This window comes from Trachypithecus francoisi, unplaced genomic scaffold (genome assembly GCF_009764315.1).
Source record: "Trachypithecus francoisi isolate TF-2019V2 unplaced genomic scaffold, Tfra_2.0 Contig01440, whole genome shotgun sequence".
Classification (NCBI taxonomy): Eukaryota; Metazoa; Chordata; class Mammalia; order Primates; family Cercopithecidae; genus Trachypithecus; species Trachypithecus francoisi.
The window spans coordinates 11,785,262-11,929,440 of NW_022681431.1; the positions used below are offsets into that span (position 1 = coordinate 11,785,262).

The following is a 144,179-nucleotide window of genomic DNA, read 5'->3' on the forward strand; positions in this document are numbered from 1 at the left end:
ATATGGTCCTATTATTTTATGGTTATTATAAGTGTACTGGAACTCTAAAAAGAACTTGTTTGCATGATGTTATTCTATACAAGCTATGTAGCCCAGGAAATGACCAACGTGATGTGTGTTGTGACCCATCTGAGCCTCCCATGACCAGTTTTTGAAATAAGATTAAGGACTGAGGACTGGTGGGGGCTCATAAACGATATGAATAAAGTGTTAGCCAAAACAGAAGAAAAAGGGGTGCCCAAACAAGTCACCTTGAAATTTGATGCCTGTGCTGTCATTAATAGTAATAGGAATAGGATGGGGTTCTCTTAATTAGGAAAGAGGTTATATGGCAGAAAATAAGTACATTTGACATGAATTAGGACTGTGTGGAAATGAATGTGGATATTAGTCTTGTATCACTTAGGCTACTTCGATAAAAAATGAAAAGGATCCTGTCCACCTTCAGAAAAGAAAAAGTGGCCCTTCCTGTACCAGTGGTCAGTGTAACTCCTTAGAACCAGTAATAACCAACCCCCTTAATCCTCGATGGAAAAAAAAGGGAGTGTGTAACCCTAGGAATCAATGGGGCTGGCCTGGATCCTCAAGTAAATATTGTGGTTTGAGGAGAAGTTTATAAAAGCTCTCCTGAGCCAGTATTTCAAAACTTCTGTGATGAAATGAATGTGCCAGTACCAGAAATTCCAGGAAAAAACAATAAATTTGTTTTTGCAATTAGCCGAGCATGTAGCCCAGTCTCTCAATGTCACTTCATGTTATGTATGTGGAGGAACTGTAATTGAAGATCAATGGCCATGGGAAGCCTGAGAATTAGTACCTACAGACCCAGTTCCTGATGAATTCCCAGCTCAAAAGAATCACCTGATAACTTCTGGGTCCTAAAAGCCTCAATCATTAGACAATACTGTATAGCAAGAGTGGAGAAGGACTTCACCCTTCCTGTGGGAAGACTCAACTGCCTTGGGCAAAAACTGTATAATAGTACTACAAAAACAGCCACCTAATGGAATTCAAACCACACTAAGAAAAATCCATTTAGTAAATTTCCAAAGTTGCAAATCATGTGGACCCACCTGCAGTCCTACCAGGACTGGACAGCCCCCACTGGATTATACTGGATATGTGGGCAGAGCTTATGCCAAATTACCCGACCAGTGTGCTGGTAATTGGGTTATTGGCACTATTAAACCGTCTTTCTTCCTACTGCCCATAAAGACAGGCGAACTCCTGGGCTTCCCTGTCTATGCTTCTTGTGAAAAAGAAAAAAAAAGAAAAAAAAACATAGCTATAAGAAATTGGAAAAATAATGAATGACCCCCCGAGAGAATCATACAACGTTATGGGCCTGCTACTTGGGCAAAAGATGGCTCATGGGGATACTGGACCCCCATTTACATGCTCAACCAAATCATATGGTTACAAGGTGTCTTAGAAATAATCACTAATAAGACTGGCAGAGCCTTGACTATTCTGGCCCGGCAAGAAACTCAGATGAAAAATATTATCTATCAAAATAGATTTCGACTACTTGCTAGCAGCTGAAAGAGGGTTTGTAGGAAATTTAACCTTACTAATTGCTGCTTACACATAGATGATCAAGGGCAAGTAGTTGAAGACATAGTTAGAAATATGACAAAACTAGCACATGTGTCCATGCAAGTATGGCATGGATTTGATCCTGGGGCCTTGTTTAGAAAATGGTTCCCAGCACTAAGAAGATTTAAAACTCTTATAATAGGAGTTATAATAGCAATAGAAACCTGCTTACTGCTCCCTTGTTTGCTACCTGTACTTCTTCAAATGATAAAAACTTGTAAGCCCTTAAAAGGGACAGGAATTGCTCACTCGGGGGGCTTGGTTTTTGGAGACGTGAGTCTGCCGATGCTCCCAGTTGAATAAAGCCCTTCCTTCTACAACTCGGTGTGTGTGAGGGGTTTTGTCTGCAGCTTGTCCTGCTACACTAGTATAATATACCATGTTAGTCAGGTAGCTAATATTACTGTGTTTGCCTGGAAAAAGTAAAATATCTTGTTTTATCCTGTGAGTTGCTATGTTAATGGGTACACAATATAAAATAATGTAAAGCAAGATTCCAATAGCATAAAATGTGTATGCAAGAGGAGAGGGGAGTAAAACTAGAATTTTTTATGTTATTAAAATTAAGTTGTCATTAGCTCAAAATAGACCTTTGTAACTACAGCATGTTTTATATAAGCCTCATGGTAACTGCAAAGGAAATACCTCTAGTAGATACACAGAAAATAAAGAATAAAGGATCAAAGCTTACCATCAGAAAAAATTAACAAATCGCAAAGAAAGACAGCAAGGTTGGAAGAAAGAAAAAATGAAAATTGAGTATAGTGTATATCTTTAAGTATTTTCCATTTCATTCATATTTTCCTATTTATGTGCATACAGTGCAAAGTTGTCTTCTACATATCTTTTTCTGAATTTTTGTGGTTTTCCATCTTTTCAATATTTATTTGTGCAGCTTGCCTTTTTTCTTGATTAGATTTAGATGATTATTTTGTTAGAGAACTATTTTTCATTTTCATTATTTTCTCTTTTCTGGTATATTTCTGCCTTTAGCTAACAGTTTCTCCTTTTGTTTTCCTTCAATTGATTTTGTTTTTTCTTTTGTTCTTTTGGATTTATAAGTTTAATTCATTAATTTATTTTTTTTAGTAAGGCTATATATTTTTCTCTGAACTGTACTTTAACTGTAGTCCATATACAAGGGTCATTAGATCACTATTTGGGAGTACGTGAAATTTTTGTTTTATTTCATCACTAACTCACACACCATTTGAGATAGAGTCATTTTTATTTCTAAAAGACAGGAAGTCTTTGTTTTCTGGTTTTCTTGGTAGTTTCTAGCTTATTGATAGAATCTTTTTGAAGACGTTTTGCTATACCTGTTAGAAGCAGTTGAAATAGTCTGGGAAACTCATTGAGAATGTCGACTACATTGCCAGTAATATTTTGGCATTAATTTCAGAGTCCCACTCATTCTCACTCAGACTTTGTCATAAAAATAAAATGTGTGAAGCTTAGGACTTTTAAAATAATGTGAAATCAAATAGGGTTTACTAAATTTAATAATATAAGTTTTTCCTTCTGGAATGGTTCTAAAATTCATTCCAAAATAATTGCAAGACAAGATCTAGGGCAATGGTGGAATATCTTTAGAATAATTTAAAAGGGAGATAACCTCCTATGGTGGATCCTTTGAAGTAAAAAACACATGGATTTGCAAATGCTGCATTGTTTGAAAATACTCTCATTTTGTCAATTGAGTCTTATTCAAAATATACTAAATTTGAAGTCAGCTACTTGAGTTAATATCCTGCCTATATAACTCATTAATTGTGTTATCTTGAGCAAGTGCCAGAACTTCACTGACTCAATATTTTCATAGTTAAACATACAGTGACAAAGACTTTCTTAAATGCATGATTTGAAGATTATAAATATTATTCATTTAAAGCACAAAGCTCATTGCCTGCCATAAGGAAGACATCCTGCAAATGGTAGTTATTCATACAACTACCATTTGTAGGTATACACATACTCATATGGTTTGGCTGTATCCCCACCAAAATCTCATCTTGAAATCCCACATGTTGTGGGAGAGACCTGGTGGGAGGTAATTGAATCATGGGGGGCGGGTCTTTCCTGTGCTGTTCTCCTGCTCGTGAATAAGTCTCATGAAGTCTGATGGTTTTAAAAATGGGAGTTTCCCTACAGAAGCTCTCTCTTTGCCTGTCGCCATCCATGTAAGATGTGACTTGCTCCTTCTTGCCTTCTGCCATGATTGTGAGGCTTCCTCAGACATGTGGAACTGTGAGTTCTCCATTAAACCACTTTCTTTTGTAAATTGCCCATCTCGGTTATATCTTTATCAGCAGCATGAAAATGAACTAATACACATATTGATATCAAAACCACCAAAGTAGAAGCAAAAGTATAAAGATCTTATCCCACTCATACTATATTGTACTACTTTCAATTTTGTGAATCAGTAGATTACAAACTTTTTTAAGGAATAGAGTTTATACATCTGCCAAATAACCCATATATATGATGAATATGAAATTGTTTTTCAATAAACTTTATGAATTTTTGCATTCCTATTGAGCACTTTAGATTGTTCACATAAACGTTAAAGCAATCTGAAAGTCTTGTATATCTCTTATTTCGGTGTTTCACAAAAATATTTGATCACTAGGTGGCATCAACACATAGGGAAGGAGCCTGAAGGTCTGACATTCGCTTGCAAAAGTTGGCTCTTCTGCATAAGCACAGCCAGCCTGTCAGCCTCCCAGTTGCTGTGATTGACCTGAGTCACTTCCCTTCACTAAGAGCATTTCCCAGCCGAGGACCCAAGGCCATAGTATCCCTCTTTACCACTTCAACAGAATGGTCAGCGTGTCATTTGGGGATTTCAAATATTTTTAGTAAAAAACATTACTGAATAAGCAGTGGTACTTCAAAAGTGCTGCCCATTGCTCTTAGGACTGCTTCTATTTCAACTCCAATAAGCTTGTCCTCTGTTTCTGTAGCTACATTATAAGCTGTTTCTTTAGCTGTTTCTGTAGTTACATCATGAGCCCCTTTGCAGATATTTATTTTGACCTTTCAACATTTTTTACTTATACGTTCTCATCATTCTCCAAATTTAGTTATAATGGTCTATAGAAGATTATTGTTTTAACCAGTCATAACACAGAGTATAGAACTGATGGAGATTTAATTTTTTAAATTTTAGATTAATTCACAGAGTAGGTACAAAGATAGTGCAAAGAATTCCCACATACTTTCCTGGTAAGAACATTTTACCTCTCTGCAATCCTGGTGGCTAGCAGTATTCCTCATACTATTGAATGAATGATTTAATAACAATGGCCCTATAAAATATTGTACCTGTTAATGGATGATGAAGATGATGTTTCAGTCAGCTTGGGTTGCTACAAGCAAATATCATAAACTAGATGGCTTACCAACAAAAGAAACTTATTTTTCATGGCTCTGGAGGCTGGAAGTCCAAGATTATGGTGCCAGCATGGCTGGGTTTTGGTGACAGCTCTCTTCCAGGTTGTAAACAGCTGACATCTCTGTGTGTCTGCATATAGCAGAAAAGAAGTGAACTAGTTCTCTGGCCTTTTCTTATAAGGGCACTAATCCCATTCATGGAAGCTCTACCGTCATGATCTATTACCTCCCAAAAGCCCCACCTCCAAATTCCATCATATTGGGAATTAGATTTCAAGGAATGAATTGGTTTTAAGGACATGCCATAGTCCAGATAAAGCTAAGAAACCAGTCACTATCCAAAGAAACATAAATTTGAAAGTTTTTCATTTTTTTTTTTGGGAAGGAGTCTTGCTGTGTTGCCCAGGCCGGAGTGCAGTGGCATGATCTTGGCTCTCTGCAAGCTCTGCCTCCCGGATTCACACCGTTCTCCTGCCTCAGCCTCCCAAGTAGCTGGGACTATAGGCGTCCACCACCACACCTGGCTAATTTTTTTGTATTTTTAGTAGAGACGGGGTTTCACCGTGTTAGCCAGGATGGTCTTGATCTCCTGACCTCGTGATCTGCCCGCCTCAGCCACATGAGCCATCGCACCCAGCTCATTTGCTTTTCTTATTATTTCAAATCCTCTTTCACATCTGCCTATTTGCATTTTATCCCAATTTTCAACCATTTTTACACATTTACTATTTACTGCAATCTTTACTGTGATCTTAGGTGAAACAGACATTATTTTGTTGATTTTACAGACAATTGAGGTGACAGAGAGGTTAAGTAAGTACACGATAATTTAAAAGTATAGAAATTTAAATAGTTTGACTTCAGTTTACTGTTCTTTCTTCTTTGCCTCATTTTTCTTTCCTCAATGGAAATATAATGAGTACTCTATTGAAAACAAATTTTATTCCGAGGTAAAAATGAGTTAAGCACTAAGGCTCTGAGCAGCATTTAATCTGAAAGCAAGAACCTTAAATACAGTCTCTCCTACTTTTTGAGTAGACTGGCTCCAGTTGTCTTCGCAGGGATAACCCCTTGTCAATAACTTTTCAGAGTTCAGAGATTTAAAGAATTTATTTTCACCTGACATGCATGGTATACCTGAAACCACCTTTGCAAAAATTATAACAGTGAGAAAATTATGGCAGTAAAAGGGATTTGACCCAACTGACTCCATTTTGCTTCTAACCTCCAAGCTGCACTTGTTCATTCCAAGGCATAGGCTAAAATAACTTTGGGAGGAACTTAGTTTATAGCTTAACTTTGAAACAAAGATAATAACAGCCCTTTCCAGAAACAAGCCCCCTTCTAGCCTGGGGACCAGACTGCCTTGTAAAACTAACGTATTAGCCATAAGATTAGAAATTATGATTTAGGAAGTTATGAAGCTAGAGGTCACAGGATTCCATATGTTCCCAGTTGCTCCTAGGGATAGCATCACAATGGTAAATCCTAAGATTGAGGCTTGAGATGTTTTTTAGACCCTTAATTCTGATGCAACAGCTGGCAGCAACCAAACCAGTAATCTGGCTCAACCAGTTGTACAATCCCACCCCAGAATAGAAGGCAGCAAGAAAAATCCATTTGACCCCGTATGATTTCATCTCTGACCCAACCCATCAGCACTCTTCCACTCCCTGACCACCCCCCACCAAACTATCCTTAAAAAACCCCCATCTCCACATTTTCTGAGAGACTGATTTGAGAAATAAAACTCCAGTCTCCCATTCAGCTAGCTCTGCGTGAATTAAGCTTTTTCTCTATTGAAATTCCCCTGTCTTTTAAACCAGCTCTATCTGGGCAGCAAGCAAGAAGATCCCATTGTGTGATTACATACTTCTTGTAATAGTTAGGGCTCATTTGGTCTCAAGTATCAGAAATTCCAGACCACCCTGACTTTCACATTAACGAAATCATATCGGTTTCTAACTAAAAGTCCACATATGGGACTAACTTCAGGAGAGACTCAACTCAGACATCCAGACCATGTTACTCAGGACCTGTCCTCACTCTCTCTTTATCCTGCCTTCTGCAGCATTGACATGCCCCTCAATGTCCACCCCTCCTTACTCCGGCCCACTCCACTTACCCCAAGACAGCACTAAGCTCTCAATTCATGGTAGCAAAATGGCTGCAGTAGCTCCAGGTATTAAATTCACTCTTAAATTATTTTATTTAAGAGTACAGAGAGGTTCTCTCCTGGTAGATCCCAAGCAAATGCTAAGATGTATCCTTCCTTTGGCCTGAATTGGATATTATACAAACCTTACAGAACGGAAGGCAGGATCTGCTGTTGGCTGTAAGCCAACCAGGGGCCATCTCTGCAGCTGGGAGGAGTGGTCCTTCCCAAGCCTCCTGCTGGATAATGATGGGCAGGGTAGATTCTCCACCATCATTTGGTAGAAGAATAGCACAATGAATTCTCGGGAACAACTGGCAAATTATACCTCCTTCTCTGTGCCACTGTGGCTCAACCTAATACTTTGTCAAGTGTTTCTTTCTCATATTTACTCATAATTTATCTCCTCTCTGAATTAGATTTTGAGTGAGATTTTTAATAATTGACTTCTTCTGTAGTATCAAGATCTTTTATCAGAAATCATATCTGCTATGGCTCCCAGATGCAACAGTTGCTAACTATGTGATTTAGTTGCATTATAAATTCTCTGAGTCAAAGGTTCTTCAACAACAAAAATAATGAGTCCTATACTACTAAATTCTTGAGGGCCTGAGATAGCAGAGGTAAATTACCTAGCAGAGAAATAATTCTCTCTTGTCTCGTGAGCTACCTAAATAGGCAGCTCAGGTAGGTATGGCCCAACCAGACACTAGTCCTTCACCTACCTGAATTCTAATATGATTTGGTGGTAAAATGCATCTTCCAGAAAACACTCTGTGCAGCTCAGCCAGGTGTGCTCAATAACTCACTCAACCTGATATAGTTATATTAGGATTTTCCACAGGAACATCAGGTAACTGCAGGAATGAAACCACCACCTACCATCTCTCCCCCAGACAGACCAGGAAGAAGGATGGCTTTTGGCTAAGAATTCACTTGGGTGTTTACAAGTGATCATTTCAATAGTTTCAATGTGCCTTTATGTAACTAAGAGAATGTACATTAGGATACTTATTGCCGTACATTGGATTTATTTCTTGGTACCTTCAAGTCTGAGGGATTGGTTTTCTGAAAATGAGGAAATAAAAGGAAAACAACTAAAACTTCTATTCATAGTAAAGTTTTAACTCTGGAGCAGTAGTTATGAACTGGGGAGAATTCTTCTCCTTAGGTGATATATGGCAATGTCTGGAGTCATTTTTGGTGGTCACAAAAGCACAGGGTGAGTCATACTGACACCTCGTGGATGGAGGCCAGAGGAGCTGCTGAATATTCTACCACGCACAGGGCATCCCCTGACAACAAAGAATTCTCTCTCTCAGCTCAAGAACATCATGGTAGATTATGGACAGAAAAACGCCTTCATTTTCATTTTTAGAGTTCTACATTCTATGTGATATTTGGTATTTTTCCTTCTGGAAAGATTGTGTGTGTGTGGTTACTTGTGATTAGTTGCTTGTTGGAGAATAAAGAGTATCTGCAAGTCGCTGGAGAAGATTTTGATTTAAATTTGAAATGTCATTGGCTTCCCTAAGCCTGTTTATAGAAGGAGTTAGAGATCCAGATCAAGGTTTTCCTCCTGATTTGCCAAATATATGGTATTTTGTAAATTATACATGTGTATTTCCAAATATAATTCAGGCTGGGAAAAATCCACTTCATGAGGGAGGAATGTGCATTGTGGGTGTGGTGGTAAAGCCCAAAAGGCAGAATTTAGAAGAAAGGGCCAATTTCACAAAGAAGCACAAAGGTAAGGACTCTGGGCAGGTGACCACACATGCCAAGTGCCCAGGAGAGTTCTAAGTTATACCCCTTGTCCAGATGGCTACTTATAGTGCCCTCTTTCATCCTAACTATGGAGCAAGCTTAGACACTGGGGTGAATACATATGGAGCCTACTTAGGGAAGGATTCTATTTCTTGAGTTTCTTGCCATAAGAATAAAACTATAGTTTTAAGTGCTTGCCCTCCTATGTTGCTATTCTTATTTTCCTTAAGCCTTCAATAAAATCTGATATACTTACAAATCTGTGAATGGAGAATAAACAAGCCTGGCTGTTTCACCTTCATTGATAAGTAGCAGCTGGTTGTGGAGTTTAATGACAAGAGGCAAAGCTGGGAGAATAGAGTCGTAGGAAGGAGCTTGGTGGGCAAATTGGAAGCATTCTTTTGAATTAAGTTCTTTTCATTGGTGACTTAAAAAGATGATTTAGTTATAAAAAATGTCTTTGTACCTTAAGCTCACTTTCTGTGCACTTCTTGGCTCTGTTTATGTCTTAGTTATTTACTTATGTGTAGTCTTCATTTGTTGAAAAACTCCAATTTATCCCTGTGTGAATTTTGGATGCTATGCTCCTTCCTTCGGGTGAGATGACTTTTTAGTTCTTGCATATCTACTTGGCATTTTATTTGCTCTTCACGTAACTCTTGACTTTAGTTTTATTTCATGGCCTAATTTTCTAAGTTGTGCATTTAGTTACTACTCATGTTCCTCCTTGGGTCATAGGAAAACATAAAAGCAGAGTCCTATCTGAGTTTGTATGGGTGATACAAAAGAGAAAATGATAGTTATATTTCTAGATGGGTGCAAGATCTGAGGATGCATTTGCCAGGAAAATAGATTTTGATAGAGGTCCACCAGGCATAAGCAGATGGAAAACCAAAAAATGAATTTATGGCCAATGAACAAGTAGACGGTGAAGTACCTTGAAGCAGGATGTTCTCACACCTGGATTGTCACTGGATTTTCTGTAGAGGTTTATAAAACACGGATGCCATGGCCCCGTCATGGACCTATTCAAATGAAAATCATCCAGATTGGAATCTGAAAACCTGTATTTTTGAAGTGTTCTAGATGGTGCTGATGATCAATCAGGTTCGAGAAGCTGGCTTCTGGGGATTTCTGGTGAATAGCTGGTTTGCAGGCATGGCTACCCTATGGGTCCTGCCACCTTTGAGGATAGGCTTATGGAACCTGAGAGATTCAAGATGCGTTTTTGACTCATGAGTTTTGCTTAGGCCCAGCCTAATTTGTATCCATATACCCTCCCACACTCTAGCCTGTTACTGTTGCTCCTGTTCCTGGCTTTATTAGAGTACTGACTTAATATACAGACCCTATCAATTTGGACTGGATCTTTATTTCCCTTGGCTTATTCTAGTGGTACAAAAAGTGATCATTTAAATTTGACACAATTATATAGTATGTAAATATATATAGTATGTAAATACACACACACACACACACACAGATATATATATATATTTTAAGTATAATCTGTGCCACAAGGAAGGAGTGGTTTCCAAGCCTGTGAGGCTTCTAAGCATTGGCCTGTGAGTTTTTGTTGCTCAGCTGCTTCTCCTGAGTGGTTTGGCTCATCTCATTATTTGTTGCTGAAGATTTTTGAACTGCATGACGTATGTGGAATCGTTTTCAGAAAATTGGCCAGTTTTACACAATGTGTGGGACCTCAGTTTGAAAAGGATCTCGTCCCCAATCCATACATGGTATGTCTCTTCATCTCCCATTATAAAAATGTAAACATTCTTATTTGTTTTCTGTTGATCTAATGTTCCTTGTTTTTAAAGAATATTTTTCTGTTATTAAAAACACCTTCTTGTTATTGGAAACATCAATTATTACAGCAATGTATGACTTAAAAGTATAGTCTTTCCACAGTTCCTTCTGATTTAGGTAAATTTAGCATTCCTTGGTGGCCCTGCTATATACTAAGTGTAATGTGTACATATATTTAAATACATAAACACAAAGTCCCATTGCCAAGTCTATCATGCAGACTCTGGCTGAGCAATGGATGAAAGGAGTATGCAGACACAGGTATTTTGCGTGAGCATGGCTAGGGGACTGCTCAGCTTAGAGATGCCAAAGAGACAGTGCAGCTTCGATAAGCTGGAGTGGCTTATATTTATTCAGTGCAGATTTAATGACAAAGGCCTGGAGCCAACACAACCTGTGGATAATTAATATTGTTATTCCTCCACTTACAGGGAACAGTCTGGCATGTGGATGATCAAAGGTTGGCTTCCAGACAACGTAAGTAAATAATCTCCTTTACCCTCCCTTGCACCTACTTCTTGCCCTCTGCCTCAGGGTAAGGGAATTAGCTGCCTTCAGCTTTTATTCTGTCCCCAAGCTTTGCAAAACCTCCCAGCCTTCCAAGAAGGTTTGCGTCTTACCCTATAACTTTTCCCACCACCTTGACCGATCTCCTATATCTCGTAATTTTAAAAGTTAAATATAAAAGCTAATCTCAAACCTGGTGAAAAGTAGGCTTAGGTGTGTATCATTAAGTAGATTCTGAGATGGCACCAATACATTAGTTATATGAATTAATGTGTAAAAATATAAGCTTACTCAAAGCATCTCAGGATCATATATTTGGAATTTGGTGTACAAATATGTCTACATGAGGTAACAATGAAACTCCAAGGGTTTCAATAGTATTCTATACCTGGTGTAGTATTCAAATATAACTGGTACCTCGCAAATTTGTTATGTCATGACCTTGCTCCAATATCATCCTTACATGCTCATAATCCATGTGACAAGAATTGAAACTATTTAGCTCAATAGTCTCAGCAGCTTTCACAATCTGCTGTACTCACTCTTTCAAGCCTCATTTTTCTCCAGTCTGCTCTATGAACCCTGTGTTTCATCTGAAACGACATAATTTTCTCATTCACAAGGAAAATACCTTGCTCACAATTCTCCACTCTTCAGAAAGGGGAACCAAATTCTGCTTCATGTTTCTGAGTCCTACTTATAATCGAACACCTTGTGTCTTAGTCTGTTTTGTGTTGCTGTAACAGAATACCACAAGTTGGGTAATTTATGAAGAGAAATAATTTAGGGAGAACAGAGCCTGGGGCGGGGGGGCGGGGTGTAATTTATGGAGAATGGAGGCTGGGAGGCCCAAGGTTAAGGCGCCCACATCTGGTGAGGGCCTCTTGCTGTGTCATCCCCATGGCAGAAGGTTGAAGGGAAAGAGAGTGCATGTGAGAGATACCAAGAGAATAGGGAAGGGGGGCAAACTCATCTTGCATCAGGAACCCACTCTCATGGTAAGTAACCCACTCCCACGGTAACTAACAAACTCCCATGGTGAGTAAACCTCTCCTGTGACAAAGCATTATCCCATTTATGAGGGCTCTGCCCTCATGACATTATCACTGCCTGTAAGTCCCACCTGTCAACACTTGCACTTGGGATTAAGCTTTTCACACATGAACTTTGGGACACATTTGGGGAGTTTGGGGAACATTCAAATCATAGCACCCAGTTTACGTTGCCCCTGAACCCAAAAGCCTTTCTCAAGCTCCCAAACCAAATGTCATTTTCCAGAATCGTAGGCCCATTTCATTTTCTTGGGTCTTGACACTGTCTGCATTGCCAGACACCTTTTTTTTTTTTTTTTAATTGTTTACATGTTGTTTTTTCAGCTCTGTTGAAAATAAGCATAGAAACTTAGATGTTTGCCTCTTTTGTATTCTCTCATAGCACACAACAGGTCCCTTTCACACTACACTCAATAGGAAGTTAATATGAGTGCAGAAAAATGGGAATAAAGATATTCATGGCAGAAGTGTTCATAATAGTTATAAATGGAAGAATAGTTATTAAAATTTTATTTAAAATGAGGAATAGTGAGATAATGGGATACTATGTAAATATTTAAGTGACATTATAGAATATCATGTAATGTATAACGTGATATGCTATTCATAATGTGTTACTAAATTTAAAAGCAAATTACACATTACCATTGTATGATCTCAATTCTGAATAAAAAGGTTATATATTCTAAGAAAAACTGAAATTATAACAAAACATGAATAGTGGTCCTTAAATATGGATGGGAATAAGAGGTTTCTTTCCTTTTTTTTCCAATGACAATTTTTGCTTTCAAATTATCTGTGATATTATCTGTATTTAATTGATTGTACACCCAACAGAAGTAGAAATAATGTAGCTTTAATTGGATTTCTAATTGCTTATGTATAACAGCAATTTTTTTAATATCTGAAGAAAATCCTGTTGATTTTTATTTCAATTTTTTTGTTTTTATAATATCTTTGGATAACATCTGAGTTTCAGTTGATTTTAATAACCCTCCCTTCATTTTAAATGTTCAAACATAATTTTTAAAGGTGTTAAATAGTAATTTGGGCTAAAAAAATAGGCTTTATTGATTGGGTCAGTTCCTATACTGAATTTGGGAAGAAAAAAATTAATAGTTTTCCTAGAGCTTCTTGTTAAAAGTATGATTAACACTCCCAGAATTGTGAAGTATAGCACAGTCAAGGTTGTTTGCCCAAGGAGCCAAATAATTAAAGGAACATATGTTGGGCAAGTTGGTGGGATGTCAGATAATGGGTTTAAATGACCATAGGAACATCTTTGCTGAGTTTTCCAGAATTCAGAGGTTCCCAGATGAATGAGACTGGGATCAAGGGACTAAGGGAATGAGCAGAGCCTGTAATTGTGGTCATTTATTCTATGTTGTTTATGTTTATCATAATTGACTCTTCTGTAACAAGCAGACATCTGCTATGTAATATTCCGTTACCTACTTGGAAAGTAAAAACACCTTTCTAGGATTGTTGCAGTAAATTAGAACCAATCACCCTAGTACATTCTGCCTTCACAGTCAATTAGTACCATAAAGACATTATATATATCTCTAACCTAACATTCCATCAGTTACTAAGGTGATGTTTTTCAACTGTTTTTGATTTACCTAAATAACCTGGGAGAACCAGACAGAAGTACAGGGATCTCCATTCAGAGTCATCAGGAAATAATTCAGCATTTATTTGTGTCACTCTAAGAATTATACTCTCAAAAACAGAAAAAAAGCATGGTTTAAATTAAAAATGTAATACAAACTTATCACAGATAATTTGAAAGCAAAAAATGTAATTGAAAAGAAAAAGGAAAGAAACCTCTTATTCCCATCCATATTTAAGGACCACTATTCATGTTTTGTTGTAATTTCAGTTTTTCTTAGAATATATAACTTTTTTATTCAGAATTGAGATCATACAATGCTAATGTGTAATTTGCTTTTAAATTTAGTAACACATTATGAATAGCATATCATGTTATACATTACATGATATTCTATAATGTCATTTAACTATTTATATAGAATTCCATTCTCACTATTCCTCATTTTAAATAAAATTTTAATAACTATTCTTCCATTTATAACTATTACAAACACTTGTGACATGAATATCTTTATTCCCATTTTTCTGCATTCATATTAACTTCCTATTAAATTTATATTGTATCAGATAAATAAGTTCTTTGTTCTCCTTTTCTTTTAATGCATATACTTTTCTCATCCAGTTTTATTAAAACTCAAAAAACTTCTATTACTGCCATATCTGATATATTACTACCCAAATAAGATGTACAGAAAGTTTTTTTCAATTGTTGGAAAAACAGGATACATGTTGTTTTGTCAGCAGCTGAAAGAACCACCAAATAAAGGTTATTATATTGACCTGTTCTGAGTCATGTATTCATTCATTCATTCAGTGATGAGTTACTCAATTCACTAAAAAAGTAGGCACTATGTTAAATAAATCTTCAAAGGATTAGAATAATCCACTAAGACATTTTGTTCAATTATAGGAGTGGCAATTTATATTATAAATTGAAGTCTAGAAAATATTCACCAAAGTGCCTGAAAATGGCTTTTTCTTCCCACCCAAGAGTCAATAATTAGTGCTTAGAACGAAAACACTAGTTCCAAGTTACAACAGATTAGAGGTGGATATGAGAAAATGGTTTATAGAAATCAGTTGAGTTTTGTTTCTCTTCACTTTCTGTAAAGGTTCTACATAAATCTGAAATGGTTTCACTTGTGTCTTTTATGATGATCAGGTTTCTCCTTAACGTGACTAAGTCCACTTTGGATTGCTCATTATAGATTCCAAGTACTTATTAATGTGACTGAATTGTAATATTTGATCTTGATGTTGGAGACTTGGACAGTGTCAGAGAAGCCTATACTTGAACCTTCCTAAATCCTCCTCAAAGTGTTTGTAAACTTTTCCTGTAAGACAACTTATTCTTTATCCACTTCAAACCAGATTTTCTTACATTTTGCTTTTCAATTTTCCAGGGGGTGGCTTTCCCAGACAAGCTTAATGAATAAGCTTTTGCTCTATTTCAACATTTATAAAAAATGAGTCACTTTCTACTATAAAATTATTTAGCAATACTCAGGGAAAGAGTTATAATGGTGAAACACAAAAACGGGAACAATTAACTCAAGGAGAAGGGAGGATTTACAAAAAGAAGGAAGGAAGCAGAGAAGACAATCATCCAAAAGGAAAATTATTCCTCAGCGAGGTATTTTAACCAAGTGGACTTATGAACTGAAAAGCTGAGATCTGTGATCTTCAAAAGCCTGGCTGAGTCTTAGAATCACTTGGGGGAGTTTTTAACAAACACCAAAGTCTGGGTTTCTCCCCTGGGGTATATGATTTAATTTGCTTGGGGTGACATCTGAGCATTGGTGTTTATTAATAGCTCTCCAGGTAACATCAATGGACAGAGTTGAGACCACTAGCCTTGATCATTGTCTCAACTGCCATAAGAAATATACAGATAATGTAATCAGAAGTGCATTTTATTTGTATTTCTACAGAAAATGTGGATTAATTGATCTTTAATTTCTTTCGAGTTCCAGAAACATTGCAGTTAGAGGTTAAACACACACAGGCTGTTGTGTTTAACATCAAGCTGTCAGATCTTTAAAGCAAAAGATAGGGTTTGGTTGTTAACACAGTCTTTAAATGCCATTGTTCAAAATCTCTAAGTGGTAACATTGTTGCAGTAATAATCACTGATCTTTAATAAAAATAAAATTGTGTAGTTTGTTCTAAGATTAAACATTAGCCAAAACTCTTAACTTTAGGAATATAAATAGGAATTGGCAAATTCTTTGGAAATAGCTGCCCAGTATTTTATTTCGTTCCTCTTGAAGGTGAAAGTGATAATATATGAAGAGCGATGTAGGAATGTAGGGTGATGTGCAGCCCTTATCAATATTTTCCTCCATGCTGAGAAAGCTGCTACAGTTTGAAGTAGTTGGGCCAGGTGTGGTTGATGACTCCTGAGGAATATGTCTATAAGCTCCACAACTGAGGAATAAAACAATTGATGTGTGGGAATAGGGCTGCATGATTCAACACAATGAGAAAGGAGGCAGGGTCTCACTCCTCAAAATAGCAAATCTTTCTTTTCCTAAGTCTTGATTACTTACTTTTATTATAGTATTAATACACTTACAGGGATTAGTTGGAAGTCATCTCCGAACAAGAATGGAACATTAGGTAACAGAGTCCAAGCAGAAGCACTATTTCCACCAACATATCTGAAACCATGGTGCAGACATAGCCCCAATTCTTTCTATGTTGCCTTCTCCTTCCCAACTGTTAACAGGACTGAACTTCACAATATCCTACTCCCAAATCTTACTGACACTTGAGGTTGCAGTCCCTTCTTCCTTCTCTCTTTCCATTCAATCGGAATCTCTTTCAACCATTGTCAAGGTGCCTAACAAATATCCCATTAAAATTTTGGCTCATCTGATTCATACTTACTTAATTTTTGTTAACTTCAGTTCCTTTGTTGGTGAAAGAAGAATATTACTTGTCCTATAGTTTTTTATTATTATTATACTTTTAGTGTACTATATTATACTTTGAGTTCTGGGATACATGTACAGAATGTGCAGGTTTGTTACACAGGTATACGCATGCCATGGTCGTTTGCTGCACCCATCAACCCATCATCTATGTTAGCTATTTCTCCTAATGCTATCCCTTCCCTAGCCTCCGACTCCCCAACAGGCCCCAGTGTGTGATGTTCCCCTCCCTGTGTCCCTATGTTCTCACTGATCAGCTCCCACTTATGAGTGAGAACATGTGGTGTTTGGTTTTCTGTTCCTGTGTTAGATTGCTGAGAATGATCATTTCCAACTTATCCATGTCCCTACAAAGGACATGAACTCATCCTTTTTTATGACTGCATAGCATTCCATGGTGTATATGTGCCACATTTTCCTTATCCAGTCTATTATTAATGGGCATTTCGGTTGGTTCCAAGTCTTTGCTATTGTGAACAGTGCTGTAATAAACATACGTGTTCATGTGTCCTTATAGTAGAATGATTTATAATTCTTTGGGTATATACCCAGTAATGGGATTGCTGGGTCAAATGGTATTTCTAGTTCTAGATCTTTGAGGAATTGCCACACTGTCTTCCACAATGTTTAAATTAATTTACACTCCCACCAACAGTGTAAAAACATTCCTGTTTCTCCACATCCTCTCCAGCATCTGTTGTTTCCTGACTTTTTAATGATCGCCATTCTAACTGGCATGAGATGGTATCTCATTGTAGTATCTCAGTGATGAAGAGCTTTTCTTTATATGTATATAGTTTTTTTTTTTTTTTTTTGCTGCATGTCTTCTTTTGAGAAGTGTGTTCATATCCTTTGGCCACTTTTTGATGGGGTGGGTTGGTTGGTTGGGGCAAAGGATATGTCCTATAGTTTTTACTAGAACAAAAATTTGACTATTTTATGGGAAAGTATACCATAAACTTTTGCTACTCAACCTACAAAAATTCACAGGGTTTACTTTCTTTTTTTCTACCACCAAGTACGAATGTGGTATGCATTTGATAGATGCTTCTCCTATTGGACTATTCAATGCCAGGTTGTACTCATTGCTGTCCCATAATTACTTCAACTTTTGTGGCCTCCCTGTTGCTTTGTCCAAATTACTGTTTTATAACTTTTCTACTTTCTTCAAATCTCGACTTTTCCCCCATTTCAGCTCCTGTAAGTAGATGATCTTCTATTTATGGGTCCATCTGATGGGATGTGCCTTTAATATTTCTATATTTTATTCACCTATTTCCCTGGTTTTTCATCCTGCTTATCTCTCCTTGCTCCTGCCAAAAATTTCTCCTAAAGATAAACTTGACTGAATTCTATCTCCTCCTTCTGTGAAACCTATTTCATTACACGCTCTCTGTCCAGCCTCCTCACTATGTATTGATTTGCCACCTTCAGATACATTCTGATTTCACCATCCTAACATAAACTCTCCTTCACCCTGTTTCTACTTATATTACCATCTCTCTCTCTCTCTCTCTCTCTCTCTTTTTTTTTTTGAGACGGAGTTTTGCTCTTGTTGCCCAGGCTGGAGTGCAATGGCACAATCTTGGCTCACTGCAACCTCTACCTCCCGGGCTCAAGCAAAGCTCCTGCCTCAACCTCTCCAGTAGCTGGGATTACAGGTGCCTGCCATCATGCCCAGCTAATTTTTGTATTTTTAGTATAGACAGGGTTTCCCCATGTTGGTCAGGCTGGTCTCAAACTCCTGACCTCAAGTGATCTGCCCGCCTTGGCCTCCCAAATTGTTGGGATTACAGGCGTGAGCCACCGCGCCCAGCCTACCATGTCTCTCTTTTACCAGTATCCCACATCTTCTTAGTAAGTAGCATCTTCTCATCCTCTTTTGCTTTTACCTCTTATCTCCCTTTATTCCCTTTTCAAGTCTTATTTTCTGTGACCTCTTGGCTGCATTTTCCAGTTAACAATTCCTACCTTTATGATGCCAGCATTCCCTTTGTCCTCTGTGATAAAGGCTTGTGTCTTGCATTTCACTCTTTCACTGACTCTCTTATTCTTCCTTGGCTTCCAAGTGCGATTTTACATACATCCATTCCATGGCTATCTTCTCTCCCTACAATTTCTCCCATAAGTCCATAATCCATTCCTACAACTTGTAATGTGTACATAACTACCAACTTTGTGTGTTCAACACCACTCTCTTGAACCCCATTCTTGCATGAAAATTGTTTGGGGATCACTCCCACCAAACTCATATTTAAAACTGAACTCATTATGTTTCCCTCAAGCACATTCATTTTCCAGTACTTTTTATTTATATTAATGGCATTATCAATTACCTAATATTAATGCTTCATTCTCAATCACCCACTCAGCCATATTTAGTCTAAATGCAATTAGATTCATATTCAAAATTTATTTAATCAGTCTGGTCTATGCAATAACTATTAGATAATACACACATGATTCTTTATTGTCATTGTTTAATGATATGGATATTTTGTAAAAATTAGTATGAAATAAATTACTAGAAATTGTTCCTGTTAATGGCACTGTATTTATAAGAAGAAAGGAGTTCATTTATTGCAATCTGATATGCAATTGTTGCCCTGAAACTAAACAAACCAAATATCGAGTGTGGTGTGAATCTCTTTATGATACTGTTAAATCCTATTTGAAGTGTATTTTAAAATTTGTCTTAATTTAAGCTATAGCAAGCACTATGTCCCATTTATTTTGATTTTATTTAAAGTTCCTAGCACAGTGCCTATATCTAGCGAGTAATCAATAAATAATCACTAAATTCACAGAGACATTCAGGACTTGAGGTAAAATGAAAAAAGTCACCCCAAAAATGGAAGGACTGTAGGGAAAATTACTGGTAACAGAGTAGAGAGACTATAAAAACTTTCTTGGCATACTTTTACATTATTGCTAAGCCCAGATAAAGTGATGGCATCTTCAGCAAGGAAAAAAGGAAATAAATACAAGAAGTACGTAAATTTCTACCCTACATTGTCACCATATGTTTCTTATATCTTTTTTCTTTGTGATTGGCAAGCCTACATATTTAGCTTAACTGTTCATTTTGGTAGTTCTTCCAGAAATATCATAAGATTAGCTCACTTATGAAACATGAGCAATTTTTCTCCATGATTTTTACTAGTAATAGCAATTAGTTAACAGAAGGATTCAATGCAAGCAGAGCTAAGGATTCATTTGCTGGTTAAAACTTTACTGGAGGTGGTGATGGGAGAGCCATTTAACAGAGTTTACACATTTTAAAGCAGTTTGAGCCAGGAATTATGAAAACATAGACCTTAACAGAACTAATTTCCAACTTTGTAAATTTTCTCATAAAGTTACAGAATTACTTTGAGATTCTTCATAAAATTCCAGCACTTTTGATTTTATCTTGAAACTGGAGTGGCTTGACTCCAAGCCACAGTTCTTGTGTTTTTACAGTTGGTTTTATGCTGCCTCCTTGTTAGTTTGGCACTGACTCTATGACATGCCTGAAAATGTGTCAAGAAAATCCAGTCTCTTGTTTTCATTAGCAAGATAATATACCTTCACAGAATGCTTATTGTGCAAATGACAGTCTCCCTTCACTGTGAGAATGGGAATTATATTGGAGTTTTCAACACAGCCATTTGCTGAAAATGAACTTGCTGGTGTGGGCTACTTTTCCACCGGCAGGATGTAGAATGAAAAATGCATTGATGGCTTGGTATTTGATATCTTAGACTCCCGCATGATATGTGGAACACAGGGAAGAAATAAAGTGAAAAAAGGAAAAGAAGTGAGAAGAACTTTGCTATGATTATGTCTCTTTTAACCTATACAGGCAAAGTTCACATTTCACTATGAAACATTTATCCCATTAACTTAAGTCAAATTAAATGAAGAAATGGTAACAACATTTTGTAAAATGGCAAATAGCTATATAAAAGGAAAATATTTTCATTATATTACAATATCATATGTAGCAATACTATAAATGCATCTATACTATAAATATAGTAATACTATAAATACTATAAATTAGTATATATAGTATGGGTAGTATAAATTTATAAATACCATACATAAATACAAAGAACATATAAATTCTTTGTGAACTCCTCAATGCCAAGAGAGATGTTTGTCTTCATTTTTGTGTCTATTCAGGGGGTGGCATATTTTATGGGTGTGTGTATGTGCTTAGTTTATAAAGAAGTAGCATCACCTTAAGATTATTTCATCATCACTTTAATAATCACAGCTGGATGTGTCTATTAGGGTGGAAAAAAATTAATATTTTTCTTTGGAAATATAAAGAGTTAAAATTTAAAAAGTAAGAGAAAGAAGGATCCCAGAATTCTCCAGTGTGACATTCTGGAAATACTTCTATAAAACAGAAATATCTATGGATTGATGTGTCTTACCTGAGAGTATCGCTCTACAAAAACAATAGGATGACAAAAACATCCTGGGGACTCATCTATTCCCAATAGATGTTCTATATTCTACAATGTATTCTAAATAGAAGGCATGCTTATTCCAAAACGCCATGCCCAAACTCTAAACACAGTGAAATTTGTATGTCCGTTTCTTTATGGAAAAATTTAAAGCCAGCTTCTAAGATATTCTGGAGAATTAATAAAGGCTCATCAACAATGTAGAATTGATTCTTTTTCCTGTTTGTGAATCCTAGCAGACTCTCCAGTCCCAGGTCTAATCTCACCTTCTTGTGGAGATGTCCACAAGTGCAGAAAGGAAAACTAAAAATCATCTTACAGCTGGGCATGGTGGCTCATGCCTGTAATCCCGGCACTTTGGGAGGATGAGGCAGGTGGATCACCCGAGGTCAGGAATTTGAGACCAGCCAGGCCAACATGGTGAAACCCCATCTCTACTAAAAATACAAAAATTAGCTGGGTGTGGTTGAACATGCTTATAATCCTAGCTACTCAGGAGGCTGAGGTGGGAGAATCGCTTTAATCTGGGAGGCGGAGGTTGCAGTGAGCCGAGATCACACCATTTCTCTCCAGCCTGGGCAACAGAGGGAGACTCCATCTCAGGAAAAATAAAAAAAATCATCTTACTTGGCTGTGTTATTTTTACAGAGGGGAAAACTGAAATGTACAGAGGTTAATTGAATTGCCTAAGCTCACACAGTCTAGTTCTGAGGCTAAAACCTAAATCTTCAAGTCCAAGTCTGCTCACTTTCCCAACTTCCTGACTATCTGTAGTGAACCTCTCAGCTTTGAAATTGCTAAATAAATGCAGTTTAGGAAGATAGTGTTCTAGGAAATGGGTGAAATGTTCCAGGACCAGCTCCCTGACCGAGCATGTCTTTCTGACAAAGGTAATAGATGTAGGAGGCTTGCTGGACTCAACGCCTCCCTCTGTCCTGCCTGGTTAGTTTGAGGGCGTTATGATGGCAATTACAACACAGGGTTGGAACAACCTCCTTGCCAAGCTTATCATAGATTCCTTTTGGTACCAGGAATCAGTGTATGTTTCAGAAATACTGATCTTGAAACGGTCTGTAAGTGGACTTCAGGGGGTCAGGAAAGTAGCTCAGCTCTACCACTGACTCTAGAGGTGCAGATGGGATAGTGAGACAGTGGACAATTGGCAAAAGATTCAGATGGCCGAGGAATCAGGTATTTAGAACCAAGTAGCAAAGAATGTAGGCAAAGGTGAGTTTTCAGATTTAGGCCAGAGGACAGGGAGGCAGTTGTTATTTCTGAGAACTGTACATGGCTGGCAAAACCCTCTGCACTGGCTTGGATCTAGAAAAGTCTTAAGGTGGGCCTGAAGGCATCAGGACACCTCTATTAAAAAAAAAATCCCTCAAATCAGAAAACATTAGAGAAAGGACTAGGGATAGAGAAGGGGTTCTATCAGCCATATAACTTGTATCCAGAAATCTTCTCTGGCAACAACAGCTAGTTCTAGGCAGCAAAAGAAACTCAGAGAATACCATACCAATCCAGCAGGCAAGACAGGACCACTTATTCCTGAGTCTAGAAAGGGTCACGATTCCTTCGCACATCTGCTAAATATGGAGAGGAGCAGAGACTGTGTTTTGCATCCTGTATTGTTTAAGATGGACTCAAGTGCTGCATGGGACAGAGTGAACCTTCGGGTGGCACACCAGTAAAACTGCTGTGAAAAGCTGGGGTCGTCAGAGGCAGGGATGTTGCTGAAGACTTTAAGAACAATCAAAGTGATGTTTTAGGAAAGATCTGTCTGAATGGGGAGCACAGAATGCTCTGGAGGAGAGAATTTGCCAACTGGAAAATTGCAGAAGTCCAGGCATGGCAATGTAAATGGAAGTCAGGATGAGCAAGGTATAGAAACTACAGGTGAATAGAAAGGCTTGCAAATATTAGGTGGGTGCAAAAGTAACATGTGGTTTTGCCTTTAAAAGTACTAGATTGAGAGCTTAGGAGAGCCACTGCATAATTTACTGTGACACACAATTCTATCAACAGGCCAGAAAAACAAGAGAAAACCAGGACACTCCCAGGGAAACTCAGATGTATGGTCACCGTGGATATGGGGTTCAAAGCACAGAAAGAGTCCACATGGATTTCGGGTTTGGTCAGCTCCTGGAAAACTTACGTTCAGCCTACTCGGAAATAGAGCAGTGCTCTCATACGCTCTGTATATGACACAGGATCACAGGGTGTGATAAATCACCTAACTAGGTATTACTGTCTTTTTGTTTAGCCCCCCTTTTTTTTGCTTTAGTTAATAAGTTAATAAGACTCAAATGTGAAGTATTAGCACTGTAATACCCCAGACTCCAGACTCTTACCAAAAGTAGTTTCAGAGTTTCCCAAACTATATTCTGAGAAATACTGCCTGAAACGATGTGATGATTCAAAAATATGTTCTCAAATTTTTTGGCATTCTTCCCATTAAGAGAAGCAGTCTAATTCGGGGGTCCCCAGCCCCGGGCTATGGACCATTACTGGCCTGTAGCTTGTTAGAAATCAGGCTGCAGAGCAGGAGGTGAGCTGTGGGTGAGTGAGCATTACCACCTGAGCTGCACCTGCTGTTTGAGACTCTAATGTAGCCGCTGATCTTAGCGTGGCAGGTCAGTTCTCCCTGACAATCACACAGACGGGCCTGCATAGCACCCCGTTACACAAATTTCCACAGTACTGCCTTAACATCAAGCAAATAGTTAAACCTAGGGAAACTGGTGCCCAGACATCAAAGCTAGAAATGAAACATACGGCCAGTAGGAAACTTGCATGGGCTTCTCCCCTTGCTGGAGCAAGTCAAAATAATAGAAACAGTTTTATATTCCTAATACCAGGACCCGTCTTAGGTCGACAAAATCTGACACAAGTCATGGTAACAGAGACTGCTGTTTGAATAGATTCATTGGAGAGTCTAAGGCAGCCCTTAGGACCAAGCTGTAAAGGAGATAACGATAGAAATAATCACTCCAGTACCACAGCAGACACGCCTTGAAGGTATTGGGGCCCTTTTAATCGAACTTAGCATTTTTTTTTTTGCTTCTGACCTTCTAGTTGAAACAAAATTAGTTACTAATAGACTCAGGCAAATGCTATACTGCACGTAGGCACATAATCCCAACCTACATAAGCACTAACACAATTGTGACACTTTGAGTTGGTCTGGTAGAATTATCTCCAGCCTTCTCTCTGTGTCTGGTTACAGTGATTAATTTCCTTCTTTCCTAGTTTGTCTGCTTCTCATCATTGGGCCTCGAGAAAATGCAGCTGAATCTGGCTTGGCTCGGGGAAGAACATGAGTGTGAACCCTGGAGTGAACTGTGCATGCGAAGGATCTAGGTTGTAGGCTTCTTGTGAGAATCTAATGCCTGAGGTGGAATAGTTTTATCCCAGAACTGTGCCCCCCATGGCCATGCCCCTGTTCCCCAGTGGAAAAATTGTCTTCCATGAAAGTGGTCTCTGGTACCAAAAAGGTTGGGAACCATTGGTCTAATTCCTCCTCCCTTCAGTGTGAACTTGACTTAGTGTCTTCTAATAAATAGTATGTGGTAAGAATGAAACTGCAGGGCTTTTGTTTTGTTTTGTTTTATTTGAGACAGAGTCTCGCTCTGTTGCCCATGCTGGAGTTCAGTGGAGCTATCTCAGCTCACTGCAACCTCCGCCTCCTGGGTTCAAGTAATTTGCAATTCTCCTGCCTCAGCCTCCCAAGTAGCTGGGACTACAGGCGCATGCCACCATGTCCAGCTAATTTCTGTATTTTTAGTAGAGCCTGGAATTCATCATGTTGGCCAGGATGGTCTTGATTTCTTGATCTCATGATCTGCCCACCTTGGCCTCCTCCCAAAGTGCTGGGATTACAGGCCACTGCACCTGGCTGACCCTGCATGGCTTTTGAGGGTAGAATATAAAAGACAACACAATTTCCACCTGCTCTGTCTTGGGACACTTGCCCTTAGAACTCAGATCCCAGGGTCTAAGGAGAACCAAGGCCACATGGAGCACCTTCATGAGGGTGGCCCAGATGGTGCCTGGTTTGGCTTGGATCCCAGGTAGCAGCCGCAGTAACCACCAGACATATGAGATGTTTCCAGACCCAACTACTGACTAATGACAATTGCATGAGAGGATCTAGGCAAGAAAGTCCTGGCTAAACCCAGGCACATTTGGAACTATGAGAGATACAATACTCATGTTTGTTTGATGAGTATTAAAGTATGTGTGGTGGTTTAACCGGCTGCCATAAAGAATTAGAACAGATAGTAAACATTTTTCCACCAGAAATAGTTCTATGATCAAATATCTTCTGAAAATTCTATGTATTATTTTGGCATGTCACCAGGCAAGGTAACTGTCAACTGAAAAAATCATGATCTATACATTTGGAAAGAAGACTTTATTTCTTGTCAAGAGTTACAGCCTGCAAGGTGACCCTTCTGATAGGCCAGGAAGTGTAGCCTCCAGCAGAGACCCAAAGGCAGGCACTCTGAAGAAGGGGCTGGAACAGGGATTTGTGCTGAATAGGTTGGCCAAGTATTCAGATTCAACAGGCTATAGGAGGAGCCATTAATATCCACGAAGGGGATCCTGCTGCGTGTGTATTGAATAAACGTCCATGTTACCTACCTCCCATATTCACTTTACAGTACAGACTTAACATTTAAATATATAACGTTACAGTTAGGACCTACACATCACAAGGCGAAACAAGGATATTATAAGTGCTCAACCTCTGTAAACTGGCTAGAGCCAGTCCATGGTTGGTAGTCATCTTATCAGAGGAAAGTAACTGAAATCACTCTCTTATCTCATCAAAGCCCCTGGTGGAACAGGCGCTTATGAGTCAGGGTCTGATGGTTGGTGAGTTGCAAATGTTTTGATAATGCTTATCTCAAGGCTAGTGCTCCCTTAGCTGCTAGAGAAAAAGGAAAACCTTGTAGCAGTTACAACACAGTTTATTCTTTAAGCGTAGGGGTGCAGGACATAACCCTTGTCTACATGAGCTTAGGTCTTGTTTATAATTCAGTATCTTATTGCCACAAAGAGTCCATTCTGTCAGTCTTATAATCTCTATTTTAGCATTAATGCTGGTCAGTTGTTATGTCTAAGGCAAAAGGCTTAGACAACAAAGTGTGTCTGACCTTCCAATCCCATTGTGACTTAGGTTTTAAGGTTTCTCTGAGGTTCTCTTGGCCAACAGGGGATCTGTTCAGTCACCTGTGGGGCTTAGCATTTTAGTTTTCGAAACACATTAAAGTTTCTGAGAATTTGTCGTTGCTTAAATGGTGCTTTCAGTGATACCATCCTCCCCTACCCCTTGCCTTTTTTGGTAGCAATAATTTTTTTTTTTTTTGAGACAGAGTCTTGCTGTGTCGCCCAGGCTGGAGTGCAGTGGCGCGATCTCGGCTCACTGCAAGCTCCGCCTCCCGGGTTCCCGCCATTCTCCCGCCTCAGTGTCCGAGTAGCTGGGACTACAGGCGCCCGCCACGGCGCCCGGCTAGTTTTTTGTATTTTTAGTAGAGACGGGGTTTCACCGTGTTAGCCAGGAGGGTCTCGATCTCCTGACCTCGTGATCCACCCGCCTCGGCCTCCCAAAGTGCTGGGATTACAGGCTTGAGCCACCGCGCCCGGCCGCAATAACTCTTAATGTCTCAAAAATCACAATGTTTCACTCAGCACAGTGAAAATGCTTAGAAACACTGTTTCAACGTGGTGTTGTACATTGTTTCTAGAATATCACATTAGGGGCTAAGTTTATGCTTTTGTGTGCATTGCTATCTTTCTAATTTTGCCAAAATAGATCCTCTGCAACTTAAATAAGAGGTTTTGATCCAAACCACCAAACATCCTATCTGGACAGTAAAAACCTTTAAGAATGGGCTTGAGCTGAGCTAGACAGAACCCAGGAGTGATAGCACGGATTATTAGGCTTCGATGCAATAAAACTCAGGCCTCTAGTTAGCCTGAGCTCAAATGTTCTACCTGGAGGTCTCCTGAATATCTAATTCTCATGTAGAAGACAACGTTTGCTGAGGTGTCATCCAAAGTTCACCGGAAGTAAGCCCTACAATCCTGCAACACAACTAGATCAACAGTAAGGGGTACAGAACTGTGATTATTATGCATGTAGGGCTTTTGAAGAAAACACGAGTGTGATACACGATTGGCTCTGATATCAGGCTTTGACAAGAAGTGATAGAGGGAAGTGTAAGTTGATCATGACTCACTTGGTAATCTGGTTCCAACCACTCCCTCCTGTGTACAAACATGGCAAGCTCTATCCTTCCTTCCTATCCAGAAATGGTGGGAACAGATGGCTTTGGAGAAATTTGTTTTGTAAGAGGAACTTCTGAATTGTCCAGCATGATATTTTTTTTTCTTTTAACATGAGCCTTAGCTCCAAACAGGCTTACTAGAGGCCAATCTTCTATCACATTGTTGGGAGATGCCACCTTCTCTCTGACTACACTAACAAATCTCTGGCCTTGGCCCTGGTACGTTTCTGCCTAACTTTCACAAATGAGAAAAGCTATAACTGGAGCAGAGGTTTGTAGCAAAACAAAACAAAATAAAACTAAAATAACACAATTAAGAGATAGAACTGAGTTGCTTTCCTGTTTTGGCATTAACTGGTAGTTGAAGTTTTTTCAAAAGTAACTTGGCCTCATTGATTTCGGGTTTCTTATTAGGAAAATGTGTGGGTTTGGCTCAGACGTTAAGAATTCTTCTCACCTAACTGGTTATTCTGCAGCTCAAATCTCTGGCACATTCAGCAGCATCTCTGCTGGAGTCAATGGTGGTGTGTTGTAGAAAGCAGGTCTTTTTTTCATAACATCTATCTATACCTTCTCCAGTTCTGTCATCTTCCTTTTCTCCACCTATTTCAAAAAATCTTACACATGAAATGACCACACATTATTAGTGAACTGAACTTTGCCTCAAACAGCATCTCTAGCCTTCTCACCCCATGTATTTTTCATTTGTTCTAAATGCTAACTACCCTTAAACTGTACAATCCCTCTCCTTATTTCCTGGTTGACTCTTCCCTCTCAGCCCTCAATCTTGTCTCCAAGTCGCTGGCAATCAGTAAACTGTTCTCTTGTGTCTTCAACCAGCTTCTTCCCCTCTAAGCACAGTTTATTCTTATGAGAAGTCCTTTTTGCCAGGACAGAAAGACCAATTCAAGCCTCAAGTGAAAATGTTGCCTGTCACCTGCCATCTCCCATATGTGTGCTACTGAATGTTTTATTTCCCAGTATTTTGGTTGCCAGTTCTTGACTGCAAAATTCACAGAGGAGAATGTTCTGCACTTGAGCAGGGTTTATGAGATAACTGAATTCTCATGCTTACTTTGTTTTTTGCTATGTGTTCTTCTGCAAGGGATTGCTGTGTGGCTTATGCAAATTCATTCATTAGTAGAACCTGCCCCTCAGTCTTACAGTGTCCTCATATTGTAAATTAGCTGTGTTCCTACCTTGCTCTACTTTTTTCTAAACTGTACACATTAGGAGCTTATGTGAACTTCTTTAACATCTGGGGGGTGTGTGTGTGTGTGTGTGTGTGTGTGTGTGTGTGTGTCAGAAAGAGAAGAAGAGAGAATATATGTGTGTTTTGTGTGTTTGGTTTTGCCATCTCCCTGCAGAGTGGAAGGTAATGAATAATCATTTATAGTATAAATGGATAAAATTGGTTAAAAGATGTGAAGATTAGTGGGGTTACAGCAAGTATCATTTTCTATTAATACATAGAACAGGGAAACACACCTACTAATTCACTTTACTTACCTAAAAAAGCCAAAGTTTTGAAAAATTCAACAGTATTTTTCTGTAGCTTCTACTGTTCAAGGTTTAAGATTTGGAAAATTCCAAAAGAAATATGGAATGTCTACTTACGGGTTTAAAACATAAGCAAAATAAATCCTGGCTTCTGGCAAATATTACTATGCTAAGAATTAGTTGATTTCAAATTCTCAGACAATTCTGTCAATTCTCAGTGGATGGTGACTGTGTGAACACACTGTACTCAGCAGGGTTAGATTTACCAACAAGAAATACATTATTATTTGCAGTAAATTGTGCTGTCCACTTTGGCAAGAGTGGAATGAATTTATTGATTACTGACTTACAGCAGTGCTGTTTTGCATGTAGATCCCAGTAAAGAACCCAGCTAACCAAGACTGCAATCCAATTTGTCAGTATCAATAAAAATTGGCTGAAAAAAAAATTCTCTTCTGAATTAAAAAAAATATTTTCAAGGGGACTATTTGCTTCTATTAATATATGTTAAGGGTCAAGGAAAATCATGCCCTCTGCATAAGAAAATGTGTGTAGATAACCTGAGAAAATGATTCACGATGTAAGTGACATATATAAAAAATTGAGCTAATTTACCCTTTCTTCAGCAGTGGCATCCTTAGGAATACCTGTGAAAATATCATTTCATTACCATTTTTTAAATCTTTGCCAATTTGATGGATGAAAAATATGATTTATATTTTACATTTCAATCTTTAAGCAATCTGGAATGAGTGGATAGAATATTTCAAGTTTATGTTTTTCTTTTCCATACATATCTATTAATTACTAAGCCTACTAATTAATATCATGTTTTGAGCCATCTCGGCTCACTGCAAGCTCCACCTCCCATGTTCACGCTATTCTCCTGCCTCAGCCTCCCGAGTAGCTGGGACTACAGGTGCCTGCCACTGCGCCCAGCTAATTTTTTGTATTTTTACTAGAGATGGGGTTTCACCATGTTAGCCAGGATGGGCTCGATCTCCTGACCTCATGATCTGCCTGCCTCGGCCTCCCAAAGTGCTGGGATTACAGGTGTGAGCCACTGCACCCGGCCAGAAATTAAAAACTTTTTAAACTTCGTTTCAAAGCTGGAGAATTTCAAGTGACAAACAGGCCAAGAATGAAACCATTTCCGAGTGGCTTGGGAAGTGATAAGAAAAATGCAACTCATTATCAAGGAACTGAGAGAGAAGCATTTCCTATAGGATTGCATGGACATTGTTATCCCTCAGGACGGTGACAGGAACTGGGGATTAGAATAGGAAACCTGTGAAATGAGCAGTAAATCCCAGGTGAATAGGGAGAAGTAGCTTGGAGGTTAAGCAAATGTAGAAGGGTGTCTAATAGAAAAAGAGGTGCTTGCACACATGTAAAAAGTCTAACAATAGAAGTGGGAAACTCAGAGAAACCAAACACTGGATCCTAGGCTTGTCGTTCTTATAAAGTGGTAGAATGAAGGTCGTCTACTAAAAGCCTGCAGGTGTATGTTATCCTTGGTGTACCCAAACAAGGTGAAATCATGCTAAAAGTGAGGCATGTATTGTAAACAAAGGAACAGTCCTTTCGGAAAGCACAGTGGAATGTCTGGAAGAGAGAGCCATGGTGTGGTGACAAATTCCCACAGGAAGCACAGGGAAATACTGAGGTAAAAGTATAGGAAAAGATTGACCAAAGTAGTTTCCATTTGGAAAGCTGATGAAGGCTGGCAGACTCTTGAGAGAAAAAGGTACAGTCCTAGGAGGAAATACTTGGAAGAATAAGAGCACAGAATTTGGAAGGTGGGAGTTTTATCTCCTCTATGCAGATCACAGAACCTTGCAGAAGCTCTCAAATGTCTACAACAAGCATTTCCTAATTATCCATTGCTCAGAGTTGCTTGGCATACCATACCGAGTGGGTACACTCTAGAAGGTATTATTATGGGAAAGTATTTATCAGAAACAGTGACATCTTGTGAACAGGCCCAGAGCAACAGAGTAAATAGAATGAAACATGAAGCACACATTCCAAGAAGCTCCAGGGGTGTTCTACGTTGTTACTGCTTGTCCTTAGGAAATAAGGAAATAAGTTAGGGCAGGGAGTAAGGACATCCACAGCAGGCAAGCTGATCAGGAGAAATACTGGTCTGCAGAAGAAACATAGTCTAGAGATGTAAACAATTCGCCATGAAATTACTGACGCAGAGACCTAGAGAAATACATCATCAGTTTACCTGCCAAACCTTGTAAAGGGCCCAAGAGCGTGGTTATTTATGTTCTTAACTGTATTGATTAATAGTTCTCAATTCGTTTTAGCAAACAATAAAAAGTGAGTCTAAGTGAGTGTACTTTTTTTTTTTTTTTTTTACACCAGATGTTAAAATCAATCACGAAGCTACAAAATTTAAAGGTCTTCTACAGGCATAGTAATAGACAGATCAGTGGAGCAGAAGAGAAAGTCCAGAAATGCACCAAAATATACCTAAGTATTTAATGTATGATAAGGTTACAGTTTCATATCAGAGGAGAAAGTTTAGAGGGCTTAAAACATGATATTAATTAGCAGGCTTAGTAAACTAGGTATGTACGGATAAGAAAAATATAAACTTAGAATATTCTATCCACTCATTCCAGATTTAAAGATTGAAATGTAAAATATAAATATAAATCATATTTTTCATCCATCAAATTGGCAAAGATTTAAAAAATGGTAATGAAATGGTATTTTCAAAGGTATTCCTAAGGATGCCACTGCTGAAGAAAGGGTAAATTAGTTCAATATTTTATATATGTCACTTACATCGTGAATCATTTTCTTGGGTTATCGATACACATTTTCTTACGCAGAGGGCCTGATTTTCCTTGACCTTTAACGTATATTAACAGAAACAAATAGTCCCCTTGAAAATATTTTTTTAATTCAGAAGATAACTTTTTTTATTATTATTTTTTCTTTATTTTAGTTTAAGTTCTGGGATACAGAGTGGGAGAAGAGCGGTGATTTTCCTATTCTTGGAAAAAATATTTGCACAGCCGTTTTCATCATTTCTTCCGCTATCACATCTTAAGTGGTAGAAAGGGGAATATGTTCAACTATAAGTGGAAAGTTGTATCCAAAAAATCCTAATTCCCATAGGAAGCACAAGGAAATGAATGAATACTTTGTATACATCAGGGCTCCCCAGAGAAACAGAATCAGCCAGGTGTGTGTGTGTGTGTTTGTGTGTGTGTGTATGTATATGTATGTGTATATGTGTGTGTGTATATATATCTCTCTCTCACATATATATCTCTTTCCTATACATATGAAAGAGATTTACTTTGAGCACTTGGCTCACATAATTGTGGAAGCTTGGTAAATCAGTGTTTTGTTTTCCCTGGAGAACCAGAGAAGAGTTGCAGTTCAAGTCCAAAGGTGGTCAGCTGGCTGACTTCCTTCTTGTTCAGGTGAGGTCAGTGTTTGTTGTACTAAGGCCTTCAACTGATTGGTGAGGCCTACCTGTATTATGAAGTATAATCTGATTTACTCATAGTCTTCTCATTTAAATGTTAGTATCATAAAAATATCTTCTCAGAAATGACCAAGAACAAGATCTGACCAAATATATGGACCTTTTGGCTCAGACAAGTTGACGTATAAAATTAACCATCTACCTAATGCATATGGGGCTTAATGCCTGGATGTGGGTTGATAGGTGCTGCAAACCACTATGGCACATTTATACCTATGCAACAAACCTGCATATTATGTACATGTATCCCAGAACTTAAAGTAAAATAAAAATAATTCAATGCCAAAACGGAAAAAAAAATTAGCCATCACACATTTATAGGTTAAAATTCCAAATCTTAATTTCTTCAAACTCTTCTCTCTCAGTTAAACGACACTCCACTGAATTTATTTTCTGTCTTTTTAAGCTGTTCTCACAAATGGCTTCCTTCTCGACCTATCCCCATCTGCTTACTACCAAATTAACAAAATATGAATATTTGGATGGTTAACATTCATACACATTGTGCATAAATAATCACCCATTTTTAAGAGGATGGGTTAACAACTTTCTTTGCTTGCAAATTGAGAGAGAGATCAGAATTTCCCAGTCTTGTGTTTTGATTCTCTCAACTGAGCACCTCTTATCAATCCAGAAGCACATGACACAGAGCAGGTAAGATTGTAGAATGGCTCATTCCTAAAGAGATCCATATGTTGAATGTATTCTTGTCAGTGTTCTCCTACATTGCTTATTTAAAAGTGAGGATAGTGCTGTCAGTCTCAGAATCTGTTGGTCCTCGCTTGTAAGATTTTATCTGATCAAAAGATGAAGAATCAGTATGTATGTGTGTGTGTGTGTATATGCACACACATATATATACACACACATACACACATATATATACACACATATATAATTTTCTGAATATACATAGTAGGTTCATATATATATATATACACACAATTTTTATGTTTGATATATAGTACATTTGAGAGTGTGTGTGTATATGTACAAATATATGTAAAATATATGTAAATATATATAGTACATCTGGGAGTTTGTATATACACATACATATACACACATACATATGTGTGTGCGTGCACATGTGTGTGTGTGCATATATGAATCTACAAACTCCCAGATGTTTAAAGTACATTTTAATCCACTTGTGATATCTTTGGGCATTATTATTCATGTGGGTGTCCATTACTTTGTAAAGTGGATCCAGGATTTTCTACCCAAAAAAGCTGCTCTTCTTTGTCCTACAAAGGATCCACTGGAGGGCCTTCTTAGTTATGCAGATGTAGTATGGTGAGCAGTCTTATCTGCTTTTATTTGCCCTGTTGGCTGGGGAGGGATTCCTATCCTAGGGTTATGGAGATGCTGAACACATGTTGCCTGGTCCTAGACAGATAAGGTTGACAAATGCTCATGTCACATACACTCATGGCTCAAGGCAGAGGACACTGCATGTCCTGAAGGCCACATGAGGAACATAAGTACAGGGAACAACTAGGGCTGTGGGAAGCAGGCTTTGTAATTAGTATCAAAGGGGTGAGGTGCTCTCTGGTTCCTGTGGGAGTATGTCATTGCCTTATATGAGTAATTCTGTAGCTGGCAGGGGACTGAAGCTCACTACTCAGGGATAAGCAGGAACTTTGCCTAGTCCCTGCGATAAGGAGAGTTGTTTGACTAGTGGACATTACCCATGGGAGAAAGGTGAGGAGCAAGATCGGTGGTTAAGCCATTCCAGGCCCTACCAGTTTTCCCTAGATGTCATGTCATACATAACACTTAACCTTAATTTTAGTCCTTGTATCTCATCATGCCAGTGGGGAGTGTAGGGAGAAGAAAGAAAATGTAGAAGAATCATAGATATAAAGATGGGTGGTGTCTATCCTCATTCTACTTGGAAGGCAGATTGTTCTGCCAAGCCCTGTCTGCTTGTTAAGCATCAAATTCTGCAAATGGTGCATCCACTGACTGTCCACAATATATTAACATCTCTGCTGATTACCTATTGCTTTAAAACTTAGATATTGCATGATGAGAGGATGGGCTGTTTCATGTTACAAAGGACCTAATAGCATGTAGCATGTCTTAAATACACAGCTAGTAATTCAGGGTCTGAGAGGTTATTAACTAATTATAAAATAGCAACCTAAGCAAGAGGGTAGAAACTTATGTAAATATAGTACCTGAAAGGTGATAACAAAATCTCTTGGCTTTCTTTTGTGGAAATGTATTTACTAATCTCAAAAGCAAATAGCTTTCTTTTCTTTGTACAACACTATCTACTTACCACAGGTGGGAACATAGCAAGTTAGAATACGAAACCTTAATAGCTTTTTTTTTTCCCCTCCTCTTCTAAGACTCAGCAGTTCATGACTTGTGGTTCTGAGGCTCTGCTTGTTTTTCAAGAGTGATCCTCTTTCAATTATTAATTTAGCGTGCAAATATTTAGTAGCTACTATTTTCTAATCACTGTATTGGGGTCTTGGGGATTTAATGATGAATAACATATGTCTTTAAAAGAATCTTGGTTTAGGGGAGAAAAAGCTTGTTTTATTAAATTTGGAAAATATTTATTTTTCGTGCTTATTTTTACATAATTGTTAAGTTATAAAATACCAACCACTGCTTAAAAATTAAGAAATACAGAAAGAGAGGAGATAAAAATACTCATCTTCTTACCACACACACATGCACACACACACATTCACACATGTCTCTAAATATTTTGGATTTCTTTTTCTGTTTTTGGTTTTTATTCTTAATGAATTCTTGATGTTTTTATTTAGTTTTGACCATTTTTTTATACAATCTTATTACTTCATTTTTGCCCTAACAGTATAATGTAAACATTTTCTATAATATAAAAATTCATTATAATGCTAATTTTACATTATGGTTCAGTATTTTATTGGGCAAACAAGCATGAAACATTTACGTACCCATGTTCTTATTTTGGGACATTTAATTTTGCTTTTATCCTGTTTCAACAATATAATTAATATCTTGATACATTCTACATTTCAGACAATTTCTTTAGAATGATTCTCAATGGTTGAAGTATTGTTTAATATATAAGAAAATATTTTTAAAATCTTGTATTTGACACTGACCAGTCTGTTTTTCTCTTGGAGGTTACTCTCCAACTCTAAGTTGCACTTTTGTTTTGCTAAGCTCAACAGAGGTATGGAAGAAATCAGACACATTTTCAGCACATATACAATATATGTAGTGAGCAGACAGAAGGAATGTGGTCGGTCATGTTAAAGTCCAGTTTCCTGAAACCCCACCAAACATGTCTTAAAAGCATCACCAAAGCATTCACTCAGTGCCAATTCTGTGCAGGTCATTTCTAGGTACTGGGAAATAAATACAGTGCCTTGGCACTACATGACTGTGGTCTGCCTTTGGGTTGAAGGAGTGGTACTTTCCAGGAGCACTTTTAAGAACACAGCTGTTAGTCACTAATATTTTAACTGAATACAAACATATGTTGAAGATCCCACACCCAGTTGCCCCAAAATTTGTCACACGTGATCAGAAAATGTCTATTGTCTTTGATATTTCCACAATATGTCCTTCTCAGCGTTATGGTGAAGATTGATATGTGCTAATATAAACCATCTGGCACATTCCAGCTGTCCAGTGAACATGTGATCCTGTCTTCTTTTCCCCTTACCAAGACTGTGCACCCCCTGACCTGAGGCTGGGGCTCAGTAGGTGTCATCCTTTTTCTCTCATTCCCAGCCTTCAATAAAAAAAAAATTTACTCTTCTTGCTACATGGCCTTCTTTGAAATAATCCAACTGGCCAGCAGAAAGAAGGGAAAATTCTGGGCTGAAAAAGAGGTGTTTGTGAAGTTCTTTGGAAAAGATACAATCTTTCACATGTACAGCCCTTCTTCTCCCCTAAGTCAATAGAGTACCTGGGAGCATAGCTATTTTGTTTCTGGGAGTAAAAGAGAGTTACAGTGAAGTCCTTCCAGTGCTTCAGTAGTAAATCCCCTTGCGTGGAGTTCAAGAGACTGTTTCTCCCACTCAAAATCACAGGACTACATGGAAATTGAACAACCTGCTCCTGAATAACTCCTGGGTAAATAATGAAAATAAGGCAGAAATCAAGAAGTTCTTTGAAACCAATGAGAATAAAGAGACAGTATACCAAAATTTCTGTGATGCAGCTAAAGCAGTGTTAAGAGGAAATTTAAAGCATGAAATGTCCACATCAGAAAGCTAGAAACATCTCAAATTGACATCCTAACATAACAAGTAAAAGAATTAGAGAAGCAAGCAAACAAATCCAAAAGCTACCAGAAGATAAGAAATAACTAAGATCACAGCAGAACTGAAGTAGATAGAGACACAAAAAAACCCTTCAAAAATTCAATGAATTTAGTAGCTGGTTTTTTGAGGAAAAAAAAAAAATTGGTAGAATGCGAGCTAGAATAATGAGGAAGAAAAGAGAGAAGAATCAAATAGATACAATAAAAGACGATAAAAGGGATATCACCACTGACCCCACAGAAATACAAACAACCACTAGAGAATACTATAAACAACTGTATGCAATAAACTAGAAAATCAAGAAAAAAATGGATAGATTCCTGGACACGTACACCCTATGAAGACTAAAACAGGAAGAAGTCAAATCCCTGAATAGACCGATAACAAGGTCTGAAATTGAGGTAGTAATAAATAGCTTACCAATCAACAAAAGCCCAGGACCAGATGGATTTACAACTGAATTCTACCAGGGGCACAAAGAGGAGTTGGTACCATTCCTTTTGAAACTATTCCAAACAATTGAAAAGGAGAGACTTCTTCCTAACTCATTTTATGAGGCTAGCATCATCCTGATACCAAAGCCTGGCAGAGATACAACAAGAAAAGAAAACTTCAGGCCAATATCCCTGATGAACATCGATGTAAAAATCCTCAGTAAAACACCGGCAAACCAAATCCAGCAGCACATCAAAAAGTTTATCCACCACGATCAAATCAGCTTCACCCCTGGGATGCAAGGCTGGTTCAACATATGCAAATCAGTAAACATAATTCATCGCATAAACAGAACTAATGACAAAAACCACAATTATCTCAATAAATTCAGAAAAAGCCTTTGATAAAATTCAACATCCCTTCATGTTAAAAACTTTCAATAAACTATGTATTAATGGAACATATCTCAAAATAATAACCCCATTTATGACAAACCCACAGGCGGTATCACTGAATGGGCAAAAACTGGAAGCATTCCCTTTGAAAACCGGTATAGCCAAGGACGCCCTCTCTCACCACTCCTATTCAACATAGTATTGGATGTTCTAGCCAGGGCAATCAGGCAAGAGAAAGAAATGAAGAGTATTCAAATAGGAAAAGAGGAAGTCAAATTGTCTCTGTTTGCAGATGACATGATCCTATATCTAGAAAACGCCATCATCTCAGCCAAAAAGCTTCTTAAGCTGAGAAGCAACTTCAGCAAAGTCTCAGGATACAGAATACATGTGCAAAATTTACAAGCATTCCTATACACCACCGATAGGCAAGCAGAGAGCCAAATCATGTATGAACTTCCATTCACAATTGCTACAAAGAGAATAAAATACCTAGGAATGCCATTAACAAGGGATGTAAAGGACCTCTTCAAGGACAAACTAGTACTTGTAGTTCAGAGAAAATGATAGAGGACACAAACAAATGGAAAAACATTCCATGCTTGTCAATAGGAAGAATCAATATCATGAAAATGGCCATATTGCCTAAAGTAATTTATAGATTCATTGCTATTCCCATTAAACGACCACTGACATTCTTCACAGAATTAGAAAAAACTACTTTAAAATTCATATAGAACCAAAAGCGAGCCCACACAGCCAAGACAATCCTACGCAAAAAGAATAAAGCTGGAGACATCATGCTAAATGACTTCAAACTATACTACAAGGCTGCAGTAACCAAAACAGCATGGTACTGGTACCAAAACAGACACATAGACCAATAGAACAGAATAGAGATCTCAGAAATGAGATCACACATCTACAGCCATCCAATCTTCAACAAATCTGACAAAAATAAACAATGGGAAAGGAGTCCCTATTTAATAAATGGTGCTGGGAAAACTGTCTAGCCATATGCAGAACATTGAAACTGGACCCCTTCTTTACATCTTATACAAAAATTAACTCAGGATGGATTAAACACTTAAATGTAAAACCCAAAACTATAAAAGCCCTAGAAGAAAATCTAGGCAATACCATTCAGGACATAGGCATGGAAAAAGATTTCATGAGAAAAACATCAAAAGCAACGTCAACAAAAGCAAAAATTGACAAATGGGACCTAATTAAAGCGCTTCTGCACAGCAAAAGAAGCTATCATCAGAGTGAACAGACAACATACACAATGGTATAAAAATTTTGCAACTTATCTGACAAAGGCCTAATACCCAGAATCTACAAGGAACTTAAACAAATTCACAACAAAAAAATAAGCAAGCCAATTAAAATTGGGCAAAAGACATGAACTGACACCTCTCAAAAGGAGAAACTTATGTTGCCAACAAATATGTAAAAAGTCTCAAAATCACTGTTCATTAGAGAAATGCAAATCAAAACCACAATGAGATACTATCTCATGCCAGTTAGACTGGAAATTATTAAGATGTCAAAAAGCAGCAGATGCTGGTGAGGCTGTGGAGAAATAGGAGCGCTTTTATACTACTGGTGGGAATGTAAATTAGTTCAACAATTGTGGAAGACAGTGAGGCAATTTCTCAAGGATCTTGAACCAGAAATACCATTTGATCCAGCAATCCTGTTACTGGGCATATACCTAAAGGAATGTAAATCATTCTCTTATAAAGATACAGATATATGTATGTTTATTGCAGCACTATTCACAACAGCAAAAACATGGAATCAACCCAAATGCCCATTAATAGTAGACTGGATAAAGAAAATGTGGGACATATACACCAATGAATACTATGCAGCCATAAAAAGGAATGAGATCATGTCCTTTGCAGGGAAATGGGTGGAGCTGGAAGCCATTATCCTCGGCAAACTAACACAGGAACAGAGAACCAAACACTGTATGTTCTCACTCATAAGTGGGAGCTAAACAATCAGAACACATAGGCACAGGGAGCTGAACAACACACACTGGAGCCTGTCGGCAGGGCAGGAAGGGAGAGCATCAGGATAAATAGCTAATGCATGTGGGGCTGTGGGACTTAATACTTAGGTGATGGGTTGATAGGTGCAGCAGACCACCATGGCACATATTTACCTATGTAACAAACATGCACATCCTGCACACGTACCCTGAAACTTAAATTAAAAAAAAGACAGTTTCTCATTCATATAAATTGATGGTTAGTAATTACTATTCAAAGTATTTTAATCTCTTGAATATAATAAATATCCAGAGAACACAGCATTACAATTATGTCCATGATATCTATTTTTAAAAATAGATCTCCATCCTGAATTCCAAACATGTTTTTTCTACTTAATTACTGAATATTCTGCCTGAATGTAACATGTCCCAAACTAAACTTACGCATTTTTCCCGCTTACCTGCTCTCTTGTGTGAATCTCCACTGTAAGGGAACAAGGCAATTATCTAACTCAGATTCCTACACAAAGATCAGGGAATTAAGCCATAAGCAAACGTTGGCATCTCTACTGCCTAAATATGTCCCTAACCTGAGCACCGACCTCCATTTTCCCTGCTTTCTCACTGACCCATTGTTTTTTGGATGTGTTTTTTCAGCTTCTGAATTGGTCTCTCTTCTTCCATTCTGTATTTCTGTCTCTGGATAAATTTTAGAAATGTGCTGAAGTTCCACCAAGGGTGTTCCATTGTACTTGAAATAAGCCACTTACAGGCTCAACATTCTTACCCCCTTTCCCCACATCTCCCACTGACTCTTCTCCTTCAGTCGCTCCAGTCACCTAGATTCGTTTTTTGTTCTTGGACATGTTGAGTGTGTTTCAGCCGCAACCTTTTGCATTTTCTGTTCCCTCTACCTGAAATGCTCTTCCCTCATGTTTTTTCATGTTTAGGTTCTCATCATTTAGAGCCCACATCTGTTACCTTCCAAAAGAGGAGTAAGGAGCCCCAGCTCTCCTTCCTTCCTACCCCTTCTTGTTGGTCTTTAAGATAAAGCAATTAAAAATATTCATCTTCCTCACTATATCTCTGAGCCATCTGAGAAAGCAGTCAAGGAAAATAAAGACTAAAATAGCCCCCTTGTAATTGTTAATGCTGGATGTGACCAAAACGTGGTTTATAACTTTGGACTAGCATGTTTGCTAGCACTAGTCCCCAAAATTCAGTGGGCTCATCTACCTTTCCCAGGAAGTTCATGGGGCTGACTCTGTTCCACATGAGGACAGCTCTTCACTGCCCCCCTGGACACTTAAGAATGGAGAAGCAGAACATACATGTGCTCCCAAGGGAAGGAGAAGAGGAAGAAGCCAGGTAGATGGGTCCCTCTACTTGCCTTGGCAATATAAGGCAAGGGTCAGAAGGGGGCTAGGAAGTTATGCTACTGGGTAGTCTTCCCATGGCAGGAAACAGTGGGAATGAGCAATGGATGTTTGTTCAGAACTTGTCACCTAGTTTTATTTTTTTCATAGCATTGATCTTGCGCATGTTCCCATTCCAACTAGATTCTAATCTCCAAGCATGTATACATTTTTATCTCTGTGTTCAAAGCCTAATCCCTAAAACCTATTCCAGTAGTTGGCACATAGTAGACACTACGTAAATATTTAATGAATAAACCCTTTTTTAATTTTAGCACCCCCATAGCTAATAACTGTATCTCTCCAATATACTTAATGAATATTTATCAAACCTCTCCCCTTCTTTCCATCCCTATTGTTTCTGCTTAAATTCAGATTCCTGCTTTCTTTCATTTTCACTTACAACTGGTTTCTTTTCTCTGATGTAATCAGGCTTTAGAGTCCTTCTCTACACTGCTGCCAATGTAATTGTTCTAAAATTTAAATCTGATTTTACACCATTCCATACTTCCTTTTGCAGCACTCATACTTTGTAGTATTATTTCTTTCTGAAATACTATCCTAAATGTGTTTATATTTTTATACACATATACATAGATACATACAATTATATGTGGCGATGGACCACCATCATATGGGCAATCCATTGATGACTGAAATGTCATTTATGTGGCACATACCTGTATATAATAGAAAGAGGGTTTAATCCAGGAGGCAGAGGTTACAGTGAGCTGAGATCACGCCAATGCACTCCAGCCTGGGCAACAGAGCGAGACCATCTCAAAAAGAAAAAGAGAGTTTATATATATTTATGTGTGCATATGTGTGTATACTTATGTGTGTGTACATATACACACATAAATGTATATAGTTATGTACCACATAAATGACATTTCAGTCATTGATGGATTGCACATATGATGTGGTCCTATAAGATTACAATATTGTATATCATTTCTACACTTAGATATTATTTAGTTTCGTGTAATACACTTACCATTGTATTACAACTGCCTACAGTATACAGTACAGTAACATGCTATACAGGTTTGTAGCCTAGGAGGAATAGGCTACACCATACAGCCTAGGTGTGTGGTAGTCTATAACATCTAGGTTTGTGTAAGTATACTGTAACACAAACCAACGAAATCATCTAATGACACATTTCTCAGACTGTATCCCCATTAAGTGATCCATGACTGTGCATGTGTGTATAATCAGTCAATAGTAATGATACGTATATATACATGCATTATTCCTGTGTATAATTTATTATACACATATAGAACACTGTTAAATGTTTTAGCATGGGTTTTGAGTGCTACCTTATGCTTTTTTCTCATTCTACTGTACTCCTCTTCATGTATTATATGTTTTTTCACTCATGTGGCTCTTCTTTCTGCCATTTATATTTTATATTCTGGCAAAGAGTTTGACAAGTCATGACAATTAAAGATGTCAATGATAATGCTGTATTTATCCCAAAGAAACAAAGGGGAAAATTAAACTGACTGTCCAAATTCGACTTTTATGCTTGCTTAATACATCTTTGATGAAATAACCAGGGAAGCAGAAAATAAAATTCATTTAGAGATTGGTATAAATTCTTTGACAGTAAAGGGAATTATAAATTTAACTCTGGGCTATGAAGAATAATAAAAAATTATGAGAATGATAACTGGAACAAACTGTTATCAAAGGCATGTAACGACTACAAGAGAATTGAAAAGACGCGAAGAACAAGTGCCAATTTAAAATTCCACATGGATCAGGGGGCAGACTGTCATCGTTCACCATTTCCAGTGCACTCCCCTCCTCAAGAGGCAAGCAGGAAAGTTATACTCTTTCTCATTCGATCCCATCAGTGGTGCCCATTCACCAAAGGGTCAAAGTCAAACATGAACTCTTAACACTTAGCAGGGTATATTCCCATTTTCCCAGGCATTCTTTGCTCCAGCAGTTCCAAACACTACCAGCCATAAACTGATGTGCTATAATATATCGTTCTTTTTTTTTTTTTTTTTTTTTTTGAGACGGAGTCTCGCTCTGTCGCCCGGGCTGGAGTGCAGTGGCCGGATCTCAGCTCACTGCAAGCTCCGCCTCCCGGGTTTACGCCATTCTCCCGCCTCAGCCTCCGGAGTAGCTGGGACTACAGGCGCCCGCCACCACGCCCGGCTAGTTTTTTTGTATTTTTAGTAGAGACGGGGTTTCACCGTGTTAGCCAGGATGGTCTCGATCTCCTGACCTCGTGATCCACCCGTCTCGGCCTCCCAAAGTGCTGGGATTACAGGCTTGAGCCACCGCGCCCGGCCTAATATATCGTTCTTACTTATTCTCATAATTAATTCTTTTTTTCCAACTTTTATTTTGGATTCAAGGAGGTACATATCCATTTGTTACATGGATATATTGCGTGATGCTGAGGTTTGGGATACAAATAATCCCACCACTAGGTACTCAGCATAGTATGCAATAGCTAGGTTTTCAGCCTTTTCCCCTCTTCCCTCCCTTCTCCAGCAGTCCCCAGTGTCTATTATTATCATCTTTATGTCCGTGAGTACCCAACGTTTAGCTCCCATGTATAATTGAGAACATGCAGTATTTGATTTTCTCCTTCTGCATTAATTCGCTTAGGATAATGGCCTCTAGGTGATCCATGTTGCTGCAAAGAACACAATTTAATTCTTTCTTGTAGCTGCATGGTATTCCATGGTATGTATATACCACATTTTATTCATCCATTCCACCATTGATGGGCACCTAGCTTTATTCCATGTCAATTCTCTTGTGGATAGTACTATGATGAACATACGAGTGTATGTGTCTTCTTGGTAGAATAATTTTTCTTTTGCTATATATCCAGTAAAGGGATTGTTGGGTCAAATGACAGTTCTATTCTAATTTCTTTGAGAAATCTCCAAACTGCTTTCCAGACTGGCTGAACTAATTTACATTTCTACCAACATTGTCTGAGTGTTTCATTTTCTCTGCAGCCTCACCAGCGTTTATTTTTTGACTTTTCAATAATAGCAATTTTGGCTGGTGTGAGATGGTATCTCATTTTTTAAAATTTGTCGTCTGATAATTAGTTATGTTGGGCACTTTTTCACATCTTTGTTAACTGCTTGTATGTCTTCTTTGGAGAAATGTCTGCTCATTTGACTTTTTTGTTTGTTTGTTTTGAGACAGAGTCTTGCTCTGTGACCCAGGCAGGAGTGCAGTGGTGCAATCTTGGTTCACTGCAACCACCTCCTCTGGGTTCGTGCCTACCACACGTGGCTAATTTTTGTATTTTTAATAGAGATGAGGTTTCACCATGTTGGCCAGACTGGTCTTGAACCTCTGACTTCAGGTGATCCACTTGCCTCGGCCTTCCAGAGTGCTAGGATTACAGGCATGAGCCACTGCACCTGGTCTTTTGCCCATTTTTTTCAATGAGGCTATTTGTTTCTTGCTTGTTCAATTAAGTTCCTTATAGAATCTGGATATTAGACTTTTGTCAGCTGTGTAGTTTGCTCATATTTTCACCCGTTATGCAAGTTGTTGGTTTGCTCTGCTGATAGTTTTTTTTTTTTTTTTTTTTTCTGTACAGAAGCTCTTTAATTTAATTAGGTCCCACTTGTCCATTTTTGTTTTCATTACCATTGCTTTTGAGGACTTAAGTCAAAACTTGTTTCCTAGGGCCAATGTCCAGAATGTCATTTCCTAGGTTTTCTTCTAGGATTGTCATAGTTTGAGGTCTTACATTTAAATCTTTAATCCATCTTGAGTTAATTTTTGTCTGTTGTGTAAGGTAGGGGTCCAGTTTTATTCTTCTGCATATGGCTAGCTAGCTATCTCAGCACCATTTATGAAATAGGGACCCCTTTTCCCAGGACTCCTGCCTCCAGAATGCACTCCATCCCGTTTGGTGTAGACCTCTGACTTCTATTGATAAATCTATTGTAACACTAAACACTTTGTGATATTGTGATCATTTAGAGATGGTACTCACTTTGTGCAATTTTATGGTAATTGAACTTATCTTTCTCAGATTGTGAACATCTCAATGAAAGTGATTGTGTTGTTTGTTTGTTTGAGACAGTGTCTCGCTCTGCTGCCCAGGCTGGAGTGTGGTGGTACAATCTCAGCTCGCTGCAGCCTGTGCCTCTTGGGTTCAAGCAATCAATCGATTCTCCTACCTTAGCCTCCTGAGTAACTGGGATTACAGGTGCCCATCACCACACCCAGTTAATTTTTTTATTTTTAGTAGAGGTGGGATTTCACCATGTTGGGCAGGCTGGTCTCAAATTTTGATCTCAGGTAATCTGTCAGCCTCAGCCTCCCAAAGTGTTGGGATTACAGACGTGAGCCACCACACCCGGCCATGATTGTGTTTTTTCAACTGCAATCTCAGTGTCTCACACATAATAGCTATAAGTAAAATTACATTGAATTAATGGAGGAAAAACAAGTAATAATTAAAAAGTTGAAGTGTCCTTTCTGTTCCCTGGGAAAGACAAAGCAATGGAACTTGGGTTGAAAACGCAAGAAATTCGTGAATCGCAGTCCTGATGGTTAAAATACTCAATAACTAGACCCAAAAATTCCCTTGTGATTTTTAGTTGATGACTTTATGATCATTTGGAGACATCAATCATCACTGCAATCCCTGTAGTATGAGAATGTGTTTCAGAATCTGTAAAATGATGCGTGATTTTAGTGGACTAGGACAACGTTTTGTGGTAATAACTGGTCCTCAGTGTTATTTCTATTCCTTAGGAATTTCATAGTTATTTTTATTCTCCCAGAATCCTATCAATAGAAATAAGACTGGGAGTATAAGTCAGCTAAGCCAAGGGAAAGCATTAGAGTATACGACTAAGAGCCCAGACAACACATAGTTCAGATTCCACTTCTACCACTTACTGGATAGGTGACTTTATCTGCTTAATCTTCTTAATCTATACAATGAGGACAACTGAGTCTTAATCATTTGAATTTTGCCTTTAAAACCTCAATTTTTCACCTGCAAAATGAATGTAAATGCATAATGCATATCATAAGGACTAATAAAATAACAAGTACAGTAGATTTAGGGGAGTACCTGTATTAGTCCATTTTCATACTATTACAAAGAAATATCTGAGACAGGGTAACTTATAAAGATAAAGAGGTTTCATGCACTCAGTTTCACATGGCAGGGGAAGCCTCACACTCATGATAGAAGGTGAAGGAGGAACAAAGACACATCTTACATGGAAGCAGGTAGAGAGAGCCTGAGCAGGGGAACTGCCCTTTATAAAATCATTGGATCTTATGAGACTTATTCACTATCACAAGTGCAGTGTGGGAAAAGCCCGCCCCTTGATTCAATTATCTCCCACTGGGTCCCTCCCACAACACACAGGGATTATGGGAGCTACAATTCAGGATGAGATTTGGGTGGGGACACAACCAAACCCTATCAATACCTAAAACTTAATAAGCAGCTCAACTGATATTAATTATTTTATTGGTTATAAGTATAATTTTTGGACATGCCCAGTTTAGCCTTACTACCACCAGTGACAAATCCTAAAACTGTATCATTTGGGTCTTGAATCCTTTTTCCACACTCCTGTTGTCAATTATGATACAAATGCCCCCAGGGATCTAAAAATTCTTGTGCTTATATTGTCAGACATTCTTATTTCAGGATAGTTCAAGCTTCCTGAGAGTACCCCTGTGTGAGAATAGAACATAAAGGAAAAGAGAATGCTATATAGTAATTAGGTTGAATTAGGAATTGCTTTACATAACCACATTATGTATGTGGGGGAAAAATAACATTCTTAATAACTTTTTTCCTACAATTACACATACGTAAAATATATTTAAACATATATATTTGTATATTGTATCCATATATCCATAATGTAAATCAATGTCTGGCATATTTTTCAAGACTCATTAATGCCATTGCCTGTTTCCTTGTAGCTTATCTGGCTATAGTAATATGTTGGAAATGTATTACTTTGGAGTGGGAAGTATGGAGAAGGAGAGCGAAACAATTGTTCATATCAAGGAAACTTAGAGCCAGGAGGCAGCCCGCACTTCCTCCTGCTGTCCCATTGTTGCAGGACCACAGCTTCGAGGTTGTGCAACACCTTTAGTAAACACTTCCTGAATCAGAGTCAAGAATGAACCAGGGAGTTTCACTCTGTCTCACTGGAGAGGAAGCAGGGACAGACCCAGCAATGCCCATCTGAGCGAGAAGAGCAGACACTGTGCTCCTGGAATCACCCAGCATGTTGCAAGGTCTCCTGACAGTCGGTCTCCTCCTCTCTCCTGTTCCAGGTACGTGTTTAGCTCTTTTTCAGGTTCTATTGAATGCATTAGCGAACTTTTCATCATCTCCTAATAGTTTTATTGTATAAACTATTTTGACTTTTTTTTTCTTTTTCTTTTTTCCCATCCAATTTTACTAACTAGTTGGGCTGGTTTTAACCTTTTGTTTGTGGGCTGTGAGTGATATAAAGACAACGTTAAAAAGAGGCAACAAGGGGTCTTGAACCAATATGTATGCATCTCATCTGAGAATATATAGAAATAAAAGGGACAATTTCATACAGCACAATTTAAATAATGAATATGAGTTTTGGCTGAAAAAGTGGAATTAATAAAACCCAGCTTGTCATTTAAAGAATGGTAAAGATGTGGCAGATTTGGCTATTTATTACTGTGTACAAGGCTTAGGAAAATACCTGCTATTATTATGGGAGCCAGTTTGGCTCTTTCTGCTTGCGTGTATATTTTTATATTTATTCATTATTAGTAATAATAAATGTGACTAACTGGAAATAATTAACTATTTTTTTAAATTTATAAGGTATTGTGTTATTAACAAAACAATATTGCTATTAAGCTTAACTTGATAATTTACTTTTATTTTGCTGGTTATATCAAACATTTAAAAATTTGAAAGGAGAAAAATACTACCTTCCCAACAAGAAATTATGTCTAGCAAGTCTCTCAATTTCTGTAAATTCTCTAATTAGATTTTGGTTAAATTAGATTGGGTATCATGATTCTTCAGCTTGTTTCTATTTCCAGAGCTTATTTAACTCAGCACGTGAACTGCAGTGCCTCAAATTCCTCCCCAGTAAACCTGTTTGTGGGTCTTAGGATGTTTGCCGGGAACCTGGGGATGGGAACAGATTATCGACTAGAGGTATGGGGCTTAGGGAGGGAAAACTTTCCCTTGTCCATGCACGCTCTTAGTAATTTGTTGCTAAAAATGATTTTCCTGCTTCTTGTTTTTGGTTTGTTTTCAAGACTTATAAAAATTTCATCTAACCTAATATCTTTAATTATCTGATTATTTTCCATGTCTGTATATTTTTGCTTCTATATATTTTTGTTTGTACTCACTTTTAATATGTACCTATATCTGAACTGAACCTTTTACCACTGTGCAGTGATCCTCTTCATCTCTAATGCCATTTGCTTTGATATCTATTTTGTCTTATGTGAACGTGTTACACCAGCTTTCTTTTGGTAAAATGAGCCTGAAATATTAAAAAAAAATTAAAACTCATGCCAGGCATTTAATATTGACCTGAAATTCCTACTTTTTGAGTCAAACTTAATAGAAATATTTTTTCTCTCCATTCTCCAAGAATGCTATCACCAACAGCTTTTCGGGAACCTGCTCTTAGCTGAAATACAAGAACTGCTTGGGCACTAGCTTTGTTGAAGAGCATAAAGATCAAGCTGGGCCGGGCGCGGTGGCTCAAGCCTGTAATCCCAGCACTTTGGGAGGCCGAGACGGGCAGATCACGAGGTCAGGAGATCGAGACTATCCTGGCTAACACGGTGAAACCCCGTCTCTACTAAAAATACAAAAAAATTAGCCGGGCGTGGTGGCGGACACCTGTAGTCCCAGCTACTCGGAAGGCTGAGGCAGGAGAATGGCGTGAACCCGGGAGGTGGAGCTTGCAGTGAGCTGAGATCCCGCCACTGCACTCCAGCTTGGGCGACAGACGACAGAGCGAGACTCCGTCTCCAAAAAAAAAAAGATCAAGCTGGATCCATTAACAGATTTGCATGGCTAACACTGGGTCCCATGCACATTACAGCCCTTTTGTGCAATTGGGCACACCAATTGGTTCTGCTGCCCTGACGGTGCCTGTACAACATGGCACCAAGAGACGCAGCTTCCTCTGATGTCACGCCTAGAAGTGTGACGCCACCCCTCCTTTAACTTCCAGCTTGTATTTTTAAGGGTATCTTTTTTTGCCACTGAACTATCCCTGTTATGATTCCCATTTGGGTGGCCTTTCTAGTCAGAATCTAAGAAGTAAAGCAATTTTCATTTCCCACCTCTTCCTCTTTGTTCTCTGCCCCTATCATCAAAGCAATAAACAAACGCCCCTCTGACCACAACTTCTGCCCAGTTCCCAGACGGTTGACATAAAAGAAGGAGATGTAAAATAAGGCTGATTGTGTGTAGTGAACTTCACAATCCCCTGAGAAAAAATGACTTATGGGATTTCATCCTGCAAAAAGGAAAAACAAATATTTAAAAGGATGTGACAGGCGTTTGCAGGGTGAAGATGTAAATGAGTGCATCAATAAAGGAGAAAAGTCTTTACCTTATTACAGTAGAATACCTGGGGGTACAGCAATTTTGAAATTATTTTATTTCAAACTACCAGTTATTCCTTGCCTTTATAAGGTGACTAGAAGACTGAAAAGGATATATACAATTTAATCAAAATAGCCAAAATAATAGACCTAATTGAAATGCAGTTTTTTTCCTTTTGTTTGTACTCACTTTTAATGCATGAAGTTTAAAACCACAAGATGGATTGAGGAGATACAGAGAATCCCAGAACGTAAGTCAATATCCTTGTGTCAACCCTAATTCAGCATTTAATGTGATGTGTTCAGTTTGGAAAGAAGACATTTCTTTGAACAGTTTCAAACACATTTGAACAAAAATGAAAATGTGGATATTACATACTAATGTTCCTGTTTCCAAAATGACCCCAAACACATGAACAAATAATGAAGCAATCCAGACTAATGTTGATCATATTAATGTTGTTAATGAGCTTTGGTTTTTCTAAAACTCAAAACAGTAAAAAATAATTATCCAATCTAAACCAAAATAACAGTTTTCTTTTTCCTGATCTGGTTTTGCTATTCAAGACTAATCCAACATGTGAGTTCTGTGGGAGAGAGAAGGCAAGTATTAAAATGAATTAATAGAAACATATTGTGTTACACCTTGGATTTGTGTAATCCCTGGATGGCAGTTGGTTTTGTTTGTTCCTCAGGCTTCAAAATAATTAACATGATGCTAATTATTTTAACTGGGGATGAGACTGCACCATCTCCATTAAACTTGAAGGCAGATGAGCTAAACAATATTTAGGTCTGTTACATCCCTGTAATGGCGGTGTAATTTCTTGTATTCCAGATCCCATTATTTCAGGGACTTCTAGGTTTCCAGAAAATGAGAGCCTTTAAGAGAAATTCTACTTGGTTTCTTTAGAGAATATAAGGAGTGGCAAGAGTTTGGAAGGAGCTGGAATTCCATTCACTTCAAACTGAAGAGATTGAGAGGTTGCCAAGGACTTTTAAAATGCTGTGGGTTTTTTTTGTTGTTGTTGTTGATTCTGTTTTGCTTTGCTTTGTCTTTGATTTCCATTTGGAAGTGTTCATCCACCAAAAAGTTAGTAAGAAATTTCATCACTAACTTACATATTTTGAGCCCATAGTTAAGAGCTAGTTTGCAATTTCTGATTTCATGAAACATTAGGATTCAGATACTAACTAGAAGCATAGAGGTCAGTGTGCATGTGAGAGAAAATTTGTGTTGGCTAGATGGGCCTGTTTTCCTTCTCACCATTTCTGAATGGTGTTGAGAAGGAAACTCACTTCATTTTCTGCTTTTATACAAAAAATCAGGAACACAACTATTATTTTATTCCACGAAGGCAGCTTGGACTAGTATTTCCTGTTAGAATCATATGTGTTCTAATATAGCATTTTAAAAGATTTGTGTTGGCTGCAACATTGGTGAAATTTGGCTTCTCTAACTATCTTTAACAAGACTACTCGCATTGATTAGCTACTGTAATCTACCAGGCGGCATGTTGGTGCCTTATGGTGTGCTTGTTTTGTGTCCCTAAATTAAGGAGGCAACAGGGAATTGTGTCAATACCATTAGTTAATTTCTGGCAGGAGTAATTTTCTTACCTCTTGGCATCTTACAGTTTCAAAATAATTACAATTATTAGAAAAATTTTAACTCAGAAAAAGAATAATCAATTTAATTTTTTTTAGGTTTTTGAACTTGTTTCAAAAATTTTTTATAATTGATATTATTCTTTTCCTTTACCAAAAGTTAATTTAATAGAAATCAAAGATGCCCAGGGATTACCTCTGTGAGAGCAAGAAATGAGGAACTGAAGAACCTCGTGATGTTGTTCTTGAAGTGTGACAATGTAATGAGGCTTATTTTATCACAATGGATCACAATTCAGCTATCCTAATGATCACTGACTCTTCAAAGAGGTTATGAGGGATTCTGTATTTATTTGCATAAATCATAAACCACTTGAACTAGCTTTAGAAACTGTTTATTCGGCCTCCTTTTTTCAAACTATTTAAAGACTCAAACCAAATAAAAAAATAAGGTACTGTCAGTGTCATGCCTTTAAGTAATTTTGATATTTTTTAGAATAACTCTTAAGCCACCGAGAGAAAAGATAGTTCATTACTTTAACACTCTTTTTTTTTTTTTTTTTTTTGAAACGGAGTCTCGCTTTGTCGCCCGGGCTGGAGTGCAGTGGCCGGATCTCAGCTCATTGCAAGCTCCGCCTCCCAGGTTTACCGCCATTCTCCTGCCTCAGCCTCCGAGGAGCTGGGACTACAGGCGCCCGCCACCTCGCCCGGCTAGTTTTTTGTATTTTTTAGTAGAGACGGGGTTTCACCGTGTTAGCCAGGATGGTCTCGATCTCCTGACCTCGTGATCCGCCCGTCTCGGCCTCCCAAAGTGCTGGGATTACAGGCTTAACACTCTTTTTGACTCAAAGAGTTCTTAGCTGGTTTAAACCCTTTTTCTGTTCTTCAAAGTTAAATATAAGTGACTCTTCAGTCATTAAATGAAATAAAGCCATTCTCAAATGATTAAAACTAATAACACTAGTTTTTGAAAGTGTATGCTTTAGTTTCTGAAGAAAACTTTAAACAATGTTTTGCTCTGTGGTAAATGACTGGAGTAAGAGCACAGTCCTCCTAGGTAAGCAATAAGTAATACTTAAGTGCTTCAGTTATGTTTGTTAAAAGATCAACCACAGTAACATAAATGTATCTCACCATAGAACTTTAAGATTTGAGTACTCTGAACTAGGATTACCTTTAGAGACCCTCCTAGTCCTTACTCAAAGAAGAGAACAAAACCTTTTCAGTTCCAGTCTTAGAAAGTTGTAGAGTTAGGCCCCATTCTGCTACTGAAGTCTACATTTTGGTTAAACCTGTAGCCACCTTTAGCAGTTAAGGAGCAGGTCTGTTGACTTCATGCAGAACAGAGGCTAAACCACATGGGCAAATCAAAAAGAAAATAGAAAATCTAATGTTAGCTTTGACAAAATTGAATCTCTCTCTAAAATGAGTTCTAGGCCGGGTGCCATGGCTCATGCCTATAATCCCAGCAGTTTGGGATGCCAAGCCAGGAGAACTGCTACAGCCCGGGAGTTCAAGACCAGCCTGGGCAACATAGCAAGACCTCTTCTCTAATAGAAAAAAAAAATAGCCAGGCATGGTGGTGCACACCTGCAGTCCCAGCTACTCTGGAGGCTGAGGTGGAAGGATGGCTTGAGCCCAGGAGGTTGAGGCTGCAGTGAGCCGTGTTTGTGCCACTGCACTCCAGCTTGGTGACAGAGTAAGACTTTGTCTCAACAACAAAAAAAAAAAAAAAAAAAAAAGACCTCTAAAGACAACATGGAGAGGAGCATTTAAGATGCAGACAGGTGGATCAAATCACTTTTCAGTTCTCTTTCAGTATGACTTGCAGGCTCAAAAAAGCCCTTCCAGGCCAGTGATTCTGTTTGAATTATCTGCTTCTCTAATTTTCATTTTTAAAATGTTTTGTATGCAAAAAATGAAGGTTTTTCTGCATTGCTTTTGCCAGCTCATTCTATGAGCCTAGTATTGGAGTCTTTTCTTACTGTGACATAGTTTTATTTCACTAGTATAAAACATTGCTGTTTTCAAATCCAAGAAAAATAGAATAAAAATTGTGTACATTAGTTATTTTTTTCTAGCCTTGTATAGTTTCCAGTGCTTTAATGCAATTTTTCTGGGACTGATTAGCTTCTCAGAGATTACTTTCACTTCTGTCTTCACTTTTTTGTTTTTGGCTGGACTGTTGCTATTTTCCTGCACTGCAGGGATCAAAGATAATGAGAAGTTGCAAAATCCAAAAGAAATACTTTCTCTAAATGCAGTAACACTTGTAAACTTTTGATTGGGGACGCATCTGAAGATATAGGTTAAAGTAAAACGTTAAGAGGAAAGAGTAGCCTTCTGAGGTTGTCACTCTCTGCTGGTGTCAGCCCATTAATAACTCTGACATTCGTCACTTCAGGCTTCTGTGTGTGGTATCATTTATTGGGAATGCAGTGAGGATGGCCATTACTGACCAGCCTACTTCAGTTCTACCTGGATGAGTCTTTTTCTTTTTTCTCAGTAAGTGCTATAAAAGAACTCCCTGGGGTGAAGAAGTATGAAGTGGTTTATCCTATAAGACTTCATCCACTAAGTAAAAGAGAGGTCAAAGAGCCAGAGCAACAGGTACAGCTTTTGATTTATCAAAGAATCTTGATTTGAGATATATATATATGTATATATATACACACACATATATACATATATACACATATGTATACATATATATGTGTATATATATATCTATGATGAGAGATAGATGAGATTTATAAGTGTGTGTTTATATATGTGCATGTGTGTGTGTGTGCCTGTGTGTGTCAAGTGGAATTTGTGATGTTTTCAGCAATTACACCTTGGAGTTAAATAACAATGATTATATTTGTATTTCTTTTTGACCTTTAAAAAATCTTTACTATAACCCAAAGTTATATTATTAACCTCATTCTACAAATCAAGTTTCTGAGAAGTGAAAGAAACTGTCCAAGGTAACAAAGAGAGCAAATTTAAATTTTTTTGAGATGGAGTCTCGTCCTGTCGCCCAGGCTGGAGTGCAGTGGCGCGATCTCGGCTCACTGCAAGCTCCGCCTCCTAGGTTCATGCCATTCTCCTGCCTCAGCCTTGAGTGGCTGGGACTACAGTGGCCCGCCACCATGCCCGGCTAATTTTTTTATATTTTTAGTTGAGATGAGGTTTCACTCTATTAGCCAGGATGGTCTCGATCTCCTGACCTTGTGATTCGCCCGTCTCAGCCTCCCAAAGTTCTGGGAATACAGGCGTGAGCTAACGCCTGCCCATAAATTTAATATTTTATGATGATTTATTCTATATACTTCCAAAGAAAATTGGATGCTATCTATCTATCTATCTATCTATCTATCTATCCATCCATCCATCCATCCTTCTAAACACAACTATGACAATTGTACTCATGATCTAACATGCATTGTCCCTCTATGAGCTCAGATACCATAGTGGCCAGAAGGGGAGGGAGAGAAGGAAGGCTTGACCTTAGGTGCAACACAGCAGAAGAAACAGAACTCAGTCAACAATGTGTGTTTCTCAACCACCTTTGGTCTACCATATTTAGATATCTTTAATGACAGTAACCAGGCACTTCCTAATAACTTTTTAGATATTGAGTGCAACCACAGCTAATAACCCTGTTTTACAGATGAAAGTCAGAACTTAGTACCCAAAAACATCTTCTTTAAAAGAATTCTGTGTAGTCCTCAACAACTCTCCTTATATACCAATATCCAAGTTTAAAATAATTCTCCTTTTACGTGGTTGACTTAAGGTAGTATTTCTTCTTCCTAAATACCTGGGACTGTGCTTGCTTATTGATGGTTCTTCCTCACATTACAGTATGTATTCTTGTTATGTTTCTCATAGTTTATGTTCCAGTTAGTCTTGAGAAGACCTTGAGACCAAAAATAATGAGATGTGATAGAAATTTTTAGGCATCTGTGTACGCTATTCTTTCTAATCAGATAACTTCCCTTTCTCACTTCACCTGGGTAATTTATGTGTCATCTTAAACATTACTTCCTTTCCTGGCCTTAAGATGTTAGACATCCTACTATATACATCCATCGTCATGCACATAACTCACATCAGTGTCTGTCTTTTCACAAGATTATAAGCTCTCTGACAGTAGGTACCAATTTTTCTTGCTTAGAGTCGAATTTTCAAAACCAAGCAGTATCTTGCAAAGAAACAGCACTCACTCAAACGATATTTGTAAAATGCAAGGATGGATGGATGGAAGGATGGATGGATAAAAGGCTCTCTGATAATTTGTTTATTTAGTTGCCAGAGTTGTTTGATCTGCTAAAAGGGGAATAGGTAAGCACTTGCTATTACACTACTAAAAAGCAGATACTGCTTGCTAATGACTACACAGATAGAAGTATAATATTCAAGTGAATATTTGTGTATGTTTTTAATTAAAAGTAAATGTATATTTTTGCAGGAACAATTTGAAACTGAATTAAAGTATAAAATGACAGTTAATGGAAAAATTGCGGTGCTTTATTTGAAAAAAAACAAGTAAGTACGTTTATCTGTGATATTATCCTCAGCAAGAGAAAGGCAGCATGTGGAGAGTGTGCTTAGTCTGTTGCTGCTTATGCCTGGCACAAACCTGGACTAATCAGCTTTTGCTCTCAAATGACTCAAGAAGTTCACTGAACTTAACAATCAGCACAAGTAACCACAACATTTTTGTCTTTCTCTAGGAACCTCCTTGCACCAGGCTACACAGAAACATATTACAATTCCACTGGAAAGGAGATCACCACAAGCCCACAAATTATGGTATAATAGTCTCTTCAACTCTTTAATAGGGGTTTTACCCAGAGCCCTAAAGGCGGTGTCCTTGCTAAGCAAATAATAGAAGTGAAACTGCGTTTATAACATTAATGCTTTTTTCAGCAGTAGCCCTTACCCAATTGATCTTCCACTTTTCTTTTTTTTTATATTTTGACAAGAGCGAAACAATTTCTCGGCAACTCTGGTAAGTTTTTCCGGCCTTTAAGGACTCCTATAGGAGGATGGGTAGAATGAGCATGAAGAGTTACATACCTCTGGTGCTCTCAATCAATTTCTCTAGATTTGTGGTCTCTTCAACCAAGACTGTTTCCTCAATAGCAATTGCAGAATTTTTTTTTTTTTTTTTTAACAATTTCTCTTTACACCTATTCATAGCCCATGTTTTCTTAGAGCGAGCAGACGACGGTGTGTAGCCATATGAGGGGTCATGCACCGTTACCTCTTTTTCTGAGCTCCATTTTCCATGGGAAGCCCTTCAAGCATTATTCTCCGTAGCAATAATACCAGAGTTAACATGGGCTAACACCTCATCTGTCCCAAACTAGAAAGGTCCTTCATGGAACACCCACACGAAAAAATGTTAAGAAGGGCATTTTGCTCCAAATGCAGGCAAGAAATGTGCTGATCCAATTAATCTGATGGAACATTTCAGATAAATCAAGAAAGAAAAAACAAAAACCCAATCTGAATAACCCGTCCTTTGGAAAAAGGCTTGTAGATCTTTGCTAGAAAAAAGTTAATGATCCTTGAGGAATCGCCATACTGTTTTCCATAATGGTGGCGATTCCTCAAGGATCTAGAACTAGATGTACCATATGACCCAGCCATCCCACTACTAGGTATATACCCAAAGGATTATAAATTACTCTACTACAAAGACACACGCACACGTATGTTTATTGCGGCACTATTCACAATAGCAAAGACTTGGAATCAACCCAAATGTCCATCTGTGACAGACTGGATTAAGAAAATGTGGCATATATACACCATGGAATACTATGCAGCCATCAAAAAGGATGAGTTTGCGTCCTTTGTAGGGACATGGATGCAGCTGGAAACCATCATTCTTAGCAAACTATCACAAGAAGAGAAAACCAAACACCGCATGTTCTCACTCATAGGTGGGAACTGAACAATGAGATCACTTGGACTCGGGAAGGGGAACATCACACACTGGTGCCTATCATGGGGAGGGGGGAGGAGGGAGGGATTGCATTGGGGAGTTATACATGATATAAATGATGAATTGATGGGTGCTGACGAGTTGATGGGTGCAGCACACCAACATGGCATAAGTATACATATGTAACAAACCTGCACGTTATGCACATGTACCCTAGAACTTACATTAAAAAAAAAAAAAAGTTAATGAGAAATCAGCCAAAAGGAAAAATGAGTGCCCAGTGTTTTAGGAGCTCAGGTTTTCAACTCACATATCCAAGTTTATTCCATCTAAATATTATTGACATTCATCCTACTTAGTCAACACTGACAGTTAATACCTTGTAAACATTTTGGGATCATTGACTGACATTAACAATTTCAATTTATATGAAGTTTTTAATTATTTTTTAAATGTCTCTGAGTTTACTGTTGTTCAGCAGAATATGATTTGAAAGTATATAAAGTATTTAAAATCTTGTTTCAAGATTTCCAATGCGGCTTTAGCAGGGGCACTAAAATTCACATGTACTTCTCTTTATAAAACCCCCTTTCCTTTAGGATGATTGTTACTATCAAGGACATATCATTAATGAAAAGGATTCTGATGCTAGCATCAGCACATGTAGGGGTCTAAGGTAAGACTTCAGGAATGTTTTGCATGCACCTGTGATTGTGGTATTTATATATATATCTAACTAACCAGATGAATCCCAAATATCATTAATTTTTATATAGTTGCATATGAATCATAAGGGCCATAAAATGTTGAAATTTGAAGAAACACTGCTTCTCTTGATAGTGGTTTGTAAATTACATATCTGAATTGCTTTCAAAGATATTTTTGTTAGCTTATTTTTAAAATACAGGATTTTGAGTCCCAGTTCTGGAGTCAGAATCTTTAGGGAATGGGAGCTGCTCTCTCTTCTCATTCCTCACTTTATTTTACTTATTAATTTAGATGGAGTCTTGCTCTGTCACCAGGCTGGAGTATAGTGGTGCGATTTCAGCTCACTGCAATCTCAGCCTCCTGGGTTCAAGCAATTCTCCTGCCTCAGCCTCTCAAATAATTGGGATTACAGATGCCCGCCACCACACCTGGCTAGTTTTGTATTTTCAGTAGAGACAGAATTTCACCATATTGGCCAGGTTGGTCTTGAACTCCTGACCTCAAGTGGTCCACCTGCCTCAGCCTCCCAAAGTGCTGGAATTACAGGCGTGAGCCACCATCCCCAGACTCCCTCCCCACTTTAAGCTCTCTCTCTCTCTCTAAATTGTCTTATCTGTGATTATGACATATGTTTCTGTCTGTTAATGATATGCTATGCATCTGTCTATAGTCAGGTGGCTCTTCTGATGTCCAGACTTGATTATCTAATTTTCTTTTTCATATTTTCAGTTGGATATCTTAAAGAAATCTCAATTTCAGTGTGCCTTAAACCAAAGTAATGATTGTCTCTTGAATCTGGTACAGTTTCCATGTTCTCTGTCTTAATCAGTGGTATAATCAAATAATCACTTGCCCAGTTCAGAAACCTAAATTCCTTGAGGTTTGCTTGCCCCTCAGCCCTGCAATTTCAATCCCTTACCAAGTCTTGTTGATTCTATCCTCTAAACGCTTTCTGAAATTGTTCATTCTGTCTCTACTGCAATATCCTAGTCCATCTACCATGATTCCTTGTGCAGACCATTGCAATAATTCATCTTCTCATATCATCTTCTCAATTCATGTATCTTATGGATATGAGATGCATAGCATATCATTAACAGCATAATGATATGAGAGAGAGAGAGAGAGAGAGAGAGAGAGAGAAGAGAGAGTGAGAGAGAGAGAGAGAGCTTAAAGTGGGGAGGGAGTCTGGGGTTAGTGGCTCACGCCTGTAATTCCAGCACTTTGGGAGGCTGAGGCGGGCGGACCACTTGAGGTCTTGCCATTATCTAAATTTATGTACGCTTAATTCAGTCTATTATATTCTCTTGTACTTTTTCTTCACATCAATTATCTATTATAATTATATATAAGTACTTACTATATAGTTATATATATTCTGTGATTATTTGATACACATCCATCTTCCTCATTTGAACATAAACTCCATAAGAAAAGAGACCATATCTTTATTTTTGCTGTCTACCTTTAGTCCAATGCCTAATGAATAATGGGTACTCAGTGAATATTGGTTGAATGAATCCTAGTTCAAGGTTTTAGCAGAGAAAATTAGGAAGTTGAAAATATTTGTCATGTGCTTTTTATGTCCTCACATTCAATCTTTACTATCACAGTATTAGGAAGGTGTCATGACAAATAAAAGTGGAGAAACTGAGGCTTGTGAGTTTTAAAAATTTTCCCAATGTGTCACAGTGAATGAGTTATAAAGCCAGTATTTTAACACTTGTCTATAAAACTCTAAAGTCTCTTTCATTTTAAGGGTACCTTTAAAACAAGTATAGCATTAAAATTGGAAGAATGCTGGAACAAGTGTCAGGAAATATTCATTCTAGTGCCAGAACTGATATGGTTGGTTGCACGACATTGCAGCAGTCACTTCTCCCTAATATGTCTTACTTCCTTATAGAAAATAAGTTTAGATAATCTCCAAGGTATCTTCAGCTGTAAGTTTTTCTGTATTTTATTGCCATGAGCTGAAATTGTTTTTGACATTGACTAGGAATTTTAAAGGTCCTCTTTTGGATCTTATAAATCTGTATGAACCTAATGCAGTAATACTTTGTTAAGAAACCAGAACTCTGTTTTTTTCAGGGGCTACTTCAGTCAGGGGAATCAAAGATACTTTATTGAACCTTTAAGCCTCATACATTGGGATGGACAGGAGCATGCACTCTTCAAGTATGACCCCGATGAAAAGAATTATGACAGCACCTGTGGGATGGATGGTGTGTTGTGGGCCCACGATTTGCAGCAGAACATTGCCCGACCTGCCACCAGACTAGTAGTATGTGTAACTTTATTTTTATTTGAAATGCTCTCATGTAATCTGCCTTGGTTTCCAGAATTAGCAGCGCAATTTACTGAAACTATAGTCATTGTCGAAATTAGTAAGTTATAGAGACACTAATCCTTAAATATTGCTAGACATTAATGATTCATTTAACAAATAGTTAGGAATCAACTTTTTTCTTTTATTTTTTTGAGATGGAGTTTCACTCTTGTAGCTCAGGCTGGAGTGCAATGGTGTGATCTCAGCTCACTGCAACCTCCACCTCCTGGGTTCGAGTGATTCTCCTGCCTCAGCCTCCTGAGTAGCTGGGATTACAGGCATGTGCCACCATGCCTGGCTACTTTTTAGTAGAGATGGGGTTTCACCATGTTGGTCAGGCTGGTCTCAAATTCCCGACCTCAGGTGATCCACCTGTCTCAGCCTCCCAGAGTGCTGGGATTACAGGCGTGAGCCACCGCACTTGGCTGGAATCAACTACTATTTACAGCAATGTTCAAAGGTTAAAAACTAAGTGTAAAATGTAACTGCCCCCTAGAAGCAGGAACCTGTCACAGTATTCACTGTAGCCTATAATAAACCACAAAGATATAAAGTATTATTATTAATTTGCTCTTGATTTTAGCCAAAAAGCTACGAAGTGATTATTATTATTTTGAAATAAAACATCCTCCTGTCATCATAAATTCATTCAACAAATCTCTCTTAAAGTGCTGTCACAGGTGCTGGAGAGATAGAAATAAGCAAGATAGACATAGAATTTGGCTATAGGAACTTAGAATATTATTTTATGTGTGGAATTCTGCTTCTAGTCATAGGAGAAAAATGAATATAGTGTTGTGTTTTAGTCTGTAGAGCACATATCAAAATATCTTTGTTGACATTAGTTTTATTTCCTTGTTGATATTACTTTTATTTCCAATATTTATTTCAAATCCAATCATTTCTTTTAAATGTTCTCAGAGTCTGTGAGCACAGGGCATAATTGGTCGAAATAAAATTTCTAGTCAGTTTAATTTTCTGTAGGTTTAAATTCTACCAGCAACTTCAGTGGTAAAGGTAAATATGTAGTCAAACCCAGAATACGCCAATACTTTTAAGTGCTCTGTAGATCACATATATCTCTAGTATGAAACTTAAAAACCAAATGAGTCAAAAATAATGATACCCATAATAATTTGTTAAGAAATATATATGTATATTATGACATTAAAAGTATAAATTATCAGGGGGAAGATAAAAGTCTAGAGTTTTTATACATGACTGAAGTTTTTATTGGTATAAGATACTCCATTACAACTATAAGATGTTTTATGTAAACCTCATGGTAAATACAAAAAAAAAAAAAAGAACTATAGCAGATACAAATGATAAAGAGAAAAGAATAAAAATGCAGCACTACAGAAAAATGACCAAATCACAAAGATAAACAAGGGAGGAAGCAATAAAAAAAAATAAACCTATAAAACAAAATGGCAGTAGTGGATCCTTTCCTATAAATAATTACTAGGAATATAAATGGATTAATTTTTCCAATCAAAAGATAAAGAGTGCCTGAATGGCTGAAAAAAGAAGATCTAACTATATGCTGCCTCCAAGAGACACTTTTAAGCTTTAAAGACATACATTGGCTGAAAGAAAAAGAAGGAAGAACATATTCCATGCAAACGGTAACAAAATAGACAAACTCTTAGGTAGACCAAGAGAAAGAGAGAGAAAACTCAAATATATAAAATCAGAAATGAAAGTGGAGATTTTACAAAAGATGTCTCAGAAATAAAAAGATCTTAAAGGACTAACATGAAAAATTATTTGTCAATAAATTTGATAGCCTAGAGAAAATAGATGAATTCCTAGAAAAATACAACCTATAAGGGTTGAATCAGAAAGAAGTAGAAAGCCTGAACAGACTAATAACAAAGAGATTGACATAGTAATTAAAAACCTTTCAACAAGGAAAACCTAGGACTAGATGACTCTAGAGCTGAAAAGTATCAGACATTCAAAGAAGAATTATTACCAGTAATTTTTAAAATTTTCAAAAAAATAGAGATGGAAGGTGTACTTCTTAACACTTTTTACAAGCCCAGCATTACCTTTATACCTAAGCCAAGACATAGACACCAAAGAAAGGAAAACTACAGGCCAATAATTCTGACAAACATTGAGGTAAAAATTTTCAATAAAATATTAGCAAATCAAATTCAACAACACATCCAAAAGATTATACATCATAATCAAATTGGATTTATTCTTGGCATACTGACTTAACATACACAACTTGATCAATGTAATATATCAATCATATCAACAGACTGAAAGACAAAAAATGCATGATCATATCAATTGGTGAAAAGGCATTAAACGAAGTTCAACATGCTTTCTTGATTAAAAGTTTAGGCAGTTAAATAATGATGTGTAGTTAGTGGTTCTTGATTTGAGAGCTTAGACATAGAAGAAAAGTTCCTCAACATCATAAAGGCCATTTATTTATTTATTTATATATTTTAGCAGTCAAATATGCCTTATTTTATTAACACACAGTCTTACAAATCCTCTTGATTTAGGATATTTGTAAACATTCTATAGCAGCTAGTTTCCCAAAACTAAATCAAAGTTGATAGTTTATAATCAGAAAACTTTTTTACATGCCAGTTCCATTTCAGAGATTTTGTCATTCTTATATTCTTCTTTCTTCATGGAAATAAGTGCTCACTCAAATATGTGGGTCTTCTTCTGAAATTCGTTTAATATGTAACTTTTGTCCTTGGCTTAGTTGGAATTCGAGTTTTGATAAGAAAGGTGTGGTTAAGTGCACATAATCATAGACTTTCAGCAACCACACAAATGTTGATAGTGTACAATGCAGTTGTTGATGATTAAAGCATAATGAATATTTAAGAACACTTTTGCATTATTTTATTTGAAGCTGGAATGATGTGAAACTCTAAAATATGTCTCAGCCCAAGCAATAAGGTTTACCTGCCCACTCTTCTTTCTCTTTATTTTTTAAATTAAAAGCCATTTATGAAAAGCCACTGATAACATCATAATCAATCAGAAAGCAGAAATAGAAAGCCATTCTTCTGGTACCAGGCAAGGATGCCTACTTTTACCACTTCTATTAAACATGTACCAGAAGCACTATCAAGAGCATTTAGAAAAGAAAAGGAAACAAATGTTCAACTTAGAAAGGAAGAACTAAAATTACCTCTATTTGCAGATGAAATGATTCTACCTATAGAAAACCCTAATGATTCCACTGAAAGCCCATTAACACCAATAAATAAATTCAAGAAAGTTGCAGGATATAAAATCAACAGACACAATCTGTGACATTTCTATCCACAGAACAACCTAGTCAAAAATGAAATCAAGAACACCATTCCATTTATAACATAAGTAATACTTGGGAATAAATTTTACTAAGGAGGTGAAAGACCTGTACACCGAAGGCTGTAAAACATTGATGAAGGAAATAGAAGGAAATGCAAATAAATGAATATTCCATGCTCATGAATTAGAAGAATATTGTTAAAATGTTCATACTACCTAAAGCAATATGTAGATTCAATGCAATCCTTATAAAAACCCCAATTACAGTATTTACAGAAATAAGAAAAAAATCATAAAATTTGTAGGGAACCACAAAATATCCCAAATAGTCAAAGGAATTCTGAGAAAAAAAAGACATCATACTACCTGATTTAAAGTTATATTACGAAGATATAGTAATTGAAACAGTATAATGGCATAAAAGCAGACACCTACACCAGTGGATCAGAATCGCAAGCTCAGAAATAAATCCAAACATATATGGTCAATTAATTTTCAATAAGGGCACCAAAAAGACACACTGGGGAAAGGATAGTCTCTTCAATAAATAGTGCTGAGAAAACTGGATATCCACATGCAAAATTATGAAATTGAATCCTTTTCTTATACCATAACTAAAAATCAAACCAAAATGAGTAAGAAACCTAAATGTAATATCTAAAACCATAAGACTCCTAGAAGAAAATATAGGGGAAAAGCTATTTGACATTAACCTTGACAATGACTTCTTAGATATCATACCTAAAAGCTAAGGTTATAAAATGTAAAAAAAAAGAGACTATACCAAACGAAAAAGCTTCTGCACAGCAAATAAAACAAACAAAATGAAAAGTAATCTAAAAAAAAGTGGGGGAATGAGTGTCAAATATATAGAGGTAGAGAATAAAACAGTGGTTACCGGGGTATAGGTAGGGACAGGAAATGGGGAGATACAGGTCTAAGGATACCAAGTAGCCAATGTGCTGGGTGAAGCAGTTGAAAGATCTAATGTACAATATGAGGACTGTTAAGGACAAACTGTAGACAAATTTAACAGAGTTTAATTGAGCAAAGAATGGTTTGAGAATCCAGCAGCCCTCAGAACCAGAAGAAGTTCAGAGCAACTCCGTGCTGCTTGATGGTTGGAGAGGATTTACGGACAGAAAAATGACGTACAGAAAATGTATTAAGGTACAGAAACAGCTGCATTGGTTACAGCTTGGTGTTTGCCTTATTTGAACATGGTTGGAAGAGTTGGCCACCTTTGATTGGCCAGAACTTGGTGAAACTCCTAGCTATATGTTGCTGTGAATATCGACTCCTGGGTTTGCTTGTACAGGCCTCTTATCCCTCTGTCTCCATTCCTTGGTAACTATGTGGAAAGAGCCTTGCTTTTGAGACATTTTATCTTTTTGACTTTCCTCTACCTCAGGAGTGCTATTCCTTCTGATTTCCTTTCTGTCACTGTTGCTCTGATTGACTGGTAAATATTAGAGAACCTCACATAACTCAATCCTGGATCTTTTTCTTTATCTACACATTCTTCCTAGGTAATCTCACCCTGTCCTGTGCCTTATTTAAATAGGAACTGTGCACTAATGGCCATCAGATGTGTATCTCTACCCTCTGCCCCTCCCCTAAAGGCCAGACTGTTATAATTATCTTTTTAACATATCTACTCAAACATCTGATATCACAAACCTAAAATGTCCCAAAAAGAACTACCAATTTCTAAACCACAAACAAAACCTACTCCTCTCCTTTTCTCCCCATTTTACTTAACACTACCACCACTCATCATTTGTTCAAGTTTGGATCTAGAAATTATCCTTGATTCTCTTTTTCTTCATCCCTCCTTACATGGTATCCATCAGAAAGTGCCTCCGACATATTTCAGATCTTTTACTTTGCTCCCTTTTCTGACTATGCCAAGGTACCATCTCATAATAACCATGGCAACAGCCTCTGCCTGACCTGCCCATCCCAGTTCAGCAGAATCCATACTCCACACAATCAATCCAGTGCCATTTTTATTGTAAATCACATCACATCCCTTTTCTGTTCAAAGCCCTCTGATGTCTTCCCATAGCATTTAGTATAAAAGCCACACAACTGACCACGGGTCACAAACCCCTATATGATTGTCATCCCATCGACCTCTCTGGTCTCTTCCTCTCTTTACTCCCCATCTCTCAGTGACCTGCCCCATTATGTTATACAAAACACAAGCATTTTTTTTCTATGCTCTAAATATGCCAATACTATTTCACCTTAGAATCTATTTACTAATTTTTTTTTTTTCTCTGCTGGAATTGTCTTCCAATTTATCTTTCCTTGCCTGGCTTCTCATTTTCCTTAATACATCTGCTAGACGACCAGCTCTTTAGATAACTTCACCTATTCTGAAATAACTACCTAGTAACTCAATATCACATGCCCACTTTAATCCTCCACATAGCACTGGCCACCATCTGATATGTTTATGTCTCTTGTAAGCTTCATCAACAGATAGACCATGTTGATTTCACTACTGCATTTGCAGTTCCCAGAGCACTCTCAGTGTATTGTAAGTGCTAATAAATATTTTGTTCCCATGGAGGGTAGGAAGTAAGTACATGTCTCATTAGATAACATCTAAAAGTCTATCTTCAGAAATTTGTTCTTTGTAATCGAACTTAAGTTACCTACTAAAAGACGTGCACTTCCAGAAATGCAATCTAATAAACTTTGATGAGCTATTATTTAGTAGGAATAATCTATTGGTCCCTTTTCAATGAGACAATCCACTATGTAACTTTTCTTTTCTTTCTTTTTTTTTTTTTTTTTTTTTGAGATAGAGTCTCACTCTGTTGCTCAGGCTGGAGTGCAGTGGTGTGATCTTGGCTCACTGCAAGCTCCGCCTCCCAGTTCACGACATTCTCCTGCCTCTGCCTCCCCAGTAGCTGGGACTACAGGCGCCCACCACCACGCCTGACTAATTTTTTGTATTTTTAGTAGAGACGGGATTTCACTGTGTTAGCCAGGATGGTCTCTATCTCCTGACCTTGTGATCCGCCCGCCTCGGCCTCCCAAAGCGCTGGGATTACAGGCATGAGCTACTGCGCCCTGCCTAACTTTTTTTTTTTTTTAGATAGAGAAAGGAACAGAACATTGGTAAGTTTGAAAACATGGGAAGGAGAGAAGAGAACCAAGTAGACTAGAAACAATGGTGTCTCTGCATTGCACTATTGATAAAGGAGCTGGTATTTCACCAGGATATGAATTAAAGGCTACCAAAGAAAACAAAACAAACAAAAAAAACCGAAAAACACTAGGAGGATGCTGAAGTCAAAGTTACTCTATTTTGTGTTAGGATGCTGAAGAAGTCTACTGTTCAAAACAATAGAAAGACTTTGGTTTTATTTCTAGCTCCCCTACTAGTAACATAATTTAGACCCCTTGATAAAATGAAGAAGTCAGACCAGAATATTGCTGGGGTCCCTTCACCTCCAAATTTATGAGCCTTGTCGGTAGATAATCCTGCCTGTTGAATTGGTGTTAAAATGCTAATATTGTCTGCCTTTACTCCAGATATAAACCAACTGCTTATAAAATTACAGATGTCAAATAATATAAGAACTTTTGTGGAAGAAGATGTTGTATCAGTAATTCTCCCCTTTATATTTCAGAAATTGAATGATGGGAAGGTTCAGAAACATGAGAAATACATAGAATATTATTTGGTCCTGGATAATGGTGAGGTAATTGTATGAGATAAATGTGCTGTCTTCCAAAACTCCCATTCATATATATTTATTTATTATAGAGACATTAAGTATCTGGATGAGACTTAAAGAATCATGAATATGAGCTATGGTTACATATTTTTCTAAAACTATGAAATTTGACATTTGTAATTAAGTTGATATGATTTCTTCTTTTCAGAGACATCGGGGCAATGGATATGATATGCATAAATTGTTGGGACTTATAATACTGTTTTCTTATTGACTTAAGAGCACCCAACTAGGTTTCCAATTATATTCTGTCATTTTGTCTTTTGTTGTTAAATCATTTGTAAATTAAAATTTATTCTCATTAGGGAGTCATTATAAAAACTTACTTGGTCACAATGAAAGCTTAGTGAATGGAATCCTCTGAAAAGGCAAATCTTTGGTGACAGTCACTGTTTATCTTCTACTGTAAGAATGCATTTTCATATACTGGGTTTTCTAAATTTAAAATGCACATGTGTATGAAAATATAAGTCAACTATTAGCTCAGGCCCTAAGCTTTGGCCTTACTTATTGTACTTAATTCATGTACTATTCATATACATATCTCTTAAATTAATAAGGCATTCCTTTTGCTAATTCTGCACAGCTTAGAAAACTATAGAATTTAAGTGAAAACACATTTGGAATAATTCTTTAGAGCTTTATACTGAGCTAGTACTTCAGAAGAGAAAACATCATATTCACTCCCAAAGTGCTTTAATGTAGCTAGACAAATATGAATTTGATTCTAACTTTTAATTAACTCTAATAACTAAATTTAATTGAAATCAATAATAAGTAATATAAGAGAAGATACCCTTTTAACCTTCCAAGTATATTAATTTTTATCAATGCCCATAATATTCTTTCTTAATTTTTCTTTTAGTTTAAAAAGTACAATGAGAATCAAGATGAGATCAGAAAGAGGGTGTTTGAGATGGCTAATTATGTCAACATGGTAAGACATATTTTATTACCTGCAGTTTTAAATAGTTTTCTGGGAGATGTCTTTGGGTTTTTCAATGAACGCACTTGAAGCAGAGAAGCAAAGTCAAGACACTTGAGACCAATGTGGCTGACTAACTCCCGAAGGATGACCACAACTTTTGCTACACAGTTGAACATGAATATTAATACCACAAACCAACACTTTTCTTATTTACCTGCCACACTATTCTCAGGTTTCTCACTGATTTTACATGGGTGCATTGTGTTTTCCAAAAATCCACTAAGAAAATGCTGAAGACCAAATCCCAACAGAAAGCTGGTCCAGAGGGGAAAAAATTGTAAAAATGCAAAGCACTGTCACAGTAGCATATTTCATAAACAATTATCTCATGTAATCCCCAGAACAATCCTAAATGTTACTAAAACCTAATGTATAGCTAAGGATTCATATTGTCAGAAACAAAGTAACTCACCTAAGATCACAAAGTGAGAAAAGGATAGCCATGAGGTTTGAATATAGATTTGTCAGATTTCCAAACCCATTTGAGTCATACAACTGTTGACTATGTTCTTTAGACATGATTGTGTTACCTAATTTCCAAAATATTTAAAAAATTGTTTTACAACTTTTAAGTACTAATTCTTAGTTTTCTGTTTGTTGGATATATAGTTGGCATACTTATTTTGAAATGAATGAGACTCTTTGTGGTATTCTATAAATGCTCTGAAGATAATTTTTTGTTGTACAACATAATGCTGTAATATACTTATTTTGATATGCATCTACATAGTGAAGTGATTACCACAGTCAATATATATGAAATAAAAGAAGTAATAAATTTCCTTCTTAAGCTGATGGGAATGATTTGTGGAGGGCTAAACATTGATAATGCAGGAAAGACAGAAGAATTGTTGGAATAATCTTGATGGGGGCAGAAATAAGAGATGTAGTACGTACGTGGAGAAACTGGTTTTAGACTCAGAGGCTGTTCATTTATATAGTAGACGGGGAGGCGCAGGGTGTTTGGACAAGAATAGGTGAGGGGATGGGCCAACGGTGGGAGCTTGTGGACATTCTCTTCAGATTGCTCTTATACTCTCAGTGAATGTGGAAGCAAGGACAACTGTGAAAGTCAGATTTAAAGGAAATGTTAGAATTACTAAGAAGAGGAGTATAAAAAATGTGTGCAGACAACTGCATGTGAATGGAATTTGGAAATACAGCAGTTTTGCTGGAAAGCGTTAAGGACTACTTGAGGTTGGTAGTCACAGCTTTAAAGTGAGAGCAATCAGGGTCAGGTGCAGGGGCTCACGCCTGTAATCCCAGCGGTTTGGGAGGCTGAGGTGGGTGGATCATGAGGTCAGGAGATCTAGACCATCCTGGCTAACACGGTGAAACCCCGTCTCTACCAAAAAAAGAAAATACAAAAAATTAGCCGGGCGTGGTGGTGGGTGCCTGTAGTCCCAGCTACTCTGGAGGTTGAGGCAGGAGAATGGCGTGAACCTGGGAGGCACAGCTTGCAGTGAGCCGAGATCGCACCACTGCACTCCAGCCTAGGAGACAGAGCAAGACTCCGTCTTAAAAAAAAAAAAAAAAAAAAAAAAAAGGAGAGCAATCAGAACAATGTGTTTTCCCCTGTGTTCAAGGGCAGAAGGAGGAGAGGTTTAGAGGCAAGTTGCTTTTAACCAGGGTTGGAGTTTTGTCAGGTGAGTAAAATTAAGCAAGAAAGGAACAAGGAAGTTAAGAAGTTGAGGGGAACAATCAAGTGAAGGATGATAACATGACTGGATTTTAACTTCACTTTCAGTAACTGCATTCCTTAATGCTTTTCTTGTTTTCCAAACTACCTTTTTTAAAGAAGTATTTAAGTTTCTTAGCAGAAAGTTGCTGGTGAGAATGTCACTGTGCACTTTTAGAAACTATAGTAGTAATTTAAGCTTTTATCTTTAGAGGAAGCATATTGTCTCATAAGCTTAACTCATTATTTCTAAAGTTTATCCCATATGCATTGTGGATTATTTGGTTCAATTCATGTTTAAGATTAGAGGACCATTGTCTCATTCTGAAAATACATAAAATGGGTGGCTCATAAATGACAGCAATTTATTGCTCACAGTTCTGGGGGCTGGGAAGTCCAAATCAAGTTCCATCAAGATTTGGTTTCTGGTGAAGATTGTCTTCCTGGCTTGGAGACCAGCTGCCTTCTCACTGTGCCTTTATATGGTGGAAGGGACAAAGCAATTCTCTGGGGACCTCTTTTTTAAGGGCACTAATCTCATTCATGAGGGCTCCACTCTTATAACCTAATCACCTCCCAAAGGCCCCACCTCCTAACACACCATCACCTTGGGGATTAGGATTTCAACGCATGAATTTTGGGGGACACAAACATTCAAACTATAGCAACTACTTAGCTTATTGTAAATGTGTCGATGTACATTTGATCATATCATGTGACTACTTTAATGCCTAACTCGGCACTGAGCAAACTTTGCTAATTCTGAAATATTCTCACTCTGAGAGCACTGAAAAACATATAGGCAATTGAAGCCATAGTAATGGGCCACTGACACAAAATTATAGTATTTCTTAAGAGCACAAACAGGAATATTTTGTCTTAACAGGGCCTTTTCTATACACTCCCCGCCCCCCAAAAAAAGAAATTTACAGACCTGAACTATCTTACGGTATCTGTCTTTTGTTTTGAATGGGAGTTTTAGTGTCTACAAAATAGTCAATACATTCTGTTTTGCAAATATGCTTGGAAATAAGGTTTTAATATTGCTGTGATTAATGTTTAAAAATACAAAATACATTGAAAATGTTTAAAATGATATCACCATTATAAGTAATTGCTTTGCCTTTTTTTTTTTTTTTTTGGACAGCTTTATAAAAAGCTCAATACTCATGTGGCCTTAGTCGGTATGGAAATCTGGACTGACGAGGATAAGATAAAGATAACCCCAAATGCAAGCTTCACCTTGGAAAATTTTTCTAAATGGAGGGGGAGTGTTCTCCCAAGAAGAAAGCATCATGATATTGCTCAGTTAATCACGTATGTACAGATTTTCCCCCATTGCACACTATGTGGTATTTGGTGGATGCTTTTCTGAACCTTGGCAAAGTTGGCAAAGTGAGGTGTACACATAGGGGAGTAGACATTTATAGAGCACTTACTTGGATTATATGTCAAATATGCTCTTATTTTGGATCCAAGTATTTTCTTTTTTCAAAAAAAAGCAATGATTCATAAAAAGTTTGTTTTTATTGGGTATACAGGAAGAAAAGACAAGTTTATATAATGGAAAGATAGTTTTTGATTCAGTGTTTAATTAAAGAACTGATTGGCTTTAGGCTCAAGTTAGAAGAAACCTCTAGGATATTATTAGAAGAAAAATAAGTACTATATCCTAACCCCACATCTTCACTCATTTATTTCCTGCTGAAATGTCCAGTTAAGAACAGTAGGGGAAATAAATCTAATGGCTATAAATTATATGAGACTGGAGGGTGTGCCTCAAAACGGTCAAGAAAATGCTGCTGGGTAGCTGGATAATATTTAGTTGAAATCAGATAGAAGGAAGCAGTAAGGATTGACTTGAAGTTACTGAAGAGTCTATTATCTAAGAAAACCATGAATTTCATGGGAAATCGGTGAACTATGTCCACCAGAATTAGTTAATATTTCTGTGGTGGTCATCGGTTACTGCATAACAAACGAGTTTGAATTTCTGGGCTTGAAATAAGGCTTCTTCATTTACATAATTGGCACGTGGGCTCATTTGGCTGGAACAGTGAGTCTGGTTGGTCATGTTTCTGTCTATATCCCCTTTCATGTGCCCAGCTTGAGCTTCCCTTCAATATGGCTATCTTAGAGTAGGTGGACTTCTTACTAGGTGTCTAGTTTTTCTCAGACTAAGCATTTCAAGAGGCACAAGATAATGCATCAAGGTTTTTTATGATCTAACTACAAAAGTCACAGGGTGTCATTACTGGTATATTATCTTAATCAAGGGTAAGTTGTAGGGCCAATCCAGATTCAAGGGGAAGGCACTACTCAGGCTGAGAATACTGCAAGGCTGGTTCATTGGGGGGTCACCTTTGGGAAGTAGCCTACACAATTTCTTAATTTGGAAAGGTGAGTTTTAGACTCAAGAGCCCATTCTTTGTGGAGGGGTTTAGTGATTTTCCAAGGTCTCATAGCGGGTAAGTAATAAGGGAGCCAGACAAATTGCTGAATACTCCATCACTGTATAGTAATAGTGTAGAAGCTTAAAAATAATAGACGAGATGATAAATGTATAGGTAAAAATAAATGATGATACAATGTCAAGAATAGATTCCTTGAAGAGATCAGAAAAAAAATGAAAACAGAAAGGAAATATTTGTTCTTCCAGTTATGCAATTAATGTCTTACCATTTACCAAACAAATTAACAGAAGATACTTATACTGAGGTGTAAGTAGGTTAAAAAATTAGAGTCCAAATATACTCTGTTCACTTAAAAGATAAACCAAAATATATAACTCCAAAATGAAGGAACTGTTTTTGCAAATGAGCAAGTGGGGAGAACTGAAACCACAAAAATGTAGAATGAAGTATAAATAACTTTGTGATATAATTTTAAAAGAGATTACAGATATCATAAATCTTTTAAGTATGTATAATGTAAAATATATTTTCAAAATAAATATCTGAAATCAGATTAAATGGATAAAATCTGCAGGGAATGAAAAATTGAGAAGTTTTCTCATTTATTTTACACAACAGAATCGATACTGTCTATTTTTAATATTGTTTTATGGAAAATACAGGTTCAATTTCCCATGTAAATGCATCTACTAAGGAAATTAAAAACTTGATGCAAATTGGGCAAATTTCCAGAGACAATTAAGGGCCAGGATCTTGTACATATAGAAAAAAAACCTAAAAGGAACGAGTATGAAATTATTGAAGATTTATAGAAAAATTAAAAGGAACCAAAAAAAATTTAAATTACTCAAGAAAAAACATGTTATCTACGTAAGTGCAAATGATTCAAACCCCTCTCCAGTATAAAAATTATTTGAGTGTCAATGATCACTAATACAAATGCTTTCAAAATGGGCCCAATCCCTAAACCAGCTGTAGCTAAAACAGTGCTAATGTAAAACAAAAGTATGTGATATAAAAATATGAGTAAAATATAAATAAAAACAAAGCCTCTGTGGTAATGCTAATATCAAAACAAGATATATATGGAGAAATATTTATTAGGACCAAAAATAGCCTTTCTTTTTCTTCACAAGGGATACATTTCACAATGAAAAGTGTTATAATCAGAAATGATAGAAAATAGTCAATGTAATTCTATCTAGGTGTTTGGATTTTAAGTGACACAAAAGCCATTCTACAGAAAAATGCCTTATGCAAATTCAAAAACTGAAGAAAAACATTGAGTGATGGTTCACAGTGAGTTTTTCTGGTAACCATTTAGGACTTTGGATGAATTGTCTATAAAAATAGAGCTTAGCATTATAATTTGTGATATCAATTTATTCCTTTCTTGCAGAGCAACAGAATTTGCTGGAACGACTGTGGGTCTTGCATTTATGTCTACAATGTGTTCTCCTTATCATTCTGTTGGCGTTGTTCAGGTCTGTATGACGATAAACTGTTGGTTCTATGGTTTACATTTACCAAATGCTTTTTAAAAAATCTATAGAGAAGATCATGATAGTTTTTCTCCTTTGTTGACATGGTAAATAACATTGACTGAATTTCAAATGTTGAACTAATTTTGCATTCCAGGGTAAACTCAACATAGTGATAATGCATTATATTTTTAATATATTGTTTAGCATGAAGTTTTTAGCTAAAAACTCTCAATAAACTAGGTATTGAAGGAACATATCTCAAAATAATAGCTATTTATGATAAACTGACAGCCAATATCATACTGAATGAGCAAAAGCTAGAAGCATTCCTTTTGAAAACCAGCACAAGACAAGGATGCCCTTTCTCACCACACCTATTCAACATAGTATTGGAAGTTCTGGCCAGGGCAATCAGGCAAGAGAAAGAAATAAAGGGTATTCAGATAGAAAGACAGGAAGTCAGATTGTATCTGTTTGCAGATGACATGATTGTATAATTAGAAAACCCCATCGTACCAACCAAAAATATCCTTAAGCTGATAAGCAACTCCAGCAGTCTCAGGATACAAAATCAATGTGCAAAAATCACAAGCATTTCTATACACCAATAACAGACAAGCAAATCACGAGTGAACTCCCATTCACAATTACTACAAACAGAGTAAAATACCGAGGAATACAACTCACAAGGGATATGAAGGACCTCTTCAAGGAGAACTACAAACCACTGTTCAAGGAAATAAGGAAGGACACTAACGAATGGAAAAATATTCCATGCTCATGGATAGGAAGAATCAATATCATGAAAATGGCCATAGTGCCCAAAGTAATATAGATTCAGTGCTATACCCATCATACCATTGACTTTCTTCACAGAATCGGAAAAAAACTACTTTAAATTTCATATGAAACCAAAAAAGAACCTGCATGGCCAAAACAATCCTAAGGAAAAAGAACAAAGCTGGAGGCATAACACTATCTGACTTCAAACTATACTACAAGGCTACAGTAACCAAAACAGCATGGTACTGGTACAAAAACAGATATATAGACAAATGGAACAGAACAGAGGCCTCAGAAATAACACCACACATCTACAACCATCTGATCTTTAACAAACCTGACAAAAACAAGCAATGGGGAAAGGATTTTCTATTTAATAAATGGTGCTGGGAAAAGCATACAGATTTTTTAAGAGTATGCCTCTCTTTCTTCCCATCTATTATGTTATTGTTATCATATGTTTAACTTTATATGACATAAATACACAATACATTATTAATTTTTAGATGTCCATCTTTGCACTTTAAAATTAAAATATTTTTCATTTGTACAACAAACCCCCATGACAGTTTAGCTAACAATCCTGCACTTGTACCTGTGAACTTATAATAGAAGCTTAAAAAAGTTTTATATTTACCATCACTTTATTGCATTTCCAGCACTCTTTACTTCTCTATAAAAGTCCAAATTTCTATCTAGTATATATTTTTTCCTTTCAAGGGAATTTTTTAAAACATTCCTTATAATACAGTAAATTCTTTCAGTTTTGTTTGTCTAAGAAAGGCTTTATCTTACTTTCATTTTGAATATATTTTCACAGACTTTTTGGATGTCCTGTAACTCCAACTTACTGGTGGATTCAAGGGAAGTTATAGTTATCTATCTGCCTTATCCTTGTTAGTGTAAGAATAATGTTCTTTCCAGCTTTCTACATCCTAGATAGAAATGGAATTAACATACTTTTTTGTTACTATCTTTTGAGTCTGGGTTTGTAGTAGGTTTCATGGATGTACCGAAGAAGTAAAATACGTATTTTCAAATTTGAAATAGCTTGCCATAAAATTGGAAGAAAACTGGCCTACCTAAAGCAATAGTTCTAACATATAGTAGGTAGCTTAGTACTATTTTATGGAAGTGAAAACCATGCTAGGAATTCATAAGAGATGATTGTTGATGAATATTAACATAGTCAGGAAAAGTTGCATTAAGATGGACCTCAGCCTGTAATCCCAGAACTTTCGGAGGCCGAGGCAGGTGGATCACCTGAGGTCAGGAGTTCAAGACCAGCCTGGCCAACATGGTTAAACCCTGTCTCTACTGAAAATACAAAAAAATTAGCTGGACGTGGTGACTGGTGCCTGTAATTTCAGCTACTCAGAAGGCTGAGGCAGGAGAATCACCTGAACCCGGGAGGCAGAGGTTGTAGTGAGCAGAGATTGCACCATTGCACTCCAATCTGGGCAATAAGAGCGAGACACAGTCTCAAAAAAAAAAAAAAAAAAAAAAAAAAAAGGACCTCAAAGGGTAGGTAGGATTTAGAGTGGGGCAAGACGGAATGGGGATCATTCGAGGGCAAAAATCATTTAAGTTAGGAAAACCATTATTTGAAGAAAGAAACCATAATTTGAAAGGAACTTCAGATAGACCTCTAAACACATTTTAATTTTTCTTGGGCTTTTTGGCTTGCATTTTTCCCCATTTGGAGAGCTCTATATTTCTATATGGGAGGGTTTATCATGTTCATCTCAAAAGAATGAAAGAATATACAGTGTGTAGGTATCACCTTCCCAATTTACACAGCTGTTCCTTGTTTGCCACTCTTGTACTGTTCCTCATCAAACTTTACATTTAGTTCTTTGAGATGAAGTAGATAAGAACATCAGACTTCTGTAGGTGGATGTTACTGGCAGATTCTTGCCTCCTCAATAGGACATTTTACCCTGCAGTGATTCTCCTGCATTGTTTTATTGCTCCTGGACAACTTATAGCTGCAAGCTCTAATTTATCTGCAAGCTTGGAGTTGAGTCCAAGCACCTCAAACCAGAAACAATCTGGTGATCAAGTTGGCTACAGGCTGATTTCATGCAATGGGCAAGTTTTTAAATGACTGATGTCTACTCTTGGCAATTACGGAATTGAGAAAGATACAAATAGAGCTAAAGTGCTAGGCTGACAAACAATTTTAGATCCCTAATGGCCAAATGCATCAAAGACTTCTAAAAGGCAAGCCAAAGGTAAGGGAGATATACCGCTTTAAAAAAGTTCTTATTTCTTATTGTTGATGAGAATTTGCCATCTTTCTTGGAAGGAAAACTGGAACAACTTCCTTCATTATAAGAACCTACTCAAGGAGCAAAGGGCAGACCATATATGCTGTGATGGGCATTCAGTTCCATTTAGTACTCTGTGTGTGTGTGTGTGTGTGTGTGTGTGTGTGAAAGAGAGAGAGATGGTGAGTATGTGTGTGTGTGTGTGAAAGGGAGAGAGAGATGGCGAGTGAAGTATAATTTCAGTAGAAAATCAGAGAATCTTTTTCTTTTTTCATACCCTTAGGACCATAGTGACAATCTTCTTAGAGTTGCAGGGACAATGGCACATGAAATGGGCCACAACTTTGGAATGTTTCATGACAACTATTCTTGCAAGTGTCCTTCTACAATATGTGTGATGGACAAAGCACTGAGGTGAGGCTCATCTGGACTCTGGGGACATGCTATGTAGCCCTGGTTTTGATCCACCATGGGCTGTACTACCTTAGGTCATCTTCAACAACATGTTCAAGTTTTTGAGTCATTAAATAAATGTGCATTTGTGCCAAGCCACCTCATCTATATGTAATATTTTTTAATAACTCAGACATAATTTAAACATATTGTCTCTTTGCTGTTGGGGCAATTCATCATTTTATCCTCATCTATACAAGACCTGGCTTCAGAAAAATCATTAGCATTTATCAGATTTTCCATGAATTCGGAATAGATGGTGGTCAGAAAAGAGTTCTAGAATAAAACTCTAATTAAAGAAGAAACTGCTCATAGGAAAATGAGGACAGTCTATGAAAAGACATCACACATTCCTACCCTGAATTAGGCAAAATTTTTAGGCAATCTTATCTTTTAAAATCTCACAATCTTTTTTATATATTCATGTCCTCTTTTCTATACATACAACTCACTCTATAAACTCTATTTCCTCTTTTCTATTTTCACTTCCTCCCTCAGCCCACTCAAGCTAGGGTCATTCTCCAAAGCCCCTGCACGAAACAGCATATGGCTGCATGCCAGTTACAGAGCTTATGTTACCTCTCCCCTCTATTACAGCAGTTTTAAACCTCATGTTTATCTGTATAATGAAGAGATCCTATCAGTAGGAATTCCTCTAAAGGAAAGTGAATTCTGAGACATGTAAATACATATTTTGGTACCTTTAGGTCTTTACAACACCCAAATGATCTAAGATTATCTGGAGAAGTCAGAGACGTATTTGTTTTATTAAAAGTGGCCTGGATGCTACACTTTGAAATATGACTATATTTTCTCATGAAATTGGAGGTGTTTGTGTCCACCCAGGTGGGTTAATTCAGGCATGCAAATGAGCTCATGATCTGGCAGTTGGTCACTGGATTGGATTTTATCTTTTGGGGCAGGCTGTGGGTGTAATTGTGCCTAATATCAGACACTGCTTCCCACATTTTAAGCATGATTATATTCCAGTTTTTCTTTCCTTATCTTCACAGCTTCTATATACCCACAGACTTCAGTTCTTGCAGCCGTGTCAGCTATGACAAGTTTTTTGAAGATAAATTATCAAATTGCCTCTTTAATGCTCCATTGCCTACAGATATCATATCCACTCCAATTTGTGGGAACCAGATGGTGGAAATGGGAGAGGACTGTGACTGTGGGACATCTGAGGTACGGCCCATCACTTTCTAAAAGGATATAGTTGTTTTCCAATTGCTAAGAAGATAAATTATAAAATAATGTGTGGCCCACTATAACATTGTAGGTTTTTTGGGTAGTTTTGGGTATGTCCATTTGCAGGTATTTTCCAGGAAAATCTTTCTGACAACGAACCCTGAACTGCTGAACAGACCTTGCTATTTTCTCTCCCAGGGTTCTATCCTCATTCCTTTTTTTAAGGACTATTTACTAACTTGGGCTTTTTGTCCTCCCCCCCTCCTTTCTAAATGAAATACTTGAAGTTCTCTACGTGACTATGACTTACCCAGTATTACTTTAGACAGAGCACTATGAGTGCTCAGGGTACAAAGAGCTTGCTGGTTCAAGGTCACTGGGCTGGCAAATGGAGGAGCCAAGAACTGATATCAAATGTATCTGTTTCCAGCTCTGAAATGCAAGACCACCCAGCACAGGGATCTGGTGCATCCCTTACTGCTTTGGGACTCAGGAGTTATTACCATCAGAAGTTCTCTGCTGACCCTCTTCACAGGGCAGCTGGGATTTTGAATGGGACCTCTGCTTCCATGTTATTAATGCTTAATATAAGTAATGCATCAAGCCTTCAGAGTATTGGCTTTCAGTAACTTTGAAATATGATTATATATTTAATTACATATTTATTCAATCTATGAGAAAAAGTAGTCTGTCCTGGTTGATGACTATATTTGAACTAAGGGCCAGAGTTTTAACCCTAAAATGTTGTAACTCTAAAACTCTCAATCTTTCTTCTATGGGAATCTAGACAGCCTCAGGGAACAGTTTTGAGGTAGGAGTTTCTCCAATACCTTTTGCAGGTAGGATTCTGACACAAAGCAGAGAGACTAAGACAAAGTATTTGCATCAAGCACAGTTGAATTAAATATTAAAGTTTGATAAACAGCTATATCTTTAGCTTTTCAGTAGATATCCTAGCAACTGGATCTACTGTTAGATATATACATAACTGATGAATTGAAGGAATTATATTCTATAATTAGACAAATCTTATTTTGAGAACTGTGTTTATTCTTCATATTTTACCAAAAAGAATAGATCTTTCCTTAGTATTATTGGAGACTGAGGAAACATAGAAAAATGACATAAGTGGAATTCAGATAAACCACAAGCCATCAGTTGCTCCAAAATTTCAGGGTTTCTAATTTTTTGATCTTTATTTTTGAAAAAGTCATATTTAGACTCCACAAAAGTAACATATGCCTGATGACTGTATTATGTTACAAATTGTGCTGAACTGGGACCAAAAAGTAATGTTGCATTTATATTTGTTTCTCATATTTCTTAGGAATGTACCAATATTTGCTGTGATGCTAAGACATGTAAAATCAAAGCAGGTTTTCAATGTGTATCAGGAGAATGTTGTGAAAAATGCCAAGTAAGATCATTTTATTCTATTTTAATAATTATTACATGTTTGTACATTAACATCTCAGTGATTATGTTAACCGAAACAAGCAATGCAATATTTTTCTTTATATAAAATGATATTTTGAGTATTTACGAAGCACTTACTCAGTGTTATACATACATGGCCTATTGAATCTTCCAGTGATCCTTCACAGTAGATATTATTTCATTTTGTTTTTCAGAATAAAATGCAGAGTAGAAAATGACCAAAATAATATGGCCACTATTTGTTACAGCCTGGATAAACCTGAGAACATTATGCTAAGTGAAATAAGCCAGCATAAAAAGACAAACACTGCATACTGATCTCACTTATATGTGGAATCCAAAAATATTGAATACATGCATAGTAGAATGATGTTTACCAAGGGCAAGGAGGCTCGGGAAATGGGGAGATGATGTTCAAAAGGGACAAAGTTATGGTTTTTTAACATGAGTAAGGTTAAAGACGTAATGTACAACATGACTAGGTACAGGTACAAAGTGACCGTATTGTATATTAATAATTTGCTAACAGAGTAGACTTTAAGTGTTCTCACCACACACACCCACACCCACACCTATGTAAGAGACCAATACATCAATTTGTTCGACTGTAGTAATCATTTCTTTCTAAAATTCTTTTTAAAGTTTTGTGGGCACATAGTAGGTGTACATATGTAGTAAGCATTTCACTATGTATATATATGTTAAAACATCATGTACACCTTAAATATAGACAATAAAAAAAATGTAAAAACAAACATGGCCACTGTTGAGTGAGATAACCCCAAGTGTGACCATCTCCAAAGCCACAGCTAGTTACTCCTACCTGCTGCTGTTTCTCATGCTTCATGGCTTTCTCAGGTCAAATCTCTCACAAAACTGATTGTATCTCCCATTAACAATGTGTGTGATGGAAGAAGTTTTATTCTGAGTAGTGTGGAGGTGTCCCTATCTTCAATCTTTGAAGCCACTTCAGGGTGTCTTCTAAATAAGACATGTCATGTTCTCTGTGGTGCTTTTCTGAATTGTCCTTCAAGTTTAGTATTTAACTTTCTATTGTTGCATATCCTTTTACATTGTGAGGGTGTGTTTGTTTCCATAGTTAGATTGACTCTTAAGGCCAGAAGACTGATTCACTTTCACCTAGCACAGAATTTTATACATTTTAAATGATCTGTAACTGCAGCATGGACGTGTAGATGGCACACCAGGTTATAAAGAATGCTTGGTGTAATTTTGTTTTTAATATCAGAGAGAGAGGAAAGAAGTCCAAAAGGAAGTAAATTTGAGAACTTAAGCAGTACTCAGAGTGTTTAGTAAATGCTGTTTGTTAGATTATGGTACATTAAAAAGTATCCAGTTTCTTACTATTTATTTAGAGCAATGATATACATATATGAAACATATGAAAATATAACGTGTGATTCAATAGCCATGTAGATAGCATAATGATATATTAAACTTTTTTGTACAGTCTCACTTGATTTTCACAATGGCCTTGTAAAGTAGATGTTGGATGGGGACAGGGATTTTCAGAGAGATTAAATCCATTTTCTAAAGTTCAGCACTCAGACCTGCACAGAGCCAAGATTCAAATTCCTATCCTCTAAATCTGAATTCAAGGCTCTTTCCAAGCACATGAAAATAGGAGCAACAATTTGTATTGAAGATGTCAGAGGAGACTTGGTGGGAAAGGGGCTTTCAACTGGACTTAAAGTATTTTGGACAAAAGAGATTTAGACATAAAACAACAATAACAAAAAAAGAATTTCCGGCTGGGCGTGGTGGCTCAAGCCTGTAATCCTAGCACTTTGGGAGGCCGAGACGGGCGGATCACGAGGTCAGGAGATCGAGACCATCCTGGCTAACACGGTGAAACCCCGTCTCTACTAAAAAAAAAAAAAAAAATACAAAAAAATTAGCCGGGCGAGGTGGCGGGCGCCTGTAGTCCCAGCTACTCGGGAGGCTGAGGCAGGAAAATGGCGTAAACCCCGGAGGCGGAGCTTGCAGTGAGCTGAGATCCGGCCACTGCACTCCAGCCTGGGCGACAGAGCGAGACTCCGTCTAAAAAAAAAAAAAAAAAAAAAAAAAAAAATTCCAAGTGAGGACACAGAAACAGCAAAGACATAAGAGGGGATACAAGCATGGTTTGTCTGGTATCTGGTAAGGAATGGTCTGGCTGGAGCCATGGGTTGAATTTGGAGGATCTCACATGCTTGCATTGAAATTTGGATTTGATCCCATCACTGGCATTAAGATATTCAAAGTTATTTGATGCAGTAAAAAACCTGCTCCTGTTAGAAAGGAAAAAACAAACAAACAAACAAACATACATGCTTTCTCAGTTTTGCAGGAATGGAAGAATGTTTCACTAACATTTCTCTGAGCAAATAAGAGTAAGATTTGCAGTATCTGATTACAATCGAGTTAATATATTAAGGGAATATTTGGTTATTTTTCCCTCATAAGTCATTCTATGAAAGAAGTGAGTTGAAAGGAACCAGCTGAACTTACAATAAAAGGAATTAAGGATTAGGAAACTCGAGGCCTGGGAAAGTCCGAGTCTGCTGATCTAGTGTTTGTAAACTTATCTCCTTGAATACCGAAGACCCACTTCACCAGTACATCTCTGAAGCTGCAGATTTAAATCTCCTTGGAGTTCCTGATAGAGATGCATTCAACCAAGGGAGAAATAACTCCCTTCCTTATATCTAAGTTGTTGCCTGTTTTTTTTTTTTCCCCCTGTACTTTTCTACATTATGTTTCTTTGGTATTTTTGGTACAAATTCAGAAATATTGATTGCTTAAAATCTTAGGGCATTAACCAATATTAATAGAAGTGATATAGCAGATGATGGCTTTAATTTATAATGACAATGTAAGCTTCAGCGAAATGACACCTCAAACTACTATGCCCAAAAAGTCCAAATGGAAAAATCTTTGTGTTAATTTGAGGTATCAGGGTAAAGCAGGTAGGGAAAACAAAAAGCCTTCTATTTTTGTTTTTCTACAGTTTAAAAAGGCTGGGATGGTGTGCAGACCAGCAAAAGATGAGTGTGACCTGCCTGAAATGTGTGACGGTAAATCTGGTAATTGTCCTGATGATAGATTCTGTGTCAATGGCTTCCCTTGCCATCACGGGAAGGGCTACTGCTTGATGGGGGCGTGCCCCACACTGCAGGAGCAGTGCACTGAGCTGTGGGGACCAGGTAGGAAGAAAAATCTCTTTTTTTGCATGTGCGAAGGAAAACAAATTTCACATGACAGTGTTTAACCATGGCCAAAGGACCATTCTTAGAAACTTCGAACTCAAAATCATGGAAAGGTTTTAAGATTTGAGGTTGGTTTTAGAGTTGCTAGATTTAGCAAATAAAAATAAGGATGGACCAATTAAATTTTAACTTCAAATTAACAACGAAGCTTTTTGTCTTAGCATCAGTTTATCCCATGGAATATTTCAGGTATGCTCCTACTAAAATAAATTATTTGTGTATCTGAAATTCAAATTAAACTGGGTGTCTTTTTTTTTTTTTTAATCTGGCAACCCTAAGATCATGAACCCTTGGAAATCTGTGTGTGTGTGTGTGTGTGTGTGTGTGCGCACGCGTGTGCGCGCGCAGGTGTGGCAGAAGCACTGGGGGATGGGACAGAAATAAGGAAAGGTGGAAAAAGGAAAAGAACTACTCTGGAAATGCAGAAAGGCAATACAGAAAAGTGAAAGTTCTTAAATGGTCACTTTGTCCATAACACCAAAATTTTAGAGACCATATTCTCTAATTTCACCAAGAAGAAAACTTGGAAAAATAAAAGATTAGAGAGATATCTGAAAACTTAAACAGCAATTTACATAGTATTAAATAACTTTATTAGAAAGGCAATTTTAGATCATATAAGTGATCTAGCTTATATGTGAAATCTAAAAAAGTTGAACGCATAGAAGTAGAAAGTAGAAGGCTGGTTTCCAGGGGGTGACAGGGAGGAGGTGGGGAGATGTTGGTCAGAGGATATAAAATTTAAGTTGAAAACAGCAAGTTTTTAAAAACCAGTTATTTGAACTTTCTGGATATGATGTGTATTGTGTACATGTATATAATTGCCATACCCCCTTCCTAATACAGTTTCAGATTCCTACTTAAATGACTGAAACAGTATTTATTAAAATAGAGAAAATCTACATATTCCTAAAATTATTTGAAAGGGGTCATTGCATAGCAGAAACTTTTCATAATTCTTGAAAATACAGCTAAAACAAGATTCAGAAAATCAACAAAAATTCCTGACCTACAATGCACTGTGAAAACAAGAAACCTGGGAAATAAATAGACAAGACCCTAGAAAAACCTCCCTGTAAACTTCTGTCTTTGGCTACAGTGGGTTGAGACACAATTTGAGGAGCAAAGCTCAATGCCGTTAGTACGTCAGCAAGCTCACTGGTGTCCTGGAACCAGGCCTCAGCCATCCTGTCTCCAGTTCATGGATGTGCAAGGTTAAAAAGGTGGAAACAAAATTGACTGTTGGTTAAGAGGCTCATGTTTCCTTGGCTAACTTCAGTATATGGCAAAAACCAGGAGAAAAAATCTTTAGCACAGAGGTGAAGTTCTGAGCTTCGCCTTTATTATCTTGTAGTAAATATTAACTGCAAACAATATTAACTGTTACCCTCCTTTTTCGGACTTTACGATTAGTCTCCTCAGCAAATCTGTAAACTTCCTGGAACAGGGACATTGTCTACATTGTTCACAGTTGTATTCCCATTGCCTCCCAGCATAGTACCTGGCTTTAGTAAAAAGCTCAAAATTGTCTATTGAATTAACATTGAATGTATTTATCTGATCATGAAATGGAGTAGACCTCTTAAGCCATACTTTTAAATATAGCCATTACAAAAGGCCAGAGAAAACAATTTGCCTAAATAAAATTCCAAATTTTATAATTCACAGAGGACTACCCATTTATTTTAAATTAATCTGGGAAATTTGAAAAGTCTTGCAACTTTGTAAGTAATTTAAAAATCATTCTTTTTGGCATCAAATCATTCCCACAAATCAATTGTAGTTCCAAGTATTGAAAATGTGGCTAAGGCATGAGCAGACAATTCATCATGAAGAAGAAATACAAATGTCCCATAAAATTAAAACCATTTTAACTCATTAGCAATATACAAAACCTAAATGAAAACAAGTTAATCTTCTACATTTGCTAATTGGCAAAAGTTTGCTACAGATGTTAATGTTCAGTGTCAGTGAAAACATAACCAAACAACTCCCCTCCTACACTGCTGGTAAATATACGAATTAGCATCATTTTTACCAAGAGAAAAATGCATGCACAAAATCTAAAAATAATTGTTTTTTACTCTTTCTCCTAGCAATTGCACTCAAATATTTACGACTATTTTTCAGCCAGCATTTTTAATGATAGTAATTGAAAAACATCTCAAAATCCAAAATATACTGATTAAATAAAGTGTATTATTTCAGTACAATTCTTGCAGCTGTGATGCTTTAGAAAATTTAATGCCTGGGGAAAGGACAGCTAAATTGTTAATTGGCAAGAAGTTATAAAACAGCATGATGCCAGATATATGAATGATACATTCCACAATATTAGCAGCAATAACTTTGAAATCTCAGATTAGGAATTTAATGCTTTTCCCTGATTATTCATAACTAATGATTCTTCTGTGTAGATATTGTATAAATATCTACACAGTAGACATTAAAATGAATACATTTTACTAAGATACAAATAATAAAAAAGGTAACAAAACTAATTTTATCTTGCATACTGAAACATGAAATTCATTTAAAATGTTTTGAGTTTATAAGTCATCATAGTAGGTTTAAAAGTATTTCTTAAAAACAATTCAGTATCTTCATAGGTGTCTGCTTATTTTAACTTAGTTTGCTGTTTGTCAAAGGCTAGACTCAAAATTTCCAAACGTTTAGGACAGAATAACTTATTGTTATTGAAGAGGGGGCACCTCAGCACCAAGAAGGAACATAGGTCTCTGTGACTCGACATGATTCTGTTTCCTTATTAATAAATTGAGAATGGCAATAAGCATGGCTAGTATTTGTCAACCATGTACTGCTGATCAGGCCCTGTTCTCAGTGACTCACCTGTGTTAAGTGATTTAATCTTCAAAACACCTCTGAGGTAGGTACTGTTATATGTAATGTGTATATATACATTTTATATATGTGTAAATATGTTAAATATATATATTCACATATAAATTCTATACCATTTTACAGATGAGAAAACTCAGGGGTTAAGACATTTGCCCATGTTCATGCAATTACTCAGTCTTGCTTAAAGCCTGAGCTCTTAACTAATGTGTTTTGTCTGATAGAGATCTGAGGAAGATTACTTGAGACATGAAATATGTGATGCCTATTTTTGTACCTGGCACATAGTAGGAATTTGTTGTGGAGTAACAGATTACTTAAAAGATTATTCATAATTCCAGCCAGCTCATTTGATACCAAATTACTACACCCATGTTTCTAGGAGTGGTCAATGGAATTATGCTAAAATAGTAGTTTTTTCTTGCTTGTTTTATATTTTATAAATCCCTTGCCAGCACTGAATTTTTAAAAGTCTCTTTTCTTTTCAAATATCTCTTGAACCTCAAAAATCGATTTTCTTTTCCCTACTGACTGATCCTGGTCCCAGGAACTGAGGTTGCAGATCAGTCATGTTACAACAGGAATGAAGGTGGGTCAAAGTATGGGTACTGTCGCAGAGTGGACGACACAGTCATTCCCTGCAAAGCAAAGTAAGTGGCCTTGTCTGAACCTTCCTGCTTCACAGACTAGAGCAATGGTGCACTTCCAGCTGCACATTCTAATTTATTCCAGTTAAAGGGAAAGCGCATTTGGCCATCAATCATTTGACATTTATTGAGTAACTACTATGTGCCATGATGTGGGCTAGGTACCGAGTCTGAAAAGACAAATAAGAAATGGCTTCTTTGTTCAAGTATCTCATGGTGGTTGCTTCAGATGACACCAGAGTCATTGTTGGATAGAATGAATGGTTGATGATGGAACAGGCAACAATGAATGGGTCTGGTTGGAAATTTGTCCAGGGATTTCCCCGTATAAATCAGATGCTTTCTCAGTCTCACGTTTTTCCTTGTAAGATTCAGAGTAGAAATATTTATCTCCCCAGAGGAATAACAGATGCAGTGCTTGAACAGTTTTAAATTTTCAGTAGAATTACATAAAGAAAAAATACAATAAGAAAATACTTTCTTATTGAAAATTCACATGAAGAGTTTGTTAGTTTTAGTACTGATTATCTGGGAAAACACTATAGAACAGCACACCGGATGAACTTGAGATTTTTCTATGGTTTATTTTTAATTCTGCATTTTTAAGGTGGCTTTTAAAATTCAGTTATAGTAAACTCTTTGTACCTGCTCCAAATTTTACACATGCAGAGTAATTTATAACAAGAGATTGCACAAGATCAACATTTCCCAAAATTTGTCTATTGGACATGAATTCGCTGAATGACAGATATTACCAAACTATGCTTTGGATATAGAGTTATCTCTTGGGAGAATCTGTTCCTAAAGAACAATCATTTTCTGTGGTCTTGTGGTCTCTTTTTTATAGGAAATCAGGGCAGATTCAAAAGAGGAAATTATGTAAAAGGCAGCATGTGAGGGCCAGAGGAAGAGCAATTGTAGGCAGTGAATGGGAAGAGAGTGGGCCTCGCCATCTTTCCTCTGCACACACACATAATTCTGCGTGAGCATTAGTTTCTGCAGCTAGTGGCTCAAGCAGCTCCTTCACCCCACAAACTGCCCTCTTAGTCACTTCACAGTAGTCATTGGCTATAGTGAAGAGTTAGCCTGAAATTCCCTGTGCCCTAAAGCCATCCTTTATGGCTTTACCTAAATGATTCAAGAAAAACACACTGTTGCATTTAGAGAGAATATATGCCTTTCTCCACTCCTCAAACGTGTTTTCTACAGCCAAGAGATATCAAAAAATCTGATGCCATCACTTTCGGGATACTTTTTCACAGCCCTCTTCTGAATTTTGCATAAAGCAATTGACTTCAATATTATTGTCTTTTAGTCCTGTTGGCAGTAAATGAATGGCTTGATTGAATGTTGAGCAGTTGAATCTGCACCTTCAGGGAGACAGTTCTTTGAGTAAACTCCACTTGATGCCTTGCAGTGTCAAGGCAGGCTCAGCTTTGTTCTGACAGAATTATAGTGGAGACCTGGGCTTTCTTTTGGTGGAATTATTCTGCAGCCAGTTGTAGAAATAAATAAGTAACCTATCTGAAACAAGATAGAAATTGATGTCTCAGATGCCTCCTTGATGTTAGGAATCCATGTTTTATCTCTAGCTCCATCATTCACATGACCTTCATTTCCAAGTGTTTCTCTAGGCCTATGATGGCTTCTCCAGCCATCATACTCCAATCAGCAAAAATGAGAAAATGTTGAGAAACAGAAGATAATTCCTCATTTAAGGCCACCTTCTAGAATTTGTGCTTAAGATTGTTTTTTTCTCATGAGCCAGCACTTAGGCAACTGGCAAAAATTAGGTGTACAGGGATCTGGGTAATGCTGTTTATTTGAGCAATAATGTACTGTTCAGGGATCCTATTACTGAGAAATAAGGGAAAATGAGTCTAAAGAACAACTAAAGTCTCAGCTACAGGGAAAAATACATCGGTTAAGTATCCATAGTCCTAGAGCTGATTTGCATTTATATAAAACTGCAGTTTGAATCCTGCAATAAATTTTGGCTTTTTCCTCAGCGATACCATGTGTGGGAAGTTGTTCTGTCAAGGTGGGTCGGATAATTTGCTCTGGAAAGGACGGATAGTGACTTTCCTGACATGTAAAACATTTGATCCTGAAGACACAAGTCAAGAAATAGGCATGGTGGCCAATGGAACTAAATGTGGCCATAACAAGGTAAGTTGAAATTGTGGCTTTCACTCAAAATAGTGTTTCTTACTTTGATGTGTTTTGTTGTTTTGCCCCTTGGTTATTCACTACTTGCCTTGTTTCCCAATTTTGGGGTTCACCATGCCTTAATAGAACCCACAGAGTTTGATTTTGGAACACAGAAATGAAAATGGTACAGAACCTAGTAAATAGCAGGAATAAGCATTGACATTAACATTCTCAAACACTATGGTGAAATTTGGAAATCATTGACTCTCACAGTCATGATTTCAAGAACAGTATCATATTGACCTGCAGATAACACATGGTAGCATCCGTTTAACTTTCGTAGACGAAGTCTGAAAACTCACTGAAAGTGCCAGTGTATGTGATACTGGGCTTCATTTAACAGACCTGTATATCATTAATAATATAATGAACTTATCTCAAGTACAAGCACTGTTTAGCCAGGGTCAACCAACTCACGAACTTTGACAATGAGGAGGTTTGTCTCTCCTAAGAGATTAGAATTACCCTATTTATCTCACTAAGATATCCACATGACCAAAGAGCTCCCCTGATTTTTCACTGTGGTAAAGCCAGTCCTAAAAACACTATCTTATTTACTTAAACTGATTTTGCTATTCAAAGGTAAATTTATTCAATGGTGAGTCCAAAATTATCTTGGTGGTTCAGTGTGGGTATTGCTCATGCAGTTTTAAAAAGTAAATATAAAAAAGTGAATGAGATTGATGTGGTCTCTGAGCTCCTGGAGCTGAAAATAAAAATTTAGCAAAGTTTATTGACATTAAAATATTAGGTCTTCCCTATAAGAAGTACCCACAATATTTAAACTTCTTCCTTACCCCAATTTTTCCTGAAATATATGCCAGCATCAAGGGCAAGGAATTTTACATAAAATATAATCTTTAATTGGGTTTTCCAGGTTTCAGATACTAAAAGACTTTCAAGACATTGAGACATTATCACATGACCTGGCATGAGTGTTGCGGTGCTTGGGTCTTAAGGGAGGAAGGTACTGGGACTAGGGCAGAATTGAGGTGTTTCAGGGTCCCCTGGTATTAAGATCATCTCATTATTGCTTATCCCTGAACTTCTTACATAGTCATTGCTTCTGGAATATAGAGTTGTTTGGATTTATTAAAAATACATAAATGCTTAGATCAATTTTATCAACGTTTTTGGGTTGGTTTAAGAGGATAATGTAAGCAACAGAGCCCATCTCTATTTCCCTTCCTCTGCACCAGCCTCCTGGCAGAGCCACCTTAAACAATATCTGCTAGCCTCTTCACACAGACCTCAACTTTCTCATCTACATTCAGACAGGATGAAGCTTTATGTTTTCTACATCACTTTCAGGTTTGCATTAATGCAGAATGTGTGGATATTGAGAAAGCCTACAAATCAACCAATTGCTCATCCAAATGCAAAGGACATGCTGTAAGTTCTGCAAATATATTTCCCTAAGCTCTCTGAATCTTATGACATTCTAGGTCAGTCATAAGAAAGCTAAAGGAATGTTTTCAGCACTAAATGATGAGAATTACTAAGTTTATCCAAGCCTTCAATAGCATGGTTCAAGGAGAAATTTCTTCTGAGAATCATTCATGAAATGCCTCTCATTCATTCATACTTTGTGTAGATAGATGGAAGTCTGGAGACGGGGGTTATTCCTTTTTCGGCATGAACTTTATTATGGATGATTAGGGATTTGAGTTTGTGGTCAGTCTAGCAGGGACAGTAACAGGATCATTGCTACCCTAGGTGTGTGACCATGAGCTCCAGTGTCAATGTGAGGAAGGATGGAGCCCTCCTGACTGCGATGACTCCTCAGTGGTCTTCTGTAGGTAACATTACACATCTAACCTGAGAAAATTGCTCTCCTCTTCCAAGCCTTTATTTTGTATTACATGAGATTTCATTGCCTCTTTTCTCTTTTCTTGAGATTTCTGTTCTGTAGACACTGAATCCACAATATTTATCCCCCAAATCTCCTTAATACCTTTTAATTGTATTTTCCATGTCTTTGTTTTCACTGCACATGCAAAAAAATTTCTGCAACATTTATATTTGTAATGTTATTTTAATTTCACAAATTTTCTTACTTTAGGACTCTTCCATTTTCATAGAATCCTCAACTTAATGGAAAAATGTAATATCCCTATAAAACTCTCTAAGAATATGACTGATTATTTTTGTACATTCAGTTCTATTCTTTGAATTATGTTTCTTTTGAGTTGGTTTGTTCTGTTCTATCACCATGTCACTTGTATTCTGTTGTACCACTTTTCTTCAGGATATGTGATCCTTAGTTGAATGTGGAATTGGTAGAGCTGGATTAGTTCACATGGGATTTCTCTGCATTTGTGTGTGCTATTGTACCTACTGATATTTCTCTTGATGGAGGAATCTGGCTGGGAGCTCTATGGGCAGGTAGGTAGGTCTGCCTATAGCTCCTCAGGGTGGGAAGGAGCCAGAGTGGGGACCCACCTCCAGTTGTTATGATGAGGAACATTTTACCCTGAGGAGGGAGCTCATTTCCTGAGAGAGCTGCTTTTCCTCATCATCTTCTCCTTGACCCTCCCCCTTCTCTGTCTGATATATAGTGTAGGTATCTAGAGGAAATCTCTGTCCTCCTTTTCATGTTCCTGCATCTTCTGTTGGCAGAAACAGAGAAATCCTTAGGATTTTGATCTCAGGTGATGAGCTAAATTTATTCTATATACACAGGAGATGAGGTAGACCTCAGTGAGATATCTGTCCCAAATTCAGATTGTTAGACTTTCCAAGACAGAGCATTTATTTCTGATGTTTAGGCTATATTTATTCTGTTTCCATCCACATAAATCCCTTAACTTTAAAATCTTTAAGATTTTTAAAATTATTTTTTCTCCTGTCCTATGGTTTTATTATATACACATGTATTTGTCATGTATTTTGAAAGGGGCATGAACACAATCAACTAGTTTAATTAGAAAACTCTTTAATGGTTTCAATGCTCACTAAAAATCCTTTTGAACTATCACTTTCTTGGCTGCTTTATTTTGATATATCTATTGATTTGCTAAGTCACCTCTATGAGTAATTTCTTCCTGTTGTAACAATGCATCCACATAAAACTTTCTAAGTTGTATTTATGAGAATGTATTTCTGTTGCCAAATATTTTAAATATTTTAATTAATATTAATTTTTATTTATTTATAAATTATTAAATGTTATTTATAAAAATATTTATTTTATTAATAATAAATTAATATGATATTAATATAGCACACATAGCAGGTTGATTGGATTTTTTAAATCACAATTTTGTATTCATGACTATTAAAGTAGATGCTTATATTTAACGTCAAAAAAAAAAAAAACGAAGCCTGATTTTTGTTGATGTTAAATAACATCCTTTTTAAAAGTCATTAGGTTTTGGCTTAAATGCTTTTAGAATTACTACTTAATCAAAACAAATCATTATTTTATTCCTGGGTGATGTTCTCTTTCCATTATCATGTTACCTAGTGAGTTTCTTCAAACTGAGGATTTGGTGTTTTTTTTTTTTTTTCCAATGTTACGTCTTTATAATAGTTTTCTTTCATCATCAGAGGTTCAGTTGCTGTTCATTTCTTTTTTTTTTTTTTTATTATACTTTAAGTTCTAGGGTACATGTGCATAACGTGCAGATTTGTTACATATGTATACTTGTGCCATGTTGCTGTGCTGCATCCATCAACTCGTCAGTACCCATCAATTCGTCATTTATATCAGGTATAACTCCCAATGCAATCCCTCCCCCCTCCCCATGATAGGCCCCGATGTGTGATGTTCCCCTTCCCGAGTCCAAGTGATGTCATTGTTCAATTCCCACCTATGAGTGAGAACATGCGGTGTTTGGTTTTCTGTTCTTGTGATAGTTTGCTAAGAATGATGGTTTCCAGCTGCATCCATGTCCCTACAAAGGACACAAACTCATCCTTTTTGATGGCTGCATAATATTCCATGGTGTGTATGTGCCACATTTTCTTAATCCAGTCTGTCACAGAAGAACATTTGGGTTGATTCCAAGTCTTTGCTATTGTGAATAGTGCCGCAATAAACATACGTGTGCATGTGTCTTTATAGCAGCATGATTTATAATCCTTCGGGTATATACCCAGTAGTGGGATGGCTGGGTCATATGGTACATGTAGTTCTAGATCCTTGAGGAATCGCCATACTGTTTTCCATAATGGTTGAACTAGTTTACAATCCCACCAACAGTGTAAAAGTGTTCCTATTTCTCCACATCCTCTCCAGCACCTGTTGTTTCCTGACTTTTTAATGATTGCCATTCTAACTGGTGTGAGATGGTATCTCATTGTGGTTTTGATTTGCATCTCTCTGATGGCCAGTGATGATGAGCATTTTTTCATGTGTCTGTTGGCTGTATGAATGTCTTCTTTTGAGAAATGTCCGTTCATATCCTTTGCCCACTTTTTGATGGGGTTGTTTTTTTCTTGTATATTTGTTTGAGTTCTTTGTAGATTCTGGATATTAGCCCTTTGTCAGATGAGTAGATTGCAAAAATTTTCTCCCATTCTGTAGGTTGCCTGTTCACTCTGATGGTAGTTTCTTTTGCTGTGCAGAAGCTCTTTAGTTTAATTAGATCCCATTTGTCAATTTTGGCTTTTGCTGCCATTGCTTTTGGTGTTTTAGACATGAAGTCCTTGCCCATGCCTATGTCCTGAATGGTACTACCTAGTTTTCTTCTAGGGTTTTTATGGTATTAGGTCTAACATTTAAGTCTCTAATCCATCTTGAATTAATTTTCGTATAAGGAGTAAGGAAAGGGTCCAGTTTCAGCTTTCTACTTATGGCTAGCCAATTTTCCCAGCACCATTTATTAAATAGGGAATCCCTTCCCCATTTCTTGTTTCTCTCAGGTTTGTCAAAGATCAGATGGCTGTAGATGTGTGGTATTATTTCTGAGGACTCTGTTCTGTTCCACTGGTCTATATCTCTGTTTTGGTACCAGGACCATGCTGTTTTGGTTACTGTAGCCTTGTAGTATAGTTTGAAGTCAGGTAGCGTGATGCCTCCAGCTTTGTTCTTATGACATAGGATTGTCTTGGCAATGCGCGCTCTTTTTTGGTTCCATATGAACTTTAAAGCAGTTTTTTCCAATTCTGTGAAGAAACTCATTGGTTTTTTTCTTCAGTTTAATAAATATTTCTATTGTTTTAGGTTTTAAAATTTATTTTGTTTCAGTTTTCTGGTTTCTGAATCAGAAATGTAAATTATTTATACAAAATATCTCTACTGTGTGATCTCCATATTATATTGCATATTGGGTCATTTTTCTTGTTAATTCTGGGAAAGTTTTTCAAGATTATTCTCTGTATCTTAATATAAACACTTTAGCAATGTTAATTCTGTTACTCATAGTGACATTTAAAAGTATTCAGTGGCATTTTTATGTCTCTTTGAAAATTTTTTTATCCCAGTTGGTTTTCTGTTTCATAACTAGTTTTTTTGCAGTCTATATTTTAATTGCATTAAGAGTACCCTAAATTTGACTCTTTATATTCTTTTTCTGAAAGTATACATTTTATGTATACTTCTACTTCTATGTGTTATTTTATACCTAATCTTTTGATTCGACCGACGCTTTTTCTTCTTTAGTTATCATCCAATAAGGTTGAATTAATTCTGATAAGCACTGTTAAAAAGTATTTCTCAAAATTTTTAACTTGGAGGACTAGTGATACAAATTTACAGTATATTACATGAAATTTGTATTTTAGCAGGATAAGGAGGTAGCTGGAGAAGTTCAAAATACATACAGTGGAAGCTTGTCTCAACTTACTGTTTGTTGAAACCACTGTATCAAAATTCAACTTTATCCCCCAAGCCTTGCTTTTTTCAGGGCATTGTGTTAGTGGGTTCGGTGCCCTTTCAGTGCTATTTCTTATCTAACCATCAGGAAAAGCCTCAGACAGACTGAGGAACATTTCCTAGTTCAGAAGTGTCCTTGCACCAAGAAGACAGACCCTAGAGGATAACAATTTTTACTATAGCTAGGGTCCTAAATCTAAACTTGAATGGGAAAAAATTACATTTTTATTTTCATTAAATTCTAAAGTGTAGAATGTTCTACAATTATGGGAATGTATGGCTTATAAACCATAATACTATGAGCAATATTCCATGACTTTGTCACCAATATAAATTACAAATACTTCAATATCTCATTGCAGTTGTTGGATGTATCTCCAATTACCACATGAGTATCATTTGTTTGAAATTTTGGTAGTTACTGATCCACTGTTAGAACTTATTATTTCAGAGGTTAATAAACAGATACTTTACTACATCATAAATTGTTTTATAATATTTTGACAACTGTATGCCACCATCAGTAGCTTCCTTTAAATCTTATGCCTTTTATGAATGAATTTAGAAACACTCAGAAAAAGGGTTTATAGACTTTATCAGATTGCCAGAATGATTTGCAGCATAACAAAGGTTAAGAGCACTGCCCTACAACATGACCATACACAGCCATTGGCTTTCAAGATTATTGTTAACACCATCTTTTTGTTTGTAAAATATAATAAACATGTAAATATAAAGGCAAACCTGATTATAAAATGAACACTCATGTAATACAATAAGGGCCAAGAAATAGACCCAGACATCTGCTTTCCTGCCTCTTTTCAGTCTGAACTCCCCTCTTTCTCTAAGGGTTGGGCATTCATCTGTCTTTGATCATAATCATTTTGTTACTTTTCTTTGTAGTTTTGTTTCCTAAATACACATCCTTAAACAACAACTTCTGGTTATATAATTCCATGTATATAAAGTTTGTAAACACAGGAAACACAGCTTCCCTCACTATCAACATCTGTCACCAGAGAGGTACATTTGTTACGTCCATAAACATAACCGGATACATCATTATCACCAAGTCTTTAAAGTTTGTATGTATGAAATTTTTCTATGCTCATTTTCTTCTTTTTCTCTACCTTATGCTTTCAAGATCATCCATTCTAGTGATTGGATTAAGGAAGTCCACTAGTTCTCTTTCAAGTTTCTAAGAATTCTATCAAATACTTCCTTATTTATTAAAATGTTTCCCCCTTTATTAGTACTGTCAAATAAATCAATTGGTTTGTGAACATTTATCTAACTTTGCAACCTTTGAATAAACCTAACTTAGAAATAGTATCTTTTTTATATATTGAAGAATGTTTACTCTTATTTTACACTCTTGGGTGATATCGGACTGTGATTTTTTCATACTGAAAAAATTGCTGAATTTTGGTATCAATGTTATGCTAGTCACATAAAGTGTATTAGAGTGTTCATTTATATTCTCTGGAAGAATTTGTATTTTTTTGCTTTTAATTTACATTCATGGGTGATAATTGGACTGTGATTTTTTTTCATACATGTGTTCTGTAGTATTCTCCAGATATTATATCAAGCTTACTAATTGTCTAATATATAAATTAATCCTAACATTGTTTGTTTGTTCTACCAATTACTGTGCTAGGAGTGTTAAAATACCCCCACTATAATTGTGAATTTGATTACTACTTCTGGCTCTATCAACACTTTTATGCTTTGAGAGCATATTATTATGTACATACAAGTTTAGAGTGTTGCATCTTCCAAATTAATGAACAGCGTATCATTATGAAATGGTTCTGTGTCTATCTAGTACACTTCATACCTTTGAGAATCTACAGTTCCTGGAGACTATAGAGCTGTAGCATATTTCTTTTGGTCTGTATTTGCACTGGAGTAACATTTTTCCATATTTTTATTTTTATCCTTTCTGAATCATGTTTTAAATCTGTCTTTGTTTTATTAAAGAAAGCATGCACATATATTTTTTAGCAGTACTCACATCTTTGGTTTTTGTTCATTTCTTTAACTAAGGTACATAGTCCCTTTAAATTAAATGTAATTACTGATACACTTGGGCATAAATCCACAATTATATAGTTTCTATTTGTCTTTCCTGTTTATGTTCCCTTTTCTCTCCTTTCTTATACTTATTGATTCTATTATTTTATTAACTTGAATGTTATGCATTTCTTTTATATTTTAATGATTATCCTGAAACTTCCCACTTCATTTGCTTTAAAAAAAAAAAAAAAAACAAACTTTCTTTTCTAGAGCAGTTTTAGGTTCACAGCAAAATTGAAGAGCAAGTACAGATAGTTGGCATATAGCCGGCACCTCCCGCTCCTGAACAGCTTTCCTCACCATCAACATCCCCCATTCCCGTGGAGTATTTGTTGATAACAAATATTCCATAAACCTACATTGACACATCATTATCACCCCAAGTCCACAGTTTACATTAGGGGTTGCTATTGGTTCATTTGCCTTTCATTTCTTTCTGCGTTTCTGAACTTCTACCTAGGATTATTTTCTTTTCCGTCTCTCTGGATTCTTGACCACTCACTAATCTCTACAAAGTAATTTTATCTAACTCTGAAGTACTTCTATACTTTTGGGAAGCTTTTGTTTGCAAAAAAATTAAAGATATTTTTAATGGGCAGGTTGGTCTCAATTTCCTAATTCACCATTACCAGAAACAAGAAGAGGCTGCACTTACTCTTCAGTGATTTCTATCTTCACCTGCAAACCTTCCGTTATTATACTTTCATCTGTATTATGCCCCAATTTTAGTTAGCTCTTTTCAAGTTCGGTGTGTTTGTAAAGTACTGCCAAATTCCCATTTATTTCTCTGCTAATATGTCATTCTTCTGAAAATACAGTTCTGACATTTGTGCAAGTGTGTATTTTTCATTCTGAATATATCTACATGATAACAGAATGCTTCATGTTTTATTTTCCTTTGACTTTTTGGATTGGAATCTTGTGGAGGGTGGAGAGTAGTGAATATTTGAACTAAAGTCATTGTCTTACCTAGAATTCTGCTTCTGATGCGACTACCTCTATCTTCATGTGTGTGTGCGCAAACTTGTGAGCTTTTCTTGCATTTATACAAATATTCACCTTGCTATTGGTTTGCTGATCTCTGTAAAAAGAGAATGGTAACTGTTGGCATTATTCTTCAATCTTTTACGTCCTGGTCTCTTGTGGCTTCCAATTATTGTAAGAGAAATGAACAGTTGCGAGCAAAAGATTGAAGTTATATTCATTATTTAAATTTGTCATTAAAAGAAAAAACACCACGGGGGCCCAGGAATATTTGTTGAAAGCATTTCCTCATTCTCAAGGTCACATAACTTCCTTTCTGTCTGTAATTCCAGTGTAGATCAACATCAGTGAAACACTCAATTATTTGTCTATCAGTTCTCTAGTCACACCTCAGCTTCTTATTTACTACTGACAGGAATGTATTTGCAAAGTTTTAGTTTCTTTTTCTCTGTTTTATTCCAAGACTGCTTTTCAAAAATGTTTCATTTCTTTTTTGCCATCTTCCTTACTGTATATTCTCCTCTAATCTCCCAGCTCATTTTCCAATTGTTACAAATATTATCCCTTCTAAGTATTCTCAATATTATGATTTTTTAAACTTATTTCATGTTAAATGTTTCCTATAGATTTCATGTATATTTCTTCTATCTAAATATTAATGTAATTGTCTGGTCAAAATACATTTTCATTTTACTGGCTATGGCAATTTATGCTCATTAGAGAAAAGGGTAGCTGGAATGTGTACTAAGTAAAGAAACAAGGACTAGTGTGATGTGCAGATGTGTGTTTCTGTAGTTCTCAGCGGGTCCCTGTTCTCTGCTGCAGACTTCTCCATTGTGGTTGCGGTGCTGTTCCCAGTGGCGGTCATTTCTCTGGTGGTTGCTATAGTAATCCGCCAACAGAGCTCCAGAGAAAAGCAGAAGAAAGATCAGAGGTGATCCTTTATCTTATCTTGCTGTAGGGACTCTTTGACCCTTATTTTACTTTAAATTCAATGTATAACCTACCCTTTCAAATTGAATTGGTTTACTTATAATATTCAGAAATACATGCAGATACAGTCTTTTTGGACCAGAAGCTAGGTTTCTCTTTAACTGAGAAATCCTTCACATCTAGAAATGTTTTACCTTCTGTTAGTCACCATGTTTATCATTAATAATGAGATATTAACTCATGATGGATTTTTGAATTTATCTAGCATTAATTGATCACTATATGATAAGCACTGTGGCAAGCACTGGCCCCCTCCCCCCTTTTTTTTGTTTGTTTGTTGAGATGGAGTCTCCCTCTGGGGCCCGGGCTGGAGTACAATACCGTGATCTCAGCTCACTGCAACCTCCACCTCCCAGGTTCAAGCACTTCTCCTATCTCAGCCCCCTGAGTAGCTGGGATTACAGGCGTGTACCACCACACTGGGCTAATTTTTGTGTTTTTAGTAGAGACAGGGTCTCACCATGTTGGCCAAGCTGGTCTTGAACTCCTGACCTCAAATGATCCACCCACTTTGGCTTCCCTAAGTGCCAGGATGACAGGTGTGAGTCTCCACACCCGGCCCCATGCTAAGCCCTTTTATGTCTATTATCTCATTTAAATGTCGCAAGAACTTCATAAAGTGGTTGTTAGTTTCATTTTACAGATGAAGAGTGTTTTATGTTAACCCTAACACAATTGTGCAAGGTTAGGAACTTCACATTTTGATGGATGTAGAAACAAGCTCAGAGAGATTAGCAAACATACTTTCAGTCTTGCAGAGTAAGTGGTGGAGCCTGGGTTGGTCTCACAAGTGTGATTCTGGTACCACAGTGGGTTTTTTTTTGTTTGTTTTTTAGTATTTTTAAAGAAAGAATGATTTATTTACCCATGATGAGTTTAATATTGAATATGACATTAACAAAACAATTTAGATAAATTTGGATTCAACACTATCATTTTTAGAAATCGGGTTCTGTAGAGAACAAAAAGAAAGTGAGTAGTGATTATGAATGACAGGGCAATGAAGGAGGCTGATAGGGAAGTAAAAACTGAAAAATGACCCAGGGAGCAAATAAAAACCCAGGCAACAGGCAAGAAAGACACAATGGGAAAAAGAAGCTGGGAATCTTCTACCGAGTTTCCCTGTCATGCTGAAGGAGCTGCTAAGTCAATTGATACCATGTGTTTCTCTCTTACAGGCCACTATCTACCACTGGCACCAGGCCATACAAGCAGAAGAGGAAACCCCAGATGGGAAAGGCTGTTCAACCGCAAGAGGTGAACTATATAGTTTGGGCTGTGATTACCATGGCCCCACTTTGCGTTTCTCTCACACTCTTATCCTGACTATCTATCCTTTCTACCCAGCAGTGTTTTGCAATTCCACATTCAGAAGTGTCTCCTTTGCCTTTTATTAAATGCAAAAGAGAGTCCCTAAAATGCAGAGCTACTTTGCTGGGGTTCATGAAATGCAAACAGAATAAGGAGAACAAAAAGGGACATACCAGATGTCTGTCTGTCCTGTCTCTATCTCTGCCTCTTTCTTTCTCTCACACACACACTCCCTCTTGCTCTGACTCTAGGTTATTTCCTTGCAAATTGACCAATAGATCCAAAAATACATATGTCTATGATAATACATGTCATATTTATAACCCAAATGTCCTACTCATGTCCTGTAAATTTAAAGATTTTAGCTGAAGTTGGTTAATGATAACATTGGTAATCATTTATTGATGACAACTTTTCATTACAGCTCTGGGAAATACTTCTATGGAATACTCCAGCTGGACCACTGTGGTTTTCTATCTGGTCTCTTGGTGTCAGCTTAGTTCCAATCTTCCATGCCTTGAAAAGTCTGCTTCCTTAAAAACTGTGCTTATGAAATTAATGGTTCCTTTTGAAAGATTCATTCTTCTTTTCAGATGAGTCAGATGAAGCTCCATGTGTATGATCTGCCAGTAGAAGGCAATGAGCCCCCAGCCTCTTTTGTGAGTTCGCAAATTCTCTTAAATATCACCCTAGTTCAATCTCCAGGAAATATCGGTGAAAGTCATAGCGCACAACACTTCATTATTTCTTCAGGACAATATTGAAATCTATGTGAATATTAATATAAAATACAAATTCTTCTGCAAAATATTTTGAAAATATAAAATGTGAACATGTATGCCACTCCATGCCAACTTGTGACAAGAAGAGGACTAATCTGCTTAACAGAGTAGCACTGTTTTCATCAGCTCAGGCTGCTGTAACTAAATTAGCATAGACTGAGTGACTTAAACAACAGATATTTACTTCTTACATTCTGGAGACTGGGAAGTCCAAGTTCAAGGAGCTGGCAGATCCGGTGTCTGGTGAAGCAGCCTTCTGGCTTGTAGACAGCTGTCTTTTTGTTGTATCCTCACATAGCAGAGGGAGAACATCTCTCTTGTGCCTCTTCTTATAAGGGCATTAATCCTATCATGAGAGCTACACCCTCATGACCTCATTACTTCCAAAAGGCCTCACCTCCAAATACCATCATTCTGGGGATTAGGGTTTCAACATACGAAATTGTGGGGTGACACAAACATACAGTTTATAGCAATCATCTTCATCAGATACCTACTGGCATTGGACTTAGGTCTCAATTGTGTGTGTGCAACTAAATGAAAGCAATCAAACTGGTATGTTTACAATATTCTCATGGGTGGGGTCGCAGCTTCTCCGTTTCTGAAAATGATACAAGTCTTTTCATGCGCACCTATTTTCGGGACCCAATCTTTGAATTTAATTTTTTTTATCCTTTTACTAGCTAATTACAAAGCCAGATTTTCCACCACCGCCAATTCCTGCACCTATATCATCTTCTTTCCTTGTAAGTATCAGGTAGCCACTGGTGAATTTTTAATATCTCTTCTGCTCATTGCAAATATTGTCTCCAAATGCATGGGTTATTTATCAGGATGTGTGCTCTTGAGGTTCACTAGAGATATCACAGCACATTTGTCCCAGGGATATCTAAAAAAGCAAGGCCCACTTACTGTCTATAAATTAGTATGGGTATTGATGTTTCATTATAAAAGTGTTACTGTTATGTAATTATTGAGAAATGATAAATAGCTCTGCTGTGTGAGACAAAATGTCTCCTTCAAAGATTTATTTCTGGATACTTAAGAGGAGATAAAATTGTATTATGTGATATTTTACATTATATATATATTATAGATAGATATAATAAGGCCTATTATTAGTCATAGTTTTCTGTAGGAGGTAGGGTACGAAAAACAGGCGATATAGAGGCCAACCTGGAATAAAAGTCAGGTGCTCATGAAGTAAGAATTACAGTACATTTACTCCTTAAATGACTCCTGACCATGTTTCTTGTGCTTGGTATTCTGCTGTGGGTAAATAAGAAAGACCAAAATTTGAGGTTTTTATCTTTCAAGGAATTTCACATTTTTAGTGAGAAAACAAGTCATATAAAAATGGAGTACTTGATTCCTCAACTGTTATTTGTAGTATCACCCAAGATGAGTGACACTGACAAGAAAAATATGGTGAGGAGAAATTCAGTGGGTTCGGAGTGGTTAAAGTAGGATGACTATTCATTGGTTGAGTAGTTGGAATTTGAACGGGACCCTGAAAGTTGCGGAGAATTTAAATGAGTGAAGAAGTAGTAAGAAATAATTTCATTAAGGAAATAAATATAGCTAAGATGGGACAAGCATAGCATTTCTAAAGACATACCATTGTTTTTATAATTAATGTAGCATAAAGACACAAAAGCACTTCCCACTACTCTTTTCAAGGATAATTGAACATCTACACCTAAGAGATCTATAGCCAAATTATCTTCTTGTATTATCTCCTACTATCAAGAAGAGAAGGCCCACATGTCTTTTTAGAAAAAATTTACTAAGAACATTATCTGTATGATTTGGAGATGGGTGCTGACATGAATGTCTTCCTTCTGAGTATGGCCAACAATTAAAAAGGGAGAAATTAGAAGGGCCTCAGCTAGAAAGCTATGTAGACACCAATATTATTTATTTTCTCAGAAATATTCCATAAGGATGAACATGAGAAGAAACCTTCTATAGAATTAGTATCCTATAACTCTCCTACCTAATATGGAGAAGGTCCCTTACACCTTCTCCATATTATGCTAATTACCAGATAGATGTTTAGAACTTCATGTGGTGTTTTTCTCACTCCCTTCCTATCCTCTCATTTCTGCTGCTTAATTTTTGCTGTATCAAGTGACCTATGAAATAGAAACTGTGACTTCAGATAACTTTAATTTCTTCATAGTTGTTTCATAATAAATATCTAAATTTTTGAAGAAAGTTGATCATTTAAAAGTTCTGTCTTTTTTAGGACTCAAATCCAAAAGCATGAGGCAACAGCTAAACAAGAACTGATGGCTAAATTATCAATTTGGAAAACTGGAAAATCTGGATGGCAGAGAAATACACTTATTTTTCACTAGTATTTGCTCTTGACTCAAGAAAGTTAACATTTTCTGATTCGTGTTAGACTTTGAAGAGACTGAAGAAAATTTTCAAGAGGGACATATGCCTGAGAACCTTTGCATGAGTTTAAAATTTCAATTATCCATTCTTATAAGAAGGAAAGTGATTGTAAAGAAATATCTGGGAAGTTAAAATCTTTAATAGGAATTGATTCATTCTCTAATGAAAACAAAACATAAAAACATTACACTAATCTTGGAATAAGAAAAATTGTACATCCATTAAATGAGTAGCAACATCTTGATTGCTTTAACCATTAACTTGTCAAATTAGAATCTCAGTTAAGAAAATGATGTAAACATTCTGTTTTGTGGATCTCTTTCCTACATTAGCTTCTGAAATCATTATTAGCTATACCATGTGAGGTTTTCTACAATTTAGTAAAACTGTGAATTAAAAAATGTTTTATCATATATATTTGTATAATTAATTAGTGGCATGGTTAAAGTGGTTTTCACTTTTTAAATGGAGAAAATTTCAGTTAAATTAATCGGATAAACCAGAGGTTGCAAACTGGTGACCTGTAGGCCATGTTTGCACTGCAAATATATTTTATTTGGTCTGAATGATATTGGACACATAGTACTTTTAAATGTTTTGAATATGTTGCTAATATTTAAAAGTTGAGAGATCTTGCATAAACATCCAGATTCTCAGCTTTGTCAATGTAATCAAAAAGTAATCCGATGCTTTGTCAACAATAGAATTACATTGCCCATAGCAACCATCAGCTTAGTTGATGGGTAACATAGCAAACACTACTGGTTGCCTATCAAATAATCCCCTTCCTTCCTTGCTTTTAGAACCCTAATTTTGTTCACCTGCCCACTTCTAGGAAAAAATATCCTATCTCCATTTCATGGATAAATATCTATCACTTTAAGTCAATTATAATAACCTTATTTTTTCCTTGCTAGTAGTTGACTTGGAGATGATTTTATTTTCCTCCCCCTGCCCTTTTTTTCCCAATAAGACAAGAGAGGAATTATGTTAGGACATTTCTGGCAAAGTTTTCCGGATATGGGCATCTGAATACTCTACCTGGTACTGCTGCACTCCACATTGTGATTATGAAGGCTGAAGAAGATAGATAGAGCAGAAAGATGAAAAGAATAGAACCTGGCCTTTCAATGATGTCATTGAACTGGTAGGTAGATTAATGACTGCTGGAGTTACCTCACACTTTCTGGGTACTCCTTGTTATATGAGACATACATTTTCCTTGTTGTTTCAGCCACTTGAGTTGGATTTTCTCTCATTTTCAACAGAGATCATCCTAACTGGTAAAGTAGTTGTTTCCATAATCAGGCAACATGTTTTAGTTCATCTTCACAGCTACAGTTTTTCTTGTATTTGTCTGCTTCACCAGTTTCCATCACTCACCTCGTCCCCACAGACCTGTCTGTCTCTTCAAAAGGAACTTTATGGTTCATTTACCCTTGCAGTATGAGGTTCTAGATGAGTTCACTCTGGCCTCAAAAGTGAAGCTCAATCCTCAGGAAATCCAGAATCCACTGATCAAATCACTGTCAAGGATAGAGGTTTTCTTTCCATGTGACATTTGCACAAGAACAACTTAAAAAGTAGAGTTTTATCTGCCCTGTGATGTTTCAGAAGACCCTCCCCTCATCTGGAAATAAATCCCTATTTCCTGGAAAGCCATTATGTACTTGTGACCAACTTATGAGCCTTTTCTGTGTGTGTGTGTGTGATACCTGACCCCAGCAATCGATTCATATAATCCTTTTTTATACTGATGGAATGGAAATCTTAAACCTGTGAATCCTCAACTAGCCATGTACCATAACCCAAGCAAAAACTAAACCATACACTCTCAAGCGGTGGCATGTGAACATTCCTGCAAGTTCCTAAATGATGTCACCAGGTCTCTGATGCAGATACATCATAATTCCTATTTGAAGAGAAATAATGCAGTACAATGATAGGAAAACTGGTATTTTATCATGGAGCTGTGAACCCAAGTCCTACAATGTTTCCGTTTCAGCTGAACTGCAGAGGAGTTTAGAACAGACTTTGATTTCACAATACCGTTTCCACACTTACAGCCATAACTTTCTAACTTTAAGGGAATTCCGCTTATTTGACATTTAACCACCTCAGATATGCCACCGAACCTGTTTTTATCATTAGTTATTTTTACCTTCTCTACTTTAAAACAGTAACATTATCAGGTTAAATTATGTTTGTATCCAGTTACTCTAAGACTAAGATACCATAGTGTTTGTCTGCTTATTACAACTCACCAAATTACTGCTTTTATATGGGCTTTGGGAATGCTTTTAGGTTTTATAAAATAATGAAGTATGCATGTAAAAAACAAATTTTAGTTGGTTGCAATCAGAGAATATGGAAAGGGTTATTATTACAATTAAGATTTTACTATCCACTTTGGAAATCACTACCATGTGTTAAGGAATTGAAGGTGGCCTCTGGCTAGCAGTCATTAAGAAAATAAGCCCCTGAGTTCAAAGACCCTCAAATGAAGTGAAGTCTGCCAACGACCACTGAATAAGCTTGGAATTAGGTTCCTTCCCAGTTGAATCTTGACTTCAGCCTTGTGAGACACCCTGAAGTAGAGGATGCAGCTGAATTTTGTCCAGATTACACACCCACAGAAACCGTATGATAATTGTGTTGTTTTATTTAAGTTGTTATGGTTTGGAGATATTTGTTATGCAGCAATAGACAGCTGACACAAGGAAGTAGATAACAAACATTTTGTATTAGTCTGTTTTCACATGGCTATAAGGAATACCACCTGAGACTGGGTAACTTATAAAGAAAGGAGGATTAATTGACTCAGAGTTCCACATGGCTGCGGAGGCCTCAGGAAACTTACGATCATGATGAAAGAGGAAGCAGGAACATCTTACATGGTGGAAGGTGTGTGTGAAGGAGGAATTGTCAAACACTTATAAAGCCATCAGATCTCCTGAGAATTTACTATCACGACAACAACATGGGGGAAACCACCCCCATGATCCAATCACCTCCCACCAGATCCCTCCCTCAACATGTGGAGATTATAGCAATTAAAAAAACGAGATTTGGGGGGATGGGCACAGAGCCAAACCATATCATGTTTCAAATGCTCCAGACAGGTTTAGGTATAATTAACTATATTTAATAGGCTTTCATCACTGCAAAACTTTTTTTCCTTTCTTTCTGTGTCTCTAGTCTCTTTCATTTGTTCTCCCTTCTTTTTATTTTTTATTTTTTATTATACTTTAAGTTCTAGGGTACATGTGCATAACGTTTATATCATGTATAACTCCCCAATGCAATCCCTCCCACCTCCCCCCTCCCCATGATAGGCCCCAGTGTGTGATGTTCCCCTTCCCGAGTCCAAGTGATCTCGTTGTTCAGTTCCCACCTATGAGTGAGAACATGCGGTGTTTGGTTTTCTCTTCTTGTGATAGTTTAGCACCGAGGATTCCCTTGAAATCTCTGATAGCCAGTATTCTCATTTATCATATTCTTTCTCACTTTGTGTTTCCTTGGTATTTTGGGGGTAATTCCTTAAGTTTATCTTCCAAATTACTGGTTTTTATGTTCTGTACTGCCAGTCCTCCTGTTCACTAATTTCAAAATTTATAGTTGTTTCTCTTGTTTACTTAATAACATTCTCTTCTTTCCTATCAGTTTAATTGTATAAAGGCTAACCAATTAACTGTTTTTAACTTCCATTTCCAGATATCATTTTAAAAATTAAAGCAAAATGTGTATAAACCTTATTACTGCTTCCCAGAGTAAATGTTTTTCAGAAGTACATGGTTTCTCAGCCACTTAACTAGTATGTTCCCCATCATTCAATGACACCCTTATTTCTTAAGTGTTACATTGCTATTTTTCAGTTGGTGCATCCAATATTATTATCAGGTTTTTAACATTCTCTCATTATATGTCTTTGTTCATAGAATCCATCTCTTAAGCGTAAACTAAATAATATGCATGCACTAGTATCTGAATGTAATATGGAACAATATGGAAATGGTTGGGGTGATAAGCAAGTCTCACATATTCTTTTCTTCTCAATTTTTTTCTCTCTCCAAAGTGGGCCAACGCAAGAGTGGCATAGCTGTGTGGAAATACTGAGATCCACCTTGACAGGGAAGATCCTAACTCAGGAAAAAGCACTTCTAACAAAATCTGTAGCCACATTGGTACATTTGCCCTTGAATTCACCTTGTCTCTTTTGCGGCTTCCATAAAAAGGCCTTCACTTGACAATGTTAGACACTTTTTAGCAACTAGGCCTGGGTAGTCTGCTACAATGCCCAACACCAATACAATATCACTTTTACTGTTAGTAGTATTCTAAGCGAATACTATTGTTATAAAAAAATTCCTAAGCATGAAAATTATGGTATATAATTTATTGTGAAGGCAACTTCTTGTGAACATTAAACTGTTTATCTCCTTCACCTCATATTAAAGTCCATACTCTTGGGATATATCTGACATCTCAATATTAAATGACTAAGATGAATAAGTTGTTTATGTTGCTCCCACTTCACACAAAGTTAAAACTATTTGTTACTTTAAATAGTTTGACAACGTTATTTTAAAATCTGGACAAATCACAAATGTAATATACTTATTTAATTTTCTTCTGTGAAAAGATGTATGCTTGGTCAGGCTCCGTGGCTGACGCCTGTAATCCCAGCACTTTGGGAGGATCATGAGGGTCAGGAGTTCGAGACCAGCCTGGCCAAATTGGTGAAACCTTGTCTCTACTAAAAATACAAAAATTAGCCAAGCAGGATGGCAGGCACCTGTAATCCCAGCTACTCAAGAGGCTGAGGCAGGAGAATCACTTGAACCCAGGGTACGGAGGTTTCAGTGAGCCAAGATGGTGCCACTGCATTCTAGCTTTGGTGACAGAGCAAGACTCCATCCCCACCCCCCCGGAAAAAAAAAAAGAAAGGAAAAATGAACAAAGCTGGAGGCATCACATTACCTGACTTCAAATGATACTGCAAGGCTACAGTAACCAAAACAGAATGGTACTGGTACCAAAACAGAGAGATAGACCAATGGAACAGAACAGAGGCCTCAGAAACACCACCAGACATCTACAACCATCTGAACTTTGACAAACCTGACAAAAACAAGCAATCTGTAAAGGATTCCCTATTTAATAAATGGTGTTGGAAAAATTGGCTAGTCATTGCAGAAAACTAAAACCGGACTGCTTCCTTACACCTTATACAAAAATTAACTCAAGATGGATCAAATACTTAAACGTAAGATCTAAAACCATAAGGACCCCAGAAGTAAACCTAGGCAATACCATTCAGGACACAGGCAAGGGAAAAGACTTCATGACTGAAACACCAAAAGTAATGGCAACAGAAGCCAACATTGACAAATGGAATCTAATTAAACTAAAGAGCTTCTGCACAGCAAAAGAAACTATCATCAGAGTGAACAGACAGCCTACAAAATGGGACAAAAATTTTGCAATCTATCCATCTGACAAAGGGCTAACATCCAGAATCTACAAAGAATTTAAATTTACAAGAAAAAAAAATCCCATCAAAAAGTAGGTGAAGGATATGAACAGACACTTCTCAAAAGAAGACATTTATGCAGCCAACAAACTATGAAAAAAAGCTCATCACTGGTCATTTGAGAAATGCAAATTAAAAACACAATGAGATACCATCTCATGCCAGTTAGAATGGCGATCATTAAACAGTCAGGAAACAACAGATGCTGGAGAGGATGTGGAGAAATAGGAATGCTTTTACACTGTTGGTGGGAGTGTAAATTAGTTCAACCATTGTGAAAGACAGTGTGGTGATTCACTAAGGTTCTAGAACCAGAAATACCATTTGACCGAGCAATCCCATTACTGGGTAAATACCCAAAGGATTGTAAATCATTCTACTCTAAAGACACACGCACACGTATGTTTATTGTGGAATTGTTCACAAAGCAAAGACTTAGAACCAACCCAAATGCCCATGAATGATACACTAGATGAAGAAACTGTGGCACATATACACCATGAAATACTATATAGCCATAAAAAAGGATGAGTTCATGTCCTTTGCAGGGACATGGAAACCATCATTCTCAGCAAACTAACACAGGAACAGAAAACCAAACACTGCATATTCTCACTCATAAGTGGGAGTTGAACAATGAGAGAACACACGGACCCAGGGAGGGGAACATCACACACCAGGGCCTGTTGGAGAGTGGGAGGGTAGAGAAGGGATAGCATTATGAGAAATACCTAATGTAGATGATGGGTGGGTGGGTGCAGCCAACCACCATGGCACATGTATACCTATAGTAACAAACCTTCATGTTCTGCACATGTATCCCAGAACTGAAAGTAAAATTTAAAAAAAAATTAAAAAACGATATATGCTTAATGTAGAAAAGTTGGGATACAAGTGAAAGTACTAAGATAAACATTTTTCCTCATCTCACCAAGTATGATTTCTATTAACATTTAGAAATATGACTTTTTCCTCTTTTCTATCTGGTATATTATTAATATTTATGCTATTTGTATTACTTTTAATTTTGTTAGTAATATGACACAAATCTATAAGAGAATATTATGCAGCCATCAATACTATTTTATGAATGAATAATGCTTTACTTAATATCTGATTCAATGAAATCCTTTTTCAAAAATGTTTATGGCTAAAATAATGCAGTGATGAACAATGGTGTTTATACCATCTTCAGGCAGTTCTCTGTATCACAGTTTGGGTTCCTCGGCAAGCAGAATCTGAGATGGATTTTAGCATGCAGGAAGTTTATTATGGAATGCTTTCAGGTCAGGTCCCCTATTTGTTTAATGGAATGAGAGAAAGCAGGATTAGACTGGAGGAGATGGGAATGATGCTGCCTCAAAGAAGGCTTTAGCTGGCTCACCCAGCCCTAAACCTGGGTAATCCTTCAGAATGCAGCCAAGTTGAGGTACAAGGGAAAAGGTTTTACTCCCTCATGTCAACTAGTCACAGGTACAAATTGCTCTCAAAAGAGCTGTGACCTTGGGCAAGATGACTTTATTTAGTGAAAGCATTTTCAAAGGCAAGTCGATGGCTGTCTGCAGGTAGCACAGCAAACAATTGGGGGATAAGTTCTCCTGTGCAGCCCAAAACAAGGCCTTTTTCTTTTTTTTTTTTTTTAATTTTTGAGTCTGGGTTTCATTGCATTGCTCAGGCTGGTCTCCAACTCCTAGACTCAACAATCCTTCTGCCTCAGCCTTCCAAGTCACTGAGATTACAGGTGTGATCCACCACACCCAATGTCTATTACTTCTTATTTCCTTTGGATAGTACTCTATATGTTGGTTAGCTTTCTAGAAGTTTTCCAACTTTTTTGCTACACTTTGCAAAAATTTTTCTCTAGTAGGCATATATGAATTTAAATTTCCATTAGTAATTTATCAAACTGTTTCTACATAGGCATTCTCATTCTTAATATCTACCTATCTTAACACCTTTCCTTGCTTACAGGATTCCCACATTGCACATCTTGGAGATATAACTCCTTTGCTATTTGTAGTGGCAACTGGAAAGATTCTGCATGTTGTTACCAGATTCTTTTTTTTTTTTTTCCTGGAGACAGGGTCTTGCTCTCTTGCCCCAGGTTGGAGTAGAGTGGCATGATCTTGGCTCACTGTGACTTCAACATCCCAGGCTCAAGCAATCCTCCCACCTTAGCCTCCAAAGTAGCTGGAACCATAGGCATGTGCCACCACACTCTAATCTTTGTATTTATTGTAGAGAAGGGGTCTTGCCATGTTGCCCAGGCTGGTCTCGAACTCTGTGGTTCAAGTGATCTGCCTGCCTTGGATTCCCGAAGTACTGGGATTCCAGGCTTCAGCCACAGCACCTGGCCAACCCTCTTTTGCATCTATGATGTAGTTATGGCCAAGGATCTAACTTTCAGATGCCCCCTCCCAGAACTTTGAATCAGAAGTATGTAATGTAAAGCAGAAATTACAGAGAATTGTCTTTGGTGATGCAGGATGTCATAATAAGGCTGAGTTCCTCAGGCAGTCTTGAGACTAGCTCCAGTTGCTGGTTCAAGGCTGATGTGGTGCAAAGAGTATCAGCAACAGTGTCAGCTGAGTGACAGTGGCAAGGGTGAGAGAGACATTCCGTATTATTCAGCTCCACAATACAGCCTGGAATTCCTAATTGCATAGCTACCAAGTTTGGTTCTCCAGTCCTCATGTTGAGTCCTTCAGCTACCTAAATTTTTTTTAACTCAAATATTGTACTTTATTGTGGTAAAATATACATGATATTGAATTTATCATTTTAACCAGTCTTAAGTATAGAATTTCCGTGACATAAGTACATTCACTGTGCTGTTCAACCACCACTACCATCTATTTCCAGGACCCATTCCTCATTCCAAACAGAAACTCTATACCCGTTAAACAATAATTCCCTGTTACGTTTTCCCCTCAAACTCTGGTAACTTCTATTCTACTTTTTGTCTCTGAATTTGTCTATTCTAGGTAGCTCCTATCAGTGGAATTATACAGTATTTTTCCATCTATGTGTCTGGCTTGTTTCACTTGGCATCATGTCTTCAAGTTTCATCCATATTATAGCATGTATCAGCATTTCATTTATTTTTAAGGCTAAATAACCTAATAATCTTTTAATCATTTATTTTCTATTTGAAACGGCTGGAGATAATTTCCATTGCTCCATATCATCATTCGAGTTCACATTGCTTTTCTCCTGCTTTATACTTTTTAAATTTACACTTTTTTTGATGGCAAACCTGTTTTAAAATTGATAATGATACATACTTTATTCCTAGTACTTTAGAACCTCATTTAAATCAGTTATTGCCCTTCTCTTCTTCATGAGAACCATATCCATTGTTTCTTTCTTGTTCTTAGTTGACCAAGCACAGGCATCGGCTCAATGTTGAAATCTTAGCTGTGCAATCCTGATGGGAACAACAATTTAAGGAAGTTCAGAAATGTATCTAAATGAAAAATAAAATGATGATGATATGACTAGAGATAATGGTCCCCTCCTGATGTCCCAATAGCTTTTGAGAAAGCAGGCGTCAGCTGCTAAACCGCAAAAGTTGTTGCATTTCTCATAGAGAAGACTCCAATCCACAGGCCAAGTACTGTGTCTCAGCAGATAATTCTGTTCCCTTGTACATCAATATGTGTTGCCAAATTGGCCTAGATCTTTCTAACTGCTGTGCAATAGCTCTCTGAGATTCGTGGGTCTCTTGAGACATGTTGTAACTATAGTTGAAATGGAGCCTGCAGGAGCCAGTTCCTGGCAAGACTCCATCAGTTCTTTTGTGCCCATGACAGGGCTGAGTAGATCCACTGGAAATCTACAGTCTCAGATAGGAAATAAGGGAAGAAAAATGTAGCAGAAATATAAAGACAAGAGAATAAGAGATAGAAAAGTCAGTTTATGGTACAGGAGAGTAAGCCACACACAGAAAATAAAGCACAGATAGTCCTGGCTCTGCCAAAAACTAGTTGTTTAGCTTTATTCAAATAATTTCAATTCTTTGAGCATCTGTACATTTACTCACCTATAAAATGAAATTAAAAATGTATGACTTACCAATATTCAAAGAGGATATTTTTTTTTTCTTGAGACAATTTCACTCTTGTTGCCCAGGCTGGAGTGCAGTGGCGTGATCTTAGCTCACCGCAACCTCCGCCTCCTGGGTTCAAGCAATTCTCCTGCCTCAGCCTCCCGAGTAGCTGGGATTACAGACACACACCACCACGCCTGGCTAATTTTTTGTATCTTTAGGAGAGAGAGGGTTTCACCACGTTGGCCAGGCTGGTCTCGAACTCCTGACCTCATGATCTACCCACCCCAGCCTCCCAAAGTGCTGGGATTACAGGCATGAGCCACTGCGCCCTGCCCCAAAGAGGATTTCCTAAGAAACATGTAAGGGGAACATGAAAATATAAAGAGAAAAGAGGGAAATGTCCATCATCTAGAAAGGTAAGTAACATGCATCCATCAGTGCCTACCTGAAGGAGGACTCCATTGTTGGGCTTGTCGGCACCAAGACCCTCTCTAAACAGTCTATTGTGTCATATGTCTCTGAGCAGAAAGTAAGGTTTGGGGAAAGAATTACTTGCTGTTTGTATATATTTCATTGGTGAGTACATATTTAGTTGGTGAGTACATATTTCATTGGTGAGTTTTTGATACAACGTCTCTCTCTGTTGCCCAGGCTGAGGTGCAGCAGCATGATCATGACTCGCTGCAGCCTCGACCTTCCAGGCTCTAGTGATCCTTTCACCTCAGCCTCTAGAGTAGCTGCAACTATGGGCATGCACCACTACACCTGGATAATTTTTAAATGTTTTTTAGTGACAGGGTCTCCCCTATGTTTCCCAGGCTGGTCTCAAGTTCCTGGGCTAAAGTCATCCTCCTGTCTTGGCCTCCCCAAGTGCTGAGATTACAGGCATGAGCTGCTGTGCCCAGCTGAGTCTTTCTTCCTTGGTCTTTTATTCTCCCTCTGACGTGCTTTCAGAGTTTTCTTTGTAATCCTATTCAGTTTTCTCATCTTACATTAAGTTGAATCTCAGTCAGAACTTCCGGGCCAAATAAAATACTGTCATAGATCTGAGGTTGCATTCCACCCTGGATTCATATTTTGGGGAAATTAACATGGACTGAAGTCATACAACTTTTAGAAAATAAAATCATAGCCAATTTCAAATTTGATTATTTCTTAAAGAAAGGATATCATAAGGTAATAACAAAAGTACACAGTAGCACATTCTGATTTATGCAAGTTTGTGTGTATTTTTGTGTGTATGTGTGCATGTATGATTTCACTTAACATTTGTGAGTGTCACACAGGAATCTTCCTTCCTTCCACACAACCACACTGCCTGCAGCAAAACTATTTTGCACAGAGAAGCACATTTAATTCTATATTATTAAGCATGATAATTCTACTTTATCTCCAGCAACAAATTCTTCTAGGCAATGTTTCCAGTGAAAGTATCTGAAGTTGCAGTCAAATTTTTTAAGTTTTTCATTTCCAACTTTTATTTTAACTTCAGAGGTACATGTGCAGGATGTACAGGTTTGTTACACAGGTAATTAAACAGGTACCATGGTGGTGTGCTGCACAGATCATCCCATCACCCAGGTATTAAGGTCAACATCCATTAGCAATTCTTTCTGATCCTCTCCCTCCTCCCAAACCCCTCTGACAGGCCCCAATGTTTGTTGTTTCCCTGCATATATCCATTTGTTCTTATCATTTAGCTCCCACTTATAAGTGAGAACATGCCATATTTGGTTTTCTGTTTCTGGCTTAGTTTGCTAAAAATAATGTCCTCCAGTTCCATCTATGTCACTGCAAAAGACATGATCTCATTTCTTTTTATGGCTGCATAGTATTCCGTGGCGCTTATGTACCACATTTTCTTTATCCAGTCTATCACTGATGGGCATTTGGGTTGATTCCATGTCTTTGCTATTGTGAAGAGTTCTGCAGTGCAGACAGTGGATGTGTCTTTTTTAACGGAACAATTTCTATTCCTTTGGGTATGTACTTAGTAATGGGATTGCTGGGTCGAATGGTATTTCTGCCTCTAGATCTTTGAGCAATCATCACACCATCTTTCACAACAGTTGTGCTAATTCATACTCCCACCAATAATGTAAAAGCATTCCTTCTCCAGAGCTTTGCCATCATCCGTTGTTGACTTTTTAGTAATAGCCATTCTGCTGCAGTCAAATCTTATGCCCCTTCATTTTCTACTCCTGAAAATCAGTTCTCATTTTTCCCCTCTTGTTACTAGTGATTAGCAGAGACCCTGGGAAATAAGTACTCAATAAATCAGCTAACAAAAGTCTTCCATCAAGATTCTGAGTTGAATACATTGTGTAATTTACACTTATCTGGTTGCTTTAATTCTGTAATACAAACATTTACAAAGTCTCTATTTACTAAGTGGACACTGGAGCTAGAAAGATTAACCTCTTTCCCTGCTGTCCAGGGATTCACATCCTAGCTCTAGAGACTGACATAAATATAGAAATAAAGTAATCACTAAAATAAATTGCTAAAATGTGAGCACAAGAAAGCACAGAGTAAATGTTTATCAAGAGAAGGCATGAGAAGTTTCTCAGAGGTGTCATTTAAATCTTGAACTCCGCAATTTATCAGACCTATAAAGGAAAAAGAGAAAATTCTTCTAGAAAATAATGGAGTTAAATAACAGCCTTGCAAAGTCGTGAATCCAGAAGGGCTATGACATGTTCAGGAAACTGTAAGCAGATCATCAAGACTATAGAAAACCAAAAATTGTTATTTTTGAATATGTTTAGATATTTATATATACCATGTTTCATCAAAGATACATACATATTTGTACATACACAAATTTAGGATATTTAGAAAAGTATAACACCCCCCAAAAATGAACATTTAAGAAAATTAGAAAGCAAGAAAGTTCTAGAAACCATAAAGCCATGGGTCAGATGAGACTTGTGAAATATAAAATATACAGCCCTACGTGTTTGATAAATATGAGCTCCAAACTAAGAATAAAAAAGTAAACAAGAGGAGTAAACAGGATTTATATGAGACTCACAGTGTCTATAAAGAACAAACATAACATCAGGGAAGAGAGCAAAACCACATAAACAAAACAAAATCAGCCAAGTGATTGAAAATTAATGGATAAGACTGAGCATAGCTCTTTCTGCTAAGACCTAAAATTTGCACTCAGGATGGTGTTGCTGTTGTATCCAACTAGAGAACCTGTCTGTACTTTTTGGCTGACTCTCACCCTGGGAGCCCCTCAGTACTTCATGGATACAGTCTCTTGGCTGCCTGCCCTAACCACACTGCAGTCACGCACACAGTCACAAATAAACCCCAGCAGGAAGCAAGACATGGGCTCAAATTAGAACACCCTCTCAACCTTTTCATCAATAACTTTCAGCACTGCTCAGGGTAGTGGAATAATGGATATGAGCTGCATATCATGAATTTGGAAGCCAAGTAATAGCTTGGCTATTCATATCATCACTGAACAAGTAAAAGTTATCTTCACCTACTTTTAGAATACTTACAAATTTTTAATATACATCATAGCATCTTTAAATTTTCCTTTGAGGGAATTCAATATCTGAAAACACAGTGGCTTTAGTGACATTGGTTACTTTTTTATTTTATCACTGCCTAATCATTAATTTAAAGATTCTCAGATGATTATTTGAGGAACTGAATCTATTTATTTTCCTACAAAGTAATTCCTAGGCATATTGGATGATCTTTTCTGGTGACTAAAGTATATATAAGGGTGTTACAATATTTGTTCTCTTACCCTTTATTTTATTTGTAATCAATCCAGCATGGAGTAAAAGAAACATTTTTCCATTTTCTAAAAATCAGTGTTGAAAGAGTTCATGTAATAATGGTTCTTGGCAAAATATGTCGAGAACCATTTTATACCAACTAACTTATACCAACAAAGTCTGAACACAGAGGGAAGGAATCGAGACATATTTTAGTAAGTTCTAGAGATGAATCTAATGTGTACTCTTAAGAACCAAAGATTTAATGAAAATATCTCAGCCGTAGTTGGCTACCAACATCTTATCCCTACTATTGTCTTAAGAGATTAATTGTTTGCTGTAACTGTTTATCTTGATTATTCATGCAAATTAGCATCCAAAATAGCAAAAGTAATTTGATTACAAAAATTCAAATTCACAAATTTATGTTTTAATGTCAACTTTTTATCCAAAGAATTTTCAAATTCTAAACATAGGATATTTAACTGGTGGTACTGCTAAAGCCTCTGACTTTACCTGGAATAAAATTATTATGTTTTATTTTTATTACAGCCGTTTTTGGGGAACAGGTGGTGTTTGGTTACATGGTTAAGTTCTTCAGTGGTAATTTCTGAGATTTTGATGCACCAGTCACATGAGCAGTGTACACTGTACCCAGTATGTGGTCTTCTATCCCTCACTCCCCTCCTAACCTCCCCAAGTTCGCCAAGTCCATTATATCATTCCTATGCCTTTGCATCCTCACAGCTTAGCTCCCACTTGGCATAGCGTATTTGGTTTTCCATTTCTGGGTGACTTCACTTAGAGTAATGAACTCCTGCTCCATCCAAGTTGCTTTAAAAGACATTATTCCTTTTCATGGTGGAGTAGTATTCCATGGTGTACATGCCTCACATTTTCTTTATCCACTCATTGGTTGATGGGTATTTAGGTTGGTTCCTTATCTTTTCAATCGTGAGTTGTGTTACTATATACATGCATGTACATGTGCCTCCTTCACAGAATGGCTTCATTTCCTTTGGGTAGATACCCAGTCGTGGGATTGCTGGATCCAGTGGTATTTCTACAAAGTAAAATGTTTTAAAAAGGCAAATCGGCCGGGCGCGGTGGCTCACGCCTGTAATCCCAGCACTTTGGAAGGCCGAGGCGGGCGGATCACCTGAGGTCGGGAGTTCGAGATCAGTCTGACCAACATGGAGAAACCCCGTCTCTACTAAAAATACAAAAAAAAAAAAAAAAAAAAAAATTAGCCGGCATGGTGGTGGACGCCTGTAATTCCAGCTACTCGGGAGGCTGAGGCAGGAGAATCTCTTGAACCCGGGAGGCGGAGGTTGCGGTGAGCCGAGATCATGCCATTGCATTCCAGCCTGAGCAACAAGAGCAAAACTCTGTCTCAAAAACAAAAAAACAAAAAACAAAAAAACAAGGCAAATCATCTTGAAAAGATCAGCTTGTAAATCATGAATAAAAGAAAATATTCAGGCTTGAGATTATGATTTCTCTCCTGGTGGTTGCTGAAAAACTTTGTATAAAAATATCAAGCATAAATAAGAAAATGTTCCTGACTGTAGCAGAATCCAAAGCATTTTGGGAAACTCGTAATAGGCGCAGCTCTCTGTCCTTTCATTCATTTGAGGTTCATTCCTATGACCATGCACCAAGGATATGGCTTTTTAAAAATAGACTATTTTAGAGGAGTTTTAGATACTTAGAAAAAACTTGTATTATATAAATTTGTATGTTTTTCTCCTGTTTATCTGTTTTATATCAATTTAATCTTCAGGACCAGTTGAAAAACCAAACTCTAAAGGGTACAGGTAAAAATTTTACCCCTACATTCTGCAGTGTATTTATCAATGTGATATTTACCTACTGAAAGACATCTTAATTGCATCCAAGTTCTGGCAATTATGGACAAAGCTTGTATAAATATTCCAGTTCAAGTTTTTGTGTGGACATAAGTTTTCAACTCCTTTTGGAAAATACTAAGTGGTGCTAATGCTGGATTGTTAAGAGTATGTTTCGATTTTTAAGAAACTGCCCAACTGTCTTCCAAAGTGGCTGTGTCATTTTGCTTTTATACCAGTAAAAAATGAGTTTCTGTTGCTCCACATCCTCACCAGCATTTGGTGCTATCAGTGTTCTGGATTTTGGCCATTCTAGTAGTGGTATTTCATTACCGTTTCAATTTACAATTCCTAATGATATATGATGTTGAGTATTTTTTGTATGCTTATTTACTAGACATAGGCTTCTGAAGTAACCTCAGCATCCTTTACTTTGTTGCAACTGGAGATTCTTTCACAAATAGATCCTATAAATACTGACTCAGATGACCTCAAATAACCCCTGCATCAGCAATTTGTGAAACTGTGCAACAGTGTCTCACCACTAAAGCCACAAGAACTGTCAGTTTAGAATTCTGTTTTCTTTTTAAAACACAAAATAGAGAAGTAAAGAAGAAGAAAGGTAGCTAGGCTGATATAACTTGGTTTTATACTAAAAGGGGGGTTTTAATGACCCACTCAACTGAATGATGTAGTTGTAAGTAAATTTAATGAAAAAAGAAAACATGTCTATATTTGCCTTGGTTAAAAAGAATACAATGGTTTAAAGCAAATTGCTCATTTTTCACAGTGGTCTTTTTCTTTAGTCTCAGCAAGTACTGAGAAATGGAAAACAAAAACAAAAACAAAAACCCCTAGAGGATGCAGGAACGGGAGTGGGTTTAATTTTGGACCCTGGGCTGTGTGGTGCTTTGGGTTTGGTCACAAGGCAGTTTAGGGAGTCTGTGAGAGAGAAAGAATGCATTGTTGTGCTTCTCTGGCCACTTGCCAACTTTGCCTTGGACACAGTGCTGTGTGCATACCTGCAGAAGCTGGAACTAGTCCTAGTGGACTCAGATAAATTTAGGGCAATACAGAAACCTTGTGCAATGTGACACCAGAGAAAATGAAACTGACCTCTGGCAGTTGCTTTCTCACTCCACCACCTCTACACCTCCAAAAGGAGTAAGTTTATGTTGTTCACTCTGCTTCTCTAAGGACAAAAGATGAAAATCTGATGAGCTCTATTTCTGGGTGGGGAGTGACTGACTGGTTTTCTGGTTCCCAGGTTTTGACACCTATGAGGAGGATTCATCAACTTCCAGCTCCATGAGCTTTCCCAGGTGATAACATCTGATATGCACTGCCCTCCATATGCATTGCTTAGTAGTATAAGTGAGATTGCTTGCCAGAATAACAGCACATTGAGAAGCACAAACATTTGAAAAGAAAAATACACTGCATTATAGATTCCAATCTAAGCATAAATATCAAAAGAGAGGGGCCAAAAATAACAATACACATATTAGCAGGCAAAATAGACATTTGAAATATGAAACCATAAGAAAAAACAAAAATGAATTAAGGAACATTTGAGGTATAAAATATGGAATAGTTGAAATACAGGATAAAATAGGTAAAATGAATAATAGAATAGATATAACTGAAGAACAATTCAGCAAACAGGAAAGATCAAATGGAGAAAATAAGAAGAAAAGAAAAATTAGCAAAGAAATTTTTTAAATAAGAAAAAGTAAAAATTACTTTTTCAAGGTAGAAGTAGAAATGCTAAAATTAAAATATGAATCCTACAAAAATTGTTATTTCCAAAAAATGGACATAAGGAAATACTCGAATAATGGAGATAAATTATTCAGACTTGAGGGAAAAAAAAAAAAAAAAAAAAAACAGGGCAAGCCAAAAAAGAGAGAAGGAAAAACAAGGCACACAACAACAATCCTGGCCTCCAAGAACATCATGGCATTATAAAAATATATGGTTCAAAAGATTAGAAATCAATTCTACTATAAAGACACATGTACACATATGTTTATTGTGGCACTGTTCACAATAGCAAAGAATTGGACCCAACCAAAATGCCCATCACTGATAGACTGGATAAAGAAAATGTGGCACATATACACCACGGAATACTATGCAGCCCTGAAAAAGGATGAGTTCATGTCCTCTGCAGAAACATGGATGAAGCTGGAAACCATTCTCAGCAAACACAAGACCAGAAAACCAAACACCACATGTTCTCACCTATAAGTGGGAGTTGAACAATGAGAACACACGGATGTAGTGAGGGGAACATGACACAGCGGGGCCTGTCAGGGGGTCGAGGGCTGGGGAGGGATAGCATTAGGGGAAATAGCTAATGTAGATGACGGGTTGATGGGTGCAATAAACTACCATGGCACGTGTATACCTATGTAACAAACTTGCACGTTCTGCACATGTACCCCAGAACTTCAAGCATTATTAAAAAATATCAAAAACAAAGAAAAAATTCAATAATTCTAAGTGAAATGGATTATCACATAGAAAAAAAGGAAGAACCCATGATCTCAGAACTTTTGAAGCAGGAATAGATTCAAGAATAAAATAAAATAGTAAAGTATTGAAGGAAAAGAACTTAGACTCTAAGATTTTACATCCAAATTGTCAGTCAGTTATAAGGGTTTAGTTAAAAAATATACTCAGGAATACAGGGATACAGAAACATAACTATGTAAGAACCATTGGAAAACTATTTCAGATAAATTAATAAATTAGAAGAAAGATAATTTACAATATACTGCAAGAGACATATGAAACAGATAACCAAATACCTCAATAAAATTATGTATCTTAAAATTATTAAAACCAAATAAAACCAGAAATTACATCCATAATTACTCTGATTTGAAAGCCTAGATCAGTTCTGTGCAATAGAACTTTCTGTGATGAAACTATTCTGTCTTCACTGTTCCATATGGTAGCCACTAATCACACAGCTACCAAGCTTGAAATGTGGCTTCTGTAACTGAGAAACAAAATATTTAAATTGTATTTAATTTTAGTTATTTAAATCTTAATAGCCACATGGGATTAATGGCTACTTTTCAGGCATTATAGGTCTCAATAATATCAATATGTTGTAGGGCTTGGGGAAAAGCAAGGGATCTGAAGCATGGTGGGTAAGTTATAAGACCAAGACTGACAGGCTAGATAAAATACAGACACACATTATTTCTAAATAATACATCTAACAGAATTTCATGCAAAGACTGAAAATGAATGGCTAGCAATAGACATATCAGCTCATGTAGGCACCTAATTATCAAGTATACATACTTTACGGTAGAAAGCATCATTAGGGATGGAGGAGGTAAGTGACAGAGTCACTGTATAATTTTAGAAGGTACAATTTGCAAAGACAATATAGGGTTTTACATATCTTTATAACTAATAAATTTATAAAATTAGAAGGATAAGTTGATATTATCCACCTTCATTGTGTCAGATTCAACATTTCCTTTTTGGTTGTGAACAGTGCAAATAGGCAAAAAGCTAGGCAGAATATACAGGCGAGCTGAACAATAGAATTGTCAACCAAGATCTACTGTACATATGCACCCAACAAGAAAAAAATCTATAAAAGTATTACAGTATGTAATCAAAAATGCAATAAAAGAATTAAAAATACCAAAAATATTTTAATAACACAAGGAGACAGGGAAGAAAAAGACAAATAGAAAATAATGCAATAGAAGGAGAGAGATAAGAAAATAAATTCAAAAAAAGAGATAAAAAGCAACATAGCATATCCCCTCATCATACCAATAATTACATAAAGCACAGATAAGCAAATCAACTAAAATAAAAGGTAGACACACTTTAGAAACAGTTTTAAAAAGACTAGGTTAAACCCTGAGAAAAATATACTGTGTTAACGTAAAGATAAAATTGAATGTAAAAAGACATACCATGCAAATATTCATTAGAAGAAAGCTGGTGTGACTATAGGAATACCAGAAAAAATAGATTTTAGTAAAAAAATATATATTAAATATAAATATATTTTATGTATTTGTTAGAGACTATATATATACATATATATATATAGACAGAGAGAGCGCGCTGGAAATAGAGAGCAGCATTTCCTACTAATTAATTTATCATGAAGACATGATAATTTCAAATGTTATATACTTGGTAATAAAACTTAAAAAGCTAGGGGCCTAGCTAATTCCCTCCAGTCCTTTTATAAAAGCACTAATCAATTCCGGAGTGCTCCATCCTCATGACCTAATCACTTTTTAAAGGCGACACCTTTTAATAACATTGCATTAGCTATTGCATTTTTTTTTTTTTTGAGACGGAGTCTCGCTCTGTCGCTCAGGCTGGAGTGCAGTGGCCAGATCTCAGCTCACTGCAAGCTCCGCCTCCCGGGTTTACGCCATTCTCCTGCTTCAGCCTCCGGAGTAGCTGGGTCTACAGGCACCCGCCACCTCGCCCGGCTCATTTTTTGTATTTTTAGTAGAGACGGGGTTTCACTGTATTAGCCAGGATGGTCTCGATCTCCTGATCTCGTGATCCGCCCGTCTCGGCCTCCCAAAGTGCTGGGATTACAGGCTTCAGCCACCGCGCCCTGCCATAGCTATTGAATTTTAACATAAAGTTTGGAAGGGATGCAAACATTCAAACCAAAGCATGCATTCATTATTTAAAAACACTTTAGAAAAAAATAGGAATGGAAGGGAACTTTCTAAATTTGATAAAGAACATTGACCAAAAACCTACAGTTAATATTAAATCTAATGATAAAAGATTGAATGCTTTTCTCTTAAAACTGGGAACAAGGCAAGGACATTTGCTCTCAACACTTTTATTCAACGATGGGCTGGAAGTTTTAGCCGGTGCAACGAGATAAGAAAAGCAGGGGGTCGGGGTGGGGAGGGGTGGAAAGCAACTATATGATAAAAGATGAAATAAAACTCTCCTGTTTGCAGATGACATGATGGTCTATTTAGAAAATCCCAGAGAACCTACCAAAAAAATCCTAGAGCCAGTAAGTGAAGTCAGGTTACAGATTACAAGATGAATACAGAAAAATAAATTATATTTCTCTATATTAATAATGAATATAAGAAAACCGAAATGAAAAATTCAATGCCATTTACAATTTTTTTAAAAAAAATTAAATACTCAGATGTAAACCTAACAAAATATATACAGGATGTGTAACCCTGAAAACTACAAAATGCTGATAACGTAAATCAAAGAAGATTTAAATAAATGGGAAAACATTCCCTGTTCATGGTTTGGAAGACTAAACATAGTAAAGATGTCAATTCTTTGCAAATTAATATATATGTTTAGCACAATTCCTATAAAATCTCATCAGGAATTTTTCTGCATACAGATAACACTATTCTAAAATTTACATGAAATGCATAGGATCTAATATAGCTAAAACAATCTTGAAAAGAACAAAGTGAGAAGCATCAGTTCACTTGATTTTAAGAGATTATGTATATATACAGTAATCTAGTTGTAATGTATTGATGGAGGAATAGACATAGAAATAAATGAAATCAATTTAAACTCAGACATAGCCACATGCAAATGCATCTGATTTTGAAAAAAGAGCAAAAGCATTTCAATAGAGAAGAAATTTTCAAGTAGTGCTGGAGTGAATAAACATTTATAAGCAAAAAGGAAAACAAACCTCAATTTGAACTTCACAACTTATACAACCATTAGCTCAAAATTGACTAGGGACTTAAATATAAAACTATAAACTCTGAGAAAAATACATAGAAAAAAACTTCAGAATCTGGTGTAAGGCAAAGAGTTCTTAGATTTAAAACCAAATATACCATCTATAGAAGGAAAAACTGATAAACTAGACTTCATCAAAATTAAAAACATTTATTCTGTAAAAATCTGTTAAGAGAACGAAAAGACAAGCTACAGCCTAGGAGAAAATGTTTGCAAGCGACATTACTAACAAAGGATGAGCATCTAGCATAAACAAAGACTCATAACACAGCAGTAAAAAAGATAATCCAATTAGAACATTAGAAAAAGACAAAGACATTTCAATGAAGAAGATACATGGATGGAAAATAAGCACATGTGCAAATCGTGATCAAATTTAAACCACAATGAAAAATCCTAAACACCAGTCAGAATGGCTAAAATGAAAAATAGTGACAACACTGAAAATAAGTAAGGATGCAGAGAAACTGGATCATCCATATGTCACTGGTGAAAATGGTAAAATGGTACAGATTCTCTAAAAAATGGTTGACAATTTCTCAAAAAAAAAAAAAAAAACAAATACAACTAACATGATGCTGAAATTACACTGCTGGGTGTTTATCCTGGAGAAATGAACAATCCCAAAAGCTTACATATTGTATGGTTCCACATACATAACATTTTTAAATGACAAGAGTGTAGAAATGGAGTAAATTAGTCATTGTCAGGGGTTGAGGAGGATGCAGGGTGGGTGGAAGTGGATGTGGTATAAAAGGTCAACAGGAGGCATCCTTGTGGTGATGGAATTATTTTGTATCGTAACTGTACCAATGTCAATGTTTCGACTGTGATATTGTACTAGGGTTTTGCATGATGTTACCACTGGGAAAAACGAGTAAAGGGTATATGAAATCTCTCCATATTACATCTTACAACTGCATATGCAAGTATAGTTATTTCAACATAAAAAAGTTAATTTAAAAACACATTAAAACTGACTCAAGAAATTCTAATTCCCCTATATATATCTACAAATTGAATTTTAATTGAAAACCTTCTCACAAAATTCTTGCTTACATGGTTTCACTGATAAATCCTATTCAAAATTAATGAAGAAACTATCAGAATAAAACAATATCCTAAAGACTTAAACGTAAGACCTAAAACCCTAAAAATCCTAGAAGAAAACCTAGGTAGTACCATTCAGGACATAGGCATGGGCAAAGACTTCATGTCTCAAACACCAAAAGCAATGGCAACAAAAGCCAAAATTGACAAATGGGATCTAATTAAACTAAAGAGCTTCTGCACAGCAAAAGAAACTATCATCAGAGTGAACAGGCAACCTACAGAATGGGAGAAAATTTTTGCAGTCTACACATTTGATGAAGGACTAGCATCCAGAATCTAAAAACTTAAATTTACAAGGAAAAAACAACCCCCATCAAAAAGTGGGCAAAGGAAATGAACAGACACTTCTCAAAAGAAGACATTTATGCAGCTAACAAACATGATAAAAAGCTCATCATCACTAGTCATTAGAGAAATGCAAATCAAACCACAATGAGATACCATCTCACACCAGTTAGAGTGGTGATCATTAAAAAGTCAGGAAACAGATGCTGGAGAGGATGTAGAGAAATAGGATCGCTTTTACACTGTTGGTAGGAATGTAAATTAGTTCAACCATGTGGAAGACAGTGTGGTGATTCTTCAAGGATCTAGGACCAGAAATACCATTTGACCCAGCAATCCCATTACTGGGTATGTACCCAAAGGATCATAAATCATCCTACTATAAAGACACATGCACATGTATGTTTATTGTGGCACTATTCACAATAGCAAAGACTTGGAACCAACCCAAATGTCCATGAATGATAGGCTAAAGAAAATATGGCATATATGTCCCATGGAATACTATGCAGCCATAAAAAATGAATTCATGTCCTTTGTAGGGACATGGAGGAAGCTGGAAATCATCATTCTCAGCAAAGTAACACAGGAACAGAAAACCAAACACTGCATGTTCTCACTCATAAGTGGGAGTTGAACAATGAGAGTACATGGACATGGGGAGGGGAACATCACACATTGGGACCTGTAGGGGCGGGGGCAGCTAGGGGAGGGATAGCATTAGGAGAAATACCTAATGTAGGTGACAGGCTGATGGGTACAGCAAATCACCACGGCACGTGTATACCTTTGTAACAAAATTGCATGTTCTGCACATGTACCCCAGAACTTAAAGTATAATAAAAAAAAGAATATCCTAAAGAAATTCTTTTAGAATATGGAAGAATAGGACTCTATGCAGTTTGTTTTATAAGATCAACATAATTTTGCTATATCACAATCTTAAAAAGGCATTACAAGAAAAGTAAATTGTAAGAAAACATCTCTAATGAATATGGGTACAAAACTCCCTAAGAAAACACTACATATTTATGTACATATACATCATCTATATACACACATACATAAATCTTATTCATTCTAGAAGATTTTCAATGTAAACTATCATGCCACCTGTAAAAAGCAAGTCTCACTACTCCTTTTCAACATGTATGCTTATTTCTTTGCCCTTTTATACTTCTAGAAGCAGAACAAATATTTGTAAAATATGTTCAAAATTTCATCAACAAATAAGTTATTATAAGTTTTATTTTGCTCTTTTATAGATTAAGAAGCTCCCCTTCTATTGGTAATTTGTTGAGTTTTTGTGAAAAATGTTGGATTTTTTTCTTTTGGAACTTATTGAAATGGTTGTATGGTTTTTCTCCTTTATTCTGTCAATAAGGTAAATTACTGTCTTTGCAATTAACAAACACAATCTTGCATTCTTGAAATAAACTCCACTTAATCAAAATTGTGTTTGTTGTATTTCTATATGCTATCAATAAATAATGGAGAAATAATTTTATTTACAATACCATCGAAAAGCAAAAAATATTTCAAAATACATTTGATGAAATTTATCCAAGTCCTCTATTTTAAAAAGTACAAACCATCAATGAGACAAATATTTAAAAAGACCTAAGCAGAGAAATACACGCTTATGCATCAGAATATCAATACAGTTAGAATATCAATTATTACCAATTTGACTGAATGATTCAATGCAATCCCATCAAAATCCTAGTAAGCTCTTTATTGGAAATTGATAGGTTGAATTCAAAATTGGTATGAAAATGTAACGGACCCAGAAGAGACAAAACAAACTTGTAAATAAGAATCATGGATTACAATCGCTACTTAAGTGTTTTGTTGTTTTAAATAGAACTACAGTTATCAAGACAGTGTGACATTGATGAAGAAATGGGCAAACACACCTACACAGAGATCAACTGATTTCTAATAAAGTCACCAAAGTAAATCAATGAGTTACGTATGATTTTTTTAAAGTCATACAACTGTATGAATATATGAAAAAACAAAGGAAGAAATATCAGAAAATTAAAGACAGGGTAATTTTATAATAGTATCAGAAATTATCAAGTAACTAGCAATAAATATGAAATAGTCAACTGATGGAACATGCAAGATGTACTGTATTTATTACTTAAAATATTTGTTTTAAGTAATTCCTAATACATTAATCTTACAAAGGGGTTAAAACATTGTGCTTCTTCCAGGAATAAATCTAGATAATATATGCAAATTCCGAATGATATATACTTGTAAAAATTTGCTATAGTGAAAGCAACAGCTCAACTGAATAGTGGTTCCTGGAAATTTTTTCCCCAGAATGGAGATTTCCTAACAGCCTAGTATTTAAAATGCAGCCATAACTAGTACACAATATTTTCTCAACTTCATGTATTTATTCAACAAAGTGCACAAAATATACAATGGTACAGCTCAATGAATAATCACCAAGTATATATCCCATGTAGATACCAGTCCAATCAGCAAATATAACATTAAGAGTGTGCCCTAGAAGACTTAGCATGTCTCCTTGCAGTCAATGTAATCTCTCCTTCCCAAAGGAAACCACTACCTGATATCTAAAACCTTAGATCAATTTTACCAGTTTAGGACTGTATTTCAGTGGAATCATAACCTTTTTCAAAATGTATTTGTAATATTTGCGTGATTCTGCATGTAGTAGATCACACATTTTCACTGCTATCTAGAATTTCACTGTGTGGCTATACCAAAATATACTTTACTTTTGGCAAGCAGTTAATCTCAAGGTAAACCACTTTAACCCAATCTGGATTGAGTTAATCAGAAGCTGGTTTTCAATTTTCTTAAGGTCTAGAGTATTTCTGACTTGCCTTAACCAGGGCAACTAGGGTTGACAGTGTAGACTCTCCTTGGTCTCAAACTATTCTTAGGAAATGTATTGGACCCGTCCTCCTTCTTCAGAGATCCTTCATTCCAGTTTTTGTCTTTGTAGCACTGTGAGGCTCAGAGAACTCTGCTCGGATTCTTAACCTCTTAATTGGAACACAAGAAGTGCTAAATGCCTAGAGGGAAATTTGGGAGGAATGTCAAGTTCACGCCATGTACTTCCTTCCTTTCTGGGACCTTGATCCCTCAACCACTTTTTGCCTTTACAATTCTCACCTTTCTAATATTGTATGTATTTTATTTATATATTATATAAAAATATTTGTAAATATAAAATATATTATATACATTATACATTATATATTACATACATATTATATATAAATTATATATTAAATATACATCATATATACAACCTAAGTACATTATACATATAAAATGTTAGAAGAAATGTGATAATTATAAAGGCAAAAAGATAATGTGTTATACATATATGTATTTTTTTCTAGCTCATCAAGGTATCATTAGTGAAAGATTTCATTGATCTCCATAGCTAAAAGTATAATTTATGTGCATAAAGTTGTATCTTTATTTTTGCTCTGAATATAACACTAAGTTTTTGCTATGTTACTTCAAAGTCTTAGCAGTTATAATTTTAAGGTACAAATGTCCATAATTACAAGAAAATAGAAAAACTGGATGTACTGACATTATATGGGTCAGCAAAGTTGGTAGGATCCAGGCAAGATATTTAAACATGTTTTTGTTTAAATATGTTTTAAATAGGGTTGTAATAAACATAAAATGTTTAATGCATGCAAGCCACTTAGAACAATGCCTGGCTATGTAATTGTTAGCTAATATTACTATTAACACAGCTTTCTCCAGTAGGGATTCCTGGTGGGTTTGGACAAGCTCAAATTGGAAAAAAAAATCTCGTTAGATAATTCCAATACACTGATAGACCACTGAGGTAGGGAACATGACCCCTCCCCCAATGTCAGTCATAAGCAAATAGGGATTCCTGAGCATCAAAGGAGTTCAGAGCATGGACACCACTATGTTACTTCTCATCTCGAACTTCTGACTCTTACACTCTCATATCCTTGCGATAGCCTTCTTTGAAGCAGTTGAAGCCATCATCGAGATCTCCCACAGTAAAATATTTGAAATTCTTTATCAAGCACGTCTTTTCCCACCTTAATGACTTTGGAGACATCTATTACATTTCTGGGTGATTTGAAGTATAATACATTACCTAACCTCTGAATCATCTATAAAACGGGAACCAAAATCTTTGAACTGACTGCTTATATCTATTGTTATATGACCAAAGAAGATCATGTATGTAAAAGTCGTTACTTGTGCAAGATATTACCATAATTTTTGTGCATGTTGCTGTTCTATTTTCATTTGTAGTTAGACAACATTTAAACATCTGCCCCAAATCAAAGATATGTTATTATGCAACATTCCAAAATGTTAAGTTGCAAGCATTATGGGAATAAAATTCTCGGTAATCAGGATGTTGGTTGTGATTTCTTAGTTTTAGGATCATAAATTAAATCCTATGTTTAGTCAATCCTTAAATATTGTCTTCATAAGGCTCTGTATATATTCTATTTCTCATTCCCTCCAGATGCACTGGGTAAACAATTTCTTCACTGTTATTCCCACAGTTTTGATTTATAAGCTGATATTCAACTATCTAATAAACAGCATCTGTATCTTATGCAGAGTTTAGTTTTCAAACTTTTTATGGTGTTCGTATATTCAATGAGTATCTTAAACATCTATTACCATCATGGTGCTGTGGTCCTGAAGGGTGCCCCAGGATATATATTTCCTGTTTTTAATGGATTAACAAACTGCAACTTCCATCAAGACACCAAATTGGAAGACTTATATAGTGGCTCAAGCTGAACCTTAGAAGTCATTCTGGATTCCTCTGTCTCTTCCAACTGGGAGTGGCTACATACAATCAATCAGCAAGTCTGACACTTTTGTAAGCTAAGTAGCGCTCAGATATGTACCTTCTTTAAGATCATTTGTTCCCCCTTAACTTGGCCCCTGCATGTATTACAAGTTTTATATCACATACCTATTACTTTATTATACTTTAAGTTCTGGGGTACATGTGCAGAACATGAAGTTTTGTTACATAGGTATACACGTGCCATGGTGGTTTGCTGCACCCATCAACCCGTCACCTATATAAGTATTTCTCCTAATGCTATCCCTCCCCTAATCCCCCACCCCTCAACAGGCCCCGGTCAGGCCCCAGTGTGTGATACTCCCCTCCCTGTGTCCATGTGTTCTCATTGTTCAGCTCCCACTTATGAATGAGAACATGTGATATCTGGTTTTCTTTTGTTAGTTTGCTTAGAATGATGGTTTCCAGCTTCATGCATGTTCCTGCAAAGGACATGAATTCACCCTCTTCTTATGGCTGTATAGTATTCCATGGTGTATTTGTGCCACATTTTCTTTATCCAGTCTATCATTGGTGGACATTTGGTTGATTCCTTTATATTATGTTCAAGTCATGAGGAACATATGCTTCAACAAACACTATGATTTTCTATATACTCATGGCTTTGCTCATAGTACGAGCTCCACTATTCATTTTCCAGTTATTATCAGATTATCTCCACCTATCAAGTGATATGTCCCTTCTAAAATCGATCTCAACACAATACACAAACATCAATCATAATACTTCATATTTGCACAGACTACCTATTTGTGACTGTCTCCGTTATTAGACTTTATTGCAGGAATATCTGAATAGCGAGGATAGTATCAGAATCATCTTAGAATCCTTAGCAATATAGTAGTAATTTATTAGAAACAACTTTAATATGATTTCAATATTCAACTGCCCTAGCACTACTACTTACATAATTCTACTTAATAGCCAGAAAGCAAAATTGTCCACAGCAACAATGGTCACCGAAAGATAGCAAAATTTCACGCAGTAGTGAGATTGCTGGATCAAATGGCAGTTCTACTTTCAGTTCTTTATGGAATCTCCACACTGTTTTCCATAGCAGCTGTACTAGTCTGCATTCCAACCAGTAGTGTAAAAGTGTTCCCTTTCACTGCATCTACACCAACATCATCTACGATTTTTTGATAATGGCTATTTTTGTGGGAGTAAGGTAGTATTTCATTGTGTATTGCATGTTTATAGCAGCATAATTTGCAATTGCAAAAATGTGGAACCAGCCCAAATGCCCATCATTCAATGAGTGGATGAAGAAACTGGTATGTGTGTATTCATGTATATATACACACATATACATATATACACACACACACCACACACATATATATGGTATATATGTATGCATGTATACCATATATACACCATATATACCATATATGTATGACACAATACTACTCTTTCATAAAAAACAATGAATTAATGGCATTTGCAACAACCTGGATGGGATTGGAGACTATTATTCTAAGTGAGGTAACTCAGGAATGAAAAACTAAACATTGTATGTTCTTACTCATGAGTGGGAGCTAAGCTATGAGGATGTGAAAGCATAAGAATGATACAGTGGACTTTGGGGACTCGGGGGGAAAAGGCTGGGAAGTGAGTGAGGAATACAAGACTGCAAATTGGGTTCAGTGTATACTGCTCAGGTGATGGGTGCAACAAAATCTCACAATCACCACTAAAGAACTCAGTCATGTAACCAAATACCACCTGTTCCCCAAAAACCTATGGAAATAATAAAAAAGAATATGCTTAATGAAGAATTAAAAAGAAACAATAACTGATGCTAAAAGGACCTGTGAGCAAAGAAGTTGGTACACATGAATAATTTCAAACATCTGTAGAAAACACAAAAATAGTGAGTAACACGGGGGTCAAAATCATAATAAACTAAAATACTTGACAACATCCAAGGTGGCAAAGAGTAAGGCACTGATAAGAGTTCACCATTCCAGGATTCTTTTATTATTTGATAGAGACATAATTAGAATTATACTTTGTTAAAATATTAAAGGCAGGTCATAAAGGATATAAGGAGAATGCTTATCTTCTGGACCAGAAAGAGAAATGCAAAATTATAAGAGAAAATGCTACTATTTTAAAGAAAGCTAGAACAGCAACAAAATGAAGAATAGACATAGAGAGGGGATTTTTAAACTTCCTGTTAGATGCTAAGAAACTCCCAGATGTATCAGTGGAAAGTAAGTTCAGCAGTTAGAAGGTATGGGTTTTTAGATTGGGAAAATTCTATACATAATAATTTAATTTGGCCCAACTTTCTGGAAAGCACCGAGTCAATGTTTATCAATCATCTCAAGTTGATTTACCCTTTTTAGCTAAATAGCACTTCTAGACATTTATCCTGAAGTCGCCAGGAATTCAATTAAAGAAATACACACAACCACACATTACATGGACACTCAACACAAACCTATGTACAAAATATGATAGTCATTAAAATTACATCTTAATATTCAATGTCATGAGAATGCTTAATGCTTATGTTATAGTGCCTTGAAAAAAAATAAGTTTCTTAAACCCTTTGCCCAATAAGGTGAGCTTTCCTTTTCTGCATAAAAAGATGAAAATACATTATAAAAATGTTAACAGAAGTTATTTCTTGATGTCGGATCATTGGCAATCAATTTTTTTCCCCATAACAAACTTGTGATATTATGATCATGAAAATCTACCATATTGTCAGAGAAACATTGTTATTTTATAAAGTAGAACTCAAAAAGTACACCTCAAACATATTTCATATGGTGTAGAGTTTGGTCAAGGCTAGCACTGTCAAGGTTATTTACATTTTTTGTACATGTCTTATACATGCACATTTCTTTACAATTTTACATGCATGTGCATATGTGTGTGCAAATGCATTTGAATTTTATAAGAATCTTGAAGTAGTTAATATTATCAGCATCTCCTGTTGACTCATAAGGAGACTGAACGTTTGAGAGATTTGCAGTATCTTGGTTTGTAGGACTTTGCCTGGTGCTTTTTAGATTCTGTGTTCACTGTGATAGTTTCTCAAAATATGTACCAAATACTGAAATATGTCCTAAATATGCAGATTTATTTCTATAAGGATACTGAACAGCAATCATGATGGTCCAGCTTGGCGACTATGTAGATATGCACGCGAGCACCTCAGTCTCAGTTCACACATTCCCACTGCTACAGCAGCACCAAGGGCAAACAGTGTCCAGATGTGAGTCCTTAACGAGCTATAACCACAGCCGTAAATATCTCTCAAAGATGAGGAACATTCTCATGATGTTGACACTGCAATTTTTTGACAATTTCCCAACACTCTTAAGAAACATTCCCCAATCTCACACGAAAAGTGGGAGTTTTAATTTTCTTGTTCAACTTCTAAAGAGAAATTGGGGAAGATAAAACTGGACACTGGGGAGACCACAACTTCATGCTGTGTGGGACCTCTCAGCTACCTGCAGTAGCCACCATGTCTTGGGTCCTGCTGCCTGTACTCTGGCTCATTGTTCAAACTCAAGGTAAGTACCATTACACCAGCATTTTACATAAAAGTCAAATTATTTGATGAATGTTTAAAGTGCTTTTTTTTTTTTTTAAAAAAATGGCATCTGTTTTTATGGTCAAAAGATCACTACTATTTGCATTTTGGTATATTTTCTACCTCTCTCTCTGCAAAAGCAAACTATATATACATATGTATGTGTATCTTTTTGAGTGAAGATATTTTAAACCACTATATGAAACATGCATTCTAAAATTTGTCCTATTTCCTCAAATTGTTATATATTTTAACAAATAAAATTTTATGTCTGCACAGTATTTTCCAAAATAGAGGGAAAAAAGCTACATATTGTTCCATTCATTATGTCTTTTCTCTAGTAAATAAAGTTTTATTAACATCTTCATGAATCACGGCTGTTTAAAAATCTGCACTTTGGGATATTTCCTTGAGAAAAATTCTTAAAAGCAGAATGACAGGGTCAGAATGACTAGTTCTGGAAAGGAAATCCCTTTTGTCTTTGAGATTGATTATTGATAGATGAACCAATTTGATGACACTCTATACACACCCTACAAATAATTTTCAAGTCAGTGGTTATTGTACTAGTGATCACATAATAAGCATGTTAAAAGTCAAGCTGTAAACCTGCACATTTCCATGTTAAACATATTTGTGCTAAACCCTATATTGAAACAGGTAAAGTACATAGCTGAGGAGTTATCCAAACTCCCCACAAAATTCTCACTTGCCGAAAGGTTGCTGCGCAAAAGCTGCACACACATGGCTGGCTCTAGCTTTCATATTCTTTTACATTTCCTCATTGTCCATCACCAATACTATACCCCAAAAAAGGATAGAGTATTATACTAATAATTATGCAATATATACACATAGCTTACTGAAGTCTTTGCAATTATTCAATCCATATAAACATAAAAGGACAGGCTTATAGTCAACAGTTTGTGATTTGCATAATGATTTAGTAAGGATGTCTCTGGAATTCTATTTCTTATTTAATAACCCTACTAGATCTATTATTTTCTTTTCTAAAACACACCATCCCAATGACAACACAGAACTAACTTCCTGGCCAAAAATCAAATCCCTGTATTTAAGACAACTTCCTAATCATAGCTTTGCTAGGATGAATGACAGGGAAGAGTTTAAAATAGAATGAGGGCTAAATCATATATAATTCCATTATTAAACCAAAATCAGATGTATTATAATTGCATTATTAAACAAAAGAGAACATTAATTGACCAACTGAACAACTATGCCTGTGCTGTCTGATGAGAATTGTATGTAAAGTCACACAACATATAATGAAATAGAATTTGATTGAAATAAAAAAATCATCTACACATCTTTTTCCCCCATTCCTGAGGCCTCAAAACACTCACTGATACATTTCTAGAAAAGTGAAACTTGTTTTTATTACTATTGTTCTCTCAAAATTCTGCTGAAAAAGTCACTGAAATACTTCTGAATTTGATGATAGTCTACAACACCCATAGTGCCCAAGTAGCCCTACATTTTTAAATATTCCTCCCTATTACTTTAGATAACCCAATAGTTAACAATAAAAGCTATTATTTTAGAAGATATTCATTAGGTTGCAGTTAACTAGATAATTTTATACCTCGTAATGTTCTTATGTTTACTCATACACAATCTTATCTGGTAAATTATTCTTCTTTCAAGCTCACAACTTTCTGGAACTTCCACAAAATCTTACCATCATTGTGAACAGTGCATGAAACAATCATGTTCAAACAAACTTGTACTCATTCAACTGCTAAGCAAAATGAACTTTAGCATTACATTTGTTTTGCTTTATGTGTATAAAAACCATGCCAGAAGTTTCTGGGGAAAATGGGAGGGATTGTAAGGTTTTACTTTGTGTTCCACCATATTCACCCATCTACTGCTTCTTGTTCCTATATGATCAGCCTTACTTTCTGCTCCTCTCTCTGACCTATCTGTGCTGGCTTAACACCTCTATTTGTCTTCTAGATCTTATCCCTTCTCATACAAGGACATTGACCTAAAATTTTCCCTCCTTCCTACTGTATCTATTCCATGTTTTCCATGGAATCACTCCCGTCAGCATATAAATTCTCCCAACTTAAAATGAATACCCCTTTTCTTTCTCTTCTGCCAATTAACATCCTAAATTTTCTCTCTCCTGCCGAGTCTGTCCCACAGACCCTGGCTGATGGATGAAATGAGTACTCAGACACAGGTATGCAATGTAAGAGCAGCTAGCTAGAGCTGCCTGGCCCTAGTGGCCAGAGAGCAGCTGTTACGTTTTGCCAGGCCAATTGATTCTGGTTGGCTTGTTGTTCACACAACTCATCATATTCTGTCTGCCAGAGCGGGTATTGACTGGTCTCTAAAGTTGTTTTAGCTAGCACTGACCAGTCAATGGGGTCATATGGAAGTCTGCTATGGCCTCAATGAATCCTTTCATAAATGGGCTAGCGGCTCTGTTCTCTAATGCTTTTTCTTATTTCTTTAGAAGTGTTAGAAAGCAGTGGGTTCATGTACCTATTTGCCTTGTTGATCTTGCATCATTGGGCAGGTCAAGAGTTCCCCTTCCAATTCCACTTGCCTAAGACAGGGTCCCATAATGGTAGTGTATTTTTTCCAATTTATTGGGGGAGGGGGCTCAGGGAAAATATTTGTTTCCTCTGTGGTAGCTTTACCCAGTAATGGTGGGGCTGAGGGAGGAGGAGGAGGTGGTAAGGTAGATAATGGTTCTTCCTTCCTTCCCTTTTAAGGCTTTTCTGTGTAGAGTGGGGACAAAGCAGCCCTGACTAAGGCCCATAACGTTAAAGATGTTACTGGGACCTGTTGCCCTTGTATATGATGTTAAAATTTCTTCCCACTTGTTCCCAGAGCTCTAGGTTTGGCATGCCTTCTTCTGGGAACCATGGGTTATAGAAAGCAACAGTTTGCATTAGGTCCCTTAATTGTGCCTCCGAGACACAGGCTCCGCTAGCTTTAAGCAGCTGTTTCAATACTTTTATATACTGTTGCTGTTGAGCTGATAACTTTGTCCCATGATGACACCCTAGCTTGAAAATCCCCTCAAACTTTGAAATCCCCACCAGTCACCAATTACTTACTTTGCAGTCTTCACTTTCATTCTCGAGGGTTTCATCACCATCCATTGCAGCATTCCTCATGTGGGGCACCACCTGCCGGGTCTGTCCCGTAGATGCTGGCAGACGGATGAAATGAGTATTCAGACATAGTTATGTACTGTAAGAACAACGAGGTGACTGACTGCCTGGCTCTGGTGGTCAGAGAGCAGCCCTGAGAAGCTGGAGCTGCTTGCTTTTATTCAGCACAAGCTCAATGCCAAAAACCTGGAGCAAAAACAACCTGTAGGTAATTAACATTTATTGTTCCCCTTTCAGGGAACTTCAGGTGCACGGATGATCAAAGGTCAGTTCCAGGTCAACATAAGTAGATGAACCTGTTTAAGAGAAATCCCCCTATACTCCCTTGTACCTGCTCCTTGCCCTCTGCCTCAGGGTTATAGAACAGCTACCTTCAGTTATTCTTCCCCGGTGCGCTGCAGAATCTTCTGAACTTTCAGAAGGTTTGCATCCTTTCCCTATAGTTTTTCCCACCACTCTGACCAATCCACCACATTCACTTTTGCATAACAAATCTTCAAAGGTGCTGTGTATACACTTTTCCTCTAGTTAGTCTCACCCTGTTCTCTTCTATCCTACTTCTACTGAGTTTTCATCTCCGGCACTCCACCAAGACTGCTCTTACGGCTTCAAGGATGTTTAATCCAGTGGTCATTTTGGGGGCATCATATTCTCATGTTTTTCAACTTTCTTTCTCCACCTTCCTCTCTCTTTCCTTTTCTATGGCCTGAAACACACCATTTCATTTGGTGAACTCCTACCTCACACTGGCCTCCTTCACTGGTTCCTCCTCTTCTCCTCAATTTCCTAATGTTGGAATAGCCCAGGGCTCAGTGCTTGATACTCTTTTCTTTTGTAGCAGTGTTCAGTCATTTGGTGATTTATCTAATCTTTAGCTTTAAGTACCATCCACAAGAGGACAACTCCCAACTTTTTGCCTCCACACTAAAATGTACTTTATTTCCAACCAATCCACTTAGATGCTGTTCATGGTGGGCAGGTCTATGCAAACCACCCCAAAGCCCAAGGAAGTTGAGAGGCCAAAGAAAGAGGCTAAAAGATCCAGTTTTTTAGAAAACAAGTCTTAATAAGGGCTTACAAAGAGAAGTTATGTCTGTGTCCTGAGTGGTGACGAGACAACACAGACAGTGGATCCCTATTCCATTACTCTCCAGATCCAGGGCCTTTATACTATAGGAGAGGGGTGGTTCAGAAGGGATGTACAGGACAACTGAGGTATGATAGCATCACAGCTGTTTGACCTAAGGGCAAGATTTATGAAAGTACCTGCTTTTACACAAGGAACAATGGATACACTGGAAATCTTAGAGGGCTCCCAGAACAGGGATTAATCAGAAGCCAGTTTGCCAGATTAGCATCCAAGATGGAGTTGCTTTGGCCTCTACAGATGCCTAGTAGACATCTCAAAACAACATACCCAGAACCTTTCCCACATATCTATTCTTCCTTCACCTTTTCCCAAGTCTGTCAATGGCAATTCTGTTTGCTCAAGGCAAAAATATCGAGTCATCCTTGATTCCTCTCTTTCTCTCATGTTCTATATCCAATCCTTCACCAATTCTATTGATTTCACTTTCAAAATATATCTAGTATCTGACCACACCTCACTGCTTCCACTGATACCACTTTCATCTAAGTCACCACCACCTCTCTCTTAGATTATTGCAGTATCTTCCTAAATGATCTCTCTGATTCTACGCTTGCCTCTTTGCAGGATATTCTCTACAGATCAGACAGGGCAATCTTATTAAACAAAAGTCAGATTATGTTACTTCTCTGCTCTGAACTCTCCAGTGGCCCCCATTTCACACAGAGTAAAAGCTAAATTTTGTAAGAGTCTATCAGGTCTTGCACAATCTATTCATTTCCATAACCAACCTACTTGTGTATTCTATTATTCACTCTTCTCATTCCATTCCAGCCAGATCCCTGTGATTTCTTAAATGCACTCTCTGTCCAGGATCTCACATTAAAACCTTATTACTAGCTCTTTCCTCTATCCGGAACTCTTTGTTCCCAAAGAATGATATTGTTCAGTCCCACATCTTCCTGAAGTCTTGGCTTAAAAGTGATCATCTCGATGTGACTATCATTACTTCCCTATTTAAAATTGCAACACTCACCTCTAATCCAGCAATCACAATCTCCTTTACTCTGATATATTTCATCACTACAGCATTTATCATCTTCCAACCTGTAAATAATTTAATTATTCATAATGTATGCTTCATATGTATAAATATATGTAATATAATGAATTTTATAAGGGCATGGATCATTATCTATTCTATTATTTCATTTAACCTGACAGCCTCAAACTGTGCTTGGCCTAAAGTCAGCATTCAATACATATTTGTCAAATGAATACTTGAGTTTTAATATAAAAGAAATATCAGAGAAGATAAGGTGCTTACTGTCTAGAAAAGAATGTAATACTTTTACATTATTTTTTCTTCTATGTAAAAAAATCAAAGGTAGTGATTTGACACATCATAGTTAAAATAAGAGTATAATATTGACCCAATGTCTCCATTTTTAAAATGTTTTTGAGTATTAAGAGGTTGAAATTTCACTCAACCTTGTTTTACTATCATTTTGATATTCATTAAAAATATACTGTTGGGATGGGCACGATGGCTCACGCCTGTAATCCCACCACTTTAGGAGGCCAAGGCAGTGGATCACAAGGTCAGGAGTTCGAGACCAGCCTAACCAACACGGTGAAACCCCGTCTCTACTAAAAATACAAAAATTAGCCGGGTGTGGTGGTATGCAGCTGTAATTGCAGCTACTCAGGAGGTTGAGGCAGGAGAATTGCTTGAACCCAGGAGGCAGAGGTTGCAGTGAGCCGAGATCGGGCCACTGCACTCCAGCCTGGGCGACAGAGCGAGACTCTGTCTCAAAACAAACAAACAAAACAAAACAACAACAACACTGTTTGATTTGGGTTTTTTTGTTGTTTTGATTTTTTACTTTATATATCTTGCAAAGGTTTTTGGCTAAATCACATTGTAATCTACTCTTATAAAGTTTCTCCAAAGACAAATAAGGTAGATAGAACAAGAAGTGAGGAAGGAAAACAGAGATTTTGAGGGCTCTTCCAAAACTGCATGATTAGTGCTAGGGTTGAGACTAGACATTATTAAAATTCATTCTCATTCCAAGCGCATGGCTTTTTCCACTAATGGACTCATATTCTCTTTCAATAAAAGATCATTTACTCATATACTTCTAGATTTCCTGTTTTAGTATGTGATGAATCCTGCTCAGGACAGCATTACAACAGAACTTTGGGAGCTGACTAGGAGGGAATTCTTGCTTTGTGATTTCCTTTCATTTTCTGTATCAGCCAGGTGTAAAATCTCCTGTTTTCCCTAAGATCACTCTGTCATACTGAGTGGAAAACTATCTCTAAGCACAGATATGTACGTATGAAAATGTGAGCATTCAGAAATAAGGCTGACCTTATGTGAATGATTGAGTAATTAAAAGAAAAAATAGAAAAAGTATTCCACCATCTTCCTAATAGGATACTAAATAATTTTATATATTTTATCTTATTCAAGTTTTACACTAACCTATACCTTAGATAACAAACTGGTACAAAGCTGAAGTGACTGCTACGAGGTTATTTAGCTAGGGCATAAGACCACGTCTTTTGGCTCCAAGATAATTTATTTTCTATTATTTGTAAACAATGAAAATCTGTCTATGTAATGTAATTTCAAGTACATCAAGAAGAACATTGTGTCCATAAACAGTATTTCTCCTTCCTCTCTGAGGCTTTAAAACTCTTCAAAGAGAGGCAAACAAAATCTTTATTTCTTTGAAATCTAAAGTCTTGAGGGAAAATGCTGAGAGAAAAAGCCACATGGATTATTGTCACACTGAGGAATAAAATTACTGCTAGTAGAGTCTTTCCTAAAAGTAAAGTATTATATACAAAGGAAAAATTTTATTTTTAGAGTGTATAGTCAGGAGTTGTGCTTCAGAGGGAAAAGGGTATAAAAAAGAAAAAAAAAGTCTTAGAGGGCATTGAGAGAAAATTTCACGATTTTTAAGAAGACTCTAAAGCAAGAAGGAAATAGATTACTACAGGCAGAATTCTAGGCTCACACAACCCCTGTTCTTAATCCATAACCTGTCCTTTCTAGGCATGGTGGTCCAGTGTTTGCATGCACTGAGAGATCATCTGAAGAACTGTTTTGTAATCTTCATGTCTTTTCAGAATGAGGGGAGGGAGAGAAAAAAAAATCCTTGTCATCAAAGCTGAAGCAGGAGAATCAATTTGTTATTCATAATGTTTGCTCTCTACATAGGAATGTAGTCTTCACTGCCCTTTTAGCAACCCAACAAATGAAAACAAAACACAACACGACTAAAACTGAAACCTTTAAATCATTTATGTGAATGTTATTTCTCTTTCTCTAGCAATAGCCATAAAGCAAACACCTGAATTAACGCTCCATGAAATAGTTTATCCTAAAAAACTTCACATTTTACACAAAAGAGAGATCGAGAACAACCAGACAGAAAAGCATGGCAAAGAGGTAAGCAAGGTGAATGACTGTGGTAGATGTTACAATCATCCAAAGAGGCGATAAAAAGCCTTTTCACTAACAGCAGTGATGTTACAGTTACCATCTAACAGTTTCATACTGAAGCCTATGTATACAACTCCCCTTTGTTCAGGAGACAGCTCACAATTTCTCAGAATGCCGCTATAGTTAAGCAGCAGAGTCAACAACATCACTTGATAAGAAAGGATAAAGCTGCTTAGACATTTCTCTCAGTTTGAGAGTGAGGAGAGAAGCCCAGGAAGGACAGCCATCTTTAACTGAGATGTTGTTCCTGGCCAGCCTCACCACCACCCCTTTTCTCCAGTGAATTGTCTTTTTCCTCAGCCGTTTTGTCAATAGTGAAGAATTAAATTTTGTATCAGTAGTTAATACAATATTTCTACTATTGATTAAAGATATCAATTATTTGACTATTACATTGTTGCAAGTATTTCCCTCATTTTGTAATTGTTACCTAATTCTTAGTGGGTTGTGAGTTTTTGTTTTTGTTTTTAAGTGTATTTAGTTTGGTTTTAAAGTAAGAAAAATACACACCTTGTTTTGATTCCCTGGCTGGGGGATCCTGAGACACTATACTGTACATTAGGACAAATGAGAAGTCCCTATCTCATGTATTAAAGCTAGTTTAATCTGTAAGTGTTATTATCACATAATTCTACTTTTTGAAAGTCCATTTTAGTGCATAATGTGTTTTGTCTCATATATTTTGAAAACACCAGAGAACTGATTTTATCCTATATGCATTTGTAATTGTTCTTCTAATACATACTACATATATCATTACAATTATTTTAGTTATGTTCAGAAATATAAATTGTTTGATGTAATTAAATGTTTTCAGGAAAGGTATGAACCTGAAGTTCAATATCAGATGATCTTAAATGGAGAAGAAATCATTCTCTCCCTACAAAAATCCAAGTAAGTTGTACCTTCCAAAAGTCTAATCACTGGATTAGGTTATGAAATTGGGGAGCAATCTTTTTCAGGCTCCATTTAGTGTGGTTTGACATAGAAGACATGAGGCATTTTGAGCTTTACATGATATTAGTTTGTGCTAAAAAGGCTGATTTCCTAGGAAACTATATACGAAGTGTAAAACAAAAGGAATGGCATATGTAAATGACTTTCTTTCTTGACTTTCCGGGAACTTACTGAACATCTTTTTCTACTCGAATAAACTCAATACTTTGATGACGCTTTCCATTCTTTTATGAGAATGTATGTCCAAGGCTGATTCAAGATTCATGGCCTAGAGATACATTCCAGGGGATGGGGTTCCTCCTAGTTTTATAGCAGTTAGTAAACTTCTCCCTGAATGCAATGGGCCTATAAGCATATTTGTGACTCAGCACCCTTCAAAGGTTCTGTAGAGGTTGTGTCCTTGGTGCAGGAAATCTCAAAATGACTAATTTGAAGACAGGGAATCTACAGATGAGAAGGAGATGAGGGGACTTCCTCCCTCAGATTTAATAGGAAGAACTAACTCTCTGATTTGCTTCAGTAGCAGAGCTCCAATGTTGGAAGAGGATAGTAGGTCAGAACCTTAGCTATTTCTCATTGTAGACACTATCACTGTTTTAGTGCTGAAGTTCAGGGAGTTCTGCCTTTCTTACCACCCAGAGTGGTTCATGCAGCTCTCTGCTCTCTCCAGGCATCTCCTGGGGCCAGACTATACTGAAACACTGTACTCACCCAGAGGAGAGGAAATCACCACGAAACCTGAGAACATGGTAGGGTCTGAATACTTTGTGGGACTCTTTTGAGCTTTAGATGTTATTAGTTTGTGCTAATGTTAACTAAGATCCCCAAAGGACTCAATTATTTTATAAAATTCATAAGTCCAAGAACAACTTCAAAAAATAATCAAAGGACTTGAAAGCAAGGTGCTCATCTGTGACCAATGAGACAACAGTTTGGAAAATCACATTCAGCTTTTAAAACATAGGAGCAGCAGAAGGCTTCCAAGTGTCACATTTTTGGAAGTAACCAAAAGTCCACTTGTCCCTAGACCATTTTATCCATAGGTTAGAAAAATTCTTCTCTATGGGTACTTAAAACCTCATGTCACTATTTACTATTTTCTGGAGATATATGCATTTATCCTGAGGTCAGCAATGAAATATCCATTATTTAATTAATATTTTTATATCTGATTAAATCATTACCCTGTAGATAATGCCAGGGCCAAATGTCAGACATTAAGAATCATGGCATATAGTATCAGGAAGAGAATACAACAAATCTCAGTCAAGAGGTGTTCACGTTCCCAAGCTAGGAGAGTTTCT

The 144,179-nt window shown here is 36.8% G+C and overlaps 2 protein-coding genes and 1 long non-coding RNA gene across 7 annotated transcripts in view; 2 read left to right on the top strand and 1 right to left on the bottom strand.

Annotated features, from left to right (window-relative positions):
• Nucleotides 1–5,006: 5,006 nt before the first annotated feature.
• LOC117092151 lies at nucleotides 5,007–11,525 on the bottom strand. Its single transcript, XR_004440646.1, has 3 exons — nucleotides 11,424–11,525; nucleotides 9,171–10,120; nucleotides 5,007–5,122 (listed from the first exon to the last, which is right to left on the bottom strand). It is a non-coding gene; the product is annotated as an uncharacterized LOC117092151 (long non-coding RNA).
• Nucleotides 11,526–47,276: 35,751 nt separating this feature from the next.
• On the top strand, nucleotides 47,277–105,078 carry ADAM28 (ADAM metallopeptidase domain 28). 3 transcript variants are annotated; one of them, XM_033228872.1, is made up of 23 exons: nucleotides 47,277–47,435; nucleotides 53,839–53,942; nucleotides 55,789–55,865; nucleotides 56,054–56,132; nucleotides 57,873–57,949; nucleotides 60,073–60,265; nucleotides 67,252–67,323; nucleotides 68,225–68,296; nucleotides 71,173–71,342; nucleotides 73,839–73,923; nucleotides 77,260–77,390; nucleotides 78,443–78,620; nucleotides 79,951–80,040; nucleotides 83,071–83,266; nucleotides 86,736–86,838; nucleotides 88,845–89,004; nucleotides 90,358–90,438; nucleotides 90,763–90,841; nucleotides 98,723–98,861; nucleotides 100,099–100,177; nucleotides 100,825–100,890; nucleotides 101,697–101,759; nucleotides 103,262–105,078. In XM_033228872.1, exons 1-23 carry the CDS (start codon nucleotides 47,387–47,389, stop codon nucleotides 103,280–103,282), a joined length of 2,364 nt encoding a protein of 787 aa, XP_033084763.1. In that variant the 5' UTR covers nucleotides 47,277–47,386; the 3' UTR covers nucleotides 103,283–105,078. The 3 variants fall into 3 exon arrangements, 2 of the variants coding, with proteins under 2 accessions (XP_033084763.1, XP_033084766.1); XR_004441173.1 differs by having other exon boundaries at nucleotides 47,304–47,435; nucleotides 90,763–90,845; nucleotides 98,753–98,861; XM_033228875.1 differs by having other exon boundaries at nucleotides 47,304–47,435; nucleotides 98,753–98,861.
• Nucleotides 105,079–133,834: 28,756 nt separating this feature from the next.
• ADAMDEC1 (ADAM like decysin 1) overlaps nucleotides 133,835–144,179 on the top strand; it is a 22,038-nt gene continuing 11,693 nt past the window's right edge. For all 3 annotated transcript variants that reach the window (XM_033228890.1, XM_033228893.1, XM_033228884.1), the window contains exons 1-4: nucleotides 133,835–134,142; nucleotides 141,746–141,864; nucleotides 142,736–142,812; nucleotides 143,546–143,624. In XM_033228890.1, the coding sequence (XP_033084781.1) occupies nucleotides 134,055–134,142; nucleotides 141,746–141,864; nucleotides 142,736–142,812; nucleotides 143,546–143,624 (363 nt within the window). In that variant the 5' untranslated portion in view covers nucleotides 133,835–134,054. The remainder of the gene's footprint in view (nucleotides 134,143–141,745; nucleotides 141,865–142,735; nucleotides 142,813–143,545; nucleotides 143,625–144,179) is intronic.

Excerpts from the sequence above, each read along its gene's own strand:
- ADAM28 (XM_033228872.1), top strand. The coding sequence starts at position 47,387 with ATGTTGCAAGGTCTCCTGACAGTCGGTCTCCTCCTCTCTCCTGTTCCA. Across the intron at positions 56,133-57,872 it reads CCACAAGCCCACAAATTATG|GATGATTGTTACTATCAAGG; the intron begins GTATAATAGTCT and ends CCTTTCCTTTAG. Across the intron at positions 60,266-67,251 it reads GACCTGCCACCAGACTAGTA|AAATTGAATGATGGGAAGGT; the intron begins GTATGTGTAACT and ends TTTATATTTCAG.